Below are 141,637 nucleotides of genomic sequence, written 5' to 3'. Positions count from 1 at the left end.
ATTAGAAGTGAACAGTGCCCTTGGTGTTAGAGTAAATTCATAGTTTCCTATGGCCTCTTTCTGGTTGATGTCTCGGTTTGACCTGGCAAGTACCATCAGCCTTGCAAACAGGTCCTTGGTCTCCTTCAGATCCACAGTATTGTCCCTGAGTTTCACTGTAATCTTCTTGTTCCCAGACAGGAACATCTTATTGTTCACTTTCTTCACAGGGGCCCAGAGGCTGACATCTCCATTGATCCGCTCTGACACATAGTCTTCATACAACTTCTGGCCAGTGACATCAGCATTCAAGATCTGTGGTACATACTCATCTGGGATGTAGGCAAGTGTGATTACATTGTACAGCTTGTCACCTTCAGTAGTAAAGGGGTTTCCATGACTGAGTATGGCTGCCTTGATCTTGTCGATTGTACCATGTGCCCTCTTGACTGCACTTGGCCCAAGCTCATGGTGCTCTGTGGTTCTGTCAGCTTCCATGTCAAATTGACTCTTGAACTCTTTCGACAGACGTGAAAGTTCTGGTGTGACCATGACAAATCTCTGTCTGGCATTGGCATTGTTAGAGATGCCAATAATCCCAGAGCGAATCTTAATCAGCTTGTTCAGATGTTCGCATGCGTGGTCTGCCCCAACAGACACAAAGGGAATGACACTCTTGGTGACAGATATATTACCTGCGTGTAGTTCCTCCCAGGTCTGAGGGTGATTGATCCTCAAGTCATGCATGTCTGCGATGTATCTTGGCCAGAGTCTCTTTACTTGATGCGATCCATGGCAAAGAACAACTTGCTCAGTGGTTCTCCAGCCTGCAGATGGAATTCAAGGTCAGCATTCCGAGTTGCTGCTACGAAGAACAGCATTGTTTCCACCCGATGTAGGTAGCTCATCATGGCCTTGAACATCGCATGCTGGGATTTTTGTTCCTCCCATTCTTGGAATGCTGTGATGACTTCAGCAGTGGCCTCCAGGAGGGTCCTGTTGACTTGCTTCACAGATTCAGCCTTGATGTCTTTACCCTCCGAGCAGGCAGCTTCTACTCCCCCCTCCCCCCACACACACACACACACACACACACACACACACCAGTGTTTCCCCTAGGTTTACTGCTTTGGGGCTCTTTGATAAAAGAGTGAAAAGTGGCCGTATATAGATTACTTCAGTTGCAATTTGGTGCTACATATATATATTTTTTTGTAGTGTTAGCAAACTACTGTATTTTAATTTGATGATACAAGATGATAACATCATGACATCATGAATGACACAATAGTAATGTTAGCTAGCTTAAATGGGATGTTATAGACATAAAACCTGTTGAACTTTTCTGAGGTAAAAATGAAGATAATACTTACTGTACATGTATCAAATTATGTGTAAAATAACCTTGAAGGATGACACTTCTCATATAGTAGGCTATGTGTGGTCCACAACAAATATCAGAAGAAAATCAGAAGTCTGAAGAACAGGGCCGTTGCTATAGGAGACGAAAAACTGTGGTCGCATAAGATTTTTTGCCTGAATTGAATTTATAGATATTTTATATTTATCTATATAAGATAATGGTCTATTATAGAGTATTTGATGAAAAATAATCAAATCAATTTGTTTTTGTATACTTAAAAAAACTTTGCACAGGTCATTTTCTACCGACTCATGCATCGAAGGGTTAATGTTGTAACATGTAGTACCTTTGTAACTACCATCATTGGAATCCTTGACCCTGAAAATGTAGGTTTAGAAGTTAAAATCAATGTTCCAGCTTATTTAGAAGCCGAGATATTACAAAACCTACATTTTACGGCGGCCATTTTGGAAATTCCAATATGGCCGCCATATAGACATCCGGGCAAATGGAAACATGGATTTTCTGAATCCTTATACAATACCCTTTCCAAAAATGTATAGTTTAGCAAATCCCCACAAAAATTCCACGAAAGTTAAAATCAAGTTATAATGAACCTGACTAGTTGTGGAATTAGAGAAAAAGGGCTTCTAAACGTGATATTTTGTGGGGTGGAGGAATATAATATTAGTTAAATATAACATTGGGGCACGTGTGATTGTAATGAGTGGAGGTGGAGAAATTACGATCTTCATTTTGGAGTAGACCTACAAACTAGTATAATAAAGTTAACGTTACACAATAATAAGGAAGAGAGCTATTTGTGTGATACATCGCTATTGATATGAATTTAGAGTGCATATTTGAGACTTCCAAACAGTAAACAAAAACGTAATTTATGGATGAGTGTTTTTAGTGTATTCTGTTGATTATTACCTGTCTGTATTATATTGCAGCTCAGCTGATTTTGAAATGATGGCAAAGTGAGAGTGAAAACACAAGGTACATTTAATACTACTGTTGTATATAAGTAAGCATACTAAACATGTATTCTATCACTGTATTATATAAGTAATCTTGTTAGTGTATATTAGTAACCTACTGTATGGCAGGTGGAGGGGCAGTGATGTTACAGGTGGAGGACTTACTGGACATGTATACACTCATTACATACTGTACGTAAAATACGACCAAGAATGTGAGACAACTTTATACAAATTCATATCACATCCATTACTGATGCCATTTGTCATACTTTGTTAAACTCACAAATAATAAAGTTCCATAACTTCAGTTGGAAACAAAGACCACACCTTATCTCCCCAAGGCAATTTCCCATCCAATAGGTGTGCTATATAGGTGTGTATAACCCTTTCTCCTGTCTGTTTCTCCCTCTTTCAGCACAAGAACCAGAGGGGGATTCAATAGAGCCTGAATACCTGCACTGAGACCCTCACCCTGCACCCTGAGTCTCAACTCTCAGAGTTTTTCAAGCCTTTCCCTGTTATTTGTATTAAACCAAACATTAAGCTTCCCAATGGTGTGGTCTTCGTTTTGTGGAAAAAGTGCAAATGCAGTGTTTGAATATGATTACCTCACATATTTTGTTGCGGCTGTCTGTTTTGATTGTTAAATTGCTCCTGCTGACTTGAGCTAGCCATTTTTTCCTCCTCTCTGTGTCAGTGGGGAAGCCGTACATTCTGATTCTTACTCCTTTCTCTGAGCGATTGGAGCATCCCCAGGCAGCACAGAAATCCATGGTGGAGGCGATATGCCAGGACAACACGGAGGAAAAGGCACAGACAAACTGCATGACATGCTATTCAATGTTTATTGAATTCCATGTATTTACAATGGATGTTCCTAAAACAACACTTAACGTCATAATCATGTTGCTGCTAGTCCATTGGTAGTCACCTGTTGGTCTCCTGTCCTTTCTGAAAGTCATAAAGATGACATTAGTCATTTAGATTACTTATGTCCTCAAGTACCATGGGATTACTGAAACCACCATGAATTAAAAAAATGGTAGAAATTAATCTAATCTAAATTTTGAAGCATTCCTTGCCATCCCCTCCCTCTAAATATATCAATAAACATTAGGAAGTGATGCTCCTGACTACCATACCTGTTTAAGAAGATAATATTTGTTTTAAATAATTCAAAGCAATACACAACAGCAACAGGCTCTTTAACCAAGGCAACAGCCTAACATGTATATATGTTAACAAGTAAACTAGCTGTTCACACTATTCCTAATATTATCCATAAATATTAGCAGATTCTATTTATTTTTTAAAACATATTGATGTAAATACATACACATATCGGTATGTTGTATAAATATTGCAAATCAAGACCTTTATTCACTACTTATTACCAAAAATCGTAGTTCTATCTCCGGTAATCATGCATTCATATGTCCCGCCACGAACTTCCGGGGAACTATTGAGTAGTGATGTGTCGGTCGCGAACGAGCCGGCTCAAAGAGCCGGCTCTTTTAAGTGAACGACGGGAGCCGGCTCGCGCCCGTGAACGAGCCGTTTTTTTTGTTAAGTAAGTAAGACAGAATGATATGATGATCTCCGCGCTACAGCTGCTCCGTGCATGCATGCAGTGACATGTAATATCCAAGGATTAGAGACTGTTGGATGCTGCTGTTTTGAGCATTGCAATATATTTATTTTCACTATGTTATTTATTTCTGATTATCCTTGGGCTCAGCAAAGATTTGATGTCAGCTGTTGCTGTCTTCTTTTCTATAGTTAATACTGAAATAGAGCCCTGCTGTTTTGTCAGGGCCTTTTCTTTAAATATAATTGTAAAATGTCGATACAGTAGCCCCTTTTTTTAAATGTCTATGCTTAAGTTTTTATAGGTGTTACTATCTGCTTTGTGTAGCGTGGTTCTACAAGCAAGTCAGTGCATTCATTGGGTGGTATCAGAGAGATACAAGGGTCTGTAAATGCAATGAAAACAATTGGCCACAGCAAATAATTGATATTAAACATGTAATTTTTACTTTTGAATACTTCAGTACAAAGGATGTATTGAATAATTTAAGTGATATGTGTACACATATAAATCATTAGTCAAAACAGGGCTACATTTGATTGAATTATAAAAGGTATAATATGTGGTAAACTGAAGAGCCGTTTGGGAGCCGAAAGAGCCGGCTCTTCTTGGTGAGCCGAGCCAAATGATCCGGCTCACCAAGAAGAGCCGGAATTCCCATCACTACTATTGAGTCTCCCTGAACCACGTGACGATCAAGCATTTTGGACTTCCGCTGTCGTAACTCTTCTATCTATATGGCGCTGGGTTGGGGGTATTGTTCCGCACGGACATTTTAGTTAAACGGACTTACTGTTGATGTGAAATCCGAAAAAAAATACGTTATACACCATAACGGTGCACAGCTGATATAAAAGGACTTGTCGTTTTTAAAGATATTACTGATTTTCTTTGAATATAAGAATGTAAATACTGAGTTGAGAGAATAGTCAGGGGATTTGGGTGATGGGAGACACATCTATGGATTCAGAATTTCAATAGCTTACTGTTAAATGACGGATATACCTTTTATTTCTGTGATGTTTTACAAATCAGATATTATAAGTAAAACATGTGAAATAATATAGCAATATCCTGTACAATTATGTGAAAACATGAATAAAACTACACATCTTCAGATGTTATACATACACAAGTGTCCTACACTAATAATACAAAGTTATTATGGCTGTGTGTACCTTGTGTGCACCGCCTAGTGGTTAAAGCACGTTATTGAATTAGTTATGTATATGATATGTCAATGATCCTTAGAAAATCTTGAAATCTTGAAAGGGATATGCAAAATAGCCATTATATACAGTCTTTAATTAACTATTAGTAGAGAATAACGAGTAATGAATATACTTTATAGGGATCTGCAGATAAATGTTTAGTCTTCTCAAGCAGCAACTATCAAATATCTCTCCTGATTGTTGGCACTTGACAATCACCTTTCCCTGAATTTTACTCAGGTGTAACTAAAGCTTGATTTAAGGGTTGTTTATATTTCACATCATTAATCAGAATCTGCAAAGTAACTAAAATAAATGTAGTGGAGTAAAAATACCAGGTTAACCTCTGAATTGTAGTGGAGTAGAATTGCTGTTTTGTTTAGTAATGGATATTGAATATGGAATAAAGGTTTTGACAAGACCTGGTGTAACAATAATCAAAAAGGACATTAAAAGAGCTCCAGATGTCAATGATCTAAACAAAACAGCACACCTGAAATGTATTAAATACTTTATTAAGGGCAGTGAATTAGTTTTTTCTGTATGTTTTTCAAATCAGTGTTATACAGTAAGTGTCATAGACAGTGTTACATTGATATTATTATCCTTAAAATATATATAAAACAAAACCATTTATGATCTTTTTTTTTGGGTGGTTTACTAATGACAGTTAATTCTGTTTCTGCTATTGATGGTTTCATTTTTGTGAAAAATAATAAAATAATCAAATTCAATAACGTGCTTTAACCACTAGATGTGCCTTTCTATCAGCTGTGCACCGTTATGGTGTAAATACAGCCTATCTACCAATTGGATCAAATATAAAAGTCAGCCGAATTAGTATTGATACTGCAAGGAGACGTATTGTGTGAAAATAAATGTAAGATGTGGTTTAATTGCTAATATATTTATGATCCACGTCACGTTTTCAGTTTTGGCGGCAGTGCTTCCTGTTTGTCCAGAAGTCTTCTCATCAGGGCTCTATAAATACAGAACTACGGCAGATATGTCATATTTAATGCAGCCAAACCGTGTATTACAATGCCGTTATGTGATGACCTCCAAAGAGAAAAGCAAGCAAACTCGGAATAAAGTATTATTTTTTTTTTTTTTAAATGTTTTCGGATTTCACATCAACAGGAGTCCGGTTAACTAAAATGTCCGTGCGGAACAATACCCCCAACCCATAGATCCGTGGGTGAATAATGTCAATCACCACATTACACACATTCCTTCACATTTACATTTTAATTTACATTAAAGTATTTCGTGAGGCCTTCTAAAATGTTTTTAAATATAATTAGGGTTGGAGTTGAAGAGTTTGTAAATTACGTTGCCTGGCAACGCAATCGCACAACGTCACGTCCGTTAATTCCACATCCTCACCTCCACACACATGGATTAACATCGATTTAATACATTAATGTAGCCTTTGTTTCTGCTAAAAGAGGTGTCGACCAGCTAGGGCAACAAGAAAATCGGCAAAATCGAGTGTGACGATTAAAAAATAAATTAAAAACATCTAATTTTGACAATAAAAACCGACCTATAGGCGCGGTAGACCATTTGTTTGGCACTTCCGGGTATTTCTCCACTGGTTGGGCCATGTTAACAATACCGTGTAACTGTCACGTTTGAAGGGACGAAACCGTGACATATTCACATCTCCCAGCATGGTAGATCGTCACATGTTCACGTCTTGCCGTGATACCGGGTTGATTGATAATGGAGAACAAATGGTTCAACCAGTCTATGTGGGGGTTATGTAGGGTAAGCCAGGGGTACCCCAAAATGATTGGGTGTTCGGGGGACCGAAAAACATGAAAGACGAGAAGCTCAGTATGACCGTCCTGGAAACTTAGCTGAAGAGGTTGGGTGTGGTGAGTTACCCTACAGAGAAGACGGCCATCCAAGGCACTTGCTTCCATTGGTCTTGGAAGGGGGAAGGTCTCAAGGTTCAGCTTCTTAGCCAACTCCAAGTCTATAAAACTGGCATCTGAGCCAGAATGCACCAAAACAGGATGCCTGAGCTGGCCAGTTCGTACTATACGGGCACGAGCAAAAATAGGACTCAAGAGCACAACCAGGCAAAAAAGGTTTTAGTCAAGCGTTTAATCCAAAAGGCAAAATAATACAGGCAAAGATAAAAAAAAATATACAGATGAAGCGTCTTATTTTGGACAGTTTAAAATGCGAGGGTCGTGATCGGTTCGTGCACGTTCCGTGATGGCCGGCCGGCCCCCAGTCTGACTTGATACCGCCCCCGTGATAAATACATTTAATTATTGTGAAGCCAGCTGCAATGGATCATTGATCCACCAGGGGGTGCAGTGGGGTTCCACACTGGAGTCATGTGAAATCAACTTCTTTGTTGTTAAGATCCATATGTCACGGATAGGATCATAGTCTGTGCTAAATAAGACATGTAATCATTTAAATAATGTTGTTTAGTCGGAAAAAACGAACGAGCCGGCTCTCCCGATTTTTAATCCTAATTTAATCATCATCATTGATGTTTATGTTCGCCGAATTGACATGAAATCACTGACAAATATGAATATTCTGTATTCAACTTCATTGAAACGATCAGGATGGGTGTTATTTTTCCCCACAATGACCAAGTCGCTGCAAATGATCCCATGTTGATCCCATTTCATCTGATTTCAAATATTTCAAATGTCTGAAGTTAATAAATACATTCTCAGTGTTCAAGTCAATAATAGTCATATAAGAAAAGTACTGATCTAATAACAGAGATTTTATAAGGACTTTTCAATGTTCGACATCGCTCATGTGAAATACAGTAAACTGGATGTTGTGGTGCCGAGAGGCGGGGTATCAAAAGTACAAGATAAACTTTTATTTAGCATCTGAACACACTTGTAAACAACGTGATGCCCGGGAAGCGAAGACCCGGCGGAAACAGCTGGTCTGGTTCACTAAAATGTCCGTGTACAGTATATCTGGTACTAATGTATAGCGGATCTTTGTTAAGATCCATATGTCACGGATAGGATCATAGTCTGTGCTAAATAAGACATGTAATCATTTACAAAACATCACCATGTTGTTATGCGCATGTGCGAGATGTTATGCATGTGCGCATGTGCGAGATGGTCCGCCATGTTGCACAACTCAATTAAAAAAAGTGTGTTGGTGTATGATCACATTTGTATATGAAAATGTCAGAAGTTAATAAATACATTCTCAATGTTTAAGTCAATCACTGAAGATGCTTACGATATCATAAAATCTAAGTGTTAATGATTGTCAGTAGAGATGGGATGGCAGAAGGTGCTATATATATATATATATAATTCCAAAGCTGGTAAAGACCTTTCAAATTTAGCAATAATAGTCATATAAGAAAAGTACTGATTTGTTCTTGAATCAACTTTTTTATGGAAAATGTTTTATGTAATTTTATTTCATTTTAAATAAAATGAAAGACATTCACAGTTAATGTAATTAGATATACATTATTAATGCCATACATTTTTAAATGTAATTAGATATACATTATTAATGCCATACATTTTTGCATAAATATTTATTCAGTATGATAGCTGTCTAACAGAAGTTAAATCCATTTCTCACTTATTCTGACAATGTACTTAACCCCAAATAAAAGAACCCAATAAAAATAGTTGTTAAATAATAGTGAAGTCACGTTGTAATAACAATAACTCATCTCTCTCGGTTTTTTTTGTTTTCTTTGTGTGCTTTGCCAAAAGCCACTGTGTCAAGTGTCCTAGTTGGGTTGCCGTAACGAACAGCAGCCGGCTCTCGATTTTTAATCCTAATTTAATCGTTTATGTTCGCCGAATTGACATGAAATCACTGACAAATATGAATATACTGTATTCAACTTCATTAAAATGTTATTAACGTGCCTAAACTCAGTAATTCACTAAAAATTACTGATCCCTCCGCGTCGCGGAGGGATCTTGATCCCTGGGTGTTATTTTTCCCCATAATGACCAAGTCGCTGCAAATTATCCCGCTTATTACATGGCCACAAAGTAACGACATGACTCCCAATATTAATTAAAATGCTTTTATGGATTTAGAAAATATTTTTATTGATTTAAAAGATAGTTGTATGTATTGATTTAAATTTACATGCATCCGCTAAGAAAAATAGTCCGTTGTTACCGTTTTTTAAACAGTCAGAATGAAACGGCAGCTCTCAGCTGTGTGTTCACACTCCTAATGGCCCATCACAGCTCTCTCCCCCCCTAATCTTTCTTTTCCAACAGTTAAGTTAACTGTAGGTTACTCTGAGTGACAAGCTTACAGTTAGTGAAGTAACACTTTTTTTTTGTGAGTCACGACCTCGCTGTTTCATTCTAACATAACGCTCCAAATATGACTGTTTCCACTCGGACTTCAATACAGCAACACCATTGTTTGGTTTCCATGGTAGCGTGTCTCTTTAGTAGCGTGCACTCCTTTCCTGTAAATTACAGGTCCAGCCAGGCAAAACAGTAATATGAAATATGAACGTTAGTTTTTAACTGAAATGATCAAATAAAGTCAAAATGTCACAGTGTTTACAAACATTGACCATACCGTTCACCAGCCCCCACCCCACTATGTTGAGTATAGCCTACTCTTTGTTTAAAACGAATTGGCCATCGGAATGTGTGTGTCCCAACCCCCCCCCCCCTGTGATATCTCTTCTCCAGCAGTCTGTAGTTTGTGTTCGCAGATCATCACCCTTAGCTATTTCAATTACCTCTCAAACAACCTAAACTAGTTATAAATGTTTATTTTAAATAAAGTATGTTTCTTCACATGTTAGGTCTTGAAGGTTCATTGAAAGTAAAGCTTACTTTGGTTCTTGTGCTCTAGTTCTTCAAGGAATCTTACTGAGAACGTTATGTTTCCTCTGACTGCTTATGCCAAAAGCAACGACAAATTATCTGTTTTAAATACCTTTTTAGACCGTAAACTTTAGAATGAAATGTAATACCGGTTAGTTTTTTGTGTTCATACTGACAGAAGAAGAAATAAATTAAGTATGAATGAGAATAAGACTTATGTAATGTATTGACATTTGATCAGTAGCCTATAAATGTATTACTAACTTTATCCACTGTGGTACCGAAGCTTGGATCACCGCCAAAGACATGGCCGAGGGCAGCTGGCAGCTTTCAATATTTTTCATGTGCGATTCTAACGCTTTCAGAAAGTGAAACATACAGCATCATTTGAGAAAAATAAATCAAAATAAGCGTTATAAATGAACCCTGACTACTTGTGTTTAGGACTCACTGTATTTTGCTACTCTCTAGGTCTGTGGGCCAAATCCAGATATGGGGGGGGGGGGGGGGGGGTTCTGTTAGAAGGTGCGACGGGGGAGGGGGGAGAGAGTTAGACGCTCGTGAATTGTCAACGGGGGGGGCCTCTCTGCACGGAGGAGCCGCGGAGAAGTGAATCACAGTGATCTCATAAACATATGACCAATGTGCGAGGGTGATGACATCAGAGCATCGTCCTATGGGCTTAGCCCCGGACAGGTACAACAGGTATTCACTCAGAGGGGGGTAGTTACCCATTTACATGTCAAAAAGCAACAAACAGTGGACGGGTGGGGGAAGTATACTGAGAAGTATATAATGAGAACTGCTACCAATGGTGGCCTATTTAGTTTATTAAGAAATACATATTTGTAGCTTTTTTTTAATCTGCAGTAGGAAATGCAGAGAGTAGCGACAGGGCTGGTCCAACCTGATCTGTAAAGTGATCTAACTAAGTGCTATTCATTTTCTTGACGGGGAAGTGCAGTGTAAATGGGGGGCTTATATGCATTTGAAAAGCAATATAAATCACACAGTTCGTATACAATAGGCATTAAAAGCACCGTCGATAACCATTGCCCTTCTCCTATTCAAACCAAAAGAGAAAATGCAGATATTACACTCTGAAAAGAAAGGGTAGACATATCTGTACTCTTAGTGCCAAGTAGCTAAATAAATTCTCCAAATCAAACCAAATCAAACCAAGATATCTTGGGTATTCACTCAGAGGGGGGTCGGTGAACCGGGCAGAGTTTTTCGCCGGTCAACGTGTGTGAAAGTTTAAAGTTTATCATCTAAATTTGCCGAAACAAGTTTAATATTCTGAAAGCCAAGACTTTGTTTATTTGAAATCAGATGAAAACAAACTGTAACGGACCCATATTAATCATATTCCGAGTCATAAAGACTTTATTTAAAATAAACATTTATAACTAGTTTAGGTTGTTTGAGAGGTACAGCTACCATTCTTTAATTAGATGTTTGATAAGTGCATGCAGATCACATAAAACACGTACACAGATACATTATTTTGTATTTTTATTAAATTCGACAATGTCAATTTCACTTTCCACTATGTCCACCGTTGTTTTTCACAACCAATGGCAGAACTTTATTGAGGCCTGTAATTAGTCGTTGCGACTCTGAGCGTTAGGGAAACCCATCATCTTGATAAAACATGAACTTTTCTTGTTATCATTTTTATTGTGTTAACAATTAAGTTAACAGGTATTCACTCAGAGGGGGGGTCGGCTTCATAGTTGTATTTATCATCTAAATTTGCCGAAACAAGTTTAATATTCTGAAAGCCAAGACTTTGTTTATTTGAAATCAGATGAAAACAAACTGTAACGGGCCCATATTATTCATATTCCGAGTCATAAAGACTTTATTTAAAATAAACATTTATAACTAGTTTAGGTTGTTTGAGAGGTAATTGAAATAGCTAAGGGTGATGATCTGACTTGAAGTGTGTGTTTTTTGCTCCTCCCCATTCTTTAATTAGATGTTTGATAAGTGCATGCAGATCACATATAGTAAAACACGTACACAGATACATTATTTTGTATTTTTATTAAATTTGACAATCTCAATTTCACTTTCCACTATGTCCACCGTTGTTTTTCACAACCAATGGCAGAACTTTATTGAGGCCTGTAATTAGTCAACTACAGGTCTCTTGAAGTCTTTTTCTTCCAAAAAGCTTGTGACAAGATGTTATTGCTCTTGGGGCATTAAAAACAAGATTTTAACTTTAGTTTTTTATATAATATCTGCATTGTCTCTTGTGAAAAACTAAGTCTTAGTTTGGCCATAGTTATTTAATATATAGCGCCATCTCCTGGTTAAACCCTGAAATTGGAGAATAGTGGGAGGGCGTAACATTCCTGAATACTGGTCTTTGGCAGGTCTTAGGCAGGTAACTGGCTGGCAGTAGGCAGGAAGCTGTATGCTGGGGTCCAAAATAAGAGGCTCCATCTGTACAGGCTGGAAGTCTTTTTTTTGTTATTTTACATCTTCTTGTAGTTGTTTTACCTTTCTTAGTGCTCATTTTTCTGTTGTTTTGCATGTCTTTGCAGTCATTATGGGTCATTTTGAGACAACTCATTTCAGTTTTTTGTTTTTTTTCTTAAACTGAAGAAAAAGTAAAGCACATAGAGCTAATACAGTTGCTTTCAATGACTGTATAACAAAAGCTAATGTGTTTCTTCAGATGAAGGTAGGTAGGGGTGCAGCAGACGCCATTCGGAGCGTGCACGGGAAGGACTACACCGTAGGAACCACATCGGATATAATGTGTAAGTCCACACATCACAGATGGTCACAGATTTATTTGACTTTGTTGCCGTGCTAGCAGAAAAACAGCAGTGTACCCTCTTTCTACAGACGCCAACTCTGGTTCCTCCCCAGACTGGGCCCGGATGCAGGGGATCCCCTTAACCTACGCCTTTGAGCTGAGAGATGACGGGACGTTTGGCTTCGAGCTTCCCCAGGATCAGATCCAGCCGACCTGCGAGGAGGCCTACAGCGGAGCCCTGCACATCATCACCTACGCCCACGACAAGACCTTTAGTGGGGCCGCTGCAACCGCTGCAACCCTGTGGAGCATGCTGTTAGCCTTGGGTGTCACCGGCACCACCCTGATATGAGGGGGGGGAAATAACTCCAGCTGTTTTGCTTTAAGTTGCATTTATCTTGAGTATGTTAGGTTAGGTTCAAGGAGAGCTCCAGTTTTTTTTCAAAAGACAACTTTTTTTTTATCCTCATTTAAGCTATACATTTTTGTAGATTAATTATGATCAAAAGTATGTAAATGCATCGTACATACCAATGCACCTTTGATTCAATGTATTTTAAATAAATCTATAATTAATCATAGAATTCCATACAAATCTTATTTTAGGCAATGCCTGACACATTAGTATATCCACAAATCTTTTTTTATTTCATTGAATATGACGACATACAAATAACATCTGGCACCAAAGACAAATACAAAATAATTTAATATGTGAAACGTGTGTCTATATTGTTTTAACCACTTTTTCACAATAATAACATACATGAACTTTCAAATGAGTGGACATGTCCATAGTGAATGCACATTGCCTTATGATGTCACCTGAAAGACAGTCAAATGACTGACTAACTGATTCTACGTAACTACATCATTTTGGAACAAGTATTTATACTCTGTAACACACTTGTAAATTACCAAATTTCAGTAAACATACAATTTGTCATACATTTGAAACTAATGGGTAAAATAACCTTGTATCAATGGTACCTTATCAAATTAGTATTGGTCTCGTGTGGCGTTCCACAGGGATCAATCTTAGAACCCTTAAGGCCTTTGAACAGCAGGTCAATATTTTTCACCAGCAACAGAAACTTCACTTAAACCCCGACCCATAATAACCCTAAGGACCCTGAGAAATGCATGCCCCAAAAGTGTGCCAGTTACCCTCTGCTTTCCAGTCTGTCCAGATGTTGACAGCTTTTCCTCACCCCAAGTGCAACAGAGCGACCTGCCTTCCTCGTCTAAAAGCATTAGTGCTTTCATCCTTCATTACGAAGAAACAGCCCATGATGTGAGCTTTGATTCTGTCTGGGACACACACTGGGTTTGTGCACACAGCACAGAAACTGAGACAGGTCTTGTCTCTGTGTCTTATGAGCAGCTTGTGAACAGACAAAATGCGCATGTCAGCAAAGAAGTGGGAACAAAGAGTTGCAAGTGTTTTAAATTCATGGTATAACCAGCAGCCAGACTAACAAAGCTGAATAAAGAGAAAGCTGCTCTCCTACACTAACTAATCTCAAAGGGATTCAACTTTAAGATCTTAAAAGTGTGGCTTTCTTTTTTAAGGAATGTTCAAGTGAAGCAGATGACATAAAGTTTTTTCTTTTTTTTTTACAAATCTTTTTATTGCAAACAAGTCATAATCCAGCAAATGACAAGGAGTGAGAGCAGTAATAATCAATACTAAACAGTACAGATGTTACAATTACAATGGGGATCATTACAAAGGACCTCCTTGAAATTGCATTCACTTCAGGGTTCGTAGAGTCCTTGTTTACAGTCTTTTTTCTTTTTTTTTCATTTAACCCCCCCACCCCCCACCCACAGGTATGGATGGCCCCAAATAGTAAAATAACTGAATAAGTCCGATAAAATTATAAGTAAAACATAAATAATACTAAAAAAATAATAATAATTAAAATAAAATAAAAAATAAATAAAGTCGAGAGCGAAAACAGTCTGCTGGTATAAGGGAAGAAAATAATAGTAAACATTGTCGTCTTGGTGAGGAAAAAGGATTTCATTAAGAGCGAAAAGGAAATATAGATGAGTAGTCTAGGGCAAAAGACAAAGGATCATGGCGGAAGAGCAGTAATAATCAATACTAAACAGTACGAATGGTCACTTATATTTTATTTATTCCCTTTCAGAGAGCTACCTGCGACTCAACGTCAGAAGTGATAGGGAGTTCTTTGATAAGGCCCAATAGTGGGTCCCAGGTAGTACGGAAGGATTTCAGAGATCCTTTTAATGAGAATCTTAACTTCTCCATCTGAAGGCATTGCAAGACATCACGTATCCACTGATCATGTGTTGGTGGGGAAGCATGTATCCATTTCAAGAGAATAGAGCGTCTAGCTAATAGAGTGGTGAAGGCAATGACACGGCGTATAGTAATGGGCATATTCTCAGATGGAGGAAGGCCGAACAGTGCAGTCATAGGATTAGGGTTTATCTTTGTGTTATAGGCCTGCTCAATGGTTCCAAATATGTCAGACCAAAATGTGTCCAGCCTCGGGCAAGTCCAGAACATGTGCAGATGGTCAGCTGGGGATTGATTGCATCTGTTACATGCATCACTCCGATCCGGGAACATTTTAGCCAGCTTAGCATTAGTAAAGTGAGCTCTGTGGAGCACCTTGCACTGGAGTAGGCCATGTCTAGCACAGATAGATGATGTATGGACTAGGTTGAGAACGTCACTCCATTGATCATCGGAAATGTTGCTACCTAGATCACGCTCCCAGAGCTCCTTAAGAGGCACCATAGGGTCCGGACTCAGGGAACCAATCTGACCATAGAGAACTGAAACCAAGCGCTTTTGATCAGGGTCGAGTGTGAGAAATGTATCAATTGGCGATTCGGGGGGGCGGTTAGGAAAATGGGGAAATTGCTTTTGGATGAAGTGCCTGATTTGGAAAAAACGGAAGAGATGACTGTTTGGCAGGTTGAATTTGACTGACAGGGACTCAAAGGATGAAAAGACTCCATCCTCGTAGAGGTCATTAAGCGTTGCCAGACCATTGTTCAACCAAACGCGGAAGGCCGGGTCAGTACACGATGGGGAGAATAGGTGATTGTTTGAAATTGGGGCGTGAACCGAAGCTCTATGTAACCCGTGCTGTTTCCTGAATTGGAGCCAAATGCTTAAGGTGCTAGTAACAATTGGGTTACTCAAATGTTTATGGGTCGCTACAGGGAGCTGAGAGCAGATTATAGAGTGCAAAGGAGCAGAAGATGACAGCTCGATATGTACCCAAGGTGGGCAGGGGTCTGAAAGTTTATATTTAGCCCAATAGAGGAGTTTGTTAATATTAGAGGCCCAGTAATAGTGGCGAAAGTTGGGGAGCGCCAGGCCCCCTTCTGATTTAGGGAGTTGGAGACACAACCTTCTAATACGCGCAGGCTTGTTGTTCCAGATGAACGCATTCAACTGCTTATCAAGATCAGTGAAAAAAGATTTGTTGATGCGTACAGGGATGTGTTCGAAAAGGTAAAGAAACTTTGGCAGGATGACCATCTTTATAAGGTTGACGCGACCCGCAAGAGACAGGGGAAGGGAGGCCCACCTAGACATATCAGCTTTGCATTTATCTAGTAGAGGCTGAAAGTTTTTCGGGAACAGGTCTTTAAAAGAGTTTGCAACAAACACCCCCAAGTATTTGAACCCCTCCACAGCCCTTTTAAAGGGGAATAGGGATTGGGGAAGTGCCTCTGCCATTTTATTTACAAAAAATACTTCGCTCTTTTGAATGTTTAGTTTGTAACCTGATACACGGCCAAATTGATCTAAAATCGACAGTATGGGGGGGAGAGAGGATAAGGGGTTCGAGATCATAAGAAGAAGGTCATCAGCATATAGAGACAGTTTATGAACCAAGCCATGACGCGTAATGCCCTCAAACCTATCATGGCTTCTGAGCCAGATAGCGAGAGGTTCAATGGCTATATTGAACAACAGCGGCGAAAGAGGACACCCCTGGCGAGTACCACGTTGGAGAGAGAAAGGGGGAGATCGAATGCCATTAGTGTGTACAGAGGCAGATGGAGAGGCATATAGGAGTTTAATCCAGGAAATAAATTGGGAATCGAAACCAAATGTATCAAGACTAGAAAATAGGAAACCCCACTCAACCCTATCAAAGGCCTTCTCTGCGTCAAGTGTCACTATGACTTCGGGGGTGTTAGAGGAAGGAGAGAAAATTACATCAAGCAACCTCCTTGTGTTAAAAAAAGAGTGTCTCCCCACCATAAAGCCTGTTTGGTCCAGCGAAATTATATCTGGCAGTACGCGTTGGAGGCGGATAGCCAGTATTTTGGCCAGTATCTTACAGTCCACATTTAACAGTGAGATTGGTCTGTAACTGCCACATGAAGTAGGATCTTTGTCTTTCTTGAGAAGCAAGGAGATAGACGCAATGGACAACGTTTCTGGCAATCGGCCTGTCTGGAGAGTCATTGTACATCCTTGCCAAAATCGGGGCTAACTTGAAAGAATATGCCTTATAGAATTCAACTGTATAGCCGTCAGGCCCAGGAGACTTCCCACTTTGCATAGATTTTATTGCATCATGTATCTCAAGGGTGGAGATGGGGCCGCCCAATTCGCCAGCGATGTTCTCGTTAATTTTGGGGTATGTTAAGGAGTCAAGAGGATTGGGGGTCGTGGCAGGGATCGGGGGACAATCCGAAGTGTAGAGATTGGTGTAAAATTCAGAGAAAGCCCTGTTAATATCAGCTGGGTTAGAAGTAAGGTTGCCATCGGACAATCTGATTTGGGGAATCAATCTGGACGCACGAGCTTGTTGAGCTAGGAGTCTACCAGCTTTGTCGCCCTGCTCAAAGTAACGTTGCCTACACTGTCTCAGTTGTCTCTCAACAATGCCTGTCATCAGAAGGTCGTGTTCTGAATGTAGCAGGAGGCGTTTTTTATAGAGAGAAGGAGAGGGAGAGGAGGAGTACGTTTCATCGAGTAAGCGAAGCTCAACACAGATTTCTGAAAGCCTAGCCTTTTCCACTTTTCTCTTACGTGAAGTGTACGAAATGACCTGTCCCCGTACAGTGGCCTTAAGAGCCTCCCAGAGAATACCGCTACTAACGTCGGAAGTGTCATTAATTTCAATGTAGGAAGAAATCTGAGTGGAAAGATAGTCTCTAAATTCACTGTCTGACAGCAGGGGAGAATTGAATGTCCATAATGGAGGGGGGGACATACCAAGAGGGAAATTAATGTCAACCGAGGTGGGAGAATGATCTGAGATGGCTATTGGATGGTATACGCATAAATTGACTAGATGAATCAAATTGTTATCGAGTAAAAAGAAATCAATTCGTGAAAATGTGTGGTGCCTGTGCGAGAAGAAAGAAAATGCTCTACTTTGCGGGTTAATAAATCTCCAGGGGTCTGAGAGTCCTAATCGTGATGCATTGTGCAGTACTACCTTGGCCGAATTGGAGAGAGTAGCTTGTGTGAGCGATGACCTGTCGAGACTCACGTCCTGGACCAAATTCCAGTCACCAGCCATAATAATACGATGGTTGTCGGCGTTGGGAATTTGAGCGAAGAGGTTCACAAAAAAATTACCATCATCCCAATTGGGAGCGTAGATAGAAGCTAGTATCACTGGTGTGTTCTGTAGCGTGCCCGAAACTATGACATAACGACCATTAGGATCCGATATCGAATTTGTCAGTTCAAATCTGACATTCTTGTGAATAATAATTGCTGCCCCTCTGGCTTTGTGGGAGAATTTTGAGTGGAACAAGTGACTCATCCATGCCCTCTTAATACGAAGGGTATCAGAAGATTTAAGATGAGTTTCCTGCAGGAATATGATATCTCCATTCAGATCTTGCAGCCGTGTCATTACTTTACCAATTTTAGCAGCGTTGTTCATGCCCTTAGTATTCCAGGAAATCAGGCGCACTCCTCTACCTGTCGTTGTCACGGCAGACACCATCTAGGAAGTTCCTTGAAGACAAGTTGACCTGGACAAACACTGTCTTGCATACACAGGAGAAAGAGAAGAGAGGACGACGAAAAATAATAATAGTAATAATAATAACAAAAAATAAAAATAAAAACCCATGTGACCATACCTATAGCTAAACCCAAAATACACAGCATAATCAAGCACTCTGGCTCAGATCTATGTAATTACACTAACACTTGTAATTACACTAACACTAGTCTTGCGGGGACCTAATCTAAACAGTAAACCATCCCCATATTATTAAGTGAACAGGAAATTGTCAAATATTATGCAGAAAAAATGTGAACACACATACAATTTAGTGCAGTAAAAATCAGCATGAACAATCGGTCCAACAAGTAAATACAATGTATTTTATCCATTCAGATAAATGAGACATAATAGGAAATAAAATAAAGTGCAAAAGAAATCTCTGAATGGTAAAGGCACAGGTGGACAAGAAAATAAGCTAGTGCAACAGCTCCACATCAATGGAGCTGTTGCTCCCTCTAGAGGCAAAAGCGATACTCTGCGGATAACATGACGTGTGACCTATCAACAGGCATTCATAACGGCAAGGAACAACAAAAAGGAAAATATAAGAAGTCAATGAAAACAGGCCAAGAAAATAACTACTAGCCGTGGAGAAACACACATGTCTGTCTGCGTGATAACGCCATAATTAAAACCCATGTGAACAAATAGGTCAGACAAGTTACTGAAGTAGCCACGATGGGCTAGTAAACTGGGCTAACGTTACCAAACCGCAGCAGTCAGGCGGAGGAGGATGTATGAGAGCCGATACCAGATCGGTCAGCTGCAATAAAGTCCTTGGCCTCAGAAACGGAGGAAAGTCTCTTCCTGACCCCATCCTTCAGTGTGATGTTAAGCCTCGCAGGGAAAAGTAGTGAGGGCTTGAAGCCCCGTTGGTAAAGCTCAGACATCACCTCTTGGTATTCCCTGCGCTGCTCCACTATCTCAGAAGGATAATACTCGTAGATTGCAATGGGGGTCCCACGGTACCGCAGTTTGCCTCTCTTAGCTCTGGCCTCAAGGATGATTTTATCTTTCTGCTGGAATCTGACGACCACTGGTCTCGGTCTCTGACCCGGTCCTGGCTTATTGGCGAGTGTACGGTGCGCTCTGTCGCACTCCGGTGGAGACTCAAAAACGCCGTCACCAAGGACCTCAGCCAGAAGTTCAGAAAAGAAGGTGGAAGGGTGAGGCCCTTCGATGGACTCAGGTAGACCAATGATCCTTTACTTGCGGCAACGAGGTGGGCCGGTCGGATAAGTCACTAGCACCCCCCCCCCCCTGAAGTGAGGGGCTTCAAAAGTTGAACATTGCTCAACTTTTGAAGCGAGCAACGCGAGCAAAGCGAAGCAACGGAACCACAATGCAGTTCGGCAAAGCGTGACGTCACCCCATTCAAAGTGAATGGGCAGAAGCGTTGAAGCTTCAACGCACGCCGCCGTGTGGACGGGCCGTAAGAGATGCTGATTTGAAACCGTTGTTACATTCAGTTACGGCATTTCCTGTTTCTGCCGGAGAGAGGGGAGTTTGTTCCAAAGCTTGCCGCTGTATTTACTCTCTCCATCTGACAGGAGGGAGCCTCGTTGAGCTGCGAGTGTCACTCCACGGAGTTCACTCCGTCACGGAGGGGTAGTGTGTAGGGGTAGGGCGTGGTTTGGGATTGGGCCAGTGACACTTGACCCGCCCCCCTCGCTCCTCCTCCCCAATTTTCGGCGCCCCCCATGGGTTGATGCGCCCTTAGCATTCGCCTATACTGCCTATGCCAAGGGCCGGCCCTGCCTTGGTATTCTAAAAATGGAACATCTGGTTAGATTGAGCCTATAATGTCGTGCAGTCCACCTGAGCACCGCAACATTTATTAATAATAATAATAATAATAATAATAATAATAAATGTAATTTCCAAGCGCTTTTTCAGGTGCTCAAAGACGCTTTACAGTGGTGATAAAACGAGATAAAATAGAATAAAAAATTAAAATTAAAACAGCAACACAACATAATTCACAAATTAAAAGCCAGTCTGAAGAGGTGTGTTTTGGTCAGTGTTTTGAAAGTGGGGGGGGTCGGTGCAGTCTCTGATGTGTTGTGGACGGGAGTTCCAGTGCTATGTGGAGCCTCGCAGCGGCGAAAACTGTGGCGCGCTTACACTGTAGGTGCGCCGCGTTTGCGCTTCAGATGAGGCTCCCTCCGCAAAATGAGGCCCCGTCCTCGAGGTGAGGCCCCACGCAGTCTGCGTGATCTGCGGGAGGGGCGGCCCTGTATAATAACGTCATATTAAATGCAGTCATTTGGTCTTTAGCAACAGCTGCCAGTTTGTTGACGGCTTGTGTGTTGATGGGACTTCTCATGCTCCCTAAATGTTTCCCCTGCCTTTCGCCAGTTGTTAAACCCTCCTTTCACAAAACTCCCATCCCTGATCTTGTCTGCACCAACAAGCTTCTTTTCTATAGCAGAGCAACAGAAGAAGCACACCGCATTATCACTTTCTCTTATATACTGTAGTGAAGCTTTTTATAGACTGCTTACACTAAAATGCTAACTCAAAAATAGTAACTCAAAATAACAACTCTCTGCCAACAGATGGGGGTGCTGCAGCCCCCTCAGCACCCCCCCTTCCCGCTGTTATAGCAGAATGTTTATTACAGTGTATTTCTGGTATATTCATTAATGTCACATGGTATTAAGCAACAGTATAGTGGACGGTGTGTTGTTCATTTGGTTTGCTGGAAGGAGGCCCATCTATAGGCAACCAGCTGAAACTCTTCACCAGCAGTTGTATACATTGGCATGTGTGGTAGCTGCTAAATAAGGTCATTACATCTGGGATCATGTAGAACTCAGAGGATGCAACATGTATGACTGTATAAGGTTGGAACATGTCCAAGTTTAGGAGAACTGACAATGTGTGTGCGTTAAACATGTTGAGGGAACATGTTCGTGTGTCATTTAGAAAAGTATATCTGCCCTGTGTTTCTTGTATTCATTGGGGGGCAGTTCCACGATTGGCTGCTGTGGCAGCAGGTAATGTTTCCCCATTATTGTTTGTTTGTTGCAACAACTAAATAATAATTACTGATCAGCTATATCTGTGTTTGTGTTTTATTGATTCCTCTCTGTTTCATTCTTTCCCATTGTGTGAGTGCTGGATCTCCACAACATTTTGGAGGTCCTACCGAGATGCCGATGCTGGAGGTTGCTGTGTTCCTTCTCTGGGGGTCTCAACTCCCTTGGCCAGGCAGCGCTGAGATGGCTGTGGTAAAATCTCAAGGAATTGAGAAACCAGACTTGAGACTTCCACAGAAGAAATACCAACTCACAGTAAGCAAAACGTATTTGGAATTAAATGACTTTTGAAGTTGTATTGGTTAAGGGGAAAGAGCAGAGGAGTGGATTTAAGGCATAGCTATAGCTGAAATCTGTATGTTGATTGTCGTTTGTTGGTTGTTTGTTCTGTTTGATGGTTGTTTGTTTTATGCTGGAGAGATCACTGTATCTGACCTCGTAGTCTGCCTAAGAAGCTAAAGGTTTGACTGAGGGGATATGATATTTGCGAGCCGATAAATGTTATGCTGGAGGGATCACTGTATTTGACCTCGTAGTCTGCCTGAGAAGCGAAAGGTTTGACTGAGGGGATATGATCTTTGCTAGCTGATATACATGTAATGCTGGAGGAATCACTGTATCTGACCTCGTAGTCGTGAATTCTGCCTGAGAAGATCCTAATGATTGTCTTAAGGTTCAGATATTCATTTGGCTGAGGGGATATGATTTGCTTTGCGAGCCAAGTGCACATCCGGTCCGTTCGGTAATTAAGAAATTAATAAGCCCGATCTGAGTTCAGGGAGTTAAAAAGATAAAACTTGCCTGGCGACTCTGTGAATTCACTACATACAAAAGTGGAGTTTTCCATGTTTTGTCAGGCCGTAATATAATGTAGAGCCTGTGATAAAGCGCTAAATGTTTTTGGTATACCATAGTTTGTTGTTTTAATTTCTTATTGGTCAAAGAAGCCCCCTTCTCCTGAAAAGGCTGAGAGCTCCAGCCGGGGTGTGTCTGTATTTGTCTGTGAAAGTATCTCCCCCCCCTTTCCGATTCTGTAGAAGAGGAGACCCTTTGTTTTATCAGCCGTGAGAGCAGCAGTGTGTCTGTTTGCTCTTTTCTCTGATGCCTGAAATCTTTTAACTCACTCCTTCGAGTGAGTTTAAAAAAAAGAAGTAGAAGATCAATGAGTGATCTGAAGTTGGAGTGAATACATTGAAAATTAATAGATCAATGTGTGATTTGATGTAGTAGATATATTGAAATAAATAAGAAACAATAACTTTTTTGTATTTAGCATAGTTTTTGTAGGATAGTTACGCCACATTGTGGTTTTTATGAGAAGTTTTAAGAACTGATTGTTACCATTGCATTGCATTGTGAATTTAATGGTATTTGTCATTAACTGAGAATTGTACTTAATTATATTTCAAAGGAAAAAATTATATTATATACAGTAACATTAAGGGAAAGTAAAAAGAGATTTACTGAGTATATGAAGTAGCTATATTGAAATAAAAAGATTTAGTTTTTATTTTCACCTAGAATTAAGATGTTTTGAAGAGTCTACAGAGAGTCAAAGTTATATAAAGTTAACTACTATTCTGGAAAATGTTCCTATGGTTTACTGTTTTATGAGTAACATAAAATAAAATATAAATATATATATATTGCTAGATATAAGAAAAACATGCTTATCTAGGTTAACAGAAAAATTGCTATTAACCAGTTTCAGCTGCAACTATCCTATCTTTGTTCTAAAGAGAACATACGTTGAATTGACAATTAATATTAAGAAAGTTCACAATTGATATCATTAAAAACCGTTTTGGATTAATAGATTGTTCTTTAGGGCCCAGAGATATTTATTCTTGGAATATATGGCGTGTCTGTCATAAACATTCATGCTTAGATGGAATAAAGTGTTGAGATGTTCTCAAGAGTGGGAGTTTTCACAATGCCTTTTTTGTTTTTATTGAAACAATTAAGTGATAAGGAAAGAAAACTGTTCCGTGATGATTTCTTTAGGTTTCAGCTTTAGTAATGAAGATTACATTTTGTGAGGAAACCTTTCCACCAAGAATTTCTTTAAGTGTTCCAAAAATATATTCATTAACTGTAATCAGATTACTTGGGGTTTCAAATATAGCGCGGATTGAATACAGTTACTTGATGTTTTGTATTATTACAACCTAACCATGCTTGTAACACAGAACTTAGATAAACAATTAGAAAATGAATAGAATAGGCAAGTAGATAAAATATGAGTCTATAGTGGTTAAGGAGGGTTTCCTTGTTTTGCTCATCTGACTTAGTAACTGAAGTGAACTGAAGTAAAGAAGAATAGTGTTTTATGAAAACTGTCATTCCTCATGGTTTTTAAAGATAAATCATCAGTTTTATGGACTTTGATGTTGAAATGCATCATGGTGGAGAAGGAATACCTTTTTGGTTTCAAATTTAAGAAGATTTTAAAGATGATGTTTATGTTATTTTTCTGACTAGAATTTAAAAGCAGGACGTCAACTAGACAAAAAAGATTTTACAATGTAGTTTTACTACTTTTGATGAAGTAAAGAATCTGGGTAAACTACCACCATTAGTTTGTTTTAACATTAACATGTTTCAGCATTCCTGACCATATAGACACTCAGCCATTTTGTAACCCGTTGGGGGAGAGATTTAAATTGAGTTTTTCTCTAGTAGCTGATTGGCTGTGATTACAGCAGCATTGGATAGTTATGCGCCACCTTTGGGTTGTACTCTGAATCAGTGTGTTGGTGAAATGTTGCTCACTACAGAAACAGAAGAAGTGTGCAAAGAACGCATCTCTGAGGTTTTGACATTTTGCTTGTGCCTCGTTGTCAAGACAACAGTGATGTGAAGAGGAACTGCAGTTTTGGGGATTTCAACTGTGCAGAGGACAACGTGTGTCTGCTGATTGTACCACATTGATCCAAGAGTTTCCTTCCCTCCAGATGCCAGAGAGAGTTTCCTTGAGCCCACTGACCAGGGCCGTTTCTAGCTTTTTGGGGACCCTGCCACTGACTACAGCTGCAGAGGACAACGAATCACTGACTGTTCTCATTATGACAAGATCTTGAGACAGGCTTGTCTCAGACTGTTCAGACTCTGAATAAATCATGCAATGATTTTACAGCATAACTGTGCAAGAGTTTTCCAGAGGGTGGTGTAGAACATTATGTTTAGTGTTTAAGAAAAGAGGCTGCTTGTTTAACGATGGTCTGGAATACTGAAAAGATTCAAGTTTAATATCCTTGTTTAGCATACAAGACATCTGATTTTATGTCACACATAACCGGTTTCACCTACCGGGGTGGCATGGGGTGGCAACTGCCACCCTAAAAATAGGCCTTGCCACCCCAGCTGCCACCCCAGTTGGCAGCTTTGTTTTGAAAGAAAAGTTGTGGCTCATCGGACATTTATGAGAGAAAGTCTCTAATGTCCGAGTGCAAGTGAATGCAGCACAAGATGCACGTCTTGTAACCCCTCCCCCGTCCCTGGCGCGAGCATGGAAATATGATTGGCGGAGATTTCATTTGAACGGGACGGCGCAAAACGAGAAGCATTCGGACCTATGATTCGGACCCAAGTACTGAAGGAATGAGGTATTTGCGGTCTACAATGACAGAGAAGAGACTGTCAAGTTTGGCTGTACTCAGCATTGAATCAAAACGCACTAAAGCTGTTGATCTTAATAAGTTTGTGAGGCGTTTTGCTGAACAAAATGGTAATCGCTGCATTCAGCTGTAATAGACATGTCAACTTGATGCTCTGCTCACGGATGAGTATGCAAAACTGTTAAGATGATGACCTTACGTGTGTAAATATATTTTTTTCTTTGTGGGGGTCTGCCCCCAAAAAACAGTTTTAAGTCCTGAGAAAGTCAAATAAGACGGTGTGTAAAACTATACTGCCCAGCCAAAAAAAAGTAACCACTTTGATTTAACTAGGCCAGTAGGTAAGGACATTCCACTGGATAATAACTGAAGTATAAAAGAATGCATGACTGAAGTGATGGAGACCATGTTTGAAGGCAAACAAAAAGAGGAAATAACAGGTCAAATCAAGCAAATCCCCCTCTCAGATTCCACAGCAACCAGAAGAACATAAATACTGGCTGGTGATTTGATTAATCAGCTTTGTGATGGAATAAAAAATGCACAGTGCATTTCCTTAGCTGTGGATGAGTCCACTGACACCACTGACAATGCTCAGTTGCTGGTCTTTGTGAGTTTTTATGATGAGGCAAAGGGGGAGTTTGTTGAAGATGTGTTGGGCCTGACGAACTTCAGTGGACACACAAGGGGGCAAGACATTTATAAAGCAATAATGGGAATGCTGAATGAAAGAGGGTGCAGCTGCCTTTATTCATAACTGTGCAGCTCTTACACTGCGACTCTGAGGGATCAAGCACAGACACAATAACAATGAAAACTGCTGCATACAGATTATTTTTGTTTTTGCAACCTCGTGTTAAGAATCTTGTTGCAATTGTTTAAAAGTTTGAATGACCGTAATAAACGGACCTTTGTCTTATTGAAACATTTTTTTTTGACCTTTAAGATTTGTATTTGAGTACCCCTGTCCTAGAGGGTTAGTTATATTGTGAATACTTCACAAAGTATTTACTAATGTATTTTGAAGAAACAAATAACAAGAACACAAGTCCAATTTTGTTTTTTAGATTAAATTGTCCATTACCAAAACTGTTCACGTTAGGTCTAGATTTAGACTTTGATAGTAAAGGAGTATTTAGGCTTATTTTTATATCTGACATTTTTTAAATATGTTGGCTATTCACTAGATAGACATTTATTGAGAACATTTATGAAGATTGAAAATTTGTTCAGTTTCTATTATTTAAAACGTAATTTTAGAGTAACGAAGTCTGATGCTGAACTTGGAAAAAGGTCAGCTATATCTGTGTGTGAGCCTCTCTGCTCACACAGTGTTCAAAGAGGTACGGAAAGAGCAGGGTTTGGGTTGAACACAGGCGTTTATTAGCACCAAAACAAAGTGTACAACACGGGTTGCAAAACGTTGCCCGTGTGGGATCCTTCACAGGTCCTTCGGCGACCTCCCAGGATCCTGCCTACTGCAAGACAGACCAGAACCAGGTTACCACGTGCTTTTATACAGTGATTGATTACCTGATTCCGATCAGCTGTCTGGCCTCCGGCCGAGCCACTCCCTTCACACCAGCAGCCGGCGCCCTAACCACACCCCTAACCACATACCCCCACCGCCCGACTCAGGCCGGGATCCCGCCGGCCGCAAGCTGACTCCCCCCCCCCCTCCGCCGAGCGAGAGAGGAAATCAGCCACGACCATCTGGTTACCCGGCCTGTGGATCACCTTGAAGTTGAAAGGCTGTAGCGCCAGATACCACCGAGTGATCCGGGCGTTGGCATCCTTCATGCGGTGGAGCCACTGGAGCGGGGCATGGTCCGACCAGAGGGTGAAAGGGCGCCCCAGGAGGTAGTACCGCAGGGCGCCGACCGCCCACCGTATGGCGAGGCACTCCTTTTCCACCGTACTGTAGTTCACCTCCCTCTGGGCGAGCTTACGGCTAATGTACAGTACGGGGCGGTCGACCCCCTCCACCTGCTGGGACAAAACGGCCCCCACCCCACTGTTCGAGGCGTCGGTCTGCAACACAAAAGGGAGAGAGAAGTCGGGAGAATACAGAAGCGGCTTACCACAGAGGGCTTTTTTAACCCTATCAAACGCCAGCTGACACCGCTCCGTCCACTGGACCGGATCTGAAGCACCCTTTCGGGTCAGGTCGGTCAGGGGACTGGTCAGCTCCGAAAAGGACGGGATGAACCGCCTGTAGTAGCCGGCCAGCCCCATGAACCTCCTGACCTCTTTTTTCGTCTTGGGCGCCAGACAGGCTGAAATGGCGGTTGTTTTCTCTATCTGTGGCCGCACCTGCCCGCCGCCCAAGTGGTACCCCAGATACCGTACCTCCCTCCGTCCAACCGCACACTTCTTCGGGTTGGCCGTGAGCCCCGCCTGCCTCAGGAACTCGAGCACTGCCCCCACCTGCTGCATATGCTGCTCCCATGTCTCACTGTGAATGATGACATCATCCAAGTAAGCAGCAGCATATGCAGAGTGGGGACGCAGCACCCGGTCCATGAGCCGCTGGAAAGTGGCTGGAGCTCTGAACAACCCGAAAGGAAGTGTGACAAATTGGTATAAGCCATACGGAGTGGAGAAGGCCGTTTTTCCTTAGACTCTGGAGAAAGGGGAATCTGCCAATAGCCCTTGGTTAAATCCAGCGTCGCCTCCGGGTACTGGTGAATATCCCCATGCACACACCTCACCTTCACCCACGATGCTTCAATCAATGCCCCAGGCCGAACCAAGCGCTGATGGATCATCGTCTGATTACAGCCCGTGTCCATCAGGGCCTGGTGTGTACCCCCCTGTATACATACCGGTATACAGTACGTCCCTTCCAAATCGGGGGAGGCAACTGGCGGTCCCGCAACCCGGACCAGCTGTCCGACCTCCATGAGAGGACACTCCCGTCGGAAGTGGCCGGGCTGCCCGCACCGCCAGCAATCCAGCCCTGGCGTCTGAGGAGCCCCCCGTGGTGCCGGACGACCAGAAGCGTAGGCCGGACCCTGGGGAGAGATAAAAACAGGAGGGTAAGGTAGGGCTTGGGGGTGAAGTGTCGGGGCTGCGGGGTTGGGCCCGTGTGGTGGTGGTGGAGGAAGGGCAGCTGCTCCAGGAAATCTCCTCCTCGGGGCTGGGATGGGTCTGCCCGCTGAGACAGCCGGTGGTCGGGGCTCCTCTTTCATGCTCCGCCGGGGAAGCGAGAGGTGGTCCTCCGCGAGGACGACGGCTGCTTCCAGGTTGGCGGGGCGATGGCACTGGACCCAATTCGCCGTTGAAGATGGCAGGCCGGCGATTAACTGCTCCAGCGCCACCTGCCCGACGACTTCCTCCGCCGAGCGCACCCCCGGCTGGAGCCAGCGGCTCGCTGCATCCAGAAGCTGTTGCGCGTATGAGAAGGGCCGGTCAGCGTCCTCGAAGGGGAGTACCCGGAACCGGCGGCGATGTCCCTCTGGCGTGCTGCCCAGCCGGTCCTGGATGGCCTTCCTCAGATATCGGTACACATGCCGAGAGGCTGCGGGCAGGCTGTGGGCGGCTAACTGCGCATCCCCAGATAGCAGGGGCAATAGCCGCGCTGCCCACTCCTCCTCCGGCCACCCGCTCGCCGCCGCTGTGCCCTCAAAGATGTCCAGGTATGCCTCCGGATCGTCGTCTGCCGTCAATTTCTGGAGGGCAATCGAAGGCGGTCGGGCCGGGTTGGTCGCGGGACCTATCTTTCCCGTTGTGTGAGTGCTGGATCTCCACAACACCGTGTCCATGGATATATTGCAGTTTATTTAGATTTTGGATGATGAGCCATACAGGATGCTGTTACAGTAGTCCAGTCTTGAAGTGATGAATGCGTGGATGAGGGTTTCAGCAGCCGGGAAGGAGAGCGAGGGGCGGAGCCGGGCAATGTTTTTTAGATGGAAGAAGGCGGTCCTGGTGATATGGTTTATGTGTTTATCGAATTTGAGCTGGCTGTCAAAAATTACTCCAAGGTTGCGAATGTGAGGAGAGGGGGTTAGAGTGGTGTTGTCAAGGGTGAGGTTGAAGTTCTGGGTGGTGTTGGTGCGGGATGTGGGTCCGATTATGATCATATCTGATTTGTCGCTGTTCAGTTGAAGGAGTTTGTTTGCATCCAGGATTTAATTTCTGAGAGACAGTTGGTGAGTGTGGAGTGAGTTGTGGCAGTGATGGTTTTTGTGGAGATGTAGAGTTGGATGTCATCCGCGTAGCAGTGATGGTGAAGGTTATGGCGGCGGATGATTTTTCCAAGGGGGAGCATATAGAGGACGCCTTGGGACAGAGGGGCAGTGGAGGAAGTGCAGTTATTGATGTGGATGAACTGGTGTCTGTTGGTGAGGTATGATTTCAGCCAGGAGAGTGCAGTGTCGGTGATGTTAAGTGATGATTCCAGGCGGGCAGCAGGATGGTGTGATTGATGGTGTCGAATGCTGCTGTGAGGTTGAGGAGGATGAGGATGTTCCACCGGGTCCGTCTGCGCCATAATGCGGCCGTAACGCGGCCGTAACGCGTACCAGACTGTGGTTCTGGGTGAGTCTTCTAATGAATGATTTAACAGTGTTAAGTTGCCCAAGATCCGGGGTCTCAAACTCAAGGCCCGGGGGCCAAATCCACAATGCATCTCAAATTTTTTCAGAATTTGACTTTTTTTCTTCTAAATATGCCTTTTTTCTTAGAATGTGCCCTTTTCTCAGAATTTGACTTTTTTTTTTAATGTTACTCTTTTTTTTTTTAAATGTCACTTCCTTTTTTTTTTAAATGTCACTTCCTTTATTTTTTAAATGTCACTTCCTTTTTTTTTAAACCTCTTAAGCACGGCGGTGCCCCCATTGGACCCCTCCCACCGTTTTTTTTTTCGAGATAATGTCTCAGGGCTTCTTAACATTTATGAAACTATTAATGTGTAGCACCAGATTAACGGGAAGAATCTCAGCTAACTGAAGATATGAACCATTTTTACCAAAACAAAACACAAGTCTCATAAGAAGCGTCTAAATGACCCCTGAGCGAAAACATTCTAACGCACTGCGGCACACAATTCAAGATAAAGATACCCTTATTACTTATCGTAGCTGCACATACAATATAGCAGATTAAAGCTGAGACTCCACTGATTATTTAGGTATAGTATCATCACTGAGCGATCCGAACTTGCGACAGGGGAAGCAAACACAGACATCACAACACGTACCTTTACGGAGCTTTTACGGCAGATCGTCTCACCGTAGCTGTCAATTAGGTCAAAAGACGTGTTCAATGGCATTAAAACAAAAAAAAAAATGCTACAACTGTTGATCCATAGGTTGATAATGTACCTGTGCCTTTGAGGAAATTATTTATAATCCATAATTCCATTTTTTATGTAAAAATCGGAGCGGAAAAGTTAGCTGCTAATGGTAGCCACCAGAGTGTATGCAGCTTCCGGTTTTGGTAACGCGTCACTCTCACTCCTTATTTGTTAACGTTTTGGTGTGTATATAACTTTCCCTCGATTCCATTGGCTCTAGCGGTTATAAAGAGATTTCATTCATCAAAATCGAGCAAGGGGGGCCAGAGATAGGTCAAATCCACCCAAATGACCCCAGAAGTGGGGGTTTTTGGCTAAACCTCTCTAAAAAGGTCAAATTTAACTTGTTTTGCATCAATCTTGATACAGGGTACTTATTATATGTTGTACTTTGGATTCCTAAAGCTTTTAGTCTACTAACCCATCATCCAAGGGTAGTTTTCACTATAAGTAAAAAAGAACTTTTGGACGGACACTATAATTTACAGTTTTTTACTATGTAAAATCTGAATTTTCTTTAAAATAAAAAACATCTATATTGATTCTGACTTTTCTACATCCAACTCACAGGTTTATCATTACTTTGAGAATAAAGATTATTAATTTAACCCTTTTAGAAGGGAAGATATGGTAATTTGTTCTGGGAATGTCATTTTCGAGCCTGAGACCTGAAAAACAGGCTCAGGGCTTAAGAGGTTAAATGTCACTTCCTTTATTTTTTAAATGTCACTTCCTTTTTTTTTTTTTTAAATGTCACTTCCTTTTTTTTAAACCTCTTAAGCACGGCGGTCCCCCCATTGGACCCCTCCCACCGTTTTTTTTTCGAGATAATGTCTCAGGGCTTCTTAACATTTATGAAACTATTAATGTGTAGCACCAGATTAACGGGAAGAATCTCAGCTAACTGAAGATATGAACCATTTTTACCAAAACAAAACACAAGTCTCATAAGAAGCGTCTAAATGACCCCTGAGCGAAAAAATTCTAACGCACTGCGGCACACAATTCAAGATAAAGATACCCTTATTACTTATCGTAGCTGCACATACAATATAGCAGATTAAAGCTGAGACTCCACTGATTATTTAGGTATAGTATCATCACTGAGCGATCCGAACTTGCGACAGGGGAAGCAAACACAGACATCACAACACGTACCTTTACGGAGCTTTTACGGCAGATCGTCTCACCATAGCTGTCAATTAGGTCAAAAGACGTGTTCAATGGCATTAAAACAACAAAAAAAATGCTACAACTGTTGATCCATAGGTTGATAATGTATCTGTGCCTTTGAAGAAATTATTTATAATCCATAATTCCATTTTTTATGTAAAAATCGGAGCGGAAAAGTTAGCTGCTAATGGTAGCCACCAGAGTGTATGCAGCTTCCGGTTTTGGTAACGCGTCACTCTCACTCCTTATTTGTTAACGTTTTGGTGTGTATATAACTTTCCCTCGATTCCATTGGCTCTAGCGGTTATAAAGAGATTTCATTCATCAAAATCGAGCAAGGGGGGCCAGAGATAGGTCAAATCCACCCAAATGACCCCAGAAGTGGGGGTTTATGGCTAAACCTCTCTAAAAAGGTCAAATTTAACTTGTTTTGCATCAATCTTGATACAGGGTACTTATTATATGTTGTACTTTGGATTCCTAAAGCTTTTAGTCTACTAACCCATCATCCAAGGGTAGTTTTCACTATAAGTAAAAAAGAACTTTTGGACGGACACTATAATTTACAGTTTTTTACTATGTAAAATCTGAATTTTCTTTAAAATAAAAAACATCTATATTGATTCTGACTTTTCTACATCCAACTCACAGGTGTATCATTACTTTGAGAATAAAGATTATTAATTTAACCCTTTTAGAAGGGAAGATATGGTAATTTGTTCTGGGAATGTCATTTTCGAGCCTGAGACCTGAAAAACAGGCTCAGGGCTTAAGAGGTTAAATGTCACTTCCTTTATTTTTTAAATGTCACTTCCTTTTTTTTTTTTTAAATGTCACTTCCTTTTTTTTAAACCTCTTAAGCACGGCGGTCCCCCCATTGGACCCCTCCCACCGTTTTTTTTTCGAGATAATGTCTCAGGGCTTCTTAACATTTATGAAACTATTAATGTGTAGCACCAGATTAACGGGAAGAATCTCAGCTAACTGAAGATATGAACCATTTTTACCAAAACAAAACACAAGTCTCATAAGAAGCGTCTAAATGACCCCTGAGCGAAAAAATTCTAACACACTGCGGCACACAATTCAAGATAAAGATACCCTTATTACTTATCGTAGCTGCACATACAATATAGCAGATTAAAGCTGAGACTCCACTGATTATTTAGGTATAGTATCATCACTGAGCGATCCGAACTTGCGACAGGGGAAGCAAACACAGACATCACAACACGTACCTTTACGGAGCTTTTACGGCAGATCGTCTCACCATAGCTGTCAATTAGGTCAAAAGACGTGTTCAATGGCATTAAAACAACAAAAAAAATGCTACAACTGTTGATCCATAGGTTGATAATGTACCTGTACCTTTGAAGAAATTATTTATAATCCATAATTCCATTTTTTATGTAAAAATCGGAGCGGAAAAGTTAGCTGCTAATGGTAGCCACCAGAGTGTATGCAGCTTCCGGTTTTGGTAACGCGTCACTCTCACTCCTTATTTGTTAACGTTTTGGTGTGTATATAACTTTCCCTCGATTCCATTGGCTCTAGCGGTTATAAAGAGATTTCATTCATCAAAATCGAGCAAGGGGGGCCAGAGATAGGTCAAATCCACCCAAATGACCCCAGAAGTGGGGGTTTATGGCTAAACCTCTCTAAAAATGTCAAATTTAACTTGTTTTGCATCAATCTTGATACAGGGTACTTATTATATGTTGTACTTTGGATTCCTAAAGCTTTTAGTCTACTAACCCATCATCCAAGGGTAGTTTTCACTATAAGTAAAAAAGAACTTTTGGACGGACACTATAATTTACAGTTTTTTACTATGTAAAATCTGAATTTTCTTTAAAATAAAAAACATCTATATTGATTCTGACTTTTCTACATCCAACTCACAGGTGTATCATTACTTTGAGAATAAAGATTATTAATTTAACCCTTTTAGAAGGGAAGATATGGTAATTTGTTCTGGGAATGTCATTTTCGAGCCTGAGACCTGAAAAACAGGCTCAGGGCTTAAGAGGTTAAATGTCACTTCCTTTATTTTTTAAATGTCACTTCCTTTTTTTTTTTTTAAATGTCACTTCCTTTTTTTTAAACCTCTTAAGCACGGCGGTCCCCCCATTGGACCCCTCCCACCGTTTTTTTTTTCGAGATAATGTCTCAGGGCTTCTTAACATTTATGAAACTATTAATGTGTAGCACCAGATTAACGGGAAGAATCTCAGCTAACTGAAGATATGAACCATTTTTACCAAAACAAAACACAAGTCTCATAAGAAGCGTCTAAATGACCCCTGAGCGAAAAAATTCTAACGCACTGCGGCACACAATTCAAGATAAAGATACCCTTATTACTTATCGTAGCTGCACATACAATATAGCAGATTAAAGCTGAGACTCCACTGATTATTTAGGTATAGTATCATCACTGAGCGATCCGAACTTGCGACAGGGGAAGCAAACACAGACATCACAACACGTACCTTTACGGAGCTTTTACGGCAGATCGTCTCACCATAGCTGTCAATTAGGTCAAAAGACGTGTTCAATGGCATTAAAACAACAAAAAAAATGCTACAACTGTTGATCCATAGGTTGATAATGTACCTGTACCTTTGAAGAAATTATTTATAATCCATAATTCCATTTTTTATGTAAAAATCGGAGCGGAAAAGTTAGCTGCTAATGGTAGCCACCAGAGTGTATGCAGCTTCCGGTTTTGGTAACGCGTCACTCTCACTCCTTATTTGTTAACGTTTTGGTGTGTATATAACTTTCCCTCGATTCCATTGGCTCTAGCGGTTATAAAGAGATTTCATTCATCAAAATCGAGCAAGGGGGGCCAGAGAGATAGGTCAAATCCACCCAAATGACCCCAGAAGTGGGGGTTTATGGCTAAACCTCTCTAAAAAGGTCAAATTTAACTTGTTTTGCATCAATCTTGATACAGGGTACTTATTATATGTTGTACTTTGGATTCCTAAAGCTTTTAGTCTACTAACCCATCATCCAAGGGTAGTTTTCACTATAAGTAAAAAAGAACTTTTGGACGGACACTATAATTTACAGTTTTTTACTATGTAAAATCTGAATTTTCTTTAAAATAAAAAACATCTATATTGATTCTGACTTTTCTACATCCAACTCACAGGTGTATCATTACTTTGAGAATAAAGATTATTAATTTAACCCTTTTAGAAGGGAAGATATGGTAATTTGTTCTGGGAATGTCATTTTCGAGCCTGAGACCTGAAAAACAGGCTCAGGGCTTAAGAGGTTAAATGTCACTTCCTTTATTTTTTAAATGTCACTTCCTTTTTTTTTTTTTAAATGTCACTTCCTTTTTTTTAAACCTCTTAAGCACGGCGGTCCCCCCATTGGACCCCTCCCACCGTTTTTTTTTTCGAGATAATGTCTCAGGGCTTCTTAACATTTATGAAACTATTAATGTGTAGCACCAGATTAACGGGAAGAATCTCAGCTAACTGAAGATATGAACCATTTTTACCAAAACAAAACACAAGTCTCATAAGAAGCGTCTAAATGACCCCTGAGCGAAAAAATTCTAACGCACTGCGGCACACAATTCAAGATAAAGATACCCTTATTACTTATCGTAGCTGCACATACAATATAGCAGATTAAAGCTGAGACTCCACTGATTATTTAGGTATAGTATCATCACTGAGCGATCCGAACTTGCGACAGGGGAAGCAAACACAGACATCACAACACGTACCTTTACGGAGCTTTTACGGCAGATCGTCTCACCATAGCTGTCAATTAGGTCAAAAGACGTGTTCAATGGCATTAAAACAACAAAAAAAATGCTACAACTGTTGATCCATAGGTTGATAATGTACCTGTACCTTTGAAGAAATTATTTATAATCCATAATTCCATTTTTTATGTAAAAATCGGAGCGGAAAAGTTAGCTGCTAATGGTAGCCACCAGAGTGTATGCAGCTTCCGGTTTTGGTAACGCGTCACTCTCACTCCTTATTTGTTAACGTTTTGGTGTGTATATAACTTTCCCTCGATTCCATTGGCTCTAGCGGTTATAAAGAGATTTCATTCATCAAAATCGAGCAAGGGGGGCCAGAGATAGGTCAAATCCACCCAAATGACCCCAGAAGTGGGGGTTTATGGCTAAACCTCTCTAAAAAGGTCAAATTTAACTTGTTTTGCATCAATCTTGATACAGGGTACTTATTATATGTTGTACTTTGGATTCCTAAAGCTTTTAGTCTACTAACCCATCATCCAAGGGTAGTTTTCACTATAAGTAAAAAAGAACTTTTGGACGGACACTATAATTTACAGTTTTTTACTATGTAAAATCTGAATTTTCTTTAAAATAAAAAACATCTATATTGATTCTGACTTTTCTACATCCAACTCACAGGTGTATCATTACTTTGAGAATAAAGATTATTAATTTAACCCTTTTAGAAGGGAAGATATGGTAATTTGTTCTGGGAATGTCATTTTCGAGCCTGAGACCTGAAAAACAGGCTCAGGGCTTAAGAGGTTAAATGTCACTTCCTTTATTTTTTAAATGTCACTTCCTTTTTTTTTTTTTTAAATGTCACTTCCTTTTTTTTAAACCTCTTAAGCACGGCGGTCCCCCCATTGGACCCCTCCCACCGTTTTTTTTTTCGAGATAATGTCTCAGGGCTTCTTAACATTTATGAAACTATTAATGTGTAGCACCAGATTAACGGGAAGAATCTCAGCTAACTGAAGATATGAACCATTTTTACCAAAACAAAACACAAGTCTCATAAGAAGCGTCTAAATGACCCCTGAGCGAAAAAATTCTAACGCACTGCGGCACACAATTCAAGATAAAGATACCCTTATTACTTATCGTAGCTGCACATACAATATAGCAGATTAAAGCTGAGACTCCACTGATTATTTAGGTATAGTATCATCACTGAGCGATCCGAACTTGCGACAGGGGAAGCAAACACAGACATCACAACACGTACCTTTACGGAGCTTTTACGGCAGATCGTCTCACCATAGCTGTCAATTAGGTCAAAAGACGTGTTCAATGGCATTAAAACAACAAAAAAAATGCTACAACTGTTGATCCATAGGTTGATAATGTATCTGTGCCTTTGAAGAAATTATTTATAATCCATAATTCCATTTTTTATGTAAAAATCGGAGCGGAAAAGTTAGCTGCTAATGGTAGCCACCAGAGTGTATGCAGCTTCCGGTTTTGGTAACGCGTCACTCTCACTCCTTATTTGTTAACGTTTTGGTGTGTATATAACTTTCCCTCGATTCCATTGGCTCTAGCGGTTATAAAGAGATTTCATTCATCAAAATCGAGCAAGGGGGGCCAGAGATAGGTCAAATCCACCCAAATGACCCCAGAAGTGGGGGTTTATGGCTAAACCTCTCTAAAAAGGTCAAATTTAACTTGTTTTGCATCAATCTTGATACAGGGTACTTATTATATGTTGTACTTTGGATTCCTAAAGCTTTTAGTCTACTAACCCATCATCCAAGGGTAGTTTTCACTATAAGTAAAAAAGAACTTTTGGACGGACACTATAATTTACAGTTTTTTACTATGTAAAATCTGAATTTTCTTTAAAATAAAAAACATCTATATTGATTCTGACTTTTCTACATCCAACTCACAGGTGTATCATTACTTTGAGAATAAAGATTATTAATTTAACCCTTTTAGAAGGGAAGATATGGTAATTTGTTCTGGGAATGTCATTTTCAAGCCTGAGACCTGAAAAACAGGCTCAGGGCTTAAGAGGTTAAATGTCACTTCCTTTATTTTTTAAATGTCACTTCCTTTTTTTTTTTTTAAATGTCACTTTTTTTTCCAGCTTTTCTTTTTAAATAATTTTGTGACATTCTCACTGAAGAGACTTGCAATTATTTGCCCCAGTTATTACCCTATCAGATAATAGAGGCAATCATGTAATATATATATATAAAATAATGTATTATAAGTTACAACCGGCCCTTTGAGTGCAGCCATAATGCTGATGTGGCCCGCGATTAAATTGAGGTTGACACCCCTGAGATAGAAAGGCAAGTAACAAAATATTAAAAAACCCGGGATAAAAGAAAGAGAAAACTGATTTCCAAAATCCAAAATATTTTTGTTTAATAGCGGGCGGCACTGCTACAACCAAATATAACAAACGAAAAATCACAACATGCTGAGGAAAGCTGGAGGGGATGCGATGAAAAGGGAGCAGTTGAGAAAACAAAAAGGTCATACGGGAACAGATAATCCCGCCAAGAGAAAGAAAGTTGTTACTCAAAGTGGGATCAGTATTTTTATGGCTATGTTTTTAACAACTTGTAAACCATCTGACCCTGATCAAAACAAAACAATGACTAACCACAACTACTGAGAATAATAAACGCCCCCCTCGTGTTCTAAGGAATAAAGGGAAGCATCTCAGCCCAGATGAATCATTAACCAACACAGTGATAGCGTAAGTAGTCCACAGTCGAGGGAAAGGTGTATCTTTATCTGATGCGTGTCTTCTATAAAGGCTAGGGTCAGTGTCAGCAACAGTTGCAAACAAGGAGTTTACGTTCAAAAAGTGGCAATGCTTTTCTCTGTGGGTCTGTGCCTTGTGGTGCTGCTTTCAGTGGTGGGAGCAGCCACAGTGGAGAGGTGAGTCACATCTTGGGTCCAATACTGACTTAAAGAAGGCGAATGCAGTAACACGTTACTTTTGAAGACTCCGAAATGGTTGATTAACACAATTTATTTCTTCTTGTTCCTCTGTGTCTCATGTATTTGGATGTGCAACAGGGTGGAGTATGACTACTACAAATACCATCCAATGCCAGAGGTGAGAAAGCAGATTCTCGCTCTTACACTTTTTATTTTTGACAGACCACTACACACAGAATCTAATGTGTGTTGTGTGTATTCCACCCTACAGATCACAGACTGGATGGTTCAGGCTGCGAATAATTACCCTGAAGTTGTGACTATAGTGGAATATGGACAGACCTATGAGAAGAGGAATATTAGCTTGCTCAAGGTAAACCAACTTTTTGACTCTTTATGTGAAAAACACTTTTTGTGACGCATAATTGAGCCATAATTTCCCAGACACAAATGCATTGGGCTTATGGGAAACCACCCTGAAGGCTGATGAAGTCATTCTTCTACAGAATTACCATCACGTTGGGCAATCAACATTTATTTCAGAATGAGAAGTTGAACCAAAAAGGTTGTCTGTTGCCACTTTTACCATTGATTTCTGAAACAGATCAGAAGTGAGCAAATACCATAATGATACTGGGGTATTGTTGTTTTGTGTGTGTTTGTGTTCTACAGTAGCCAAATAAGAAGCTATATGAATTTGTGTTCCAGATCGGCGTTAATACGGGGGAGAAAAAGAAAGCTATCTGGATGGACTGTGGTATACACGCCAGAGAATGGATCGCCCCGGCCTTCTGTCAGTACTTTGTCAGAGAGGTAATTAAAAAAACAACATCATTTTCCTTTAAGCGAAAAATGATTTTGTACGACATATCTTCCAATATATTAATCTGGCACTTCCTCAAATCAGATCCTTCAAGCATACAAAACAGACCCAAAGATGCAAGCGATGATGACGAATATGGACTTCTATGTCACCCCCGTGCTCAACATAGACGGATACATCCACTCCTGGAAGGACAACACAGTCAGTGCTTGAGTTTGATGGATTTTTATCAAATTACCTTTCTGGGTTAAGCCTCAAGCTCTCGAGCCACAGAAGAGCAGGATATCAGAGAATGATAGTCCTATTAAAGCAGAGGCAGTTAAGTTACAGTGAGCTACAATTCAATCAGTGAATAAATTGATTCATGGTGCTCAACACGAGTACCAAATCATCTCGTTTTCAATATAAGATGAATGGAAAATGATATCAAACAGCAATCCCAGGCAGTATGGAAGTATGTGCAAGTGCCCTGTTCATTTCTTAATAGAACAACCCGGAACCAACCGATTTAACCGAGTGAACCCTTTTGACCCGTAGACTCGACTGTGGAGGAAGAACAGGTCACCGGGACCTTTAAACTGCACCTGTTACGGCACAGACCTCAACCGCAACTTTAACGCCAACTGGGGCAGTGAGTGTTGTTTTGCTTCTCCATCTGCTCATTTAGACGGCCATTATGCTCTATGTATTGCTCTGATAATCATGGGTATGCGGGTATCACACATAGATGTTACTGAAGATGTCTAATCACTGAACAATTTGTTTTAGAGGGGTATTAAAGAGCGTTGTAGAGCGCCAAAATGCTGGCATCCTACAATTACCACAATGCAACTGATGCACTACTTGTCATAAGTGAATACCCTTAAACAATATTTTCAAATTCCAAAGCCCCAGGTTTGGTTTTGCCTCCTAAAAATGACCTGCATTTTCAATTATGTTGCGATGGAAAGGGTATTTCTTTTGACGTATCACAAAAAATACTTTTCCTATCAAAAGCTACTAAATCTTACAAACTGAACCTTTAAATATAAAACTTGCTCACCACTAGATAATTCAATTTCTTTGGCTGCCTCCACAGCGGTCGGGGCTTCCTTCGACTGCTGCGCCCCCATCTTCTGCGGGACTAAACCTGTGTCCGAGCCCGAGGCCCAGGCCGTCACTTATTTCGTAGGAAACCGGAGAGAAGACTTCCTGTGTTTCCTCACCATCCACTCCTACAGCAAGATGGTCCTGGTTCCATTTGGAAACCCCAACTTCATCGCCAGCAACAACGATGAGCTGGTATTTACATCGACACACACAATGATGCATGATTTACACATGGCTGATTATGAACATACACAATATATACTCAACATAACATCACATAACAATTCAGGATTTAAGAAAAGTGTATGTGCAACTTTTGTGCCTGATTATCGCTACATTTATCAAGAGAATAAGGCATATTGCCATAGAAACTGGGCTCATGCATGTCACAAATACACAGAAAATGAGACAATCTGTTACAGCTCTATTGATAATGGAGAACAAATGGTTCAACCAGTCTATGTGGGGGTTATGTAGGGTAAGCCAGGGGTACCCCAAAATGATTGGGTGTTCGGGGGACCGAAAAACATGAAAGACGAGAAGCTCAGTATGACCGTCCTGTAAACTTAGCTGAAGAGGTTGGGTGTGGTGAGTTACCCTACAGAGAAGACGGCCATCCAAGGCACTTGCTTCCATTGGTCTTGGAAGGGGGAAGGTCTCAAGGTTCAGCTTCTTAGCCAACTCCAAGTCTATAAAACTGGCATCTGAGCCAGAATGCACCAAAACAGGATGCCTGAGCTGGCCAGTTCGTACTATACGGGCACGAGCAAAAATAGGACTCAAGAGCACAACCAGGCAAAAAAGGTTTTAGTCAAGCGTTTAATCCAAAAGGCAAAATAATACAGGCAAAGATAAAAAAAAAATGTACAGGCTGGAAGTCTTTTTTTTGTTATTTTACATCTTCTTGTAGTTGTTTTACCTTTCTTAGTGCTCATTTTTCTGTTGTTTTGCATGTCTTTGCAGTCATTATGGGTCATTTTGAGACAACTCATTTCAGTTTTTTTTCTTAAACTGAAGAAAAAGTAAAGCACATAGAGCTAATACAGTTGCTTTCAATGACTGTATAACAAAAGCTAATGTGTTTCTTCAGATGAAGGTAGGTAAGGGTGCAGCAGACGCCATTCGGAGCGTGCACGGGAAGGACTACACCGTAGGAACCACATCGGATATAATGTGTAAGTCCACACATCACAGCTGGTCACAAATTTATTTGACTTTGTTGCCGTGCTAGCAGAAAAACAGCAGTGTACCCTCTTTCTACAGACGCCAACTCTGGTTCCTCCCACGACTGGGCCCGGATGCAGGGGATCCCCTTAACCTACGCCTTTGAGCTGAGAGATGACGGGACGTTTGGCTTCGAGCTTCCCCAGGATCAGATCCAGCCGACCTGCGAGGAGGCCTACAGCGGAGCCCTGCACATCATCACCTACGCCCACGACAAGACCTTTAGTGGGGCCGCTGCAACCGCTGCAACCCTGTGGAGCATGCTGTTAGCCTTAAGTGTCACCGGCACCACCCTGATGTGAGGGGGGGGAAATAACTCAAGCTGTTTTGCTTTAAGTTGCATTTATCTTGAGTATGTTAGGTTAGGTTCAAGGAGAGCTCCAGTTTTTAAGACAACTTTTTTTTTATCCTCATTTAAGCTATACATTTTTGTAGATTATGATCAAAAGTATGTAATGCATCATACATACCAATGCACCTTTGATTCAATGTATTATACATAAATACATCTATAATTAATCATAGACTTCAATACAAATCTTATTTTAGGCAATGCCTGACACATTAGTATATCCACAAATCTTTTTTTATTTCATTGAATATGACGACGTCGACATATAAATAACATCTGGCGCCAAAAAGCAATACAAAATAATCAAAACTTTGAAACGTGTCTTGTGTTGTGTGTTCAAAACATTTCAAGTCGTTGTGCCACTCTAAATTGTGTTTTATGTTTTAGAAACTACATGTTATCCATCCACTGTTGTAAACCAAGAGATTGAGTCTTGAAGAGGTATTTTTGCTTTGGAAGTTTCCCAATGCAAAAGTTTAAAGCTGAGTTTCAATGCTGGATGTTATTATGTTCCTGAACGGCTGGAAGCCTTGTTGTCTCAGGTTGGCTAACGGCAAGAAGAGCAGCTCCTCTGGAGGAAACTGGTCCCATGGAGTCCAGGTCCAACCTGTCAGGCAGAGAACGAAGCATATGTTGGGTAAGTAGGAAACTTTTTCATCTAAATCTTGTAAAAACATCCGTTCGGCTTCACATACCCTCATTTTTCTCTGGCTCCAGGTTCTCTGGCTCTCCTGACTGCTTCCTGTCCAGTTCTCCTTGCATGATGATGGTGACGTAGTGGTACTGCTCCTCCAGTTTGATGGAGTTCACCACAGAGGCATAGCAGACGTTCACCAAACACACCCCTGCTTCTTCCAACACCTCTCTGTGAGCACACTCCTCCCACGTCTCTCTTTCAATGACATAGACATGAGTGTCACATCCAATTAAAGTCATATGCATGATAAACAGTTATTATACTGACGACTGCATCCACTTGCAGGACCTTTTTTGACATGACTGACAGTCTAAAGAAGGTTCTTAAAAACACACTCCTGAACACCAAGGTGCATTTAAAATATTACACATTTGTATTTGTGCACACTTATTTGCCAGGAAAGTATAATAATGCACATTTAAAACATGTTTTCATATATGCTGAACACTTTGGGATAATTCGGCTCAATGCAAACTTGCAAAGACGTTTTTATTTCATTGTAATGGGGTTTATTTGTTGTGTGTGGAGCTTGCTAACTAGCTGCTTATGGTACCTACCCAAACTCCAAGTGGCCGCCGGGGAGCTGGTACTTCCCTTGGCCCATTGCATTTCTCCGTTTCCCCAGGAGAACACAGCCGGGGTGGGCTGAGTCTGTTACCAGAACCCCGACCCCAACTCCTGGACGTTTCATAGTTTTATCAGACATCTGGGCAACCTTAAATACGACTCACGTATATTAAAAAAGCTAGCTAAAAAGTTAGCTAAACCAGAGCAAGAGGGTTCCCGTCTGTGAACTTCCGTTTTCGCTTTAAACATCGTTTGAAAGATATTTTGTTGAGTCAGAGTACGATTATGTAATACGTAGCTGACAATATGTCTTCCAAAATGTACTATTTAGTTAGTTATTTTTAGTATGCTGGTATTTAGGTGTATGGAGAACTAAATTCGCCCATATTGACTCATACCCTAACAAATAAATAAGAGAGATATTCAGAAAAAAAAGCCTAAATTATTAAATACATGTGCAGGTACATTTTTGTATTTATTAGTTTTCATATTTAATTATTTTCATGGTTAATGTATTTATGTTTACATTTATTTCCCTAATAATTCGTTTCCCTAATTATTTAGTTGGTTCACTTCTTTATTTATTCATGAACTAATTTATTTTCTCTGGATTTCCTGTTTCCATATACTGGAGGACTGTGATCGCCATCTGGTGGTGATTTGTTTTTTTTCAGATAAGTTTATACAGTTTTTCTCTCTATTGTCTGAAGACAATCTTGAGAGAAATGTAACATGTTAGTTTATTGACTCAATTTTGCCTTTTTACTATTCACAGAAGTGTTTATATGTTTTCCTTTGACTGGTCACTTCAGTGCGGGTCTTAAATGTCATGTCTCTGTTGCCATAATAAGGCCTCTGCTCACGCTCATGGCTTTGACGTTTTTCAGAGAAAATGTCAATAACGTCACAACTGAGACATGAACCAGAGGATCACACTTGTTAAAGTGTTTCTCTTCATGTCGATTATATTGTGCAGAAATGATCATACAACCGTACTTCAAAACAACTGAATGGATCAAATGGATAATTGGTCTGAATAAATGACCTTATATTTAAGGAGATGTGGGTCTTTCTTTCACACCCTGTTTTTATTTACAAATGATACAGGTTAACCTCCACCAGTGTAGAGAAATGGTTTATGATGACATTTCATATGTAAAATAAGTTTGCTTGTTCTACTTTTTTGCTGTTATTGGTTATTTTTTAGCATGAATGCATAATATCCAATGATCAAGAGGATACTTTTCAGTGTTTATAAGCCTTTTATACATTGGAATGAATTGAAATGTTTGTACATTTGGCTCAACACTGTCTAAACTCCGTAGAGGCCGGGCTGTCTAGAATCAGTCTTGACGTTCCGGTTGAACGTTTACAGAAAGCATGGCTTACTTTCTCTGTTTACCTTCTACGGTTTCAACATTATGCAACCTTTGGAATCAGACTTCAGAGTGGAACTTTCCCAGCGCTTGCCCCCCCCCCCTCCCCTTACAGGTGCATGTGATGTGTTTATGAATAGCCATGATGCTGACATGTTGGAAGTGAGGCGTGTCTCATCTCTTTGAATGCTGTCATGTTTAAAAAGAGAATCTGTTGCCAGAAGGCAGGCACAAAAAACATATACAGGTTGGAGTGGTTTCTGATGCATGAGATCCATAGGGGGATTATATAAACGTCAAGTAAAGCTGGTCCTATATGGGGAGATTATTCTACTTCATCTTCATGTCAAGACTTGTTGCATGTTTCTTACCCTTTCACTAAAGGATATCTGAATACAGAAGGCTTAAAAGCTTCTTAAATGCAAAAGGCTGTATTTGTTAAGGGACATTTGATTATAATTCATGTGTAGAAAATAAGAAGGAAGTAATTGTTTTTTTTTTAATGCTGAAGGAAATCCTTGTCACAGAAATTGCTAAAAAATTACAATGAATAGAAAAACAATTGAGTATTACATATAAAGTGTAGACAAAGTAGATTTTGTATGACACATTTAGTTTAAAAGTTAACTGAAAAAAAGCTTACAAAAGTGAATACATTATTGAAGAAAATTGCCATTAAAAGTGATAATCCACATAGTATTAAGAAGCTATATTGCACATGTTGAACATCTGAATGTTCGTTATGTTTTAAAGTCTGTGGGATTCACCAGTAGCTAACAAATAAATAAGGGAAATATTGTTGCTTAAAGCAGCTTCAAAGATATTATTCATAACGGTTTAGTTTATATATAGTAGCACTTCCCAAACAGTGGGGTCCAAGAAAAATAAATCAACACAACCCAGAGGCCAGTGCTGCCTTCATCGCTGTGTAAATATTGTAAAACGGACATTCTGATCATGGACTTTTAGGACAACTGATACATCATTTCGAAAATGCCCACTTTATAATAGTAAGATGGTTTGGATAAAGAGGAGGGGTTAAAATTAGATTATAGATATGTTTTTTTAAGGAAAACGACACGATGTACTAGCTGTACTTGAATACCTGGGTAGGCTATGTACATTCCGTTTTAACAGTGGAGCGTGAACGTTGCAAAGGTCTAAAGAAATGGGCAGACAAGAGCATGCGCAGTCGCAGTGTTTGCATTCCTCCTCCCTCCTCTGAGACTGACAGCCCGTTAGCTGCTCACCGGCAATGATACAGCAAACACGGACTCAGTGAGACACATCGAGATGGACTTAGCGTGCACTTTTTACCACTACAAAGACGGATACTATTTAGACACCCTTGTCTAATGACAACATAAGGAGTTCATTCATCGCTAGGATATTTTTTGCTTCGTAATAAAAGGAGACTCAACGTCCAGGGGAGGAATTTGTGCGACGTCTGATTTCCTGCGACATACACCGGGCAGCTAAGAAGCTTTCACATTCACTGTGAAGTAAAGCTAAACTATTCTGAGCTACACTTATTTATGTGTGCTTTTGTGTGACACTAACTACAGCAGAATAGTCCTGATAAGTATTGAGGAGAAACCAAGTTATGGAAGACCGTGGCTAATCGCTACTGGCGACCCAACATAGCTCCAAGCTAACCTGCGGCTAGCTGCATTTAACATTCTTTGTTTATTTAATTTGCTGTGTTTTTATCCTACTGAAGTTGGATTAATACGTTATTTAGTAAGTGTATCGCCGCTTATAAGCTAGTATTTCAGTGTAACTACATCCTTGAACATCTAGCTCGATCTTTAAAGGACATAAATCATCTGACTTCTCACTTATGGCTCGTTAGTATCGCGGTACTGCAGCTGACCCAGCTAGCTAGCATCTGCTTTAGCTAGCAGGTAGCACCAACAGCCGTCAGCCAGCCTTTAGTCGCTCATTGACGGTAAAGATGCACCACCAGGACTTCTCTGCAGAACCGCCTGGGACCGGGAGCAGGAAGGCGGGTTTCCACTACAGGAGGGGTAGCAGCGGTGCGCCTGGCTCCCCCGCAGCCGGTAGCAGTGGCTCCAACACAGTCGACGACAATCCCCCCCAGGCTGGATCCAATTCTCCTGGACTCCACCACCAGCCCCAGTCCCAAGCATCCGGAGCTCAGGTAAAGAAGAAGAGTGGCTTCCAGATCACAAGTGTCACCTCAGCGCAGATCAACGTGAGCGGCAACAACAGTTTGGCAGATGACACAGAGAGCTATGATGACATGGATGAGTCACACACTGAAGACCTCTCCTCCTCTGATATGCTGGATGTTTCCGTGTCCAGGGCCACGGATACAGGTGTCCCGGAGAGAAGCTCTTCTGATGAGACACTCAACAGTCTCCATGGGGTTGACACACCTGGAATCGTGTCACCCAACGAGCCTCTTCACCCTCATTCCGTCCCTCAGGGGTCTCAGCAGCACACCTCGATGGTAAATGGTACCATGCACCATCATTTTTACCCTCAGCAGCCCAACCATCAGCAATCTGACAGCTTGGAAGGAAATGAGCCCTCATTGCCAGGCCTTCCCATCGCTCCCTTGGCTAGCTCCAGCCCTGCTATGGCTTCCAGAGTTGGGCCCAACCAGACGCACAGGCCACCCATGTTGGATAACAGTAAACCTGCAGGTGGGACGACTCAGCCCGCAGCCCCTATTGTTGCTGGGACAGCCGCTGATCCGCATCTGCAAGGCAGTGTGAGCATTTCTAATGTGTCAGCTGGCACTGCTGCTGCAGTACCTGCATCTGGGCCTGCAGGTTATGACAACACTAATGTGAATGGGCAAGCAGCTTCTGCTGGAGCCCCATCTGCTGCCCCCAACACTCAAACCCAGCACACCCAAACTCAAACGGCCACCGGCTCTCGTTTTAGGGTGGTCAAACTAGACACTAACTCTGAGCCATTCCGCAAAGGAAGATGGATGTGTACAGAGTATTATGAAAAGGAGGTCCATCCTGTAGCTGCATCTGAGGCACCGAAAGGTGTAGAGGTGGCTGTAGAGACTGAGGCAGGTAATGCCGGGATAAATCAGGGTGTACCTGCTGTACAGCCGCCCCACACTCTTCAGCCCTATCAGACCCCGAGCCAGGACTTCACCAGTCCACAAGCGGTGCAGAGCCCGCCCCAGGCCCAAACCACTCCTCTGACCTATGTTTCACCCCAGGAGGTTGTTGCTGGGCCCCACATGCAGCAAGCTCCTGTCACTCTCCCTACAGCAACACCACAGGCTGGTGTAAATCAGCCGCCCTCTGTGATACCCCAGCAGCTGCCCTACACTGTCGATCCCCACCAGGCTCCACCCCAGGGAGGTTACCCTGCACCCCAGTTCCATGCTCCAGGAAGTGTGCGTCAGCCAGACTTTATCCAGCCCACTGCGCCCTTCCAGACCCAGGTCCAGCCTCCTCCGCCACACGGTGCAGCGGGAATCTCCAGCAACCCACTTCCACATCCCCCGATCAATATATTCCAGCAGCTGTCCCATCATGGTCAGGTAGCCCCACCTACCCAGGCACCTTATGCAGGACAGCCACAAACCCTCCCCACTCACCTGACACAGCCCCCTACTGCTACAATCCCAGTAGCACCCAGCCACAGGACCCACTACATGCCTTTGACTGCCCTGCAAGCTGACCTGCAGCCTCTCCTCACCCTGGGAGCCACCCTCAACCAGGGCCCCGGAGGAGGGGGCTCCTTTAGAACATCGCAGCTGGAGGACGCCCAGAGGATCCTGCTCCAGCACCAAGGCCTGCTGGGTCTGCCCCGGTTCGGGATGACAGCAGGTGGAGACGGGGCTGCAGAGGCTGGAGGTGCTGCAGGATCGCTGGCCCACATGGGGATGTCGGCGGAGGCGAGCGCCTTCATGGTGGCTGCTGCTGCTGCAGGCCTCAGGACCCACCATGCTGAAGGAGAGGAGGACAGGTGAGGACACAAGCCTGTGCATTTTTTTTTGGCTTAACATGCAGTGAAATATATTTAATGTACTCATCATATCATTAGACAATTTGATTTAAGTCGGGTTATCGATGTCTGTTTAGGATTTAGTTTTCACCCTTTTTAACAGTTCTTCTCTGCTTGCAACTAGAGCTGCAAGGATAGTTGATCAACAACAACTATTATAATAATCTATTAATAGTTAGTAAGTAATTTTCCATGGAAGAATAGCAGAAAATGCTGTTTTCTTCTCCTTATATGGAGACTTTACACACGTATTTTACTGAACATCTAATAAGAAATACATTAAAAGACAGCCATTTTGGAATTAGGGAACCTGGGATGGGCATTTGTCGCACTAATTTCTGACGTTTTATAGGCCAATTGATTTATCAGGAATGCACAGAATCTGAAAATAATCACAAGCTGCAGCCGTGCTTCTATCTGCATCCCGGAACTGTTTTTCTTCAGAGTTTCATTCAGAATCTAGATGTCACATTTGCTTTATCTCCGCCCCTCTGGTCATTCTGTCATTCTGCAGAAAAAGGCGCTTGATAAACAGCTCAATTGACTTGTTGTTGTGAAAATATCAGTGGCTGGACTCGCTGAGTCACAGAGCATGGTGACTCAGCAGCTGTTTGTCCTGCTCGACCCCTCTGCCACCACACATCCACCTCCATTAGCTCAGGTCTCTGTGTGACAGTGAGGCTGCTTTTCTCCTCACACTATCCTTCTTTACGGTATTTGCGCCTCCCCCCCCAGTTCAGTCTTTTATTAGAAGCTGGATCTGTTGATTTGTGTACCACCCTCAGGGAGCTGTGCCATGGTTTATTTATGTGTACAAATACTCAACCCTGTGCTCCTGTTTCTGCTCAAAAGTGGTTATAGCAGTTGCAGGTGGTTACTAAAAATGTTGTTCTGAAAAGAGTTGATGCACTGGAAAAAAAAACGTCCGTGCCCCATTTTGAAGATGCAGTGTTCTTTTCTTTCTGCGATTTGTTAGATACATTTGATAAACTCTCTTTAGAGAAATGGAGCAGTGTTTAGGCAGCATTCTAGTGTTAGCGCTGTGCTGCCCTGTGTTCTGGTTTAGCAGGAGTTTCATGTTGTGAGTACAGTAACAAGGCCTGTAGGGTATGGACGGAGGGAGTTTGACTGTCAGCCTCACCCAACAACTGCAAAAATATTCTGGGAAATGTTGTGTGTTAAGCAGTTTGAAAGAAATTCAAACCGTCCAAAAAGTTGGAGAAAAGTAACGCCATAGTTCCATGATTAAAACAACAGTTGCTGAGCCAACCAGTAAACATTGGTCTAATTGAATTATCAGCACAGCAGGTCCCCGGAGAGCTGTATCTTCAGCTGTTCAGATGGTGTCCGAGCTCCAGAGGCTGCTGGTTTAATGTTGACATAGTCGCAGTCATGTTCAGCTGCAGACAGAGCCGGACTGTGCTCAGTGTGGAGGCTTTTGTCAGCCATCATGGCACCCCATCATGACAGCACGTGTATTTTACATGCTGTCACAGTCATTCTGCAATCTGGCTCCTATTCCCCCTTTTGTCACCCTCTTTTTTTTTTCCCGCGTCTCCTCTACCCCCTTTCTTTTAAGTCTGTTCCTCTTGTTCAACTGCTTCCCCTTGCATACATTCCAGTGTTTTCTCCTGGTTAATTGCATCCAGCCATAGTGAAGTTTACAGGTTTTTCTTCTCACCATGAGGCCTTTACACCAATACTTTCTACTGAGAAATGAACATAAACAAGGGGAGCAGTCAGTACTCTTAGGTATAGTCACAATTTGACCATTTCTACACATAGCATAAAGTCTGACTTTATTCACAATGTAAAAACCTTTTTCGCACGTGGCGCTTTTTAATCTTCGGTTAACCCTCAAAACCTGGATACATACAGTTAGGTTTATCATTTAAACCCCAAAAGCTGAAAATATGAGACATTTGTGTAGCTGACACTGCTTTTAGCTTGACCTAAATGACTCATTGATTTCTAAAACAGTTTTTTTATAATTCAAGTCAATTTTAAACAAGACATTTAATCCATGCTACCCCGGTAGGAAGACAGGGACTGGGCTCTAAATGTTTGCAACAAATCACTTTCCCCCCGTCCCTAAGTGCCTTAAACAACACCAAGTAGTTATCCAGGGTGTTTGTAGCATCAAAGGCACACATCATATCTCAATTTCTGTCGCAGTTTCTTGTTTTCCAATTGCAGCTTGGCTCTCAAACGCATCACGTTGCAGCTCTCATGACTTTGACAACGCCTGAGCTAGCACAGCTGTGTATATGAATAGTGTCATGTTGTAAAACAGGGAGGGTGTGTCTGTATTTGGCAGGATTATTTATGCGTGTGTGTTTTTACCTGCCTTTGCTGTCAGTTTCTATATCTGTCAGGGGAGGTTGCGTAAGAGGAGTGATATTAATCAGGACTCTTATCGGGCCTTGTGCCTCTCCGCAGGTGGAATTTCAGCCTGCAGGCCGATGCCCATATAATTTGACTTTTGGATCGCTGCCATCAGCGCTTCACAGTAGAGGAGAAGCACTCGTGACTTTCACACACACTTTCACTTCATTATAAACCTGTTGTGTGTGTGTTATAATCACAAATCTTTCAACAACTCCAAATAAAAACAACTTTCCTTACAGGGTGCAGAGAATGCATTTGTTGTATTGGTTACAGTGGACTCATAAACACCATGCACTGTAAACAATAGTCCCTTTTTAAAAAAGTTATAGTTCTAATACAAAAAACTGCAAGTTGTTTTGACGCAGTAATAGTGACATTATATGTAAGCACAATCAGTGTCTTTCTTCGAGCAAAACCACAATACACATTATTTTTGTAATAAATGACCATGCCAGATGTTCTGTTAAAGTCAACACATTTATCCCATTGGTAAAGTTGTTTGTGAATTATGTGCATAAAAACCACCATGAAGTAGCAATGTGTATTCTCTAACTAAATGTCATAGAACATTGGGTTTTATTATGCATATTTATCTGTAGGGAGTCATTACAATTAGAGTTGCAAACTTTATTGATTATTCTTCTCGTAAAACTCGCACACAGCGTTTCTCTGCAGTTTTATGCCAGCGGCTTTCTCTTTGGTTCTTTTCTCTTTAGCGTTTTATAGTGCTGCTATCCAAATGAAGTAGCCTAAACGTGTGCAGCAGGGGTCAAAGGGCAACGAGTTTGCAGGAAAGTGATAATCATAGAGCTGTAAAAACCTATTTAACTGTCAGCTGGTGAGGCAAAGGAGAGTCGAGAATGCTTTTTGTTGTGCCTATGCTGGCTTTCCCTTTCTCATACCACTGATGTGCAAACTTTTTTCCAATTTCGCCCACTAGCCGGTTGCTAAGACAACCATTGCTTTCCATTATCCTCAGAACATGAGGCATAATATGTTTCCAAAATCTGATTCCAAATCTGATGTCGATTACACATTTAAGTCCCTTCATTTTGAAATGAACAAGAAGATTAAGCAACAGTATCGTCTATGAATCACAAAGAACTCCAAACCCTGATCTGCTAGGATAAAGGCAGAATGAAACCCGTTGTGGTATTAATAAGGAAGTAGGTTTTGTGAATTAGCTTAGTCAAGACAATGTTTTTTATTACTCTTCTTTGACTGGAGGGGCTCTTTTTCAAGGTATAGGGTTTCCACAGTTTCACTACTTAAGTTTTAGCAACTTGGAGATAGTTACTTCCAGCTTTGTTGTTGAGCTTTTATCTATTTGGTTGAGTTTTTTGCTAGCTTTAGTTGAGTTGTTAGCAATTCAGTCGAGTTGTATGCTAATTTGTTAAAGTTGTAACATATTTATTTTTGTTTTGATCTATTTTGTTGAGTTTTAGGCTATTTTGTTGAGTTTTTAGTAGGGCTGAACGATTAACTGATTTTAAATCGAAATCGCGATTTGAAATGATGCAATTATCAAATCGCAAAGCCTGCGATTTTTTTCAGTTTCTTTTGTTTTGTTTTTTTCTTCTTGTGTGTCAGTCCTCCACACCAATCAGAAGTGCTGTGCTCCACATGTACCAGCCATTGTTAACCAATCAGAAGTGGCCCATGATAGTAGGTGATAGACAGATTGATCCAATCACCTGCCAAGTATTTTTGAAATACTTTTCCAAATGGCTTCCAATGGAGCTTTCCTAGATGCTTTGGTGAAACAAAGCATCTGAGTCAGGTTAGTAATGCTCCATCACATGTTTCTATTACAGGGTGAATCTTAAACTGAAGCTTGACTTTAAAGCAACCCAATGGAAGTTTCATGTAAGTTTAGTTATTTTACTCGTAGCTCGGGCTGCGGGGGTGCTAGCGACGGGAGCACGTTGATACGACCTTCCTAGCCGGAGATATGGCCGCATTTTACAATAAACTTCCGTTGGGTCGCTTAAAAATAAATATCGCAAATCGAATCGCAATATCTGTCAGAGAAATCGCAATTGGATTATTTCCCCAAATCGTGCTGCCCTAGTTTTTAGCTAGCTTTAGTTGAGTTAAACAATTGAGTTCCACTTTACTGAAAGCTCTCTGCAAGCCTTTGATGATGAGGGAGTTTGGGGCTTGAAAGCTGACATCATTTTATTGTAAAGGGAGGCTCATAGGGAACCAGTCTATACCCCAATGGTGTCAATAGTCTACCGCCTGTACATTGTACAAAGTCATTTACTTTATAACGATAAGTTGAAGCTAAAATGTTTGATATTGCTCCTTTTAACCATTCCTGATGTGTTTAATGTCTGTTGGTCTGAAGTTATACCGGCGTTGACACGCCTGTTTTCAGTTGACTGGAGAACTAAAGCTAAATCTAAATCGGAGCTGTTTACATGTTGGAGGGAGCCCCCGACGGCTGAGGCCAAATATAGATCAGTGTTTGGAGCTACTGCCCAAACTAAAGCTCACGTTATGATGTAAGAGAATCCAAGAGAAGCTCCAGACTTCTTTTTAATGAGCGTTAAGATCAAGAATGTAACCCAATACTTTTCTTAGTCTATTTACAAAATAAACAAAGTGAGTAATGCCTAACAACAAACATATCTGTGAAGCACAGCCCAAGATAAGAATGTGGTTTTAAATATGTTAATACGAGTTTAAATGACTAACAAAGACAAGAGAGACACGTCATCACTTCATTCTCCTCATCCTGCATATTCATTTAGCAGGAAAAGCTTTACAGAATTCACTTTTTTACATGAGCTTTATTAAATGATGCAGTACAAATTGTTTAACTAGTAGATTTGATTTCCTACAAATCCCAAAGCCAGACATATTATTTTAGTTTAGCCTTTTAAACAAACTCATGGGAGTGGAAAGAGTTGAACACAAAGGTATATTTATATTTTTGGCTCTCTTGACACCTAGCTTGACTAACAAATGATCTATTATTACGTTTAAAGAATATAAGAAAATGAACCCTGTGACATCCAGACCTAAAGAATCTCTGCGGGCACATGTGCTGCGGTTTTATTATGTGACGGCAGCATGATACGCATCACTGTAAACCCCAGGTAGTTTAACCTAGACAAGAAACACATGTGCTCATATGGAAACTCTGTAATGTACAATGTCTCTGAGAAACAGACGGCTTGCATTAGGCTCGTCATATCCAGCCGACATTTGCTTTTATTTCATTGCGCTGTTATTCCTGTTTGCTGTGTCTTTACAGTGGAAGTGGGTCAGCAGATTCAAAGACAATAAGCTTCTTATTTCTTGGGCGTCATTCTCTCGATGTCAAGAGCAATACACCTTAGGGTAGATGAGTGTGTTAATAAGATGTGACATTAAATACGTTCTCTATTTTCTTCTTCACTCTGCTCTTCCCCCACAAGGTGGCAGTGTTGCTTCATGAAAGCTCCTGGCCTGGTTCTTTATATAACTCTACACTGACCTAAAATGTGCCTGGCAGCTAAGTGGAAAGGTCCTTCCTGCACGCAAGCACCACGTGATTTTGTGTCTTCTCTTCGTGTGCTTTCCTCAGAAATGTCTGTAGAGATTCTGCTCAGTGTGGTTACTGGCTGCAGAAAGCCTCAGTGGTTGATATCACATTTCCTTTGACAGGGTTTGTAACTCAGTAGGAGTGTTTATTTTGAAGGATGGACTGATTCCCATGGACACGTTTGTTTCTGTCTGTGTGAATGGGTCAGACTATGGGGGGAAACATTGTCATAGAGGCCCGTTTATTTGTTCTACTGCAACATATTTTAGTTTAACTTAGTGCCGGCAGAAGTCCATAAGAAGGCAATCTTGAAAATGATCTGATGAATATGGTGTTTTTGGCAAGTTATTTAGCTATTACATGGATTCCTATATAATCTATGGCACTATAGTTTCCATTATATTACAATCTTTGTACTACACATTATGAGGCTGATTGATAATAACAGAAAAGTATTTTTTGTTGCAAAAAGGGAAATGTTTTAACTATTTTGATCATTGATTTAATGCTTCATTCTTTTTTAACCAGCTAAACAATGAGTAGGTCACCTGGAAAAACAATTAAAACTTATAACAATCGATTAATCGTAAATAATAATCATATATTTTTTCCTGTTTGAATATTTTGAATATTTCCTGTTTTTCACTATTTTAAATCAAATAAACATTTTACTTTTGGGGTTTTGGACTGACAAAACAAGACCTTTTAAAGACAACATCTTACAATTTGAGTCACTGTAATGAACATTTTTCAGTATTTAGTTTCAGTTAATAGACCAAACCATTGATCAGAAAGATAATTGGTACTTTATCGATAAATGTAATCATTAGTTGCAGCACTATATGTAAAAGCAAATTCAATAAATAGTACAATGAACTTTAGAACAGTTAATCTAGTAATAAATTAAATCACGGGGAGATGAATCCATCACGAGAATGATAGTAAATTGGAGCCTGAAGATGTTGTCATAGAGTCTTTTGCAGGTCAGTAGTCTGACTGTATTATGTATGGATGCATCACATGTGCACGTTTTGTTCAAACACGTAAGGTTTGAGTCCCCCAGCTTGATCACGTTTGCTCGCCTTGTGCCTTCCTGCAGATCCTTGAAGAGAGAATCTGATATGTGTCCATGCACGTTGTTGTGCCGTTCTCAGGCGATTATGAGCTTGCCTGTCAGCGTGTTTTACTGCGTGTAGACTACATGTGTGTGGAATGTTAGGTGTTTACAGTAAAGCGCTTTATAATGCTGCTCTTTCCCCTTCAGGCATGCACAGTGAGGGAGAAGCGGCAGCAGAGGCAGGCAGTATAAACTCGTTTGAACTGGCTGTGCCATGATAGCGGTTAGGACACCTGTGTTCTCTCTCTCTGTCATTTCCCTCTGATATGATTGTTACTTCTAAAGGAAAACACAGTAAAGGAGAGAAATGTGATATTTCAAGTCCTATGATTGAACCTTTGGTGACACCTGGAAGTCTCCACCTGAGCAAGATAAATATATAAGAGTATCAGAATACCTTTATTAGTCCCACAGAGGGAACATTTACGAAAACAAGCCTTACTATCTTACTCATACTTGTTTAACCTGGAAAAACAGCCTCCATTATCAGTCAAAAAACATTTATTTTAGTTTGGAAAGCTGTCAAACTCGTCAACAGTAACGTGACGACTCTTCTGCCTGTCAAGGAGAAACATTGATCCCCCTTAAAGTGACGCTTCCTGGTAGAGACACGATAATATTTCTGCGTAAAGCCAGTCTTTAATTGTTTTGTGTCACAGTCTTGACCCTTCCTACTGTGAAAACACATTCAGCGCTCCGTGTGAAGCCTGCACGCTGCAGAGAGCCTCGAGCAAAGTTTCTCAACCGCTGCAGAGACATCCTCGCTGTTGATGCTCCGACAGTGAGCCATCTGACTCTGTTTACATACAGCCCTCCAACCCTAAAACAGAAACACTGTGCGGGGCCATGTGACGGCTTCCTGTGACGCTTTAAATGGTGCCACTGTGTCGTGAGGTTGCGTAATGTTTGAGTGCATAATATTGATTTTAACACATGGGTAAGAGAGAGTTTCGGGCTGCTGAACTTTATGTGTGAAAATAGTCAAGAGAGCCAGACATTTCTGTGCATTCCAAGCTGCAGATAAACATACGAGGAGCCTAGTCGCCATTTTTTGTGGCATATAATCCAGGGATTTCATGATTTGTTTACTTCCATAACATTGTGACATCACTGTGTAACACTCAAGCTTCTATTGGCTCCCACACTTTTGACTCTACTCATATTGTTTTGTATTCAGTATGTCCTTCTTTAAGCAGTGGACTTAGCTCTCTATGCGCCCTATATGATTTGTGTGATAGTGAACTGAATATATTTAGACTGTCCAAACGCTTCAGAGTCACGTCAGGCTTTGGGAGATATTTCAGGCACGATGCTGCCTCCTGTTAACATCCTCTTATTGCTGTTTGTATCCCGCATTCCTTTCTAGTTTCTTTTTGGCTCTGCTAAAAATGTCTTTTAATAGTAGGAGAGGAGTGTGTAAGGGTGGGGAAAGTTAATATCTCATCCGTCACATGAACAAGGCACGACTAGTAGGGCTGCACGATATTGGAAGAAACTGACATTGCGATTTCCCCCCCCCCTGCGATATATATTGCGATATGAAAAAATACAGGAATTGAAGAAAAGACAGTTTTTTTTTTACCGCAAACCATCCTTACTTGAACTTTAATGCTATACAATTGGTATTTTTCTCACTATATTTAACCGGATGAAGGATTTTAGTCACGGACGTCTGGGACGTCTGGATCTTAAGTTAACAGAGCATATTTAACCGGATGTCGCGATTATCGTCACGACACAATATATCGTGCAGCCCTAACGACTAGTAGAGACGTCTGAGCCTCCTCTCTCCCCCGTCTCTCTCTCTCGTCTCCCATATGGCACAGAGGCTGGTTATGTAAGGCGTTGCGTGCATGGCAGAGACACATTCTCTTCCGCTCCACAGAGCCGCTGCCCTGGAGCTCTGTGATGCCATGAGAGCTGCTTGAGGTTTGGGGCATATTTGTTTTTATCTGTTTTTGGCAAAGATCAAGGTAGATTCTCCCACGCTGCAAGTCAAAGGTTGTTTCCCATTGCTACCAGTGTACGCTTCATGCAACCTTAATGATTGCCTCAAGTTTCAACCAATCTGGTTCATTTCTTGACCTTTTGTTATTTATAGTTCTAAATGAACACTCTTCTGCTTGTGTGAAGTGTGTGTTTGTTTGTGCGTGCGCAGTGGCGTTGATCTTGCCGTCGGCCTTGGCTCGCCTCTTTGTAAAATGCCAGTGCTCAAAAGCATCCGAAACCGGATCGCGCCAGTTTGCAAACATAGCCTCACACACAAACGGGACACACGCATGAGCTCATGTCTCCCGACTGCTTGAGTACCAGTGATGCGGAAGGAGGCGGGCCAATGACAGTGCGGCATACACACCGATGGGAAACAAAAAAAAGAAGAGGGATAACGGGAGAGAAGCGTTATTTGAGGAGGGATGTAAAAAGGGAAGCCAAAATGTAATGTCTGACATCATCTGCTGTAGTCAGTCACTTCCTGTATGGCTTTATAATGCCTGTTATTAAAACCCTTCCCCATTTCATATGATTTCCAGTGTGGTGGAGTTGGATCCTCTCCAGGACCACACACTGCAGCAATTCAAACTCAATCTGCACAATAAAGCTAGTCGGAAGTGTTACTTACACTCAGCTGGATGCTTTTGTGAAAATGTGGATAAAGGGAGGGTTGCGGTAGAAAGGGTGAGGGGGCGGGGGGCAGAAATCTTGTCTATGTACAGCAAATACACAAGAAGGCTTTTAGGTCTCTGTGAGCACTATTGATTTGACATCTCACAACTGGAGCTTCTTCTCTCCTTTGTATTGCTCTTATTAATAGCTGATTAAACTTCAAAATATGTTTTTATATGATGAACATATTGTCCTTAACACCCTCAAGATATGTCTGAATTTACACACAAGCCTCCTCAGTTTAGCTGCCCCAGTTTTGAATGGCTTCTATCAAAGCTATTGCCCGAGTTCCCCCCTTCAGTCCTATAGAGAAAAGTCCAAGCATTACTAATTATAGCATGTCAAGCTAAGAGGCTACAACAACCGGGATTTAAAGATAGGTGTCACTTCAAATGCCGTTCACTCCTTGCTTTTCCATGAAACTTTATATTTTTAAGTACTTACTACGCAATGCAAGCACCATCTGCTCTTTGTATTCCTCCACATCGTCTGCTGCCACACTGTGGCTACACATCCACCCTTATGTAAGCTCCACAGGGTGTGGCAAAGATGGACTCTACATTCTATTCAGATTTGCTAATAATCTTTATGATAAACATTAGTTATTTTGTGCACATCTTGTACATGTATTTGCTAAAAATGTTTTATGGAAGTCAGAGTGAATATAAATGATAATAATACATGACATTTACAGCACTTTTCAGAGTGCTATAACAGGCATATGCACAATAGTGTTGATTTTGTTTTTATATTAGTTAATCAACCTTATTTTAAATATTTTTTATAATTGTATTAGGGTACTGCACATTTTCTTTTTAAAACAATTTAACTAAACTTTGACTGTTCTACATCTTTGTTTTTTGTAATCATGACAATTATTCTTAGTTAATACTGAGTCTGTCTACTTTTAGACATCCTCTGGATACAGTCTTAAGCATTGAATTCGTTTAATTTTCTACAATAATTGTGCAGTTTCAAGTCCACAGTCAATGGGTCTTATTAGAAAGCATTTTGTGATGGGTGAAGATGCTGTTCTGCAAAAGGCCTAAGGAAGCCTGTTAATGGTTTCATCTGCAGTTTGGCAAAGTGTACCTAACTAATAAAGTCTAATAGCTTGGCAGAACATCAACACAGCAGCCTGGCCGAAGAGTACCATTTTAATTTGGCATCGAAGTGACTTAGTCTTACGCTATCACTACTCCTCCTGATCCGTCTCCCACGTGTAGCATACAGTAAGCTTTACCGTAGTGGTTAGGTAATATATGGGTCAAGCCTTGACACATGTCAGACATGCAAGCATTAGATGGACGTGAATGAATGAAAACCCATCTGTGATGTCTGTTGACGTCAAGGTCTCTCGCTATTGGCTGAGCCGAAGGTGCTGCACCATATCAGCGATTGGCTTAAAGTCTGAAACGGTCTCCACATCAGTGAGTGTTCGCCTCCGAAGAACTCCGAGCCTTTTGTTCCAAGTGGGCATGCGTACACTGACCCCAAAGCTGCAAGTACACGATGTACAGATAGCGAGTACACGATGTACGGATTAGCAGCATCTAATGAGCTTTGTTTCCAATGTATAAACAAACTTAGTAATTGACACTAATTAATAATGGTAGTTTTAAAAGCGTTGAACGTCACCAGAAAACAAGTTTTGAGACATTTGATCAGTTTCTATCACTTTTTAATTATCTTCTTAAAATCTCTCAATGCTCGTGTTTTATGACCCTCGACTGTTTGTGGGATTAGCGACACATACAGTAGAGTGAACAAAAGATGTTTTGACCCCCACCTAACGAGGTTAATAATTTCACTGCATGCATCGAGCTCAATCCCACCAACAAACTCGCTCCGCACGCCCCTCGCCGCCATTTTGTGTTCCCCATAACTGTGCACCATCTATGCTCAGGGTCGCCCATCCCTTTGTTCTCTTGTGTCCTCTACTCGACGAAATATCATTTTACTTTATGAGTTTTTCTGCTCTTTTTCTCATCTCATCTCTCAAGGCACTTTGTTGTGATGGTCTTTGTTCAGACTGCAATGCATGGGAGACAGCCAAACATGGAGGTACACGTGAGCCATGCTCCAGTGGAGACCCATGCTGAGAGAGAGAGTGAGCGTCCAGTGTGCATCCACTGATGAGGAGTGACGAGGCGGCTGAATGCGTGCATGGTACAACGTACACATTGAGATATCTTAAGGAGGGGTACAGTGTGTGGGATGCCGAAGATAGATGGTTTTTGTCTTGTAAGGAGATTTAAGGAAAATACTGTGTTTTGATGGATAGAATTATATTAAAAACATTTTTTTAAAAAAGGGTACTACTTCTGTTCCAGCAACATAACTGAGGAGATGTTGCAGTCAACAAAAAGTAAACACGCGAGAGGTTGCTGACCGAAGGGAGGGGCTTGTAGGTTGGATCTGGGTGTACTAAGTGGGTGTGTGGTCAAAAGTAGCTCATCCTATTGGACGGATCACCCTAATCTCTTCCGAGTGTTTATGTAACAACAGAAGGGGAGGTGACAAGTCTCCTTAAGCAGTGACATCACAACCCGCCCTCCTATCTCCCCTCGCCATGCACCCAATGGTCTGAGAGTCTATCTGTGCTCTAGGCTTCGCGATCAGCAGGGCTTTCACTCCCGTTGTACGCACACACTCTCCCATCCCCGTCTTCCATTGTTGGTCAGGCTCCCCTGTGTGAATCTGAGGGGTCTGGGGCAAAGGGCGCAGGTCAGGAGGACGGTGGTGGTGGTGTTTTGTTTTAGGGTGTTTTCGGTGGGGCCGTAATGAGGGCCCTGGGCTTTGGTCGGGACAGTGTGGTTTAGCCTGAGAGCATCAATGAGAGAGAAGGGGCTGGCCGGGGCAGGAGGAGCGCAGGGCATGGACGCCGCCGCCCTGAAGCTGCTCTTCTGGGAGCTGGAGAAGCATCTGAAGAGGTAACCATGGCTGTAGTGCTGTTACGTTGTTAGGGGTCGGCGGTGATGAGCGGGGGTCAGCGCCACTGCAGCTGCCTGGGGATTAAAGGAGGGGCTTTGTGTTGTTTTCTGATCGTTGTGGTTGCGTTCAGTTGATTGAATGTTTGCCGTCATTTAGAGTAAGGCTCGCAGTTATCCAAGCATTTATCCAGGAAAGTTCACACCTGTTGTTTTCATATCTAATGAAGCTTTCCGGACTCCGGACAATGTCCAGAATCAGTGCGGAACATTGTCAGAAGTTAACATTTCCCACATGTAGCACACAACAGGATATTAACAATGGCAGATGCATTCTCGAGTACTGGAAATACTCAGTTTGGTTTAGGCGATAGGTGGCGCATGGGTGGCTTTCAGGGGGTCGGACATGATGCCGCAGTCTCATAGATGGTTCATATTTTAGCTCATTAACAACCAAGTCCATTGCAATTCTTCACATTTTTGACATTGGCCGAAGATATACTTGCTTTTCAACATGCGTCACGTTAATTCCTGAGAACAGAAACAACGCTCAAAATGGTGGCAGGATCCTACAGACAATGAGCACACGTGGGATCAATGGGACATCCGGATAATGTCTATCCTACTTCAGGGTTGCAGTAAATGTAATGAAAAATAAAAAGCTCATCACATACTCTGCTCAGCAGCCCTAAAGCAAGCTGTGTGTTTTGAGGACACAATGTACTTGCTTCTGCACATGCAAGTTGATTTGCATGACTGTGTGTGAGTGTGAATGCGTGGCAGTCTGATGTTCACTCACTGCATTGAGGTCCAGACAAAGACTTTAACTTGTCCGCCCATTTTTATTTTTTTTATTACTTAAACTTTTCCCTCCAATCTCAACTGCCAGAGATAACATCATGTTCCAGTTCCTCAATAGATCCACTCAGCACATTATTGCTTCCCTTTGCTCAGTTATCACGCCACTCATAGACTTCAGTCTCCAAAACACAATAAACCAAAACATTAAATCTATACCCAACTCCCAATTTCTCAAGTTTATTATCTTGACAAAAGTACTTCCAAGCATTTGTTTCACTCAAACCCATCAGAGTTCCCTTGACCATCAAGCCTTTAAATACATGAGCGGGGTACTCCTCCAGTTTCTGATGTCCAAACTACAAAGTTGACACACTTCCACTTACTGAAATTGATTCAACAAATGTTCCAGCCAGAGCCGGCTAGAACAGCCAAGGTGCTTAAAGGAGCTCCTAACGTACAGTCAAGATCTTTAATCTTTATTGCTTTATTGCTCGTACGTGTCCAGAACATCCAACAGTTTACTCTAAATGTACGTCCTTTTCTCCGTGTGCTTATCTAAACTATATATGGTGACGACATCAGTGTGCACATACACACCAACACATCACATTATTGTTTAGCGCTTAAAGATAAATAATGATCTGAAAATAATCATTTAAAAGCTGCCTTTGTGTTATTAGCATAAGCTTAATTGGTGCTTAAACCGGCTGGCTGACACAAGAAAACATTGGCCTTTTTTCTTGATAAATTACTTTGACGAGCCGTTTATTATCCAAATGTTCCGTCGATTGAATCCCTGTTTCAGCTCTATCACACATCACAGAAATGACAAAAAAAACCTTAAGGGAACTTGTAAATAATTTGTGATGGAGCCAAATACAGAACAGAGGGGCGGTCCTGTTAAACTGTGAAGAACAGCGTGTTCCCATTTCAAACATCCAAACTGATGGAGAGGACAAAGGATCTCCCATTCTTTTGTGTTACTTCTCTAACACCTTTATTTACCCCCCAACTGGACAGAGGTCAGCCTATGCTACACACACACACACATTGTGGCCTATTGATTATGTCTCAAATGACAATGATTCAATGTATGCGAGGGTCAACTTGTGGTGTGTGTGACCCTTCAAAGCACGAGTGATAACCAATAGGTGGAGACATTGCATCAGACAAAGTTTCCCCATCAACTGCAGTCCACATTTGAGCATAAACAAACAGTGCAGTTATATCGCAGTTCAACACTAAACGGAAGTTTAAAAGCAAAATGCCGGCTGTTTTAATGTTCGGTTATAAGTCGAGGCAGTCCCCTCTTCCATTCCGTGGGGTGGATGCGGGCTTTTATAGAGAACAGCAGCAGGTAGAGGGATGTTGCATAATTTATTACCACGAGCGAACCTCTCATCCAATCAGGGACGCCGCTGCGGCACACATTATGTTAATGAGCTCCCGCCTCCGCCAATCACGTCGCCGCTCGAGCTGTTGTCCTGCATTCATTACCCGGAGAGGCAGCGCGGAGCTGCAACCCACCGCTCAGTCTTTTGTGTTCCCCGTCCCGGCTGCGAGCTCTGCGGTCGCCCGGAGAGCAGACCAGACATCCTGCTCTCAATAATGCGCTTTTTTTTCTACTTTTATACCACTGGGTGTCCAGTTTGTACAGCCGAAGAATCGCCTTTGGGGGTTTCAATGGGCTGGATAGTATGAATGCCCAATGTTACACAGTGGCGATGGATCTTAGCGTTTGCCAACTGAGGAATTTCTCGATATCGTTTCTATCCTCTGTGCTGGGGAAGGAGGGTGCATCTGTCCGGGTTGACAATAGGTAACGTCACAAGCCTTTCTGCGCATTATATTACTGTTTTATTCGGATTTAAATGGGGCTTCATGGCTTGTTATGTCGCCTCATTGATTCTCCGCCATCAAAGTCAATGCCTGCTTTCTCGACCTCCATTTGCTTTGTTGAAGATTTTCTGTGGATGTTTTATTTACTCATGACAGCATCATAATGTTACATAAGTCTTTATTTCTTTCTGATTTCGTAGCTTAAAAAAACCAAATGCCAGTCACGTCTGTGAAGAAACCCCATTGATTCATCCCATCCACCCTGCAGTATTCCTAATGCATCATCTCATATGCTGTGATAATAAACCTCTTCTTTTCTCTGTCTTTTAGCTCTTCCGGTGCAAGTGTGGTGGCCATTGACAACAAGATTGAACAAGCAATGGTAAGAATCCTGTCCTATATCACCCTCAGTGTTGGTAAATAGCTTTTACATGTGTGTTAACGCAGCGTTATGTAAGCGTAATCCCCTTCATGCTTTTGTTTTGAAAGGGTTTAAACGCTTTAAGATATTCAACAGAGCGAATCTCAGGTTGGCATAAGAATGAATGAATGAATGAATGAATGAATGAATGCAGGTGCTTTTGTGTGCATTTTAATACAAATCCAGCGCCACATTGGTGAAAAAGGCACATTTCCCCGCATATATGCACCTGCTGGTCTATACATTCGAGGGGGCAGGGGTTTCCTGCTCTGTCACGGGTTTAGAGCGATGACCTCCGGCTTGCAGGCACCTCGATTTGGGAAGGCTAGGGTTCACACGCCATCCCCTCTCCCATGCATAAACCTACATTAGACCCTCACCCTCTCCCCCCCTCCGTACCGTGTTGCTAGGCAAGCAGCAGCCTCCCCGCGGCTCAGTATAAATAACTCTGACGTGATTGGCTCCTCCCACCCGGGTGCAGAACATTTTGTTCCCTCGCTGCGTACCGGGGCAGGGAGGAGGGGGGCGGGCCCACAGAGCAGGGGATGCTCACAGTGTTAAATCCTCCTCCTGCACACTGCTCCAGCTGCATCGTGGGAATGAATAACACAGCTGTTTTGCTTCTTCTTTTTTTTAAAGACACATTTTTTCTTCCTGAAGGGATTCATGCATATTTTCCTGCCATCCTTCACACACAGCTGGCATGTGCTGTGCAAAACTGAAGCGATGGAAATAGCCTTTGCTTGTGACGCTGTGACACACATTTCCTCCCCATCAGCACGCTCTGAGTCATTAGTTTATTATTTATTTTATGCTAGAAGGAAGTCTATTGTGGTTACTACGTGTCTAAATAAAAACAAAGGCGTACCAAATTAGATTTAATAAAAAGAAGTCATCCAGATAAAGTTTATAGTGTGCAAATGAATCATGGGATGTGTGATTGGGCTGCATCCTTTTTAATATCCTTTTATCTGCTGTTTATTTCTCTATTCATTGATTTGAGGGATTTGATTTAGCCTTCAAAGTATAACATATAAATAAATAAAATGCCAGTCAAAATTCCCAATAGTCAGATGAGATTCCTTTTTAAACTGCTTTCTGAACAATATTCCAAAACCAACACAAATAAGTGTGAGACAAAGCCCTACATCTAACATCTAGAGAAGCAAACATATGGCATCTCTGCTTAAGAAAGACAAAGCAATTGGTTAAGATCTTTATTGTCCAATGCAGCACAAAAACATATTCATTCGTGAAACCAAATATTTGTATTTCCCTGACTAACCTCAATTAATTAAAGTTTATTTCTATTGTGATTTGACTTTAAAAATACAAATAAATACATGACTTAGTGCTGTAGGGAATAATTGGATCATTTGAATGCTGCGCAGCTTCTTTCTTTTTTTCTGCGTGTGTATTCATTCTGTTTGAAGCTGATATTTGTGCAGATAAAGATTAGGCTGCACTAATATTATTATTAGTATAATCTTATTTGTAGTGATATATTCCAGTGAGAGCTGCATAGCACTCTGTGTGATCCAAAAATGTCCAATAACTCCAGTGTTCATTTCAGAAGTCAACATTTATTTGCTCAAGATTGACAACCCGTTTCTGTCTCACCAAATATTCTGCTTTATCCATAATAGTTGGCGTATAGTCTTTTTTTTTTTAAAACAAAATGTTCACTGAGGTAAAAAAACAAACAGTTCTTCCTTTACACAAAGGGGGGCACACACCTTTACTAACGAACAGCGCCATGCATTACATTTATATTGCCAATATAACAAAAACATTTTTTAAAGGGTTTTGACGTCGTAAAGTGACACCAGACATTTAAGCTTTATTCAGAAACCTTAATATAATGAAAAGATGCTATTAGGTACAGACATGTTACTTTGTTTGTGTTGTGTGTGACTAGTCTGAAACATTGGTTTGAACAAAGTGTCCTCACAGGGGAAAGTGATGTATCCTCTCTAACCCCCCCCCCCCCCCCCCCCCCCCCCCCTCTCCCCTCTCCGCCCTCAGGACCTGGTGAAGAGCCACCTGATGTACGCAGTGCGCGAGGAGGTGGAGGTGCTGAAGGAGCAGATCAAGGAGCTGATCGAGCGCAACACGCAGCTGGAGCAGGAGAACAACCTGCTGAAGAACCTGGCCAGCCCCGAGCAGATGGCCCAGTTCCAGGCTCAGGTCCAGACCGGCTCCCCCACCGGCCCCGGGCAGCCCCTGGTGCCCCTCCCGGGCGGGACCCCGCTGCAGCCCCTCCCCCCCACACAGAGCTCCGGCACATCCGCGTAACAGTGAACCAATGCAGAGCCCCTAAAGGATCAGAGATGAGGGGAGGAAGAGGAGCTGTAGGAGGAGGAAGGAGCCTCGCCATACTGTGAACCGACTTTAGCATCGACACCGACTTTGCCACCGTCTCCAGCCGCGCACCGGGGGGGACGAACTTTCTTTTGTTGCACATTTAATTTAACCGAAAGAGCCGCACCGGTGACCGCTTTTTATGACCGGATTCAGACAATCGTCTTCATCGCCGTGATGGCACAGCTGACAGGAAGTGACCGCCGTTTTTCTAGCGGAGGAAAGGAGCTAACGCAGGGCTCGGCCAATCAGGAGGGAGCACGAATCCCTCGCTCGTGAAAAGTGTGCCATCGTCTTCACCCCCCCTCAACCCAGCACTCTCCATCAGCACATCATTTCTCAGTGCTGCAATCCATGCACTTTTTTCAGACGGACTATAAAGATTCGTACCATCTGGAATGGGAACTTTTCTTTATCTGAAGATATGTCGTCTGGGTTGGGTGGGGGGGTGTCTAAAGAATTATGAAATAAATATATATATATAAGCTGCGCCTCATTGTTTCACGTGCCCCGTCCCCCGCCCTCAGCGCACTCTCCCCCTTTCTTGGGTGGAGCGTTAACATTAAGCAGGGAATCAAACGTTTTTCTAGGGGAAGTTTTTGTCTGTTTTATGTTTTTGTTGTTCTCAATGTCCTAGTGATGTATTAAAATAATTAAAGGAGAGGCAAATAAGTTTCTAGACGATGAACTTTGTAAACATTTCCAATTAAACTCTGCCAAGTGCCTGGTTTCTAACCATAGATACATATATACAAGCTTTTCTTAGTTGTTTTATTCAACATGTGTATATATATATGTAAATATATATATATCTATGGTTTGCCAGGTTTTGAACTACCTGTGATGTCATTACTCAGGGTGGCAACACGAGGACTTTTACCTCGACACTAAATGCTGTCTCTGCAGTGACACACAGCCTCGTACTGTATGTGAACTCTCCTCGCCGACGCTTATCGCTCTAATGATCTGGACTCTTTACCGTTTTGGAGACAAGTGATAATGTATTCTTTTTTTTGACAATGGTTTATTTTTTCTTTGGTCTTTTGTACAGCCGAGTGTTTTGAGTTGCTCGTTGTGCAACTGGAGCGCTGAACACAATGAGAAAAAAGGAAAATGCCTAGCCGTATGTGGATATTTGTGCATGTTCCTCAGCCCATCACAAATGTGACGTTACAATTGCACTAGACAGTTGCACCTCAAATAAAAAGTGAAAACAAAAAAGTAAAAACTGTTTGGCTTTCTTTTTCAAAAATGTAATGTTTTGAGGTTTTATGGTGCATTCAATTTGTACTTGGAAATCGGAGCTGGGACGTCACAGTTCTATTTAAGTCTAAACATGTCTGGTAGAAATCGCACACAGAGTGCTCGACTTATTGTAGAAAGAAGTGCTTATAATCGGTATATTAATACATGTAGCTCTCTTCACGACAGACACGGGTCGGTTCTTTAAAACGGGCGTTTATTTCTTGGAGTTTTCATCTTGTAGCCTCCCCTCTTCCGTTACGCCGTGAGAACTACAACAAACGAATACACGTATACATAGCCAAACATATTAGCATATTGTGCTACACATATGAATGAAAATAGGAAACATGAAAACATAAAACAAATACCTCGTGGGCCGCTTGTCGTGAAAGGAGATTCATCTTAAAGTACCTTTTCCGTATAACTTTGTCAAATTAAAACGTTGTCACAGACTTCAGCAGAGCTTCAAATACAGACGTCAAACCACGTTGAGTTGTCCAGTGTATCAACAAAACACGCAGTACCAGTACATGAACAAACATTAGTTCCTAGGCACAAGAATACAACAAACACATACGCATATTGGTTTAACATATAAAACAAACTGTATTAAATCATGCCATATTTAACGATTATAATATTACATGAAATAAAGTATTTATCGAATTTAACTATGAAATTAATTGTTATTCTTTTTAATGAAGGCAACTTTATTACGTCATTTACAATACAGTTTTTACCCTGTTGATGGAAGGAGAATTCATCTTGGATTTCAAGGTCATAGCTGTTGATGTTTTTCTGTGTTCAGGGGTCGTTCCAGTTTAGATTTCCCAGAGTACATTAGTCTGACCGATCTCATCTGGCAGGTTTACTGGAAGGAACCATACCTTTATGCCATTTCTACCTCTCTAGATTTAAGTAATTAAATAATTTAAACATGTAGTTTGTAAGATGTATGTATGAAATAAATACAACTGGTTTTCCCTCTTCTCATTTTCTAGCCAATAATAACCCTCACTGCCTCCCATACCTCCCAGTGTAAAGCACCAGTGGCTGGCTGCTTTCTCCCTATACATCAGTAGACATGCGCAGAAGGGCATCGCCATGTAAATATTTACCTATATGCTGTCCTCTCATTGGTTACAAGGGACCGAGCCTCCTCACAGCCATCTCACGGTGGCTCCGCCCACCGCATGTGGACCTGCAAACTGATAGCGAGGACGCGCGGACGAGAGCGCGCAGGAATATAGGACGACGTCATGTGGAGGAGTTTAGTGAAGCTGAACGTAGTTTTTGTGTTTAAAAGGACGTTAAACACGCCTTAAAATGTAACGCTTAGAGTTAATTACACTATATTTATTATTTTACTATGTTATTTATATAACTATGGGGATGATAATATCTGCAATATTGCATGCATAGCTCCTATTTACAGGAAAATAACACATTAGGAATATCACTTGCATAGCTACAAATATATATTTATATTTACATTCTTATACTAACCTGTTAACATACAAAGTCTCTCCTTATTTTCTGCTGGGATGTCTACAGTATTTATGAAACATAGGATTAATGTATATGTTTTTATAACCTCCTCCCAACATGTACAGAAGCTCCATGCTAATGTAAAGCCTTAAAGCCGCGCTGCTGATAAATGTGACTGATCTACTTTTAGCTTTCCTATATAATCCAGCCCATATTATACAACCAGGAGGATTCAGTCAAATCAACACAGCCAAGCAAGAAACCACATCTTTATTTAATAAGGGTAGACTATAAATACGAAATTACATTTAAAAATAATGAGCATTGTAACCATCCACTTAATATGTAATAAAAGGGAAATAAATAAATATAACAAAAAGGACAGGCAGTATTTATTTGTTTAATTTAATGTACAAATAGGAACAAAAAGGACTTCTATAAATACAAAATGGCATTTATTGTATTGTCTTCCTCCAGTAGATAACATCTGGAGTTCTAGCTATCTTTCAAAGCCTTAATAATAACATTTAAACCAGTTTTAATGTATTTTAAAATGACCTTTTCCAATAACACTATACAATAGGGTGTGAAGATGTATTCCAACAACCATTGCCTCTTTGAGCAAAGATTCTAATAACAGATCTGCAAATGTAACATGTACTGATTGAAGTCCGTATGCACATTTCACACAAAGGACAGAGTTTGGTGTCCTGGTAGAGAATCTAATTAAATGAGCTCTTTGATTGAATGTATATCTATTCCCAGGGACTCCACCTGCCCTCCCTGTGCTCCTCCCTCCTCCCTGGGGTCAGCCTCACCCCTCGACCTCCGTGGATCAGACTTGTTGTGGAGACGGAGCCCATGTCCAGATGGCACTTTCGCAAATCCTGTTTCATTGACAAAACGTGTTTTCTTCAAGCTCGCCGCCGCGGAGACAGGATGTTCTCGGAGGCCGAGGGATCACGCGTGGATTAACCCCGTCTATTTTTGCCGCTGCTGATGTTGGAAAGCACAAAAATAGACGCTGGTTATTTACATTCAATGCCGTGATTCATCGAGGAAGTCTTCAGGCCAGCTGTAGGCTGTCTTTAACACATTAACTGATAAAATATTATGCATACAAACTGTAGTTCTGGCCTATTTTTTCTATCTAGCCCAACATCGACCCCCAAAATCCTCTTTACACCCCAGAACTGGGCCCCCTCTGTGCTGCAATAAACCCTGAGTGTCCCCATCTCCTGTGCCCTGAGACCCTCCCCCCCACCGGAGATGTTACAGTACAAGGGGATAAGCCTGTCCCATGTCTGGACATGGAAAACCTGTTCATGTTTGAACACAAACAAACACAAAAACCTGTTAACAGCGCTCTCATCGCCGTGAAATCCTAAATATACTACGGATAACAGCAGATTTGAAGCATCCGACCCCACAGCAGGTGATATCACCTTGAAGTAAATACAGTGCTTGATAGCAAATAGGCAACCATTTCAGGCTTTCTTTTAACATAGCCGCTGTGTTTAGAGCTGGTTGCATCCTCTAAATATTACAGTCTGTAGTTAGAGCAGTTAGATGGGAAATCCCCAAATTACAATTTATGATAACCTTCCTAATTGTACATTTGTAAGCCTGATAATCAGACTGAATATTCCTTTTATATGCCTTATAGCCTCACATGCAAGAGTGAGTCAGAAGCTGAGTCTATGGGTGTTTTAAATACTAACTGAAACATCCTTAAAAACAAGTTATTTTGCACTTATCAAACAGTAAAAAGGGACATAGCTGTGGCTTAAACTAGGAGATGTTAACTAGATGATTTTGACGTTGATCAGAGAATTCCCCCAAACTGTAAATATGAGGCTGTTCTGCCATGTCCTCCTTTTAACTGGGCCATGTGGGAATAGTGGGGTCAGACATAGTTTTGTGTCTGACATTAATCTGATGTTCTGTTCCTTTGATCTCACTCACATGAATTAATGCATTAAATGCGGTAATGTTTGAGTCTTTCACAGAAACAGATCGCCTGTGGAGTTTCTGCTACACACATGCTCTCAATCAACTCTCAACTCAAGTCAGCTGCTGCCACACATGGGAGCAGAAAGAGGGGGGTCTGATGGAGCATGTGATGCTAACGGGAGAACTGTGGACACATGTGTGGACATTCCTGCTCATCCCACCGTACTACGCTCCGTGATGTAAGTCATTACACGCATTTCTCTTTGAGTCAACAAATCAAGGGATGCATTCCTTCTGAAAAAGAGTTCTGAATTTGTTTTTCTGTATAAACCACAGTTGCTGTTTTCTTCTCTGGCCTTCTGTTGCTCAGGGTCAGCTCTTAAGTTTGTCCTTGTCCTCGTTTGTCCTTCACCCAAAGTCACATTTCCCCCGAGGCACGTGCCCCCGCCGCCCAGCGAGAGCCCTCTGAAATCTCACAACAAACCGCAGACAGAAGCATAGTCTGGTCGCTGGCGCCCCATGGGGGGGGGAGGGGGATTATGGGGGATTACAGCCCACTGATCCTCCACTTTTCCTCCCTTCTGCACCTTCTCCTGCCCCCTACGAGTTTTTCAAAAACTTTTCATCCCTAAATCACGACCATGACTGTAATGATTTTCCGTCTGTCTGGATTGTTTCTTTATCATGTAAATCTGGTTCTGCAGGTTTTCTAAACGCCTGTCATCGCTGCTTTTATGGTGCGAGTTTGGGATCCGCCAGACGGTTTGTGAGGAGTGCAAAACACGAGATAATTAAATATCACAAGAGAGGTTTACTCCTGGATTGGCTGCTCATTTCATCTTCTAATTTGAGGATTCTTTGTTAGCCTGGCACACTTAAACACGTATTTGAATGCAAGCAGATTATATCGAGTTAACTGTGGCCTGTGTTACTAAATGATTTTTTGGTTGACATTCAGTGAATTTGTAAATCACGTTGTTTGTGGAACAGACTGTTCCAGTTTGTTAGAAGCACCCTTGAAGGATTTTAAGTGTATGGGCCATACAGTAAAGTATCTATGTCCTGTTTGTATTTATTTTGGGACTAAACAAGTGTGTTCAACAGGATAGACGGAGATGAACTTGGTTTGTTTGAGCCACTAAAATGTAATAATCCATAGATGCAGTCATGTCTGTCCAAAATGGACTCATATCATAACTGTATCCTAATAGATATTTGCGTGGGATCGTCATAATTAGCGTGTTCATTCTTGTCGTGTTTTGCGAGATCACAGGAACGTTTTACCATCAAATTCTACTCAGGTCGTCTCTATAGTCAAATAGTCGTTGTGCAAAACTTATAGACATTTCTTGAAGGCCTTTCTGACTTCAAGTTGATGAGAATAGTACGTACAGAAAGTGAGCTATTGACTAAATCAAGTCATTTTGGGGGTGAAGTATAGCAAGTCAATGATTGGCAGATGGAAGAGAGTGGCGGCTTTTGTTTACATCTGTCCGAAACCAAGGACCCATTGTTTCTAAACTGACAGAAATGTACAATAATCTGTCTCCTTCTCTATCCTTGTGGACTGCATGTGCAGCTTGAAAGACGTCCTCAGCGAACAGATAATTGCTTCCCATTGTGGCATCAATAGTATTTGACTTTGTATCCTCACAGAGACTGACATCAACGGTTTGATGAAGTGGAGACAGCGTGTTCTCTGCAGACAATGTGCTGATCAGCAACTATCAGGGTGTACGTGCGACTGTCACAATGCCAGCGTGAGCATTTAGTACGTCCTTCCTCTGCCTCTGCATGGACACTCAGCACTCAGAGATCAGACAGGAGGAAACAGAAGTCTCGACCTTGTGCGACAGAAATGGGACCGAAAGCCACAGCAGCCTCGGAAATAGCTCCAACGTTCTTGTTGAGAAAGAGCTGCGGTGGTGATCTTCAGGTCAAACATAGTGTTATGGAATATGCACATTACTGAAGACAGAAGCAGTCCTTAAAAGTTGTTAGGGTATTACTCAAGTTCAAATGTGTTGAACTAGATTATTTTTAATTATACAATCTTGTTATATATACTATCTTGGTTTTGGGTTTCTCTTTGATATTTAGCCTTGGCTATCTTTATTTGTTTATGCTGACTTCATCTTGGTATTAGCCTACTTCATCTTGTTTTGTGGCCAACTCCATCTTGGATTTTTTTCTTTCCTGTCGCCATCTTGGTGTTTTGGCCCTCGCCGTTTGGATAATTTGCAACCAGGCATGAAAAGGAGGCTGGAGCCAAGTACAAACGAACGCTGAAAAGACATTATTTAGACATTTTAAATCAACTTTCATGTAGTAAGACACACTTTAAAACGTCTATGTTGGAAACAAGAACAGCAACTGGATAACACTGTGTTAGTGACCTGTCAATCACAAGGTAGCCCCGCCCTAAAGCATACCCTACTGTCTAATTTACCCTAAAATCAACCATATATTACTAAATTAACATCATGCTGTATTAAAGAAGACTATTGATCAGCCGCTTGATACGAGACCACAGAGGTTCCCATAGGAATAAATGTTGCCCTACACAGATTCAGCCATGCTGACCTGACCCTAGATCAGCCCAGATACTGGAGGCTTTGTGTAAATCAGCAGCTGAAGGCATCATGTGGCTGACATCTGCCTGTCCTCCTGAAACATCTGCAGAGAAGCTCCCAGAGCCACGTTTCTGTTTGCAGGACGGACAGTGGGTGTGCTCAGTGGCACATAGATTGACACAGCGGAGTTAAATAAACTCAGGAAGCTTCCACTGACCCAACAAAGCCTTCTTCTCTTGCAGCTGTAAGTGAGATGCTTGGAGCGAGCTTTCTAGCGTGTCTCTTCAGTGCTTCTGAAACTATTTCTGTGCTTCCTCCATGTCCTCAAACCTTCAGCCTGCGTCTGGTACATCGTGTTCAACCGCACGCGCAAATACAAACACACACTCCGAGGTCAGCCTCTATCGCCGCACTGTTTCCTGTTTGCTTCCTTTTTTTTCGAGACAGGAAGAAAAATCAGCCGTCTTCATTTTCTTCCTCTCACCGTCCTTCACCGCTCACCTTAGGTCTCTCTTTCAACTTCCAATATCTTACAGAAAAGGGCAGTGGAAACAAATGCAACTTATATTTTGAATCCACATTGCACTGACTACAATGGCATCTGCATTTATTTGTCTTCCATATCGTTTTTGGACATATACATCCAGTTTAGTTGGCTTTGATCCTATTGGACAGACAATTAAATTGGACATTGTCTTATATATTAAAGAATAATATGGATTTTCTTTATGTAAAGACTAGTTTCTTTGCAGTTAAGTATCACAGGAACATCAAATGAACCGAAAAAATCATTTTCAGAGGCTCCTGTGTTTTTGAAAACTTGCCAACTCTAAGATAGCGTAAGACATATTTCTCAAATGATGCCTTTCAATGATGGGAACATGTATAGGATCGAATAAGTGCTGTTTGCTCCACTTCATACATGCACTTTAATAATATATCAGAATTTAAAGTGAATTATTCAACAGTCTCGTGCCTGACCGCAACTTGACTGTTGAGATAAGACGATCTCCCGCTTAAAAAATTCGACATGTTCCTTTAAATTCTTCCCTGCTTGCAAAATGGATTCTCCCTCACGTTTTCAGTCCGGTTTCAGGCAGCAGACAGACACGTGAAGCGGGAAGAAAGTGCAGGCAGAGCCATCAAAAAAAGGAAAGCAGAAATACTCAGGGTGCCATTAAAAACTCAGCGACCACATTAGATGATGCAATCGCAAATTATTTGATGAAATGTGATTGTGAATGTGATCTACATTCCCTGCTTAAGGCATTTTTAATATAACTTGGATGTTTTTTTTGCAGTGATTTTGAATGAGATTTTCATATTGACTTATCGGCACCAACATATGTATACAAATCCTCATATGTTAGTTTTCTCTTTTCTGTTTCCCCCCTCTTTCATAACTAATACAGCCTATAATTTAAATGTCATATGGGTACTATTCATATACATTCCATCAAGAAGGAAAAGCAGAGCGAGTTAGAACATGACATTCACCACCTTTTTCATGATTTTCCGTGGCAGAATGACACCACAGAGATATAATAGATATGCACACATGCTGTGATGATCTGTAGGTCTCACCCCCACACACATCCCCCCCCCCCCCTCCTCTCTTTAGCTGAGGGGTTTTAGGAGAAGTACAGGCTGTTCCAGCACAGTCTGTACATATACTTTACAGCTGACTCGCACGTACACACGCATCACAATGTATGCGCCTCGATGCCATGCACACAGAGACGTTCCCATTCTGTGCATTGTTTCTGATATTGCCCTCAGTCTGACCAAACAGGACACGGTGTCCTCATCCAACAGGGCAGGTGCAGAGCTGCATTAGAACACAGATGAAACATTAGCGTGGGACACAAAGGGTGCAGCAGTGTGGGGTGTTTCTGTATTCTGTAATGGTCTTTAATGCAGTTGCAACAGTTCCCTATTGTGTAACAGAATATATTGTTTGCCTTCGGGACATATTGCAACATATAGACTTTAAACAGTGCGCGATTTCTTAATCATTGTACTGTATTCGTTTTTTTTTTCTAAACCCAAAAATATTGAATAGCTCTAAATTGTACTTAATTATACCTCTTGAACTTTAAAGCCATGAGATAATATATCTGTCGCCACTTACAGTACGTCATGGCTCGAGCAGTTTCTCGTAAAGAAATCATTAATACATTCTTGAAGTGTCTCTTGCAGAAAGATGACAAAAATGTTCAAAAGGTAGTTCCAATCGTAAAATCAGAATCTAGTTATCATGGAGAATAAAAGTAAATGTCGAGAATGAAATCAAAACGTTTGGAATAAAGTGTAAATGTCGGAAACAAAGTTGAAACATCCATAATAACTTATAAACTTCGAGAACTAAGTTGAACCGTTGCAAATAACGTAAAAAGAATAAATCCATCTCCTGGGATTTGATTTAGTCATTTTGATTTTATTGTCAAAATTCTTAATAAAACAGTCTTTCTCCTCTCATTTCCCCCCTTTACCTGACTCTAACACTCCTCCGTAGTACCTGTGTGAATTGTCTCTCGTCACATTGATTTAAAGCACCCGAGCTTCCAGACTCATTCATACCTCCTCTCTTTATCCAAAACAAGATCTTATTTCTCTCCTTTAATCAACATTGACACAAACGCTGTATTTGTAACTTAAGAAATGTGGGAATTTAAGCTGAGTACAACTCTCACCGCCTCAAACTGGTAAATGTACACAAAGAAGCACACACACGCTAGCACGCAATCCATAGAGAGCAAACAAAGGCAGAGGAGGGGTCTGTATTTCAGCTGCAGTCACGATACAGCAGAGAGTGGGCACAATGTGTGAAATCTTTACACCAGACAACCAATGGCTTTTCAGGTTTCTGCCAGCTCCGAAATGTCTGTTTTATAGCTGTCATTTGTCATTTTTACACTCCTCGGCTAACTGTCACTGACAACAAAGACACGTCGGGAAAAAAAAAGAGACATGTGACATTAAAAGCTTGTAATGTGAAATGTTTTTGAAGGATTATACCCCCAGGGAGTAGGTGCAAGGTGACATGCTGGTCTGAAACACCTCAGCCTCGGGACAAAGCAAAAAACAGCGTTAATATTTACTGCCATGGACTTTCTCCGATAGGTTGGGCTCCTTATTCAAAGCAAATGGTTTCTGAGGCCTGCAGCCACTGATGCTCCCTTTAAAAAAACAAACAGCAGCAGGAAATAGGCAAATATTGGCGTCTTAACACCCACACACACCTGGTGTACAGTACGGGGTGGTAAACAAGCAGGAGGTGTAAAAGGCTGCTGGGTCTGCATGATGTGATATCTCAGCTGTGCCATCGGAGAAGTACAGCCTTAAAGAGTGGCTGCTTCTTTGTCTTTATTTCTGCAGCCTGTAGCGAATGGGATGTTGTAAATGTCCTATATTTATACTACGGTTCAAGTGCTTGAAAGGGGGGTTTGTGGAAAATGAAGTCAGGCCTTTTATATCATCATGTGCGGGTGGTTTTACATCGAAAGGGGAAAACATCATATATAATATATATTATCAGCTAATATAGGTCATCTAAGTTTGGTACATAAAGAACAGTCTACAGCTTTAGTCGCAGCTCTGTAAAGCTTCTCCTTTGGCAAAGCCGTGATTTGAGGTAAATGCTAAATATTTTCCTAATTATCAGCTAGTTTTGTGGATTTCAAGCTAGTTCTGCGGGAATGTTGAGCACTGGGCACGTGTAATAGCAAAACGTGTTAACTTGAGAAATAGGAAAGAGGTCTATATAAGGTTACTAAAATGTTCCGTTTCTACCAATACACCTGCAGAGCTAACATCAACAGCACATAGTTATCTTGGGTTAGCTTCTCTACGCTACGTTGGAGGTAGGTTGCAAAATTGCATGAAACACAATTCCATTCAACTTGACAGTTATACTGCACAATCAAAAAAAATCTTATATAGAATGAGGTCAGTCTGTTCTCAGTCATATAGGAACATTTTAGGAACAGAATAGGGCGGGTAAACGGGAGGATGTTTTTCATTTGCGGTGTTCAATGCTCTGTGAGAAAAAAAGAGCTCGCTGCAGAGCGATAAAACCGCAGCTGTGGTTTCTTTGTGCTTGTGAGAGGGGGAATATAGGGAACAGTATGTACAGGACAGTGCGGAGCTTTCCATCTCTGTATATGCGAGGGAAAAAAAGACATTAGGGAAGGGAGGAGAGGGGGGGGGGCGGCGCACTTGAGCTCTACTTCCTTCCCAGCGTTGCTTCCCTCTCAGTTTTCATTCATAATTTACTTTCTCTGTCTGGATACAGAAGAAACAAATGAACCCCCCCTCCTCTTTGCTTGCACGCACACTTGTTCTCCTGACGTTGTGCGTGACCCGGGACTCCCTGCTGCCCCCACTGCCCTACTTTCTATCTGCGGAGGAACTAAACCGCCTCCTCATCACTTGTGCCGGAGCTCATTACAGCCCGCCTGCATCTGGCATGTGAAGCACCCAGTGTCCTAGATTACACTGTTTATTTACCACGCTATTTATAAGTAATGTGCTACTATAAAACTTTAAGGCTTTGCGTTTTTCCACCTGGGTTTAATATACAGACGCCAGGCTAATGTTAGTTAATGTCCTTAAATGTAGGACGTTTTGGAAAAGGCACGTGTGATCGGATTACAAACGAGAAAGATTAGGGGCAAAATAAACAAGTGTTTCATCTGTATTTGGCAAAGTTGAACTGCAGGATGTAGTATGTAGGACAGGTGCAAAACATCTGAATAGTGCACAATCAGGAGTCTGCGACGTATTGAAACATTGGCAAATGTTACTTTGAATCACTATCCATGTACTCAAATACAACTCCGAGGTACTTGTACTTTCCTTTTAAATATATGATGCTTTCTGGTCTAAATTACATTTCATTGACATATTGTCCTTATTACTGCGCAACTCTATTTTCCTGCAAATGAAGGTATTAAAAAACGTATGTTAAGCACATGTTAGAATGCATTGTCAAAGGGCTGCCGGATTGGAGTATTGAATTTGTTGTTTGGTCTATAAAGACAGAAATTGGCGAAATGTGACGTCTTAAATGTCTTGTTTTGTCTGAGAATCAACTAAATCATAAATAGTCCAACCAGCTACATCATTAAAAGACTGCTGATATACTGATGTGTCAGTAATAATGACAATCCAATTAGTAAGGGGAACCAGATACATCATATACAGAATCCTGTTCATACTGTTGGAGGTGGAATCATGATTAATTTGAGTTTAAATAAATCACTATTCGCCTTAATTATTGTCTCTATGTGTGGGCAAGTGTTCATGTATATATTAGCAGTTTCACGCCGCCCACATGCATTGTATTATGTAAGCTGGTTTAAGGTCAAACACTCGCTGAATGTGTCCTAAAAAGTCCTGTTTGCTGCCATGGATACCAGCACGGCGATGTGTTTGCGTTGCTCAGGTACTAAGCGAGGTGGGGCTCCGTTACGTGTGTGTGTGTGTGTGTGTGTGTGTGTGTGTGTGTGTGTGTGTGTGTGTGTGTGTGTGTGTGTGTGTGTGTGTGTGTGTGTGTGTGTGTGTGTGTGTGTGTGTGTGTGTGTGTGTGTGTGTGTGTGTGTGTGTGTGTGTGTGTGTGTGTGTGTGTGTGTGTGTGTGTGTGTGTGTGTGTGGTGTGTGTGTGTGTGTGTGTGTGTGTGTGTGTGTGTGTGTGTGTGTGTGTGTGTGTGTGTGTGTGTGTGTGTGTGTGTGTGTGTGATGTCATGCTCTCGAGTTCTTGCTCCTACAAACCGAGATTTCAAGCCGATGCAAATCTAGACATTCCTCATACTAATTCCTGACCACACCCTCTAATAGCTGTGAACACCTTCACCTGGTTTCTGTGTAAAAAGGGCACAGCTCCTATTCTCTGGAAAATGAACGCCCTTGTGACCCCCCGCGAGAATGTTTTTAGTCATCAATGAGTCACGAGCAACGTTGAAATAAGGCACGGTGCTTAAAGTTTGTTTGGAAGTCAGCAGGTTTGTCGGTAAACTGGCAAGCTGGTGTTGTTTAGTCTAACAAGAAGCAATGGGAGCAATTAGAAGCCAGAGTGGTTTCCTGTGTGTGTGTGTGTGTGTGTGTGTGTGTGTGTGTGTGTGTGTGTGTGTGTGTGTGTGTGTGTGTGTGTGTGTGTGTGTGTGTGTGTGTGTGTGTGTGTGTGTGTGTGTGTGTGTGTGTGTGTGTGTGTGTGTGTGTGTGTGTGTGTGTGTGTGTGTGTGTGTGTGTGTGTGTGTGTGTGTGTGTGTGTGTGTGTGTGTGTGTGTGTGTGTGTGTGTGTGTGTGTGTGTGTGTGTGTGTGTGTGTGTGTGTGTGTGTGTGTGTGTGTGTGCAGGTGCAGGGATATTCCCACTTTGCTTCTTTTTAATTTGCTTATCCACACACAAACTGCACCCTATTCCCCCCTCCTGTACACACGCCCACGAGGGAGCAGTTTCACGGGTCAGGATGAGTCAACTTTGTGAGAAAGGACCTTCTCTGGATAACTTTACAGAGACACTAATTACTTGTGTAAACAGAAGGAGGTAAATAAACTCTCTCGGGAGGCAAAGCTACACTCAAGTTGACTGAGCTGTCGCCTGAGGGGGTCTACGAGGCACTAAGCTTCTGAAAGCCAAAGCAAAACAATTAGCAGTGGGAGATTTCTGTGGGACTGGATCAGCCTCTGAAGCTGAGTCCATCTTTTTTAAATCAAGTGCAAACCCGTCCTGGATTGTCTCCTGAGGAAGGATGGTCATTCAGGGCGTAGTTCTTGTTCTCGGAAAGCTCATCCCACCATAGGGTGTGACTGAACACAATCACCTGAGTAATTGAAGGTCGAGTACCACCAACCGCCCACCAGCTGCAGCGTGGAAGTCGGTTGTAACCTGGATGCTACTTCCCCATGTTTTTTGTATGATTAATGAGCACTAGACTTTCAGAAATTGAAATTGAGCAAATACACTAGTATATATACTTGTATTGTCGGTGTACATACAACTAAAAGGCGCAGGTTTATAATATCCACAACATTATGGATACAGAGAACTTCAGCATTTTCCTCTGAAGTTTGCTCTCTGTATCAAAATCGTATCAAAATCGCCCACATCCACGGTAAAACACTATTTGGCTGCCCCCTTTTAGTGGATAAGTCCTACTTATTGGTTGTTTGGTCTTAGAGAACTAGCATCATTTATTAATGCTTTATTTGTTCTTAGTTTCGTATTTCCAAGAAAACTTTTGAGCACATCTCAAACTTGAAATGTATGATTTTACATTCTTGTCTGTGGAGGAATGTCGTTTTACAGAGTCAACTAAGAATCTCATTAGTCAAGAACAGACCTAAAATATTTAGCCATGACAATCAAAAATCTTTTAGATAACACTTTGCCACACCCAGCACTCCTCTTTCAAACTTTCTGTCACGTTTCCAAGTCACATGACAAAGAAAAACATTTTCTCACGCTATAGATTCCTTTAAATCATGCTGTCAGACACTTTTAATAACAATCTGAGCCTGTCAGAAACAAGTACTTTGAGTGCATGTGCATTGACGATGCCAAGTTGCTTAGCAATGCAGCTTGTTTTGGAATTGCCATCTGCAGAATTCTAAATCAATACTGGACCAGTGTAACAATTGTTGTCCACATTAGCCAGTTAGACACAAAAAGATGGGTCCAGTTAATCCAAATTCAGTCTCTGTAGGTTCATTTGAATTTATATCTGGATGACTTTCCCGATTAAAACCTGGAAGCATCTCAAATCTGGAACCTTGCTTGGGGCTCATGCAAAAGGGAGTAGTGTTTTCTCCATTTAAATAGCCTGCTTGCTGTACGGTCCCCACATGTGCTTGGCTGTGAGAAAGCAGACACCTCAGCTGTCAGTGTAAAAGTAAAATGTCAGGCGCTGTCGTGAGCAGATAGACATCAGCGAGGAAGCAGATGAGTGACAACACTTAAAAAAGACATATTTTCACAAGAGGGGGATTATCTTCTTCACATTGACACGTGTGTTTTTTAAATGGCTGTCACAGAAGATTTGAGCTACAATAACAGAGACAGGAGCACTTGGAAACACACGACCGAATGACACCAAAATAATCACACTCCCATGATGCATTCGTTTTTTACACAGCTATGTTGGCCGTAAATATCCTCAACCTACAGTAGCAGGAGCTAGGAATTTATTACACACAACACTGCACTAGAGGCATGCACATAACGATTTCTCAGGTCAGCCATGTTTGTCTCCACGCAACATGCACGGCAGCCAGCCAATGGGGTTTCACACTCACTCCATCATGCACGAGCTAGAGTACAACCTTAATGGGAGGCATGCAGAGGCAGGGCACTAAATTAGAACCCTTTGCAGCTAATTGCTGGTATAATGTGCAGCAGGCTGGTAGATTTGCATTTACACACCACCAGCCAAAACAAAATGGAGCTCAGGTTTTTTTCTAATCCGCTCAAATCTGGAGAAGGACATTTTCTGCTGTCGTATGCAGTATGCATTTGACATGCATACGTCGGCGATTGTATGCAGTATTTATTCAAAATTATGTCTGCTAATAACAATAATAAGGATTGGAAGGCTGTGGCTCAGTGGGTAGTGTGCTGGACTTCAGGGGATAGCAAGTTCGAGTCCCACTGCAGCCAGCATGTCGTTGTGTCCCTGGGCAAGACACTTCACCCCAAGTTGCTCCTGTGGGGATTGTCCACAGTGCTGAATGTATGTTAGTCGCTTTGGATAAAAGCGTCTAACAAATGACATGTAATGTAATTGCCAAGCAGCAACAGGGGAAAAACTAATCTACAGAGCTGCAGTCAGGATGCTGGATACAGTATGATAGAAACCATCATGTGATGAAGTTACAGTCAGCATTTCACACATACATTGATTGCTCAAACTGTTCCTGGTGTATAAGGAAGGTTGGTGTTTGGTAGCTTTAGAAACAGATTTAACGTTCTCCCTAGGGGAATCATTTACTTGATTTAGCTGAGAATAAAGGTAAGTAAGTCTAAGTGCGTGTGGGCTTGGCACAATAGTGGATCATTGGAATGGATTTGCTTATTCTAACACAGGATTCAGGAGAGAGTAAGATAGCAAGTGCATGAGAAAATGTGTTTTTATGGGCATTTATCAAGAGGTGAACACAAGGTGAACGAGATGTTTCTGATTGACAGGCCAGTTTAAAATGATACAGTTACACTTTTTAACAACAGATTTGAATTATGAGGCTTTAAAAATTGACTGTCGATCTGACTCTAAATTATCATTAGTTTTTTCTTTGTTAATCAAACTCCCCCTCTATGTTCTCTATTTCAGCAGCCAAGTGTATTTTGAAATCATCGCTGATGCCAAAGTGGAATAGACAAATGCGTCGCAAGCCAAGTAAATAAAAGCAGCATGTGGTTGAGGGCTGGTGATAAATGCATTCCCTAATTAGCGAGGCTTAAAAAGCTTACACTGGGAGGATATGAAAGGCATTTATTTCAAGAGTTTCTTATAAAGGAAAGTGGAGACCCCTCGACATGCGTGTGACTATTTATAACTTGCATTACTGGATAATTTCTTATCATGTATTCACTTATTATTTTATATATTTAATAATGATTTCGGCTTTTAGACCTGCTAGTATAAGTTGTGTTGTGTGTATTATCATGCATTGGCAGGATTTGAGTCGGTGTGTTTTTGGTGTTTATTTTTGATTGTTTTATAGTGACTTTTGCCTAATTCTAGATGAAAAACATAAATTCATGTAGGTCTAGAAAATATGTATTGTGCATTGTAAAAGGTCACGCTGTTATTGTGTGTGTTGTATACATGCTAACAATGTGAACTCTCAAAGGGGGAAGTATAAATCCCTCTGCTTGTATGTTTCTGTCTATACGGGCCGGTCCTCTCTGAGAGGATGTTTGGGCCCGCTTGCTGCACTGTTGTCCATGACTTTGTTTGTGTTGGACAGATTGAGGGAGCCGGGGGCCGAGGACATGCTAATGAGGTCACTGCAGTGCTGCGGTAGAGCAGGCAGACTGCATACACTCCCCAAAAAGCACCTTTAAGGAAATGGCCCACTACACTAGAATGTGTGGTTTAGTGAGGAATGACTCCTGGCTTTTGGCACACGCTGTCCCTGTGATGTCAGCAAGTATAGCGTGTGGAACTTCATAGATCATTCATTTGAAAGGACTTTATACCTGACACTCATCGTCCAGTAAAGATGTTCTGAGTATATGGGACATTTTATGTTTCACACCTGAGAACACTACAATAAAATAAATAGGGTTCTATCTTATCTTCAAATGAGGTAGATGTATTTCTATTTTTGCCACTCAGAATACAATTCCAATGTGTTCTTGTTTGCTATCCTGATCAGAGGTATTTTCTACATTATTGAAACAATGATAATGTTAGCAATTATAAGATACTTAATTGCAATGTCAACATTTTTTATAAGATTCATAAAATCCAACTTCCCATGTCTTTGCAGTTTTGCAGCATTTGAAATGTAGATTTAGGACATTTCCATTCCAATTAAGGCCTTATTTTTAGATCACTAAATTGAATACATTTTGAGGCTTTCTGAGGATTCAAACGCACTCTAAATAAATCCTATTTAATTCACTGCCTAAGACAGCTTAATTTAGCTTCTAAATGGAATAATTATCTTTAAATATTTGCATGTGTTCGTGTTGAAATTGTGTTATTAAGTGGTTCACTAAATGATATGAATGCTAGGATGGCTTTGGAAAGCTGGCCCCACACATATCACCTCTGCAGATGATCCAACATCTACACAAAGAAGTACCCACGCAGTGTAATTGTATTATCAAATATACATGCCAACAGTTTTCTGAAAAGGCAGTGTGTTTGTGTGATTAGTTTTAAGTTCTGGCTGAAGTAGCAGGGTCAGTCACGCCCTTGTCAGCCGACAGTGGGGCTGTCACCTCGCGGAGCATCAGGGGCCCGTTGGAGCGGAAGCTGGAACAGCGTGTTCCAAAACAACAGCGACAGTTAGAGCAGACACTTAGCTTCTGTTCTGCACGGGACGCTGTAGTGGACACTGACTGGACAACCCGATTAACTGTCATCACCCGCCCCAAAATCCCATCCCACGCATTGCTGATGCTGCCCCTCATTAAGTCTAAGAACGTGTAATGCTGTCCTGTTATTAAAGGAACTCAAACAATGTGATAACAGGTGTTTTAATGTTTCTACTGATATTTCTTTCACACCCTTTCTGCTATAAACATTAATATCAAACGGCTGTGAGGGTTTTGTGATGAAGTCAAACAGGACTAGGACATCTAGTTGACACTGCTTCCCCCTGCTGTTCAAATCTAGTAACAACCACACTTTTTCCTACAACCAGACCTATTCAATGGGATAGCAAAACAATGCTATAAAGTGTGATTTGATGAAGCATGTTTATCCAGTTTAAACAAGACACTGACCGCTGAGTCCTGAGATGACCCCCGCTGCCCTTTAAGCTCCGCTAGCTTTCTCTCCATGTGGTAAACCTCCTCAGACATTTGCCTATGGAAAGCACAAACAGTTTGGCAGTGTTAAACATGTGGAACCTTGTTGTAATCAGAGCAATTTACCTCTAAATAGCCTTCTGGTAAATAACAAAAAGAGAGAAAACTCCCTTTAAAAAGAGATAGGGTTATGAACGTCTGGGTGGTACAGTAAATCATTTTCTTAAGACTAGGGAAACATTATTCCTTAAAACATGGCTACAACTGATACAGTTGTTGACAGTTTTGCTGTTTAAGTGGCCGTGTCAGACCCTATGGTCAGACCTGACCTTTACCTCACCTACCTCTATTAAGCTTACCATTGATAAAAAGATGCTAAATTGGCTGTAAATAGAAAGGATGTATGTTTCCATCATGTATTTTCAGTGTGAAACCAGGCATGTGAAACTAGATAGAACATTCTGAACTTTTGACCTATGCTAGATGGGGAAATAAAAACGTAAAAGTTCCAGCCACAATTCTGAGAAGGCACTTGTGGTTTTTGACACCTTGAGAGCGGTTACAACGGGTACGAAGACAATGAAGCACAGGATGCAGGCGGCCTACGCAAAGGGTCGAATCAACTTCCTGGGCCAGCGAATCATAGAGACAGGCTGTCCTTATTGTCTTAATAAATGAAGTCTCTGTTAATAAATTAAAGTATAAAGTTTGCATATTTGAAATTAAATGTTTAAAGAAAAAACTTGATTCTAAACATGACATTGACAAAGTGTTCTGCTTTCATGAAACATGTTCATGTTCCCTCTTGTTAAAATTGCATATTATTACTATAAGTCTTTATTTGTTTTAATTTTAACTTTACATTTTTAATTAAAAGTTGAACATATGTGACCTCCTTCTCCCTCAAAGGTAGACAAGGGGAAACTACCTGATGCAGAGAGGGAGCAGGCAAGAGACTATAAAAGATGATGTGTGAAGAGAAAGGGGGGCTGTTTAGGCTTTTGGGGCTTTTTTTAGGCTTTTTGAGGTTTGAAGGCTAGAGAGCTTGGAGGAAGTTTTCTGAGGCCCAAGCCCTGGGCCCTGGGCCTGGGCTTGGGCTCTTTTAGACGGCTTTAGGACATTTGACTTGTGAACCTGTTGCTTTTGTATTTTGACCTTGTGTCTTTGTTATTTTTTAGGATTCTTGTAATCCTCTATTTTTGTTAAAACCTTAATAAAACCGGTTTGTACTTTGTACATTTCTAACCAACTCCTGGTCTCTCTCGTGGTCTCTGAAGGTATCTGCTTGGTCTTAGAGTGAGGTAAGAACACCCTTCCTTGGAAAAGGCTGACATTAGTTGATCATTTGGATTTGAAATTGTTTAAGGGGATAGAAACTCTGCTAAAGTTAAACTGTAGTTTCATATTGGCTACTGTGGTTGATGTGGGTTTTGATTGACGTTGAAATATGACATATGCTCTGCTGATGTGGTAATGTCACTGCTGTGATATTAATGTTTGACTCTGGCTGTGTTTGATTTTACATTTGCATTGTTTTAATTGGCATAAGGGGATCAAAATGGGGGGTTAGGGATTATGGGTCCTGAAGCTGCCCTAATTACCAAGGGGTCTCCCAACGACACAGGGTTTCCCCTCCAGGGGCAGTATGATACTGCTCTGGGGTTCCACCAGCCCACCAACACCTACTACACTATACACTCCGTTTTGCTATCCTAGCGGTCGGACATCCGAGGCTGGAGTGCCTAAATAGGGATACGACGGGCAGTTTGGTGTTAGAGGCCACGCTGTAAACGCCCCCCTAAACAGATTACGTTGATCTTGCGTGTAGATTCTGGGGTTTTGTCCTGAAAAGATTGGACGGCCGTTCACCGGAGCCTTATCAGCACCGGAGTTCGGTATCGGAGACGGCCTAGATATTAACGTTGGTTGTATCGAAGTTAGATTCCTTTTCACAGTTATGGCTGTTTACAATATTTATTGATTTATGAAGTGATGCAAAGAGATATAAAAAAAACATCCATAATGGTGTGATGCTGTTTAATGTAAAAATTGAAATAAAAACATCCTTGTTTTCTGTCTTTTAAAGCTCATAAGCATGTAGTGTTTCCACTTTTACTTGACTACTTGTTTCTTGTCCATAGATTTCAAATCATAATCTAAACAAAGCACTTTATTTTAAATACAGTATAATCACTGGAGTTGTATTGGATCTATGTTTACCTGTGCACAGCCTGGGCCCTGCTCAGTTGGCAGTGGAGACGCTTCACAATGGCTTCATAGCGCTTGTTCTGGATCTGAGAAAAACATTAACGGAAACAAAAATGATCATTTTGGCCTTGAGACCTGATACATTTTTTGGTGCTTTTGTATTTTAAAATAAGTTGTGTAACAGTCAGCCATCCGGTGTTGCAGTTAGGTCATCTGCAAATATTGGCTAAAGGAAATGTCTTCATTATTATGACAAAGTTAGTTTAACCTACATGTTGTTTTTTTATAAAGTAAAGCATTTAATGTATATTAGTACTGGAAATAGAGATACTCTTTATGATAGCAGACATTGAACCGTTTTGGACTTTAGCTGGCCAAACTAATGTCATCAATACATGTCAGTTATCTGTAGATTCATAGCTGATGAAAATAAATAATTGTTAGTAGTGGCCCTTGTCGATAAAGTCACCATTTCTCTCTCCCATACCTCTATGTCTTTCTTTATCTGGGTATGAGTTAAAAACTCTTTTCGCACTTGCTCTTTCTTCGCAGCTATAGACTCCCTCATCACAGAGATCTCCCTCTTCAGAGTTTCATTCTCACTCTGCAGAAAAGAGATGGATACAATCAACATGGTAGGTTCAAAGTTTCAAAGAGTTAATTATCCTCTAATGTATGTTCTCCACCTTTGCCATCTGCACTGTGTTCCCGTTCGGATTATCCAAATCTGCCTTCAGCGCCTCTTTCTTCTCTCGCAGCATCTGGACAAGCGCTCTCTTCTCCTCCAGCTCTCTGTGGGCCTCCGTCTGGCTCGCCGCATGCAGAACAGCTGCTCTGTGACCCTCCATCTTGCTTCGGTAAGTGTTGAATCTCGCCAGTGCCACGCAAGCGTTCTCCTCCTCCTCACTTGTACCAATGTGGATATCTGTTATTTCCTTGCTGATGGATGCATAGCGCTGATGCAGGACTTTTGTCTGCCACTCCAGGTGCTCCATCTCACCCTCCAGCATTAGGAATTCCCTGGTTTTAGATCTTAGATCCTTCTCTAACATCTCGCCCTTCTTCTCAACCCCTGAAAGAGTTGCCTGATAAGGGAGGCAAACCAAAATGTCCAAATCACTGTTTAATCCCCAATAATTCATTTTTTGTGAAGCAAAGGTGTTTTGAAAGAGACATAAAATCACACTCACAGTTTACTCTCGTTGAGAGATTAGAAACCATGTCTATTCCTTTTTGCATGGAAGCATATTCCTTAATAATTAACTATATGTATGTGCAAAAACTACCATTTAAATAGACATTTTGTTACACATGTACGTTTGGTTCTATCACATTAAACCCCTACTAATTGTTATGTAATAATTGTGTAAAACTACTGCCTTTTCTACTATTTAGCATTACCATAACTGCAGTGGCACAACTGCAGTGGCATTAATCAACACAATCCCCTTTCTTTCATCCAAACTAATTCCTATCTAATGGAAATGTGAAAACTTTGCTAGAAAGTGCATAACAGATTGGGTGTGGAAGACTATATTAAAGCCTGTATTAAATTAAACTGGGGTAGATATGAACCTGCAGGGAGATGAGTGTCTTCTGCTTGTCTTTCAGGGTCTCAGTCTGGGCATAGCCGTGTTTACTGACATCCTGCACCGCCTTGGTTAATGAAAACCTAGGCTTCTCCTGTACTCCTGGGGGACAGTAAACAAAAGTGTATTGAAGAGACTGTAAATGTTCACATAACAAAATGTTAGGGATTTAGACATGTAGCTTAACAAACCTTTAATTAAGTTATAGCTACAGCTTAACTAGCAGCACATAAAGTTAATAGCAAGTTCAAAGCTTCAAAGCAGGTCTCAAGGGAGCTAAAATTGTCTAGCCAAGACAGTTATGCTAGTTTATTAGCCTAATATTAGCGTTAATGTTTTTGATCAAAGTTAAAAAGCCCCCCTTAGACTCAGTTAAACAAACTTCCACCACATTATTAATCTTTTGTCAGTGAACATGTTCAACTATATTTGTTGTGTTAATACATTACCATCTTCACTGGCTCCAAATGTTGACATTTTGACATCAGTTAGCTAACGTTATGTTAGCGAGAAGCTCGTTGATATAATAATTATAATGACGTAGCTAATTGATGTAGCTGACAATAAAAATGGTATTGAGTGTTTAAGCCAATGAGTCTAAGAAATACAGTTAATAATCAAATATTAAATTACGAGCATTTTTTACTTAAGGAAATTATTAGAGAGCTATTATTTATTATTTTATATAATTCAACTAACTGCGTAAACAATAAAACTACAGTTCCCAGAGGTCACCTCTGCTCGACCTGGTTACGTTTCCAAAGCTACATCCGGTCTCTACAGCTAGCAACAGTGGAAGTGACAGTTGTTGCTAACACTAGATCAACACATGGGAATATTGTTCTACTTTATGAATGGCCCTTTTTAAAAGTAGTCAAATGCTTGTAAATCGCTTGCCTCGACTATGCGCTTTGTGTAGCCGTGTATTCTACAGCAGCAGAGGAAGAAGAGCAGGATGGAGGACACTTACAGGACACACCAGTCTGGAATATGCTAACATCACAAAGGTGCAACAACACTGGGGCACAGTAGCACCAAAACGCCTCTCTCACAGTGGTTTTGGGGACTTGTACAAGACTGAGTCTGTTCAGAGGTTTCTCCAGCAGCTCGTGGAGGAGTACAAAGACTCCAGTAAGAAGATACAGCATGCACAACTCAGTGAATCAGAGAGGAAAATACTCATTAAGAGGCAGAAGGAGCTGCTGCCTCTGGCAAATGTGTTTGAGAGTATTCAACAAGCCTTGAAAGACCAGGAGGAAATCCTTTCACTCCTGCATAGTGAGTATTTTATTATATTTATGTCAGAAACAATTATCAACATGTAAACTCACAATTTAGTGCCACATTGATCCTTTATATATTTGTCTTAGGTTGTGTAGGAGTCCATTTAAAGTCTGACAAAGTCTTGCAACTAAGAATATAAGGTTCTTTCAGAATGTCTTTCAAGTAAATAATAGGTATTGCTGTCTATAAATAAGAACTAAGGCTCAATATTCTATTACAAAATATCTCCTAATGTATTTTATTATTTTTGTCAGAATATTCATTGTGTATTTCAGGCAGTTAATGCAGTTGGGATGAAAATATCTGACATTTCTGCATTGCTTTGTTCAGGTTCAGCAGGTACCAAAGATGAAGATGAACAGTTGACCCAGCTGTTGAAAGACGAGGAAGTGCAAATCTCACACAAGATTTTGGCCTTAAGAAAAGATGTGAGAACACAAGGGCACGATCAGACATGTGTAAAAATGTGTTATAGAACAGCTAATAACATGATATTCTTTCTCTCCAGTTAATCAGGGCTCTTGTTCCTGTCGACCCTCTGGATTCCAGTAATGTTGTGATGGAGGTTGTATCAGGACGGACAACAGGAGGTACGAAAGAATCTTCACTATGTATCAAATAAATATGTAAAATAACATCCAGTTTGTTATGTTAATATCCGTTGATGTGATTTCAGGGGACATCTGTCAGCAGTTCACAAGGGAAATGTTTGACATGTACCAGGGCTTTGCCTCTTACAAGAATTGGGAATTTGACGTTTTGAACTACACAACTGCTGAGATAGGTCAGTCACATTTTTGTTTGTATAACTCTTTCATCATCTAGTCAAATGAAGCTTGAAATGTCTATCCTTAATGTTGTATATTCTGCTTCATATGGCCAAAATCTTATATAGATATCATTTTTCATTTAATAATTTAGACTGTGTCTCTCAGGTGGCCTCCACCATGCAGCCATGAGAATAGCAGGGGAGAATGTGTACAGACATGTGAAGCATGAAGGGGGGACACACCGGGTGCAGAGGATCCCCGAGGTGGGCCTCTCCTCCAGGATGCAGCGTATTCACACGGGAACCATGACTGTCATCATCCTGCCTCAGCCAGTGGAGGTACTCTACTCTCTGCTTTCTCCTCAGGCGGTGTTTATTAGCATGAAGAAACAGTATGTAAATAGTAACCAAACAATGTAATACCGCCTTAAAATGCAACAAAATGTGCATTTAACCTGACTGAAGTAATAACTCTTGACAGATGATGTAATGATGTAAAAAGAATATGCTTTTTTAATTGCTAATTTTTAAAGTTGAAAATGAAATAATTAATATCACAAAAAAGGGAAATGTTATGGAATTTTCAGGAAGTTATTACATGAAATTGTTCTACATGCCTCTCTATTTTTGTCTCCCGTGTTCACAGTTTGACGTGCACATCGAACAGAGGGACCTTCGCATCGACACGTTCAGATCTCGGGGCGCTGGGGGCCAGAGCGTCAACACAACAGACAGCGCAGTGCGCATCGTTCATCTTCCCACCGGTAAAACATGCAAGAGTATTTCAGCTCTCCTGTCGTATCAACATCACGCCTTATCGTTTATTCTCTTGCTTATCAACAGGTGTAACAGCTGAGTGCCAGGAGACCCGCTCTCAGCTGAAGAACAGAGACCTTGCCATGCGCATGCTGCGGGCCCGGCTCTACCAGGGCATGAGGGGTAAAGACACCGAGCAGAGGCACTCGGCACGAAAGCAGCAGGTAAGTGAACTCCCAATTTGACAAGGAACACAGATATAATATTCAGAAATCTTTTTAACTTCTTATCTGTTTACCCCCATTCACTACAGGTGGGCACACGTTCTCAGTCAGAGAGGATTCGAACCTACAACTTCAGCCAGGATCGCGTCACAGACCACAGGACTGGATATGGTACGAGAGACATTAAGGTAAGGGAGTGTCCACAATCATAAGAAACCAGCACACTTTCTTTTTGAATATTTATTGTATCATGCTTTATTTCCTGTACTGTTTCTCATGAGTTGAATGTGTTTTGCTCCATGTTGAAGGAGTTCATGAGAGGAGGCGAGGAGCTGGAGGATCTGATCTCTGACGTGCATGAGCATGCAGAGAGGGAGGCTGTGCTGGAGGTGGTGGAGAGCCGCGGCGTGAAAGCACCAGAGTCCTGACAGACTGCACACTGAAGTCAAATATACTCAACAAGTACTGTGACTGCACATCAGAGCTGACATAATATCAATATGAATGTATGCAATAGTCACATTTCAAATGATGCCATGGAAGACAAACTGATATAAGATATATTTTTATAAATTATCAATACTTGAAATGTAAATGCATTTGCTTATCAACGTAGTAAGTTATTACTAGCTAAGAGCTGCACATATATACTGGAAATGTTTTTATAATACAAATATAGTGTATGAAGTGGTGGAGGGAGCATTCAGATCCTTTACTTAAGTGAAAGTGCTAAATGCCGCAGTGTGAAAATACTCTGTTACAATTCAAAAATGCCTCGTGAAAATGTTATGAGTTATAATCAGGAAATTGTACTTAAAAGTAATAAAGTTAAAGTAATATGGCACTGTGACTGTTCTAATGTTACTGTATATATTCAAGCATTAGATGGATTTAGATAAAGCAAAATCATTTAAATAGAACAGCACCAAAGCGTCACCTATGATATTTCCTTATTAATTTACACAATCAAAATATTTGTCGATTGACCAGATCCACCAATCATATCAGCTGTACATTTTCATGTGTTTTTCAATAGTAACTATACCTGTCAGATAAATGTAATGGAGTAAAAAAAGAACAATATATTTGATATAGTATAAAGTAGTAGGAAAATAATATATAAGTACATCTCATTTGTAATACTTTCCACCACAAATAACTTTATTTTTAGCATTTGTGCTCCAAGGTGGAATGCATGACACACCAGGTGGAAACGTAACTGTACGGGAAACCTGATCCAGTATATTACATATTAGCAGTGGTGTTTATCCGTGTGTATTTATGGTCCTCTGCCAGTCAGGGTGGGGTAACACCATCTATCAGCTGAATACACACTCTCCCGCTCTGCATGTGTGTGTGCCAGCTGACCAGCAGCCTACAGGATGTTCTCTCTACTCGTGTTACATATTTTAATGTCTACATCCATTCAGTTAAAATCATTTCAAAACACGTAGTCACCGGTCTTTAATCACTTTTATTCTTTCAGTATGACAGTCAATTATGGTTCCACGGAATTGCTTTCTAGCTTTCACAATGATGAAAAAATACAAATATGGAAAATACAAAAAAATATTTGATTTGCTCTGTGTAGAAAAACATGGGAGGATTTAAAATAGGACTGCAACTACCAATTATTTTCAATTGTTGTAGATTGATTTAACTATGTGGATTTAAAATAAGTACATGGTGATGACTGTAAATGTCTTAATTAGTCCAAAGATATTCACTTTAATATGAAATAAAACAGAGAAAGGCAGATGGATATAAACAGCATTTTACTTTTCAGGTTACTCCAAGGTGTCCTACAATTGGTCATCATCCTCGACAAAACAAAACACTTTCTAAATACATTTAAAAAACAACAAAATGTCTAAAGTTCCTGTCTGTTGCAGCTGACAGAGAGTCTGCTGTTGTGAGGTTTAAGAGAGGCATGAAGAAGAGTTGTGTTTGTGTGAAAGTCTCCTGCGTGACGGTTTTCTTTGGTCAGTCGTCGTCGTCGTCCTCTCTCTGTCGGATGCTTCTGGATTTGCCGTTCTGTGTCTTGTTCTTCCTGAATGAAGTAGACCCTCCTTCCTCTCCGAGGGAAGTGATGACGCGCTCCTTGAACTTGGTTTTTGGCTCCGGCGGCGGGCCAGCGGCTGGAGCGCTGGCAGTGTATCCCTGCACCTTGGGAAGCTGTAAGTCCACCTTGGAACTGGAGAGGATAAGAAAAAGGAACCATTATCTACTAGCACATGTTTGCCAACTGCATTTAATTCAGCTCTCTTAAATCAGCCATCACTTACTATGGATCCACCTCTTCCTTGATCTGTTCCCAGGCTCCATAAGGATTGGCAGATTTTTGTCTTATTCTGATTTGTATCTTCACTGGTGCCTCCTCTTTTTTCTCTTCAGGTGCAGCTGCTGTGCTTTGGACATCCTCCTCTTTTTTCACTTCCTCTTTTACCATCTCTTCAGCCTCACCTTTAGGAGCATCCTCACTCTCTTTATCTAGTTCCTCCTTTTCTAAGGGCTCGGCCTCTGCTTTCCTTTTCTGATAAAGGGAGAAAAAGCATTAGGACTTTCTCAAAAGTGATATTCTTTATTGATTCTCATTCACTGTCCTCTCACCCTAAAGTTGATCTTTGGGTATTTGGGCTGCTGGAGGGCTTGTTCAGGGACTCCAGGCTCCTGAGATGCTGGGGCCCCGCTGGAGCTCTCCTCTACCCCCGGGGGCTCCGGCTGAGGGGCCTCCTCCTGACTCCCTGAAGTGAATCCCGCTGGCTTCACCCAGCTGCTCTCTGTGAGGTGAGGGAGACGGAGCATGTAGATCACCCAATAGAAATAAGAAATGGAAATTAATAAAATGATATTAGATCCAATGCTTACCCCTAGTTTCTGAGTTGTAGTAATATTTGTGACCCTCAGGACTGACAGCTTCCGTCCAAAGACCCCCTGAAGACCTCTGAAGAAAAACACAATATCAAAATAAATGCTTGTCATCAGCAAGCCAAATCAATACACTAAAAATGCTACTAAAAAGATTTACTTCAGGCTGTGCCGGGGCTGAGTTTGCTCCCTGGAAAGACTCTGGATTATCCCATCTAGATTCTGTAGTTAAAAAAAAAAACATAAAATCAAGTTAGAAAAAGTAGATTGAACAATAAAATAGTGTGTTGGTGTACAGGCTGATGTTGGTGTACCTCCTGTTATTGTGTTATAATAGTAAGCGTTTCCATCCTCAGTCTGTCCTTTAACCCAGACCTGCGCTCTCATTTGACCTCTGGGCATCTGGTTTGCTTTCTGTTTCTTCTGCTGTTTTTTGGACTGGGGTCCACCCTGGGGTCCGGACTGGTATCCACCCTGGGGTCCACCCTGGGGTCCCACTTTAGGTCTTGCCTGGGGCCCCACCATAGATCTGGCTTGATTAATGACCTGAGGTGTTTCCTCTTGTGTTGTTGTCTCGACTGGTAAGCCTGATCCTATAACAAGAACACATGAATGTAAAATGAAATGTAATTAATAGCCACATTATATCAATAACATACCAAGAAATTACCTCCCGACTCCTTTTCCATCCTCTTCAGATCTTCCTGATACGCCTTCATCGCAGCCTCCTCCATTTTCTGAAAGTCTTTAGACATGCGTTCCTCCTGCTTCGCATTGTCCATGCTCTTCTTTTTAATCTGCAGCAGGACATATAAAATGAGTTGAGTGGCAGCATCAAAGTTGCCAATAAGAAGTGAGTATAAGAGACAGAGTGTGATGTCTGGACTTTATCTCTCCTTCCAGTCCTGAAGATGGTGCCAAGACGTTTTTTCATGGCTGTGTAGTATGTTAAAAGCCCAGTTGGTCAGCTGATTCTACCATGTACTAAATTACAACTCATCAGCATATTATTACTCCTAAAAAGGTTGAGTGTTCAAATTGTTTCTTCAGAAAAGGGAAACATATGTATAAAAGTAAATACCTCGGTGATTTTTGCAGCCACATTTTCTTTGTGATTCTTCCCTCTTTCGTGGAACTCGACGCTCTGCAGAGGAAAACAAAAAAGAGAGACAAATGAGCAGAGAATATCGGACACTGCCCTCTGCAACATGATCTGCATCTTTTGGGATACTCACAGGCTTATTGTCCGCAATCCAGCACTTGCAGTACTGGCAGAATTTCCTTGGTTGTGATTTCCAGTATTCCGTCCTGAAAATGAACCAAACTATCATTAGGGAACTAAACATTTGTGAAATACAGGTACATTTCCTTTAGCTTTGTACAGCTAACGCGGCTAGCCGGCTAAGTTTCTGCCCAGGGTTGATTATAATTGTATTACTTATATAAAACAAACCATTAACTGAAAGAAAGACACATTTCATGTATCCCCTTACTTACATTTTAGGGTTTTAGTGGTTAAAATACGACGAAATAATTTAAAACGAACCAAACATGACAACAGCTTCCCACATTTCATGAATAACAACAGAGTCCGTTTCTGATGATGTCATCTCCAGTTGCCGTAGAGACGAGCCCTCGAGGTTCTTTTTTATTTAAATGAATTGAACAAATTGTACATCTCACCAACTATGACAATTAGAAACCCTGTGCCTAACAAATAATTGGGGCATATATTCGTATGCAGACGATCAGTAAAGAAGTAGAAAACATTATAGTAACTTTGTTATTATGGATTTATATAGAAAAGATGGCCAATCATTGCGTATCGGTCCCATATGGTCTAGCGGTTAGGATTCCTGGTTTTCACCCAGGCGGCCCGGGTTCGACTCCCGGTATGGGAACTACCTTTTTGACAAATAATATGTTCCTATAGTCGTTGTTGAATCACAAACCCTTCTAATATTAAAAAATCATCAGAACTGGTCAGTAATCTAAACGCATTGTTAGATATTAGGTGAAAACTTGTTGGATAAGTGCAATGAAGCTAATGTTTGTTGCACTGGTTGCGTCATTTCTGAGCGCCAGGACGAAGTGTACGTTGCTAACCTGCGACAGCACCCGCCTTTGGTTTACCCTGAGCAGCATTGCCGGTGTTGATAATCGGTTTCCTCTCTAGTCCGTTGGCAAAGCTCCCGGGCGGCACATGAACAGTACCATGGCTGCGTCCTCACACCGGGTAACGATGGGTCCGCTGGTGGCTGCCATTGACCAGGGCACGAGCTCCACTCGGTTTTTGGTAAGACGAACCAGCTAGCTGTGTTGCATTCAATGTCTGGCTCATTAAGGTGTCAACGGTGTCCTTGGGTGTGTCTTCCACCGTGTACTCTTGCAACCACAGGGACGGTTGTTGTCAGTGTTTGGTGTTGTTTCACTACTGCTGGATAAAGAGCTGCTAATTAACTAATAATGCTGCATTCAAGTGCTCCCTTTAGAGAGGTGGAATGAAGGCTAACAACATTTCACTCAAGTGCTGTAACTGTTTTGATATTTGTCCTTAACGTAAGTCTTTACATGTAGAGAGAAACATTATACTTCTACTATGTTACATTTATCTGACAGCTTCAAGCACTAGTAACTATACAAATTAAGCTTTTTTACACAGAAAAAAAAACACAAAATGTGATTTAGGTGGAGATTCTTTGAATTTGTCTTACCAATTGAAAAATAGACATATTATTATTTAATATTTTAACACACATAGCATATGCACACTATAGCATATATTTCCTTCTTGTTGTCCTACTGTAATAACTTCAATCCTAATGTTTTAACACCAAATGGTCCATGCTGTGATTACTATACTGTGAAAATATGACACTGCCTAGGCATAGTTGCAATTGTGCTGTTGTGTGCAAAAAGCCTGCATAGTAAAAACAATTCTGCTAAAAGTAGGTATTTCATTGTGTTGTTTTGATATAATTGTACCATGCATACATATTAAAGAGCTATGTTCCTTCTTCAAAGGTGTTTAATGCGAAAACAGCAGAGCTCCTCAGCCATCATCAGGTGGAAATCAAACAGAGCTTCCCCAAAGAAGGGTTTGTGAAACGATACAAAACAATTCCTAAAATATGCATACACATTTAGGGAATGTAATCTTATTCATTGTGATACACTGCCATCTGTTTTAGATGGGTGGAGGAAGACCCCAAAGAAATTCTGCAGTCGGTTTACGAGTGCATGGAGCGGACGTGTGAAAAACTCACCCAGCTAAACATAGACATCTCAAACATTAAAGGTACACAAGCTCACATGTTACCGATGAGGCTCTTTTCATTTATATCATAGTAAGGCGTTCATAATCTAAAAATGTGGAAATTATTTGAATCTGTGCAGCTATTGGAGTGACCAACCAAAGAGAGACCACGCTTGTTTGGGACAAAGAGACAGGGGAGCCCCTCTACAATGCAATAGGTACAGTTGAATGTTATTTGATTTATTATTTCCATTTATATAAGCACTAATCTGAGCCTTTTAAAGAGTACGCAGACACAATCGTATCGTTTTTTTACAGATTTTTGGCTATGAAATAATGTTGTTTTTCGTTCAGTTTGGTTGGACCTGCGGACTCAATCAACAGTTGAACGTCTAATCAACAAAACTCCAGGAAGGAATAAGAACCACTTAAAGGTAAGCACTTAATATTTTAGTTTTCCATTGACGGGACACCAGGTACAGTTGGTTTTAGAGAGCACAGATGGACAATGGGCCTCTTTCACTAATTTCTCTTTTCTAAAGCCCCTCTCCCAGTGGACAATAACCCGCTAACATCTGGCTTTTGTCATCAGTAAAATGTTCCCATCTACATTCTTCCACGGGACAAATGACTCTGCAGTGGTCACGGTATTTACCGGCTCCAGCCCTGCAGTGATGGAAACGTGACACGCGCTCATTTTCACCCCCTTTTTCCCATTGAGAATGAAATAAAAAATGCCTGAAGGAAAATCTTAAGAGGACGATGCACTGAATCTCAACATAACAAAGCTTGAGGATTTTTTCATTCCTACACATTTGATGTTAATTGAAGCACCATTGTTGCAATTTAAAGACACATACAGTCTGATCCCACTCTTGGTAGCAGCATTAAAACAGTTCTTTGTGTCTCTGTCCCCCTGCAGCATAAAACAGGGCTCCCAATCAGCACCTACTTCAGCGCGGTGAAACTTCGCTGGCTGATGGACAACGTGGACGAGGTCCATGATGCCGTGGTGTCACATCGCGCTATGTTCGGCACCGTGGACTCCTGGCTCATCTGGGTCAGTAACGGTGTGGATGTCATTAAAATGTACATATGGGATGGCGGTGAAAAACTGACCATTGGAGTGTGTTTCCGATGGATTTCCAACAGTGTTTGACTGGTGGGAAGTCTGGCGGCGTCCACTGCACAGATGTAACCAACGCTAGCAGAACCATGCTGTTTAACATCCACACTCTGGACTGGGACCCTGAACTCTGCACGTATGGCACCTACTTTCCATGGCCTTAAATCCCACTGTACTGCCTTTTCAATTTTAAGAATATCACTGAAAATTGTAAGAGAAGCAGAATTGTCTTTGTTATTCATTGGCCTTTCCTCTGATTTCCGTCAGATATTTTGGTATTCCCATGGAGATCTTGCCAAAAGTGAGGAGTTCTTCAGAAATCTATGGCCTCATGGTAAGGACACATAAATAGAAATTCAAGTCTACTTACATTTTACCCTATAATGGGTGTTTTAATGAACCATGTCTCATGTAACATTCCACAGATTTAAGCTGATGTCATGCATAAAGGTTGTCTGGAAAAGTATTTGTAGGCATTTTTTGTGAGCCATTGTCTCTCTTCTCTCACTGGTAGAAATTATGTTCTAGCCGGGTAAGTAATACTCGCCATTTTAACCCGTCCCGCTTCTCCGTGGCCAAAGCACACACACCATCACACAGTGCATTTCCAAGATTCATACAAAGGCTGATGATTCAGTAGCTACAAAGTTAACTTAGTTTGCCTTATTGCTGATTGTAAATGTTTAAACTGGTCAGATTTGAGTCACATTGGGGTCACTAACTATTAACTAACCAGGTACATTTGCTACTGCTTATTTTGCCAATGATCTATTTTAATGCTTATTGTTTTGGTATTCCTGCCTGCATTTCTGCTGCTTTTAGCTCTTTTATATCTCCAGATGCACCAGCCAAGGCTCTCAATATCAAATGTACGTGAGGGAATATAATGGATCCTATGTCTAAAAAGACAAATATCCTTAAGGAATGAAAGTGAATATTTGAGAAACTCCCTCTGGAGGGAACACAGGGATTTTAGTCTTTGCAGACCATTTACATGCACGCAAACCTATACAACACACTACAGGAACGGGTAAACCACAAGCATAATATTTAACCAAATAGACAGCAGAGACACGAGTGTACAAAAAACAAGATTGACCAAGTTTTATCTTGAATTTGAACCCAGTTTAACCACACACACATATTATGGTATGCATGTTCGCTGCATTGGAAATGTACTGGATGCCCCCCCCCCCCCCCCCCCCCCCCCCCCCTCCTATCATTGCTTCTTGTGGCATGCCATTGGCCGGCCATCTTCCTCTGCAAAGTCTCCAAATCTCTTCACTCTTGGGCACACGCTGATTCCACCGAATCAATTTCTGTCTTCATGAAAACATGAGTAGGAGTGAAGACATGTCAATGTAAATTACTATTACTATTCACCCTCACTGTGACAGTATACTTTCTGTAAAAAAACAAAGTGGTAGTGTGTGTTTGTTATTTGGCTTCCTGTAGTCAAATAATGAGGAATCCTCCCTCTGTTTTCAGTTTTGTATCATGTAGCTCATAGTGATTTGTTTCTGTTAAATTAGTTCGATTCATTTCATAATAAACAGTAAATATATGTCAACACATTTTGGAATGCTCTTTTAATGTGTCGTACACAGTTCCCTTATTAAACATGTTTGTTTTTTTGGCAGAAATCTGGAGCTCTCTCAGGGATCCCCATCTCTGGGGTAGGTTCATCTCTGTTTTCCTTTCCAATATTGTCTCCATGTAGTTGTAATGCTTAAAAGGTATTTGAGCAATTTGCAATGTTTCCACCTGCTGGGTTTATGTGTGATTTTAAAAACAGTGTTTAGGGGATCAGTCAGCAGCGCTTGTTGGACAGATGTGTTTCCAGGACGGGCAGGCGAAAAACACGTGAGTCATTTCTGCATTAACATGTCTAAAAACGACTAGACTCATGTTATAGATAAGCTTTTTTTCTCTTAAATTGCGTTATAAATCCTGCTGAAAGTTTGCTTCCTGATGTGTTTCAGGTATGGAACTGGCTGCTTTCTCCTGCGAAACACTGGAGCTAAGGTACAATACGTCAGATTTACATTTGAACAGTTCACATCCCTTCAAATATCACAGACACACACTGGCATTTCCCTTTTGTGTTTTTTTTGTAGCCTGTAATGTCCGAACACGGCCTTCTGACCACTGTGGCGTACAAACTTGGCCGCGACCAACCTGCATGTTACGCACTGGAGGTACAGAATCTTAAATACACACATTTTCACCACATTATTAAATCATACTTTTTACTTTTTATACTAAGTGTTATTCTGGTGCTTTTTCCAAGGGCTCTGTAGCCATTGCAGGCGCTGTGGTTCGTTGGCTGCAGGACAATCTGGGAATCATCAAATCCTCTGAAGAGCTCGGTATGTGCTGAAATTTGACAAGCAATAATGAAATCTTATTGTTTTAAAGGGGTATCTTGATCTTTGATTGCTTGAATCTTTATATTTAAGAATCAAAGTTGGTGATATCTTACCTGTGTATGTATTGCAATGTATTCCTGTTTGTGTTTTCCCCGCTGCAGAGCAGTTTGCAGCGTCAGTCGGCACTTCCTACGGCTGTTACTTTGTTCCTGCTTTTTCGGGCCTCTATGCACCGTACTGGGAGCCCAGTGCAAGAGGGTAAGAAGAAGACACAAATTCAGATCAGTGTCTAAAATCCTTCACCGTCCTTACTCTCTGTTCACTTCGATACTCTCTGACAGGATCATCTGCGGGTTGACTCAGTTCACTAATAAGTATCACGTGGCGTTTGCTGCACTGGAAGCTGTGTGTTTCCAGACACGGGAGGTAAGCACATGAATGCATATTGTATTTCCACACTTTTTCACACTGATGTTTGTGGGAAAGGTGCTCAATTTCCCAAAACTATTTCAACAAACTCATCTAATAGATACTCAATGTAGCAATCCGTTTGGTAGATTTGTATATATTTTTTAATTTAGATGTAGGTATTTGTGTGATAACTGTTTTTCTGTTTTCTTTGAAGATCCTGGACGCTATGAACCAGGACAGCGGTATTCCCCTCACCCAGCTCCAGGTGGACGGAGGGATGACGTCCAACAAGCTGCTGATGCAGCTGCAGGCCGACATCCTCTGCATCCCTGTCGGTAAGATCCTTTTATCATCATATTTTTCAAAAGGGTGATGCTAAACGGGAAACTGTTGCGTGGGTGCGGAAAACTCAGAAACTCTGGCAGTAGGTCGGTGGACTTGCATACATACGACAAAAGGTTTTGGCGCACAAAGTACATTTTTATCAACATAAAAGTCCTTTTCTAGCCTGCATCAAACTGTGATGGTGCTACACTGAGCATGAATACCATCTGCTGGCATAAAGTGGAATAGATGACACACTAGAAAATGAATAGAAATTGCAGCTTTTGGAAATGTACGTATTTTGGTCAACATGCGATATATTTGTTGTGTTTGTCCCATGAATATGTCCATAAAGATGCATCAACTACTGCTAGTAGCTGTTAAGATTACAGTTTCCGAAGCAAAATAACAAGCATTGCCACATGACCGTTCTTCATGTTGTTGTTTTTACCCGTAAACATGCTGTTGATTGTGCTTTGCAGTGAAGCCGTCCATGCCCGAGACCACCGCTCTGGGCGCAGCGATGGCAGCGGGGTCAGCCGAGGGGGTGAGCGTGTGGAGTCTGAAGCCAGAGGACCTGAGTGAAGTCACCTCGGAGAAGTTCGAGCCTCAGATCAACCCTGAAGGTACTGACTTCTGTCACACTGAGAGAAGCACACGTCTCCAGGAGCTGAAATGTAAAAGCTTGTCTTTATATCTGCAGAGAGCGAGTTCCGCTACGCTCGATGGAAGATGGCGGTTCAGAAATCCATGAACTGGGAGACCACGGAGCCGGTCGGCAACGGAAACGGTGAGCAGGAACCACACTATGAGCTAGGGCTGGGTGATATATAAATATTGTATCGATATCATTATATGAGACTAGAAATTGGCTTAGATTTTTGATATGGCCAATATAAATGTCAGTATACGAACAAACATGATTATTATTCATTAAAATGTTATGTCGCAAATATTTTGTTAAAGCACTGATGGTCAATCCTACAATATCGCATTTAGATATCATGGTATGTTGTAGAAAGTAATGTGATATATGAACTGTCTCCAAATTGCCCAACCCAAAAAGGGACCAAATTCTTGTGCTCTTGTTTTCCTTGCCTCTGTGTGATCTTTTTCTGTTGACCAAAAGGTGAAACTGGCATCTTCAGCAGCGTCCCCCTGGGCTTCTACATCATCGGCAGCATTCTGATGTTAGTCGGTGCCAAATACCTCGCAGGTCAGTGTGTGTGCATGAAGCATTCTCTGTGTTCTCTGTGCACAGGTGTTACATGTGGTTAATACAGTTGAAAATGAGTAAAAGATCTTAATTAAAATCTTCTTTATGCTTTTTTTCATCAGGCAACAACTAAGCTCCTGGGGGCATTTAAGCAAAGAGGAACCATCTGGACCACCACCTGTACTCTCGGGTGCTTTCTTTTCCCAAAAAGGCATTACAGGAAGATGGCTACAGTTTGGAATAACTAACTGAACTTTTCTTTATTATTTCCCCCCCAATAATTTTTTCTGGAAATGTGTTTTTATCTACAGCACACATGGGTGCATTGGAGATTAATTTAAGCGGGAGTGTGCATGCAGTATTCTCTTTTTTTCACTCTGTTGACATGGTATGAATTTCTGTAATTATTTATGTAGAAACTCCACCGTAAGGTACTTCAGGTTGTCGTCAAAGAGAAACTCACTGTGTCATACGCTATTTCTTTGTTGTGGCAGAGCACTTTATTTTTTTTGTTTGTTAGGTGTGAACTAACAGAGTCTAAGTTATTATTTTTCTATCAGTTGGGATTAAGACACAGAAAGTTTGTATTGAAATGAAAACAAAGGTGAGGGGGTGAAATGACAAGGTTGCTCTTTGGGAAAAAGTGACTTTTCTGTAGATACTGTAATCATTTTAAACAGGAAAAATGTATTGTGTAATGGGCAAACATGCCATGGAGGGCAAAAGCTAATTCTTTTTTTAATATGTGTTGGAAAAGAATATATGAAGACATGGAAACAAAGAGTGTATATTTCTGTCAATTGCTTCCAAAACCACCTAGGATCGTCCATTCAGCGAAACAAAGTCAGTGTTTCATTTTGTCGACTAAAAAGATTGAAAATGGACTTAAATGTTCCCCAAAAACTTTAAACTGACTTCCACTGCAGGCAAAATATTCAAATGCAAAAATGTAATATGCATCCGTAAAGATAACTGCCTTCCAAGAAGTGAATTGCACTAAGATTAGTGCCACATGTGCAATTCTGTTTGGATTGCATTTTCGCCTAAATAATGTATTTCAATTTAAAGGGAGATTTTTTTAATCATAGACACTTAAATTCTAGGCCTCTTAGTCATAGTTTGAAGAGTTAATCTTAAAGCGGAAGCATCTATTCATCTGTTGCCCAGCCTTCATCATGTTTGTCTTCTCTTGGGATCTGAGTTGTACTTGATAGTACTTGCTCCATACTTCATGTAGTTATTTGCATAACTGAAAAGTGTTAAAATACTGCACACAAAGTGCTCTTTTGGATATAAACACAATTGAAATCACTTCAAATTAGAGAGACAGACCTAAAATGCTAGAATGTATGAAAGCAAAGTGTGCTACCAAGAACTTTTAACTGTGAAGCTGTTGATTGTGATGAATTGTTATTATGGAACAATGAAAATGTGTGTGCACAGTTGGCCAGTGTCATTCCCTTCAACTCATTCACAGAACTGTAAAGGAAATAAATAAAGTACTGCTGGGTTAGAAGAAATGAAACGATGTGTGGTTCTGTAAAGAAACAGGTTTTATGCGAGAGTAATAATATGAATATTGTGCAAACTGAATTAAAAACTAAAGATATAACACTTTCTATGACACCCATGTCTATAATGCATTATGCTCTGCTTGCAGCGGTACATCATTATAGTAATAAGTGCTGATAAATATTCATAATGATTTGTAACTAATGAAACATTTTATAAGGTCTCATTTCATAATATATTTTAGATTCTGTTCAAATGAAATACAATGTGCTTTCTTTATAGTTATCACCTTTTAATGCATTTATTATAAAACATTGTAATATATAACAACTATATAAAAATGAACAAAGGTGAGTGAGTAGCCAGCTATTGGGAAATATTATAGCATAAACAAAGTCATAAAACGTGTGTGTGACAGAACTTGGGAAGGCTTCCAATTTCTGCTAATCCGTTCTCACTTTATTAACAGAAGTTTTCTGTCTGTGCCAACACAACAAGCTGGTGTTTTTGTTGGACTGCAGCCAAGCCTAACCTGCTTTTCTTGAGGGTTATATGGGCAACACACCGGAGCTGATAAAAGGGGAGTGGTTAGTGCCAACAACACACGCATAAGTCAACTGGTGCTCTTTCACTAGTGTAGTCTTCCACCTCTACAACACGGAGGCTTCAGCCTGCGGGTCCTCACTCTGTAGAACTTGAGAAGTAAGTGTTACCACTCATTTACTCTATGTTTGCTTTTAAATGTCACTTGTCATTACAAAAGCATTGTTTGTGTGCTTTATGGAAAACTAGCAGAGAAATGTTGATTACAAATATAAAACTAATGCTTTCTATCTGATCTGCAGTTGAGTTACTCATTGACTTATAAAGGCTGTATTGTACCGTGGTTTTGCAACACATTGAGATAATTTGCATATTAACTGAAGCCCGGTTTTTCCGCTGAATAAATGGACTTTAAACTCACTTGAGGTTTTTATATTGTGATTAATATGCACATACTTTTTGTAGAGCAGAATTTAATTTATATTCTTTAAAAAAAAAAGCACATCATCAGCTTACAATTAAATGGGAAAAACATACTTTTTGTCAAATGATACAACTGAATTTACCCTATAGGATTAGCTCCATGGTTTATTTTTTAAATGTTTAGGACATTTATTTTGAAATTAAGTTAACTCACCTTTGGAACCTGTGAAACCAGGAAGTAGATCCAGGTGTTTCGCAGCGGTTGTTCCTCAATACTGATCTGTGTCAGTCTTTATTTTATTTTATTATCACACCCTGTGTTTGACACTTCTGCTGTGCTGACAGACACACTTTGCTTTCCAGGTTTATTGGACAAGGGAAAAGTCCAGTAAAAAAACTCCTTACACATGTTGGATCCGAGAAGGAGCGAGTTTCTACCAATGGGGGCCAACTTCAACCAGAATCCAGGTCAGATTAAATTATAAAATCCATGAAAGAATGAAAACCACACACATACTTATTTTATCTGCTTGTTCCTGAACATTTGATGTGTTTTGTTCAGTACACAGGGGAATGAGGAAGTCTTTGTGTTGTGTTTGTCCCACTCGACATTAGAGAACACTTCACACTTGACTTTAACCTTCTGGCGAAAGACGTTTTTTTTAGACCCAAAAGTAAACACGTGAAGTGATAAACCACATTTTGACTACACACTTTCTACATTTGATTAACTCTGTATTTGAACAGGATACGTTTAAGTTACATGTATTGTACTTTAATATGTTAATCTTTTGCTACTTATCACTTATATTCCACATTCAGATACATTTCATATATAACAGACTTACGTTTTTCCCTGTTTGTATGCTCTATAAAGGTCCCTGAATACATTTGATTGGTTTATCGATTTTATAGGTCTGGTCATTTAGAGTTTTCTCTTCTGTGTTTGTGTATCATCTGCAAAAACTAGATGATAAAATATTATTATATATTACCTGACTTTTTTAAACCTGTTTTTAAATTTCATTTCATTTCATTTTTATTTGTCCCGCTCATGGTACGCAAAACCAAATGTACAATAATTGCCAACAAAACATGTCTCTACAAACACACCATTGAGCGAAAAGGAGCAGGGAGAAGACAATTTACATCAGACTTAGAAAGGGATTACCTAATATTTATTTTTTCTCTTTTGCCTTTCAGGGCTTCCCTATACTTACTTACACTAACAGGGACAATTTCATTTGCTGGAATTGTAATAAACAATGTCTTCAGTACTTTGACTTGAGCAAACTAGTCTGACTTCTCACCCATGTTTGTTTGCCCAATACGTTGAATGCATGTATGCTATTGAGGATTGTTAAACAGGTCTTTTCTTTCTCTCAGGCTTCCTTATCGCTGATCCCAGGCCACGAGAATACGCCCACGCCATGCACAAGAAGACTGTGAAGGAATTGCTCATGATGAGGCGCTTTGTAAGTCACAGCAACATGACAAGACATGTTTAAGATGACTCTAAAGCAAGTGTTAATGTAGGGTTTTTTTTTTTCCCAGGATATGTTGCAATCAACTTAATTAATTGCGTTTTATCAAATGTTACATGTTATTTCTTCTAGTTTTGATTATGAGGAAGTTCCTTCAGTATGAGGAAGAAGATAAGCATTCCTCCACAAGTGAAAGTTGTTAGTATACAAATACAGGCAGTGGCAAATGTGTCTTCAGTATGAGGAAGAGGATAAGCATTCCTCCACAAGTGAAAGTTGTTAGTATGCAAATACAGGCAGTGGCAAATGTGTCTTCAAAATCCCCTAAAATACATTCATACGCTTCTCTTTAAGAAACAGAACGGCCTGCAGGACGACAACAACTTCATGCATGAATTAAAAACTGTAAAGTCTGAAGCAATTGACGTCGACGTGAGTCCTCAGCTGTTTGGCCCTCCAGGATACCCCCATATAAGTAATGGTTTTCCTGAAAATGGCCACAATTCCCCTCAACAACTGCAACATCCCACTCCTGCTGATGGAGGGAAGCTCACTTTATTTCACTGGCAGATCCAGCAGCAGGCGCAGAGGCTCGGGGGGGTTTCTCCTGAGCTGCTCAGCATGCAGGACGCCGATGGAGACACGTAAGTATTGATGAAATAGCTCAAATGTGTGCATATTCAAAAACATATCCTACATGGCTTCGTTCTCTAAAGAATATTTTTATTTTGGTTAGTCATATCGTAAAGTACTATTAAAAGAACAAAGTTTGGATTTTTAGGAGAATTAAAAATATGAAGAAATGATTGACTTGAACATTTTTTTTATATTGGATTAATAAAGTCATGAATTAATGCAAATAAAGTCCTGATTTATTGAGAGTATAGTCAGAAAAAAAAGGTATTTTGTTGACCTTTGGCATTCAAGACACTCTATTCTATCCCAATAAATATTATAATTCTGCCTTGACACAAATCCTAAACAAATTAACCTTAACATTATGGACGTAACATGCATGTGAATTTATTTTTGATTGCTCTTTTTCTTTCCCAACGGCCAGAGTCCTTCACATAGCAGTAGCACAAGGGAGGCGAGCTTTGGCTTATGTGATCGCTGCCAAAATGTCTCAATGTGGCTCTCTGGACATCAAAGAACACAATGGGCAGGTACAAACACTGAAGTAGCTTATCTGTGTTCATCACACATCAAATGCAGATGAGTAAAGCGATGATCTTTGTTAACAGACGGCTCTTCAGATAGCAGCTGCCAGCAACCAGCAGCTCATAGTCCAGGACCTGCTGGTGCACGGAGCTCAGATCAACACCAGGGACCTGTGGGGCCGCTCCCCTCTGCATCTGTGTGCAGAGAAAGGACATTTTCTCAGCCTGCAGGTATGAAATAACTGAAAATGCATAACACTGTTGCAGCAGTGTCATCTCGATGCAATTAATAATAACAGTTTTCATTTCAAATTCATAACGTTGTATCCCTTGTGCACCCATTAAAATGCTTAAAGCTACTTTTTCTGACCTATTTTCAACACATGTATTTCCACAGAGCATCTGCAGGACCCTAAAGGTGACTGGTCAGCAGGTGGATATTGAAATGTTCAACTATGATGGTGAGTATGTTTTATTGAAGTTTAAAGCTGGTTTGTAGGAAGTGTCCTTGTGATTTAACCCTGCTGTTCTCTGTTTTCAGGTTTAACTCCATTGCATGCAGCTGTCTTGTCTCACAACGCTGTGGTTAAAGAGCTGAGGACTCTGGGAAATCTGTGCTCATATATGGCAAAGGAGCTGGCGCAGAGGGCACACATGTACGTCGAGTGTATCAAGACTCTCCTGCTTACGGGAGCCTCCAGTGGGACGAAGGTAACTATTCAAATCATTTGACTTTGGTACATGTCACACTTGTCGCATCACTTTGAAGCTTGCATTGTTTTGTGCAGGATCAAAAAAGTGGAAGGACGTGTCTTCACATGGCTGCCGAGGAGGCAAACGTGGAGCTGTTAAAAATGTTCCTGGACCAGCCGCAGTCAGCTGTAAATGCTAAGGTTAGTCATTGTATTTGCAATCAGGGAAACTCACTCACACACACACACACTGCACGTTATTTCATGTACGGTTATGTACGTTTCAGACATTCAGCGGCAACACGGCCCTGCACATTGTCAGCTCTTTGCAAAATCATAAACGTCAAGTGGAAGCTGTGAAGCTGCTGATGAGGAAAGGTGCGGACCCCGGGGCCAGGAACTTTGAAAATGAACTGCCGTGTCAGCTGGTGCCCAGAGGACCCACTGGGGAAAAGGTAATTCTGATCCCTTCAAACAAAGGCAATAATAGGTTGTTTGTTTATTAAGTATAAGTGTGTAGAAGTGTAAGTTGTCGAAACATCTAATTATTAATTGCTGATCTGATTTCTTTAATTTTCTTCAGGTGCAGCAGTTGCTGAAAGGAAATATTGACATGCTTAAGTGAAGCTCAGAAACACTGTCAGTCAGACAGTCCAATCTATTATATTATTTGCCAAAAAAGGCAGATGCTGGTTGTTTCAGTGAAACATGCTTATTGTTCATTACCATGTAATGCTCAAGGAGAAAGTGAGGGTATGAATTTATTTTCTTTTGTTTATTAACATTAAGGATTGGGAATATGCTCTGTAAATCAATATTTGTTTTGGATGATTTATGATTATTAGAAGTTTTTATAGTTGTGGGTGTTTTCTTTCTTTTAATAAAACAGTTTTTTTAAGAGATTTTAGTTCTTTGGTTAAGTGAAAGAGTTTTTTTTTATTATTATATTTTGAAATCAATTAGTTAACAGGTTTGGTATTTTAAAATGTTCCATTTTGGTGTTTTTATTTTAAAATTCTTCATGCATTTCCTCAAATGTTTAATATTGCAGTTGAACAGTTTGTGTATTCATACTCTGTGTTAACAGGCCCTAAAAACCTGCTTTTGGAAATAAAATGACCGTGCAATAAAGTTTAAGAGGTGATTGTTTGTATTACATTATTTTTCACTCTTCGGCGTACTAAGATAAGCCGACTAAGAACATTTTAATGCATACTTGATCGTTGTAAGCTTTAGGGTTATGAGTTCAATTCTTATTAAGGTAATGTGACTTTTTTGGCTCAACTCCTAAACTAATGACTTATTTCACGAGTTGCTCTTATTGCATACTGTATTTTTATGTAACTCTGCCTGTCAGATGGATTAGCTCAGTGTGATAAAGAAGCTCTCAGAAAGCTTGAGGTTGTGAGTGCAACTCCCACAGTGTGCAATATGTTTATCAATTTATCGTTAGATCCAACACCAAGAGAAGAAATCAAAAGCTCTAACAAAATTAAGGAACCACATCTGATCATACAGCTCAGTGTGATAGATGTTAGGTTAGAAGATCTGAGGTTGTGTGTTTGATTCTTATTAGGTGCAGTAACTTTATAAGTCCAATTTCCCACAGAGGAAGTACAAAAGAATGGTGTGAAAAAAGCCTAGAGAAGAGTTTTTCATTTAAAAATGTTGGTGGCACAATTGTGTGACATACTTATAAGGACAGTTTTTTTCAGATGGACTGCACTATGACTTATTTTATTTCCTTTTTTACATTTTTATTTGTCACATAATCTACCAAACAGGTAACTGTCTCAATCTAATAGCTCAGGGTGATACGACGCTGCTCAGGTGAGCTGAAGTTTTGGGTTTGATCCCCATGAGGTGCATAGATTTTTGGAAGTTTAACACCCAAAGTGCAGAATTAGATTACCAAACAAAAGTTTATTGGCCCAGGTCAAATGGCTCACTGGGAAGTAACACTGCCTTGAAGACTGGAGGTTGTGGGTTCAATCTTCTTTATTTGCACTGGTTTTCAGGTAAAACGTCCAAAATGGTGTGAAAAAAGCAGAGAAGAGTTTTTCATTTTAAAATGTTGGTGGCACAATTGTATGACATACTTACAAGGATAGTTTTATTGGATGCACTGCACAATAGCTTGTTCTATTTCCTTTTTTACATTTTCATTGTGACATAATCTACCAAACAACCTAAGACTTTCACAAATGAAATAGCTCAGTGGGATACAACGCTGCTCAGGTGAGCAGGAGTCTTGGGTTCAATCCTCATGAGGTACATTCATTTTCTAAGTCTAACCATCCAAAGTAGAGAATGAATTTACCAAATGAGATGTAACAGTCACTGGTCAAGTGGCTCAGAGGGATAGAGCACAGACTGTGAGACTGAAGGTTGTGGATTTGAAGATTTTCAGGTGCAGTAATCTTTAAGGTCCAAAATCCCAAATGAACAGGGATAAAGTCTAAACTCTACAAAACCTCAGGACAGGTGGCGCAGAGGGCTAGAAGACAGGTTAGAAAGTCTGAGGTTGTGTGTTCGAGTCCTCGTGAGCTATAGTGATTTTTAAATTGCTTTACTCAAAATGAAGAAGATAAATGCGCCCGGAGCACAGGTCTTCATGTACATGTGTTGGTGGCCTGATTGGGTCTGTTCTTGGCATTAAGGCGCCCGTGCCAAGTTCAGGTCAGCTGCTTAGCATGTACGGGTTGTTCAGAATGTGCACAACCGATTTGCCTCAAACTCGGTGGGCACCTTCAGGGGGGTGGGGGTAACGCACACACCAAGTGGGGTGTATATTCCCAGCTGTTGGAACGACTTGCGACCATTTCTAGCAAATCGGTTGTGCACATTCTGAACAACCTGTTTTCCTTGAATAACTTTTGACAGGAAGCTCCGATCGCTTCGGGACCGGTTTTACGGTCTGGTCAAAGTATGGTTTCTGCACAACTTTTCTTTTTTTTGTTGTGCAGAAAGCATACTTTGAAAAATCTCACAAACGTCAAAATCACAAAACAACCTCCGAATGACACGTTTTTGGCACTGGCGGATGCGGAATTGCGAAACATTGGGGGGTGTCTTCACATAGGGGGGGGGGGCGTAAAACCAGTCCCGAAGCCATCGGAGCTTCCTGTCAAGAGTTATTCAAGGAAAACCGATTTGCCTCAAACTCGGTGGGCACCTTCAGGGAGGCCTGAAGGCAAATCGGTTTTCCTTGAATAACTCTTGACAGGAAGCTCCGATCGCTTCGGGTCTGGTTTTACGCCCCCCCCCCCCCCCACAACGAGAAGGTTCCCCCCAATGTTTCGCAATTCCGCATCCGCCAGTGCCAAAAACGTGAATAAATGAAGAAGATAAATGCGCCCGGAGCACAGGTCTTCATGTACATGTGTTGGTGGCCGGATTGGGTCTGTTCTCGGCATTAAGGCGCTGGTGTCGAGTTCAGGTCTGTCGCTTAGCGTGTTCGATACTCGGAGTAGCTGAGTTAGGCAGAGTAGCTGCAGCAGGTAGTGCACAGTAGATGAGGCAGGTAGTTCATAGCAAGTGAGGCAGGTAGTGCAGAGCAAGTGAGGCAGGTAGTGCAGAGTATGACTTTTTGAGATATCCTTTGTATCACAAAGTCTATCAAACACAATACCAAAGACTCAGATCAAATGGCTCAGTGAGATGCACTATTGTTCAGAAGAACTGAGGTTTTAGGTTCGATCCCCATGAGGTGCAGAGATGTCTCTGATCTTCAACACCCACTCTTCAAGTGTAGAATTAGATTACCAAACGAAAAATAATTGGACCAGGTCAGATGGCTGACTGGGATAAAACCATGCCTTGATGTCTGGAGGTTCTTGGTTCAACCCTCTTTATTTGCACCTGTTTTTCAGGTAAAACATCCAAATTATGTGAAAAAAGCGTACAGAGTAGTTTTTCGTTTACAAATGTTTGTGACACAATTGTGTGATTCTCTGATATTTCTTTCAGATGCACTATGACTTATTTTATTTCCTTTTTTATATTATTCTTTGTGACGAAGTCTACCATTATTTAAAATGAAATAGCTCAGTGGGTTACGACACTGCTCAGGTGAGCTGAAGTTTTGGGTTTGATCCCCATGAGGTGCAGAGATTTTCTGAAGGCCAGCACCCAAAGTGTAGAATTAGATTACCAAACGAAAATAATTTTCCCAGGTCAAATGACTCAAAGGGATAAAACCATGCCTTGATGTCTGGAGGTTCTTGGTTCAATCCTCTTTATTTGCACCTGTTTTTCAGGTAAAACATCCAAATGATGTGAACAAAGTGTAGAGAAGGGTTTCTCATTTACAAATGTTGGTGGCATAATTGTGTGACACTTAACTCAGTTAAGTTTTATTGGATGCACTACACTATGACTTATTTAATTTCCCTTTTTTACATTTTCTTTGTGCCATAATCTACCAAACAACTTAAGACTGTCCCAAATGAAATAGCTTAGTGGGATGCAACGCTGCTCAGGTGAGCAGGAGTCTTGGGTTCGATCCCTGTGAGGTCCATGCATTTTCCAAGTCTAACTACCCAAAGTAGAGAATTAATTTACCAAATTAAATGTAGCAGTCACTGGTCAAGTGACTCAGGTAAACTGAGGTTCAAGGTTCGATCCCCATGAGGTGCAGGGATTTTCTGGAGTCCAAGACCCAAAGTGTGGAATTATATTACCAAACGCAACACATATGGACCAGGTCAAATGGCTGACTGGGATAAAACACTGCCTTGAAGACTGGAGGTTCTTGATTCAACCCTCTTTATTTGCACTGGTTTTTCAGGTAAAACATCCAAAATGGTGTGAAAAAAGCCAAGAGAAGAGTTTTTTATTTAAAAATGTTGGTGGCACAATTGTGTGACATACTTATAAGGACAGTTTTTTTCAGATGGACTGCACTATGACTTATTTTATTTCCTTTTTTACATTTTTATTTGTCACATAATCTACCAAACAACAGGTCACTGTCTCAATCTAATAGCTCAGGGTGATACAACGCTGCTCAGGTGAGCTGAAGTTTTGGGTTCGATCCCAATGAGGTGCATAGATTTTTGGAAGTTTAACACCCAAAGTGCAGAATTACATTACCAAACAAAAGATTATTGGCCCAGGTCAAATGGCTCACTGGGATAAAACACTGCCTTGAAGACTGGAGGTTGTGGGTTCAATCTTCTTTATTTGCACTGGTTTTCAGGTAAAACATCCTAAATGGTGTGAAAAAAGCCTAGAGAAGAGTTTTTAATTTTAAAATGTTGGTGGCACAATTGTATGACATACTTACAAGGATAGTTGTATTGGATGCACTGCACAATAGCTTGTTCTATTTCCTTTTTTACATTGTCATTGTGACATAATCTACCAAACAACCTAAGACTTTCACAAATGAAATAGCTCAGTGGGATACAACGCTGCTCAGGTGAGCAGGAGTCTTGGGTTCGATCCATGTGAGGTCCATGCATTATCCAAGTCTAACTACCCAAAGTAGAGAATTAGATTACCAAATTAAATGTAGCAGTCACTGGTCAAGTGGCTCAGAGGGATAGAACACAGACTGTGAGACTGAAGGTTGTGGGTTCAAGGCTCTTCAGGTGCAGTAATCTTTAAGTTTCAAAAACCCAAATGAACCGGTCATAAGCTCTTCGAAACGTAATCATCTCAAGACAGATAGCTCAGAGGGATAAGTGTCAGGTCAGAAGACCTGAGGTTGGACGTTCGAGTCCTCGTGAGCTACAGTGATTTTTAAAGTGCTTTACTCAAAATGAAGAAGATAAATGCGCCCGGAGCACAGGTCTTCATGTACATGTGATGGTGGCCGGATTGGGTCTGTTCTCGGCATTAAGGCGCTGGTGTCGAGTTCGGGTCTGTCGCTTAGCATGTACGGGGTTCGATACTCGGAGTAGCTGAGTTAGGCAGAGTAGCTGCAGCAGTTAGTGCACAGCAGATGAGGCAGGTAGTTCATAGTAAGTGAGGCAGGAAGCGTAGCGTCACGTAACGTAGGAGTGTCGCGTAGGAGAGGCAGGTAGCGTAGGAGTGTCGCGTAGGAGAGGCAGGTAGCGTAGGAGTGTCGCGTAGGATAAGAGTAGGAGAGGGAGGTAGCGTAGGAGAGGGAGGTAGCGTAGGAGAGCAGAACGAGTAGATCAGGATAAAAAAAATTGCAGAAAATCTTTTTTTTTAGCTTTTTTCCCAAATTTTAGCTTTTTTTGGTCCTGAAAAGCAGCACTGCAGCTGCAGGGGGGATACGAACCCTGGCATCTAGGATTCTTCCTGGCTCACTGTGCACCTGCCCTACCAGGTGAGCCACTGGGTCATACAAAGAAGAAAGGTTTAAGTTATATTTATCATGACGAGTAATAATCACCTTTTTAAAAAAAAAAAGAATGAAATTTATTTTATACGTCATTATTAATGACTTTTAGAAACTATTTAGGATTTCTTAAAGGCATTTCTCCTTTTAAGGACATTATTTGCTAATTATTGTGAATTTAATTTAATTTTTCTATGACTTTTTGCAGTTTAATGATTTTCTGCTCTGACTTTTTATGAAAAATGTCATTGTTTTTTGTAACTTCTCTTTGGCAAACATTGTAATGAAATGCTTGTGACTTTTAATTAATTTTTATAATGTTTTGCAATATGCTATGACTTTTCTTTTTAATGGCACACTATACTATGACTTTCCTAGGACGTTCTGAAGACATTTAAAGGTTTGCGCTTACTAAGACTTTTAAATGCCATACTTTACCACGAGTGGAGGAAGAAGAGAAGTGAAGAAACCCGACCGTCCTCCTCAGATGTGTTCCAGAAACTCTGCACTCATCTTGGTGAGAAATGAAGAGAGGGAAGACAGCGTTAGGATTATTCTGGTTTAAGACATTTTAAAAACTAGTTTTTCTCTTGACTTTTTCAGGTATTTATTGTGCATTTTTTTTATATTCTTCACCTCGGGAAACAAATATTTCGTCAAAAAAGTAAAGCGTACAGAAGGGTTGATGTTATCTCAGGGACTGATGGCTGCTGTATTTCTCTACGTGGTAATTGTTTCCCTTTTAATTATTTATAGAATATTTAGAGTGGTTAAATGTATTCTTTCTGCATTAAGTACTTAAGTACATTTGACTGATTAAACATGTATTTTCTCAAGAAACATCAACATGATTTTTTATGACAAATACAATAATACATTTGTCACGGTTTCCTAAACTATGAAATTAAATCAAGCCATTCTACATCAGCTCACCTTCTACTCATACTTCAAATAAAGGGTCCAAAATAACCTCCTCCCCCACTGGTTTCAGTGATTTGAAGATGATAAAACAGCTTTACATTTGTCAAAATACCTGTCAGAAAATAGTAGATAATGAATCTCGTGTATTTCAACAAGTAGCTTCATAGATGTTACTAAAAGTGTTCAAAGTAAATCCGTTTCTGAACACATTCAGGAGACTGATGCACCACAGGAGATTTAAATGATCTTAGTATTCAGGACAACAAACATGTTGGCACAGAAAGCTTTTAAAATTAAAAACATAAAAAGGTAAACATTAAACTATATAAATACAATATACATGTAGTGTCTTACATACAACAGTACTGTTTACGCTACGCCATTGTGAGGTTGTAAACACGGAAGTGGAACGTGACAAAAACACATTCAGACCTTTCTGATAAATGTTAGCCTTACTGTGAGTAAACCTGACCCACGCGTAAAACAACAACACTGTCTACCAACAGTATTTACTTACCAATGTTGACGGGATAGCAGAATGCGCAGGTTGTTTGTAGAGAAGGGAAAACGTCAACAAGTTATTCTACACCGGAGGCCTGAGGCCCGAGGCCTCTGAGGCCTGTACTACGAAGCTGGTTCAACCTAACCTGGATATGTTGGAGTTAGCCGGTTGGCCTAAGCCAAAACATACGCGCTGGCGCTAAACTGTACTACGACGCTGGATATCAAGTGGATCGCTCAAGCCGCCGTGTCCTATCTAGTTAGGTGCGCGTTCACATGAAAGGGGTGGTATTTGGAGCATTCGACCAATCTCAAACACGGAGAAGCGTACTGACAGCGCAGCGTCATACTTCCTGAATGAAAAGTGAACTTTAATATTAGTCAAATACGAAGAAGTTAAACTTTAAACATCCATGTCTTAAACACTTTATCCAGGATAAAAGCCACATAGCTGCACCTGCAAGGTGAATACAGCTGGTAAAAGAAAAAGTGTTTGAATGCGTACATTAACAGGTTTATGAAATCACTGCCCCGTCCAAGACACGAGTGGATCTGACTTTAATTAGGAGAATTTGACTCGAGTGTTTCGTCAACTTAATGTGTTGCTTAAAATAATACTTCTGCATACAGTATGTGACACTGTGAGTGTTGCACGGCCAGATACGGCTCAAGAAGCTGACTCAAATAAGGAAATATATGATACATTATGATGTGATATGATATGAATGATAATGGGACACATCTACGTCTGCACTCACAGTGCCGCGGACTGTACTTAATGTTACTCTGATCCGGTTACTTATGTCGTGGCAGATATTTAAGTAAGCTTTCTTAACGCTAATGTTATAATAGTCAGATTGCTCTGAAGATGGGAGGGGATATTCTATTAATTTTCACGTTCACACAGTCAGTTGATTTTGGCCGGCAGTCTTTCCTGCAACGGCAGTTTTTCTGTATTTCCTCTATCCTGTAATATGAATTGATCGCTTTAAACTCCGCACACGGAGCTCTGATTGGTCAGCAGGCAGTGCTTTCACTGAGTTGATCTCTTAGCCTGCCACCTAACCTGCTCCGGAGCAGGTTTGCCGCTCAGCATAAGTTACCATGGAAATCTAGCCTGCTAAAAAGAGAACCAGCGTCGTAGGACCGGAAAGCCCGAGATTTCCCTGAATTTAGCCGGCTAAGCGAAAATCGAGCTTCGTAGTACAGGCCTCGGTGCCATGCTGCTTCTCTGCACGATGAGACTTCCGGGGTGTTTCCTGCAGAGTGACTCTTTCCCTGCAGAGTCCCATGTGGAAGTCTCTCTCATCGTGCAGAGAAGCAGCATGGCACCGGTGTGGAATAACTTGTTGACGTTTTCCCTTCTCTACAAACAACCTGCGCATTCTGCTATCCCGTCAACATTGGTAAGTAAATACTGTTAGTAGACAGTGTTGTTGTTTTACGCGTGGGTCAGGTTTACTCACAGTAACGCTAACATTTATCAGAAAGGTCTGAATGTGTTTTTGTGACGGTCCACTTCCGTGTTTACAACCTCACATGTTATACTAGTCAGATTGCTCTGAAGATGGGAGGTGATATTCTATTAATTTTCACGTTCACACAGTCAGTTGATTTTTGCCTGCCGTCTTTCCTGCAACGGCAGTTTTTCTGTATTTCCTCTATCCTGTAATATGACTTGATGGCTTTAAACTCCGCACAAGGAGCTCTGATTGGTCAGCAGGCGGTGCTTTGACTGAGATCTCTTAGCCTGCAACCTAACCTCCTCCCGAGGAGGTTAGCCGCTCAGCATAAGTTACCATGGAGATCTAGCCTGCTAAAAAGATAACCAGCGTCGTAGGACCGGAAACCCTGAGTTTTCCCTGAAGTTAGCTAAGAGAAAATCCGGCTTCGTAGTACAGGCCTCTGGTGTGTGAGGTGCTCCGCGGATTGGTCCATTTGGGCCAATCCGGTCATTTGTTGTTGATTTGGGTGTTCACACGTCACAGAACCCAGGAAGCAAACAATGGAACATGAGAAATCTCCAACGAGGCATTCTGGGGCAGCATAGACAGGTCTTTTCTGTGTACTTTGAGGGTTTGTGACTCTGCAGACCGTTTACATGCAGAAAAACCTTCATAACACACAAGGGGACGGGTAATAACCGGAAAAGCATGACATGGGCCCTTTAAGTCATAGTTTAGGAAACCGTGACAAATGTATTATTGTAGTTTGTCATAAAAAATCATGTTGATGTTTCTTGAGAAAATATATGTTTAATCAGTCAAATGTACTTAAGTACTTAATGCAGAAAGAATACATTTAACCACTCTAAATATTCTATAAATAATTAAAAGGGAAACAATTACCACGTAGAGAAATACAGCAGCCATCAGTCCCTGAGATAACATCAACCCTTCTGTACGTCTTACTTTTTTGACGAAATATTTGTTTCCCGAGGTGAAGAATATTTAAAAAATGCACAATAAATACATGAAAAAGTCAAGAGAAAGACTAGTTTTTAAAATGTCTTAAACCAGAATAATCCTAACGCTGTCTTCCCTCTCTTCATTTCTCCCCAAGATGAGTGCAGAGTTTCTGGAACACATCTGAGGATGGCCGGGTTTCTTCACTTCTTCTCTTCTTCCTCCACTCGTGGTAAAGTATGGCATTTAAAAGTCTTAGTAAGCGCAAACCTTTAAATGTCTTCAGAACGTCCTAGGAAAGTCATAGTATAGTGTGCCATTAAAAAAAGTCGCCAATGGCACGCGGCACCGTAACCAGTGGCACACTAGGAATAAATGGAATAAGTGTTCAAAATATTTATTTTATTTTCGGATCCTGAACGAGACCGCCGCCAGAGCGCGTCTCCCCGTTATCTGCAGAAGGAAGCCATGCACGCAATGCAGCCCCACTCTCTTTAACTCCAGGCGACTTTCTGCCGCTTTCCTCCGTAATGCAGTGCTGATAGTTTCACCACAGAGGAAAGCACTTCACAAATTGCATTACCCATAAGGAGCTGTAAAAATGCCGCAGTTTTTGCGTGGCAATCGATATCGGCCGATACTCACTCTCTGCCGATCGATCGGTGCTCTCTAAAAAGGCTGATCGCGAGACGTAACATCCATGACACTTTTCTCTGTGTGCGGCAAAACAAGCTCGCCAAAATCGCTTCACCAGTCTGGCAGTATTTTAAGGTGTCCGAAAAAGACAATAAAATAGCGGTTTGCAACGTGTGTGAAGCAGAAATCCTGCAGCTCCACCCGCTGTGACGGACCGGTGAGCAGAGCAAAACACACAAGAGTTAGACCTAACACACTTAGCTATTTTATCTACCTTTGGAACTAGTTATAAATATATTTATTCTTCACTGTCACTCATTACTGGATCAGTGAGCTGCATGAGATACTGACAGGCAGTCAGGAGAGAGAGAGAGAGGGGGAGAGAGGAAAAGAGAGCGCTTCCGCTCATTTCTCCCGTGTTATTATCTATGGTTATTATCCAAAGTTAATGTAAACTTGAATAATGTAGGCTACTTCATTTGAATGTAACAATTATGTTGGTTGTTGTTTGTGGAAGCGCCAGTGAATGAGCCCCATTAACTGAGCCCCATTAACTGAGTTTTAAACATCACTTTACACGAGTGTTTTCGTCGAGCTATTCAACCCCCCCCCCCCCCGTTGATAATTCTCGATCGTCGGCACGCTGATAATTTTTTTTTTTAGAATGGCACTTCATATCAAAAAGGTTGCCGACCCCTGGTATAGTGTGTCATAATAAAAGTCATAGGAAAGTCAAGTATATAGTATAGCAAAAAATTCATAAGAGTGATTAAAAGTCACAAGAATTTCATTACAATGTTTGCCAAAGAGAAGTTACAAAAAACAATGACATTTTTCATAAAAAGTCGTTTAAGTCTTAGTAAGCGCAAACCTTTAAATGTCTTCAGAACGTCCTAGGAAAGTCATAGTATAGTGTGCCATTAAAAAAAGTCATAGCATATTGCAAAACATTATAAAAATTGATTAAAAGTCACAAGCATTTCATTACAATGTTTGCCAAAGAGAAGTTACAAAAAACAATGACATTTTTCATAAAAAGTCATAGAAAATTAAATTAAATTCACAATAATTAGCAAATAATGTCCTTAAAAGGAGAAATGCCTTTAAGAAATCATAAATAGTTTCTAAAAGTCATTAATAATGAGGTATAAAATACATTTCATTATTTTTTTTTTTTATTTTTTTTTTAAAGGTGATTATTACTCGTCATGATAAATATAACTTAAACCTTTCTTCTTTGTATGACCCAGTGGCTCACCTGGTAGGGCAGGTGCACAGTGAGCCAGGAAGAATCCTAGATGCCAGGGTTCGTATCCCCCCTGCGGCTGCAGTGCTGCTTTTCAGGACCAAAAAAAGCAAAAATTTGGGAAAAAAAAAAGATTTTCTGCAATTTTTTTTTTATCCTGACCTACTCATTCTGCTCTCCTACACTACCTCCCTCTCCTACCTCTCTTATCCTACCTGCCTCTCCTACTCTACCTGCGCAACGCGACACTCCTACGTTACATGACCCTACGCTTCCTGCCTCACTTACTATGAACTACCTGAACTGCCTGCCTCACTTGCCTCATCTCCTGTGCACTACCTGCCTCATCTGCTGTGCACTAACTGCTGCAGCTACTCTGCCTAACTCAGCTACTCTGAGTATCGAACCCCGTACATGCTAAGCGACAGACCTGAACTCGACACCAGCGCCTTAATGCCGAGAACAGACCCAATCCGGCCACCATCACATGTACATGAAGACCTGTGCTCCGGGCGCATTTATCTTCTTCATTTTGAGTAAAGCACTTTAAAAATCACTATAGCTCACGAGGACTCGAACACGCAACCTCAGGTCTTCTGACCTGACACTTATCCCTCTGAGCTATCTGTCCTGAGATGATCACATTTCGAAGAGCTTATGACCGGTTCATTTGGGTTTTTGAACCTTAAAGATTACTGCACCTGAAAAGCCTTGAACCCACAACCTTCAGTCTCACAGTCTGTGTTCTATCCCTCTGAGCCACTTGACCAGTGACTGTTATATCTCATTTGGTAAATTAATTCTCTACTTTGGGTAGTTAGACTTGGATAATGCATGGACCTCATGAGGATCGAACCCAAGACTCCTGCTCACCTGAGCAGCGTTGCATCCCATTAAGCTATTTCATTTGAGACAGTCTTAAGTTGTTTGGTAGATTATGGCACAAAGAAAATGTAAAAAAGGGAAATAAAATAAGTCATAGTGTAGTGCATCCAATAAAACTTAACTGAGTTAAGTGTCACACAATTGTGTCACAAACATTTGTAAACGAAAAACTACTCTGTACGCTTTTTTCACATAATTTGGATGTTTTACCTGAAAAACAGGTGCAAATAAAGAGGGTTGAACCAAGAACCTCCAGACATCAAGGCATGGTTTTATCCCAGTCAGCCATCTGACCTGGTCCAATTATTTTTTGTTTGGTAATCTAATTCTACACTTGAAGAGTGGGTGTTGAAGATCAGAGACATCTCTGCACCTCATGGGGATCGAACCTAAAACCTCAGTTCTTCTGAACAATAGTGCATCTCACTGAGCCATTTGATCTGAGTCTTTGGTATTGTGTTTGATAGACTTTGTGATACAAAGGATATCTCAAAAAGTCATACTCTGCACTACCTGCCTCACTTACTCTGCACTACCTGCCTCACTTGCTATGAACTACCTGCCTCACTTGCTATGAACTATCTGCCTCATCTACTGTGCACTACCTGCTGCAGCTACTCTGCCTAACTCAGCTACTCCAAGTATCGAACCCCGTACATGCTAAGCGACAGACCTGAACTCGACACCAGCGCCTTAATGCCGAGAACAGACCCAATCCGGCCACCAACACATGTACATGAAGACCTGTGCTCCGGGCGCATTTATCTTCTTCATTTATTCACGTTTTTGGCACTGGCGGATGCGGAATTGCGAAACATTGGGGGGAACCTTATCGTTGGGGGGGGCGTAAAACCAGTCCCGAAGCGATCGGAGCTTCCTGTCAAGAGTTATTCAAGGAAAACCGATTTGCCTTCAGGCCTCCCTGAAGGTGCCCACCGAGTTTGAGGCAAATCGGTTTGCGAAGACACCCCCCAATGTTTCGCAATTCCGCATCCGGCAGTGCCAAAAACGTGTCATTCGGAGGTTGTTTTGTGATTTTGACGTTTGTGAGATTTTTCAAAGTATGCTTTCTGCACAACAAAAAAAAGAAAAGTTGTGCAGAAACCATACTTCGACCAGACCGTAAAACCGGTCCCGAAGCGATCGGAGCTTCCTGTCAAAAGTTATTCAAGGAAAACAGGTTGTTCAGAACGTGCACAACCGATTTGCTTGAAATGGTCGCAAGTCATTCCAACAGCTGGGAATACACACCCCACTTGATGTGTGCATTACCCCCACCCCCCTGAAGGTGCCCACCGAGTTTGAGGCAAATCAGTTGTGCACATTCTGAGCATATGCTAAGCAGCTGACCTGAACTTGGCACGGGCGCCTTAATGCCGAGAACAGACCCAATCCGGCCACCATCACATGTACATGAAGACCTGTGCTCCGGGCGCATTTATCTTCTTCATTTTGAGTAAAGCAATTTAAAAATCACTATAGCTCACGAGGACTCGAACACACAACCTCAGACTTTCTAACCTGTCTCCTATCCCTCTGCGCCATCTGACCTGAGACATCAATGTTTCGTAGAGCTTATGGCCTGTTCATTTGGGATTTTGGACCTTAAAGATTACTGCACCTGAAAATCTTCAAACCCACAACCTTCAGTCTCACAGTCTGTGCTCTATCCCTCTGAGCCAATTGACCAGTGACTGTTACATCTCATTTGGTAAATTAATTCTCTACTTTGGATGGTTAGACTTAGAAAATGCATGGACCTCATGAGGATTGAACCCAAGACTCCTGCTCACCTGAGCAGCGTTGTATCCCACTGAGCTATTTCATTTGTGAAAGTCTTAGGTTGTTTGGTAGATTATGTCACAATGAAAATGTAAAAAAGGAAATAGAACAAGCTATTGTGCAGTGCATCCAATAAAACTATCCTTGTAAGTATGTCATACAATTGTGCCACCAACATTTTAAAATTAAAAACTCTTTACTTCTCTAGGCTTTTTTCACACCATTTTGGATGTTTTACCTGAAAACCAGTGCAAATAAAGAAGATTGAACCCACAACCTCCAGTCTTCAAGGCAGTGTTACTTCCCAGTGAGCCATTTGACCTGGGCCAATACTTTTTCGTTTGGTAATCTAATTCTGCACTTTGGGTGTTAAACTTCCAAAAATCTATGCACCTCATGGGGATCGAACCCAAAACTTCAGCTCACCTGAGCAGCGTCGTATCACCCTGAGCTATTAGATTGAGACAGTGACCTGTTGTTTGGTAGATTATGTGACAAATAAAAATGTAAAAAAGGAACTAAAATAAGTCATAGTGCAGTCCATCTGAAAAAAACTGTCCTTATAAGTATGTCACACAATTGTGCCACCAACATTTTTAAATGAAAAACTCTTCTCTAGGCTTTTTTCACACCATTCTTTTGTACTTCCTCTGTGGGAAATTGGACTTATAAAGTTACTGCACCTAATAAGAATCAAACACACAACCTCAGATCTTCTAACCTAACATCTATCACACTGAGCTGTATGATCAGATGTGGTTCCTTCATTTTGTTAGAGCTTTTGATTTCTTCTCTCTTGGTGTTGGATCTAACGATAAATTGATAAACATATTGCACACTGTGGGAGTTGCACTCACAACCTCAAGCTTTCTGAGAGCTTCTTTATCACACTGAGCTAATCCATCTGACAGGCAGAGTTACATAAAAATACAGTATGCAATAAGAGCAACTCGTGAAATAAGTCATTAGTTTAGGAGTTGAGCCAAAAAAGTCACATTACCTTAATAAGAATTGAACTCATAACCCTAAAGCTTACAACGATCAAGTATGCATTAAAATGTTCTTAGTCGGCTTATCTTAGTACGCCGAAGAGTGAAAAATAATGTAATACAAACAATCACCTCTTAAACTTTATTGCACGGTCATTTTATTTCCAAAAGCAGGTTTTTAGGGCCTGTTAACACAGAGTATGAATACACAAACTGTTCAACTGCAATATTAAACATTTGAGGAAATGCATGAAGAATTTTAAAATAAAAACACCAAAATGGAACATTTTAAAATACCAAACATGTTAACTAATTGATTTCAAAAATGTTGAACAGCTCCACGTTTGCCTCCTCGGCAGCCATGTGAAGACACGTCCTTCCACTTTTTTGATCCTGCACAAAACAATGCAAGCTTCAAAGTGATGCGACAAGTGTGACATGTACCAAAGTCAAATGATTTGAATAGTTACCTTCGTCCCACTGGAGGCTCCCGTAAGCAGGAGAGTCTTGATACACTCGACGTACATGTGTGCCCTCTGCGCCAGCTCCTTTGCCATATATGAGCACAGATTTCCCAGAGTCCTCAGCTCTTTAACCACAGCGTTGTGAGACAAGACAGCTGCATGCAATGGAGTTAAACCTGAAAACAGAGAACAGCAGGGTTAAATCACAAGGACACTTCCTACAAACCAGCTTTAAACTTCAATAAAACATACTCACCATCATAGTTGAACATTTCAATATCCACCTGCTGACCAGTCACCTTTAGGGTCCTGCAGATGCTCTGTGGAAATACATGTGTTGAAAATAGGTCAGAAAAAAAGTAGCTTTAAGCATTTGAATGGGTGCACAAGGGATACAACGTTATGAATTTGAAATGAAAACTGTTATTATTAATTGCATCGAGACAGCACAGCAGAAGAAAAACAACAGCAAAGAGAGATCAGCGGAGTGGTATTCAACATGTAACACCTCACAGAGAGAGACAGAGGAACAACAGAGTCAGCGTGAGGATGCAAAGGGGAAAGGAAGAAATCACAGGGGAAAATCTGAGAGGAAAATCAGCCAAATCTGCCCGCTGCTGCAAGCATCCACTACAGCAGGGATTCCCAACAAGAGGGGGGGCTTCTGCAGTACAGAAGGGGTGCAGCTCGACCAATTTAATAACAAAACTAACAGCATGTCCTTATGATCTACTCAGACACCGCGGCAATACATTTGCAGTCCTTACATTTCTACCTTCTGCCACTTTAAGAACAAATGCAACAATTAAAAAATAACAATTCCAATAATCCTGTCAAAATATAGTGGAAAAGGTTTTCAAATAATACTGTGGAGATTTTGTTGGAAAGCTTTTTTTTAAATGTATGAAAAATTCATATATTACTATAAACAAAAAAAAGAAGAAAGATAAAATACTGTGATAATATTGAAAAAATATCTAAATTGTCCATTTACTGCTGTAAATATATTGTTGAAATTGCAGGGAAAGAATACGATTTTGAAACAATTGCAGTGTAGAAATACTGTTAAAAAAACTGAAAAATCACTATAAAACTAACAATACGACGGTTGGATCGCTGGATAAAGTTCCTTAGTCAAATGGTTGGATTTCATTCAGCATTAAATTGTGATGGAACACTTTGTATATATTCAAAAGTGGCTCCTCTGACATTAGAATCCTAACCACCAAAACGTATCATCGCCATTACTCTGCAGCCATGACAACGGCATCAATAACCAGATCTCAGAGGCTTCCTCTCAACACAGCCCATCTTCCACCGCTCAAAGACGGATATGCTAACAAGTAAGACCATGAGGAGGCAACGGGGAAACCAACCGGCCACATCTGGGAGGTGAGGTCCTTCATTTAGAAGCTTTTAGTAAAAGAGAGATATTGCAATTCTAGGTTTTCATGAGGAAATAGGCCTGGTGCACCCACTATTGTTGTCTCCAGGGCCAACGGTGCTTCAACAAATAATGTCCCACTGTCAAACGCATATTGCAACAACCTGGTAGCCTAAATGCCATGCTTAGTTTCCAGCTTTGGCAAATATCCCAGCATCTTTAAAAAATATATATAATTGCACTTATATTAGGGCTTTTATGTTGCTTACAAAAGTATATTAGCTTATAAAGCCACACAGGTATATACATTATCTTTATGAAAAGGTCAGGGACCACATCTTCAAGAGAAGTAACATGTTCAACAACATTTGAAGACTACTTGTGACAGTTGTAGTTAGTTTTATATATTTATCTTCCATTTTATTTTTCTTATGTATTAAACCTTTTTATACTGTCTTTTGTATTTTTTTTTATACTGAGTTTTAACCAGTTTGTGTCAACACAATGTTTTTGTTGCCTTGTTGTCCAGGAAGCAGCCCATGACCGAATATCAGGAGAAGTTCCTCCCCCCAATCTCCTACAAGTCTTTTGTCACCAATTCCAAACCAAACGGGCCCTACCACCCGCTGAAGGGGACCAGCGCTGAGACGACCTCTTTTAGGTGAGGGTTAACGTCCGGTGAAACGGTTCCCTCTGGCTGTGGGAACCCTGAGGTCATCACTCACAGAGTTTAGGGAGAATTTGGGAGGATTAAGTGTTATTTTGTATCTGTATAAGACGGGCAAAATAACAAAAGCTAAATCTTGCATCGTTAATGTGTTTCAGAAAAGTCTATGTGACCCACAAGGCGGTCCCCATGCCACCAATGGCCCTGCCGCCGCTCCCCCCCCCGAAAGACTACCGCAAACGCATTGTGTTAAATTTGGGTTAGAAAAAGTACACTGCAATAATAAACGTGTTCCTTTCTCTTCGAGTTGTGCTGTTTAATTTCCTGAATTGGGATCAATAAAGTATATTTGATCTAATTTGAAAGTGCAAATAAAACACAAGCTCTTACATTTGTGTGGATCCAGGGCAAATTGATTCTGAAGGCAATGTCGGACAAAGTAAATCTAAACGTCTGAAACTGTTGGCCGGCAATGTTGAAGTACCTTGACCTTTGCAGGGAAAAATAGCAGCCCTTCTGCTCTCTGAAAGATTTTAGTTTCACTTACTGTTCATCAAACTTGTTGACGTCGTTGGAAAGGAGGTTGACGATCTGGCCCGTGGTGGTCTTTCCCATGTGTGTCACACAGATGCCTATTTATTTATTTAATTATGAATTTTGAATGTCCATGTTTGTACTAGTGTTTTCCTTCTTAAAATGTTTTTGAAATATTTTGAGATTTGGTTGAGCAGGGTATACTTGTACTTTTAACTAGTCCACTCCTTTTATTAGAGATGTGTCTGTGTTTGTTTTTAGTACCAGGATGGACCCCTTGTCTTTTTCTCTGCAAACTAAATCTACCTACGGGTACAAATAAATAACCTGAACCTGAAGTGCTCCAGCGACGCTCAGACACACAGTTCAATCTTTAAGAATATTTGATGGTTTTTCTCAAACAAGGTACATGCATTTTCTCAACGTTTTTATAAAAAGCGTTTGTGTAATTTCATTTAATGCCTTTCTTTACCAATTATAGATTGTAATCATATTTTGAAGTTGTCTTTTTGGTGTGATAATACATTAAAATAATGTAGATACAATGTTTTTATTTATTGTGAAATATTCTTCTGATATTTTTGGGGTGATTTTCAAATTTCTTAAATGTTATGTTCTTCTGAAAATGTTTGATACCATCAGATGAAGGTTGCAAAATGATCAATGTACTGAATTTTAACGCTGGGCATCAAAGATTTATCTCATCTGATCTTAAGTTTATTTCCTAAAAAAAACAGTTGATCTAAAATGATTGACACCTATAAATCTGAGAGTTTGTAGAGAAGGGAAAACGTCAACAAGTTATTCTACACCGGAGGCCTGAGGCCTCTGAGGCCTGTACTACGAAGCTGGTTCAACCTAACCTGGATATGTTGGAGTTAGCCGGTTGGCCTAAGCCAAAACATACGCGCTGGCGCTAAACTGTACTACGACGCTGGATATCAAGTGGATCGCTCAAGCCGCCGTGTCCTATCTAGTTAGGTGCGCGTTCACATGAAAGGGGTGGTATTTGGAGCATTCGACCAATCTCAAACACGGAGAAGCGTACTGACAGCGCAGCGTCATACTTCCTGAATGAAAAGTGAACTTTAATATTAGTCAAATACGAAGAAGTTAAACTTTAAACATCCATGTCTTAAACACTTTATCCAGGATAAAAGCCACATAGCTGCACCTGCAAGGTGAATACAGCTGGTAAAAGAAAAAGTGTTTGAATGCGTACATTAACAGGTTTATGAAATCACTGCCCCGTCCAAGACACGAGTGGATCTGACTTTAATTAGGAGAATTTGACTCGAGTGTTTCGTCAACTTAATGTGTTGCTTAAAATAATACTTCTGCATACAGTATGTGACACTGTGAGTGTTGCACGGCCAGATACGGCTCAAGAAGCTGACTCAAATAAGGAAATATATGATACATTATGATGTGATATGATATGAATGATAATGGGACACATCTACGTCTGCACTCACAGTGCCGCGGACTGTATTTAATGTTACTCTGATCCGGTTACTTATGTCGTGGCAGATATTTAAGTAAGCTTTCTTAACGCTAATGTTATAATAGTCAGATTGCTCTGAAGATGGGAGGGGATATTCTATTAATTTTCACGTTCACACAGTCAGTTGATTTTGGCCGGCAGTCTTTCCTGCAACGGCAGTTTTTCTGTATTTCCTCTATCCTGTAATATGAATTGATCGCTTTAAACTCCGCACACGGAGCTCTGATTGGTCAGCAGGCAGTGCTTTCACTGAGTTGATCTCTTAGCCTGCCACCTAACCTGCTCCGGAGCAGGTTTGTCGCTCAGCATAAGTTACCATGGAAATCTAGCCTGCTAAAAAGAGAACCAGCGTCGTAGGACCGGAAAGCCCGAGATTTCCCTGAATTTAGCCGGCTAAGCGAAAATCGAGCTTCGTAGTACAGGCCTCGGTGCCATGCTGCTTCTCTGCACGATGAGACTTCCGGGGTGTTTCCTGCAGAGTGACTCTTTCCCTGCAGAGTCCCATGTGGAAGTCTCTCTCATCGTGCAGAGAAGCAGCATGGCACCGGTGTGGAATAACTTGTTGACGTTTTCCCTTCTCTACAAACAACCTGCGCATTCTGCTATCCCGTCAACATTGGTAAGTAAATACTGTTAGTAGACAGTGTTGTTGTTTTACGCGTGGGTCAGGTTTACTCACAGTAACGCTAACATTTATCAGAAAGGTCTGAATGTGTTTTTGTGACGGTCCACTTCCGTGTTTACAACCTCACATGTTATACTAGTCAGATTGCTCTGAAGATGGGAGGTGATATTCTATTAATTTTCACGTTCACACAGTCAGTTGATTTTTGCCTGCCGTCTTTCCTGCAACGGCAGTTTTTCTGTATTTCCTCTATCCTGTAATATGACTTGATGGCTTTAAACTCCGCACAAGGAGCTCTGATTGGTCAGCAGGCGGTGCTTTCACTGAGTTGATCTCTTAGCCTGCAACCTAACCTCCTCCCGAGGAGGTTAGCCGCTCAGCATAAGTTACCATGGAGATCTAGCCTGCTAAAAAGATAACCAGCGTCGTAGGACCGGAAACCCTGAGTTTTCCCTGAAGTTAGCTAAGAGAAAATCCGGCTTCGTAGTACAGGCCTCTGGTGTGTGAGGTGCTCCGCGGATTGGTCCATTTGGGCCAATCCGGTCATTTGTTGTTGATTTGGGTGTTCACACGTCACAGAACCCAGGAAGCAAACAATGGAACATGAGAAATCTCCAACGAGGCATTCTGGGGCAGCATAGACAGGTCTTTTCTGTGTACTTTGAGGGTTTGTGACTCTGCAGACCGTTTACATGCAGAAAAACCTTCATAACACACAAGGTGACGGGTAATAACCGGAAAAGCATGACATGGGCCCTTTAAGTCATAGTTTAGGAAACCGTGACAAATGTATTATTGTAGTTTGTCATAAAAAATCATGTTGATGTTTCTTGAGAAAATATATGTTTAATCAGTCAAATGTACTTAAGTACTTAATGCAGAAAGAATACATTTAACCACTCTAAATATTCTATAAATAATTAAAAGGGAAACAATTACCACGTAGAGAAATACAGCAGCCATCAGTCCCTGAGATAACATCAACCCTTCTGTACGTCTTACTTTTTTGACGAAATATTTGTTTCCCGAGGTGAAGAATATTTAAAAAATGCACAATAAATACATGAAAAAGTCAAGAGAAAGACTAGTTTTTAAAATGTCTTAAACCAGAATAATCCTAACGCTGTCTTCCCTCTCTTCATTTCTCCCCAAGATGAGTGCAGAGTTTCTGGAACACATCTGAGGATGGCCGGGTTTCTTCACTTCTTCTCTTCTTCCTCCACTCGTGGTAAAGTATGGCATTTAAAAGTCTTAGTAAGCGCAAACCTTTAAATGTCTTCAGAACGTCCTAGGAAAGTCATAGTATAGTGTGCCATTAAAAAAAGTCATAAAAAAGTCATAGCAACAGAAAAAGTCATAGTATAGTGCAGGGGTCGGCAACCCCTGGCACGCGTGCCACCAATGGCACGCGGCACCGTAACCAGTGGCACACTAGGAATAAGTGGAATAAGTGTACAAAATATTTATTTTATTTTCGGATCCTGAAAGAGACCGCCGCCAGAGCGCGTCTCCCCGTTATCTGCAGAAGGAAGCCATGCACGCAATGCAGCCCCACTCTCTTTAACTCCAGGCGATTTTCTGCCGCTTTCCTCCGTAATGCAGTGCTGATAGTTTCACCACAGAGGAAAGCACTTCACAAATTGCATTACCCATAAGGAGCTGTAAAAATGCCGCAGTTTTTGCGTGGCAATCGATATCGGCCGATACTCACTCTCTGCCGATCGATCGGTGCTCTCTAAAAAGGCCGATCGCGAGACGTAACATCCATGACACTTTTCTCTGTGTGCGGCAAAACAAGCTCGCCAAAATGGCTTCACCAGTCTGGCAGTATTTTAAGGTGTCCGAAAAAGACAATAAAATAGCGGTTTGCAACGTGTGTGAAGCAGAAATCCTGCAGCTCCACCCGCTGTGACGGACCGGTGAGCGGAGCAAAACACACAAGAGTTAGACCTAACACACTTAGCTATTTTATCTACCTTTGGAACTAGTTATAAATATATGTATTCTTCACTGTCACTCATTACTGGATCAGTGAGCTGCATGAGATACTGACAGGCAGTCAGGAGAGAGAGAGGGGGAGAGAGGAAAAGAGAGCGCTACCGCTCATTTCTCCCGTGTTATTATCTATGGTTATTATCCAAAGTTAATGTAAACTTGAATAATGTAGGCTACTTCATTTGAATGTAACAATTATGTTGGTTGTTGTTTGTGGAAGCGCCAGTGAATGAGCCCCATTAACTGAGTTTTAAACATCACTTTACACGAGTGTTTTCGTCGAGCTATTCAACCCCCCCCCCGTTGATAATTCTCGATCGTCGGCACGCTGATACATTTTTTTTTTAGAATGGCACTTCATATCAAAAAGGTTGCCGACCCCTGGTATAGTGTGTCATAATAAAAGTCATAGGAAAGTCAAGTATATAGTATAGCAAAAAATTCATAAGAGTGATTAAAAGTCACAAGAATTTCATTACAATGTTTGCCAAAGAGAAGTTACAAAAAACAATGACATTTTTCATAAAAAGTCGTTTAAGTCTTAGTAAGCGCAAACCTTTAAATGTCTTCAGAACGTCCTAGGAAAGTCATAGTATAGTGTGCCATTAAAAAAAGTCATAGCATATTGCAAAACATTATAAAAATTGATTAAAAGTCACAAGCATTTCATTACAATGTTTGCCAAAGAGAAGTTACAAAAAACAATGACATTTTTCATAAAAAGTCGTTTAAAAAGTCAGAGCAGAAAATCATTAAACTGCAAAAAGTCATAGAAAATTTAATTAAATTCACAATAATTAGCAAATAATGTCCTTAAAAGGAGAAATGCCTTTAAGAAATCATAAATAGTTTCTAAAAGTCATTAATAATGACGTATAAAATACATTTCATTCTTTTTTTTTTTCTTTCTTTTTTTTTAAAGGTGATTATTACTCGTCATGATAAATATAACTTAAACCTTTCTTCTTTGTATGACCCAGTGGCTCACCTGGTAGGGCAGGTGCACAGTGAGCCAGGAAGAATCCTCGATGCCAGGGTTCGTATCCCCCCTGCGGCTGCAGTGCTGCTTTTCAGGACCAAAAAAAGCTAAAATTTGGGGAAAAAAAAAGATTTTCTGCAATTTTTTTTTTATCCTGACCTACTCATTCTGCTCTCCTACACTACCTCCCTCTCCTACCTCTCTTATCCTACCTGCCTCTCCTACTCTACCTGCGCGACGCGACACTCCTACGTTACGTGACCCTACGCTTCCTGCCTCACTTAGAACTACCTGAACTGCCTGCCTCACTTGCCTCATCTACTGTGCACTACCTGCCTCATCTACTGTGCACTAACTGCTGCAGCTACTCTGCCTAACTCAGCTACTCCGAGTATCGAACCCCGTACATGCTAAGCGACAGACCTGAACTCGACACCAGCGCCTTAATGCCGAGAACAGACCCAATCCGGCCACCATCACATGTACATGAAGACCTGTGCTCCGGGCGCATTTATCTTCTTCATTTTGAGTAAAGCACTTTAAAAATCACTATAGCTCACGAGGACTCGAACACGCAACCTCAGGTCTTCTGACCTGACACTTATCCCTCTGAGCTATCTGTCCTGAGATGATCACGTTTCGAAGAGCTTATGACCGGTTCATTTGGGTTTTTTAACCTTAAAGATTACTGCACCTGAAAAGCCTTGAACCCACAACCTTCAGTCTCACAGTCTGTGTTCTATCCCTCTGAGCCAATTGACCAGTGACTGTTACATCTCATTTGGTAAATTAATTCTCTACTTTGGGTAGTTAGACTTGGATAATGCATGGACCTCATGAGGATCGAACCCAAGACTCCTGCTCACCTGAGCAGCGTTGCATCCCATTAAGCTATTTCATTTGGGACAGTCTTAAGTTGTTTGGTAGATTATGGCACAAAAAAAATGTAAAAAAGGGAAATAAAATAAGTCATAGTGTAGTGCATCCAATAAAACTTAACTGAGTTAAGTGTCACACAATTATGCCACCAACATTTGTAAATGAGAAACCCTTCTCGACACTTTGTTCACATCATTTGGATGTTTTACCTGAAAAACAGGTGCAAATAAAGAGGATTGAACCAAGAACCTCCAGACATCAAGGTAGTGTCTTATCCCTTTGAGCCATTTGACCTGGGAAAATTATTTTCGTTTGGTAATCTAATTCTACACTTTGGGTGCTGGCCTTCAGAAAATCTCTGCACCTCATGGGGATCAAACCCAAAACTTCAGCTCACCTGAGCAGTGTCGTAACCCACTGAGCTATTTCATTTTAAATAATGGTAGACTTTGTCACAAAGAATAATATAAAAAAGGAAATAAAATAAGTCATAGTGCATCTGAAAGAAATATCAGAGAATCACACAATTGTGTCACAAACATTTGTAAACGAAAAACTACTCTGTACGCTTTTTTCACATCATTTGGATGTTTTACCTGAAAAACAGGTCCAAATAAAGAGGGTTGAACCAAGAACCTCCAGACATCAAGGCATGGTTTTATCCCAGTCAGCCATCTGACCTGGTCCAATTATTTTTCGTTTGGTAATCTAATTCTACACTTGAAGAGTGGGTGTTGAAGATCAGAGACATCTCTGCACCTCATGGGGATCGAACCTAAAACCTCAGTTCTTCTGAACAATAGTGCATCTCACTGAGCCATTTGATCTGAGTCTTTGGTATTGTGTTTGATAGACTTTGTGATACAAAGGATATCTCAAAAAGTCATACTCTGCACTACCTGCCTCACTTGCTATGAACTACCTGCCTCACTTGCTATGAACAATCTGCCTCATCTACTGTGCACTACCTGCTGCAGCTACTCTGCCTAACTCAGCTACTCCGAGTATCGAACCCCGTACATGCTAAGCGACAGACCTGAACTCGACACCAGCGCCTTAATGCCGAGAACAGACCCAATCCGGCCACCAACACATGTACATGAAGACCTGTGCTCCGGGCGCATTTATCTTCTTCATTTATTCACGTTTTTGGCACTGGCGGATGCGGAATTGCGAAACATTGGGGGGAACCTTCTCGTTGTGGGGGGGGGGGGGCGTAAAACCAGTCCCGAAGCGATCGGAGCTTCCTGTCAAGAGTTATTCAAGGAAAACCGATTTGCCTTCAGGCCTCCCTGAAGGTGCCCACCGAGTTTGAGGCAAATCGGTTTTCCTTGAATAACTCTTGACAGGAAGCTCCGATGGCTTCGGGACTGGTTTTAAGCCCCCCCACTATGTGAAGACACCCCCCAATGTTTCGCAATTCCGCATCCGCCAGTGCCAAAAACGTGTCATTCGGAGGTTGTTTTGTGATTTTGACGTTTGTGAGATTTTTCAAAGTATGCTTTCTGCACAACAAAAAAAAGAAAAGTTGTGCAGAAACCATACTTTGACCAGACCGTAAAACCGGTCCCGAAGCGATCGGAGCTTCCTGTCAAAAGTTATTCAAGGAAAACAGGTTGTTCAGAACGTGCACAACCAATTTGCTTGAAATGGTCGCAAGTCATTCCAACAGCTGGGAATACACACCCCACTTGATGTGTGCATTACCCCCACCCCCCTGAAGGTGCCCACCGAGTTTGAGGCAAATCAGTTGTGCACATTCTGAGCATATGCTAAGCAGCTGACCTGAACTTGGCACGGGCGCCTTAATGCCGAGAACAGACCCAATCCGGCCACCAACACATGTACATGAAGACCTGTGCTCCGGGCGCATTTATCTTCTTCATTTTGAGTAAAGCAATTTAAAAATCACTATAGCTCACGAGGACTCGAACACACAACCTCAGACTTTCTAACCTGTCTCCTATCCCTCTGCGCCATCTGACCTGAGACATTAATGTTTCGTAGAGCTTATGGCCTGTTCATTTGGGATTTTGGACCCTAAAGATTACTGCACCTGAAAATCTTCAAACCCACAACCTTCAGTCTCACAGTCTGTGCTCTATCCCTCTGAGCCACTTGACCAGTGACTGTTACATCTCATTTGGTAAATTAATTCTCTACTTTGGATGGTTAGACTTAGAAAATGCATGGACCTCATGAGGATTGAACCCAAGACTCGTGCTCACCTGAGCAGCGTTGTATCCCACTGAGCTATTTCATTTGTGAAAGTCTTAGGTTGTTTGGTAGATTATGTCACAATGAAAATGTAAAAAAGGAAATAGAACAAGCTATTGTGCAGTGCATCCAATAAAACTATCCTTGTAAGTATGTCATACAATTGTGCCACCAACATTTTAAAATGAAAAACTCTTCTCTATGCTTTTTTCACACCATTTTGGATGTTTTACCTGAAAACCAGTGCAAATAAAGAAGATTGAACCCACAACCTCCAGTCTTCAAGGCAGTGTTACTTCCCAGTGAGCCATTTGACCTGGGCCAATAAACCTTTGTTTGGTAATCTAATTCTGCACTTTGGGTGTTAAACTTCCAAAAATCTATGCACCTCATGGGGATCGAACCCAAAACTTCAGCTCACCTGAGCAGCGTTGTATCACCCTGAGCTATTACTGTAGATTGAGACAGTTACCTGTTGTTTGGTAGATTATGTGACAAATAAAAATGTAAAAAAGGAAATAAAATAAGTCATAGTGCAGTCCATCTGAAAAAAACTGTCCTTATAAGTATGTCACACAATTGTGCCACCAACATTTTTAAATGAAAAACTCTTCTCTAGGCTTCTTTCACACCATTTTTTTGTACTTCCTCTGTGGGAAATTGGACTTATAAAGTTACTGCACCTAATAAGAATCAAACACACAACCTCAGATCTTCTAACCTAACATCTATCACACTGAGCTGTATGATCAGATGTGGTTCCTTCATTTTGTTAGAGCTTTTGATTTCTTCTCTTGGTGTTGGATCTAACGATAAATTGATAAACATATTGCACACTGTGGGAGTTGCACTCACAACCTCATGCTTTCTGAGAGCTTCTTTATCACACTGAGCTAATCCATCTGACAGGCAGAGTTACATAAAAATACAGTATGCAATAAGAGCAACTCATGAAATAAGTCATTAGTTTAGGAGTTGAGCCAAAAAAGTCACATTACCTTAATAAGAATTGAACTCATAAAGCTTACAACGATCAAGTATGCATTAAAATGTTCTTAGTCGGCTTATCTTAGTACGCCGAAGAGTGAAAAATAATGTAATACAAACAATCACCTCTTAAACTTTATTGCACGGTCATTTTATTTCCAAAAGCAGGTTTTTAGGGCCTGTTAACACAGAGTATGAATACACAAACTGTTCAACTGCAATATTAAACATTTGAGGAAATGCATGAAGAATTTTAAAATAAAAACACCAAAATGGAACATTTTAAAATACCAAACCTGTTAACTAATTGATTTCAAAATATAATAATAAAAAAAAACTCTTTCACTTAACCAAAGAACTAAAATCTCTTAAAAAAACTGTAACTATAAAAACTTCTAATAATCATAAATCATCCAAAACAAATATTGATTTACAGAGCATATTCCCAATCCTTAATGTTAATAAACAAAAGAAAATAAATTCATACCCTCACTTTCTCCTTGAGCATTACATGGTAATGAACAATAAGCATGTTTCACTGAAACAACCAGCATCTGCCTTTTTTGGCAAATAATATAATAGATTGGACTGTCTGACTGACAGTGTTTCTGAGCTTCACTTAAGCATGTCAATATTTCCTTTCAGCAACTGCTGCACCTGAAGAAAATTAAAGAAATCAGATCAGCAATTAATAATTAGATGTTTCGACAACTTACACTTCTACACACTTATACTTAATAAACAAACAACCTATTATTGCCTTTGTTTGAAGGGATCAGAATTACCTTTTCCCCAGTGGGTCCTCTGGGCACCAGCTGACACGGCAGTTCATTTTCAAAGTTCCTGGCCCCGGGGTCCGCACCTTTCCTCATCAGCAGCTTCACAGCTTCCACTTGACGTTTATGATTTTGCAAAGAGCTGACAATGTGCAGGGCCGTGTTGCCGCTGAATGTCTGAAACGTACATAACCGTACATGAAATAACGTGCAGTGTGTGTGTGTGTGAGTGAGTTTCCCTGATTGCAAATACAATGACTAACCTTAGCATTTACAGCTGACTGCGGCTGGTCCAGGAAAATGTTGAACAGCTCCACGTTTGCCTCCTCGGCAGCCATGTGAAGACACGTCCTTCCACTTTTTTGATCCTGCACAAAACAATGCAAGCTTCAAAGTGATGCGACAAGAGTGACATGTACCAAAGTCAAATGATTTGAATAGTTACCTTCGTCCCACTGGAGGCTCCCGTAAGCAGGAGAGTCTTGATACACTCGACGTACATGTGTGCCCTCTGCGCCAGCTCCTTTGCCATATATGAGCACAGATTTCCCAGAGTCCTCAGCTCTTTAACCACAGCGTTGTGAGACAAGACAGCTGCATGCAATGGAGTTAAACCTGAAAACAGAGAACAGCAGGGTTAAATCACAAGGACACTTCCTACAAACCAGCTTTAAACTTCAATAAAACATACTCACCATCATAGTTGAACATTTCAATATCCACCTGCTGACCAGTCACCTTTAGGGTCCTGCAGATGCTCTGTGGAAATACATGTGTTGAAAATAGGTCAGAAAAAAAGTAGCTTTAAGCATTTTAATGGGTGCACAAGGGATACAACGTTATGAATTTGAAATGAAAACTGTTATTATTAATTGCATCGAGACAGCACAGCAGAAGAAAAACAACAGCAAAGAGAGATCAGCGGAGTGGTATTCAACATGTAACACCTCACAGAGAGAGACAGAGGAACAACAGAGTCAGCGTGAGGATGCAAAGGGGAAAGGAAGAAATCACAGGGGAAAATCTGAGAGGAAAATCAGCCAAATCTGCACTACAGCAGGGATTCCCAACAAGAGGGGGGGCTTCTGCAGTACAGAAGGGGTGCAGCTCGACCAATTTAATAACAAAACTAACAGCATGTCCTTATGATCTACTCAGACACCGCGGCAATACATTTGCAGTCCTTACATTTCTACCTTCTGTCACTTTAAGAACAAATGCAACAATTAAAAAATAACAATTCCAATAATCCTGTCAAAATATAGTGGAAAAGGTTTTCAAATAATACTGTGGAGATTTTGTTGGAAAGCTTTTTTTTAAATGTATGAAAAATTCATATATTACTATAAACAAAAAAAAGAAGAAAGATAAAATACTGTGATAATATTGAAAAAATATCTAAATTGTCCATTTACTGCTGTAAATATATTGTTGAAATTGCAGGGAAAGAATACGATTTTGAAACAATTGCAGTGTAGAAATACTGTTAAAAAAACTGAAAAATCACTATAAAACTAACAATACGACGGTTGGATCGCTGGATAAAGTTCCTTAGTCAAATGGTTGGATTTCATTCAGCATTAAATTGTGATGGAACACTTTGTATATATTCAAAAGTGGCTCCTCTGACATTAGAATCCTAACCACCAAAACGTATCATCGCCATTACTCTGCAGCCATGACAACGGCATCAATAACCAGATCTCTGAGGCTTCCTCTCAACACAGCCCATCTTCCACCGCTCAAAGACGGATATGCTAACAAGTAAGACCATGAGGAGGCAACGGGGAAACCAACCGGCCACATCTGGGAGGTGAGGTCCTTCATTTAGAAGCTTTTAGTAAAAGAGAGATATTGCAATTCTAGGTTTTCATGAGGAAATAGGCCTGGTGCACCCACTATTGTTGTCTCCAGGGCCAACGGTGCTTCAACAAATAATGTCCCACTGTCAAACGCATATTGCAACAACCTGGTAGCCTAAATGCCATGCTTAGTTTCCAGCTTTGGCAAATATCCCAGCATCTTTAAAAAATATATATAATTGCACTTATATTAGGGCTTTTATGTTGCTTACAAAAGTATATTAGCTTATAAAGCCACACAGGTATATACATTATCTTTATGAAAAGGTCAGGGACCACATCTTCAAGAGAAGTAACATGTTCAACAACATTTGAAGACTACTTGTGACAGTTGTAGTTAGTTTTATATATTTATCTTCCATTTTATTTTTCTTATGTATTAAACCTTTTTATACTGTCTTTTGTATTTTTTTTTATACTGAGTTTTAACCAGTTTGTGTCAACACAATGTTTTTGTTGCCTTGCCTTGTTGTCCAGGAAGCAGCCCATGACCGAATATCAGGAGAAGTTCCTCCCCCCAATCTCCTACAAGTCTTTTGTCACCAATTCCAAACCAAACGGGCCCTACCACCCGCTGAAGGGGACCAGCGCTGAGACGACCTCTTTTAGGTGAGGGTTAACGTCCGGTGAAACGGTTCCCTCTGGCTGTGGGAACCCTGAGGTCATCACTCACAGAGCGTAGGGAGAATTTGGGAGGATTAAGTGTTATTTTGTATCTGTATAAGACGGACAAAATAACAAAAGCTAAATCTTGCATCGTTAATGTGTTTCAGAAAAGTCTATGTGACCCACAAGGCGGTCCCCATGCCACCAATGGCCCTGCCGCCGCTCCCCCCCCCGAAAGACTACCGCAAACGCATTGTGTTAAATTTGGGTTAGAAAAAGTACACTGCAATAATAAACGTGTTCCTTTCTCTTCGAGTTGTGCTGTTTAATTTCCTGAATTGGGATCAATAAAGTATATTTGATCTAATTTGAAAGTGCAAATAAAACACAAGCTCTTACATTTGTGTGGATCCAGGGCAAATTGATTCTGAAGGCAATGTCGGACAAAGTAAATCTAAACGTCTGAAACTGTTGGCCGGCAATGTTGAAGTACCTTGACCTTTGCAGGGAAAAATAGCAGCCCTTCTGCTCTCTGAAAGATTTAAGTTTCACTTACGTCATCAAACTTGTTGACGTCGTTGGAAAGGAGGTTGACGATCTGGCCCGTGGTGGTCTTTCCCATGTGTGTCACACAGATGCCTATTTATTTATTTAATTATGAATGTCCATGTTTGTACTAGTGTTTTCCTTCTTAAAATGTTTTTGAAATATTTTGAGATTTGGTTGAGCAGGGCATACTTGTACTTTTAACTAGTCCACTCCTTTTATTAGAGATGTGTTTGTTTTTAG

The 141,637-nt window shown here is 40.9% G+C and overlaps 11 protein-coding genes and 1 non-coding gene across 15 annotated transcripts in view; 7 read left to right on the top strand and 5 right to left on the bottom strand.

The window, feature by feature from the left end:
* LOC117498991 (carboxypeptidase O-like) overlaps positions 1-13,679 on the top strand; it is a 19,217-nt gene extending 5,538 nt beyond the window's left edge. The window contains exons 8-9 of the mRNA XM_034151216.1: positions 12,643-12,727; positions 12,816-13,679. Of these exons, the coding sequence (XP_034007107.1) occupies positions 12,643-12,727; positions 12,816-13,078 (348 nt within the window). The 3' untranslated portion in view covers positions 13,079-13,679. The remainder of the gene's footprint in view (positions 1-12,642; positions 12,728-12,815) is intronic.
* A 24,659-nt stretch (positions 13,680-38,338) lies between these two features.
* Positions 38,339-42,369, top strand: LOC117498990 (carboxypeptidase O-like). Its single transcript, XM_034151215.1, has 9 exons — positions 38,339-38,561; positions 38,703-38,742; positions 38,836-38,937; positions 39,273-39,377; positions 39,472-39,588; positions 39,925-40,018; positions 40,466-40,668; positions 41,567-41,651; positions 41,740-42,369. The coding sequence occupies exons 1-9, from the start codon at positions 38,494-38,496 to the stop codon at positions 42,000-42,002; spliced, it is 1,077 nt and encodes a 358-aa protein (XP_034007106.1). The 5' UTR covers positions 38,339-38,493; the 3' UTR covers positions 42,003-42,369.
* Positions 42,269-43,743, bottom strand: nudt15 (nudix (nucleoside diphosphate linked moiety X)-type motif 15). The gene is made up of 3 exons (XM_034151229.1): positions 43,307-43,743; positions 42,748-42,944; positions 42,269-42,659 (listed from the first exon to the last, which is right to left on the bottom strand). The coding sequence occupies exons 1-3, from the start codon at positions 43,453-43,455 to the stop codon at positions 42,529-42,531; spliced, it is 477 nt and encodes a 158-aa protein (XP_034007120.1). The 5' UTR covers positions 43,456-43,743; the 3' UTR covers positions 42,269-42,528.
* A 1,681-nt stretch (positions 43,744-45,424) lies between these two features.
* Positions 45,425-67,972, top strand: LOC117498973 (TSC22 domain family protein 1-like). Of its 2 annotated transcripts, none has more exons than XM_034151192.1 (3): positions 45,425-48,652; positions 64,293-64,344; positions 66,409-67,972. In XM_034151192.1, the coding sequence occupies exons 1-3, from the start codon at positions 46,647-46,649 to the stop codon at positions 66,676-66,678; spliced, it is 2,328 nt and encodes a 775-aa protein (XP_034007083.1). In that variant the 5' UTR covers positions 45,425-46,646; the 3' UTR covers positions 66,679-67,972. The 2 variants fall into 2 exon arrangements, with proteins under 2 accessions (XP_034007083.1, XP_034007084.1); XM_034151193.1 differs by lacking the exon at positions 45,425-48,652 and adding an exon at positions 63,585-63,942.
* A 1,901-nt stretch (positions 67,973-69,873) lies between these two features.
* On the bottom strand, positions 69,874-89,828 carry LOC117498995 (coiled-coil domain-containing protein 122-like). The gene is made up of 7 exons (XM_034151220.1): positions 89,727-89,828; positions 89,264-89,379; positions 88,375-88,773; positions 88,176-88,292; positions 87,701-87,774; positions 85,457-85,538; positions 69,874-70,473 (listed from the first exon to the last, which is right to left on the bottom strand). Exons 1-7 carry the CDS (start codon positions 89,752-89,754, stop codon positions 70,459-70,461), a joined length of 831 nt encoding a protein of 276 aa, XP_034007111.1. The 5' UTR covers positions 89,755-89,828; the 3' UTR covers positions 69,874-70,458.
* Positions 89,829-90,060: 232 nt separating this feature from the next.
* On the top strand, positions 90,061-93,002 carry mtrf1 (mitochondrial translational release factor 1). The gene is made up of 9 exons (XM_034151198.1): positions 90,061-90,555; positions 90,892-90,989; positions 91,070-91,151; positions 91,238-91,345; positions 91,497-91,669; positions 91,977-92,094; positions 92,174-92,310; positions 92,400-92,498; positions 92,619-93,002. Exons 1-9 carry the CDS (start codon positions 90,132-90,134, stop codon positions 92,736-92,738), a joined length of 1,359 nt encoding a protein of 452 aa, XP_034007089.1. The 5' UTR covers positions 90,061-90,131; the 3' UTR covers positions 92,739-93,002.
* Positions 93,003-93,759: 757 nt separating this feature from the next.
* Positions 93,760-96,787, bottom strand: wbp4 (WW domain binding protein 4). Its single transcript, XM_034151202.1, has 10 exons — positions 96,676-96,787; positions 96,414-96,486; positions 96,260-96,322; positions 95,849-95,975; positions 95,493-95,771; positions 95,339-95,400; positions 95,179-95,254; positions 94,921-95,090; positions 94,596-94,843; positions 93,760-94,504 (listed from the first exon to the last, which is right to left on the bottom strand). Coding segments are annotated over exons 1-10 (1,311 nt in total). The 5' UTR covers positions 96,678-96,787; the 3' UTR covers positions 93,760-94,293.
* Positions 96,788-97,007: 220 nt separating this feature from the next.
* trnae-uuc lies at positions 97,008-97,079 on the top strand. The gene has a single exon. It is a non-coding gene; the product is annotated as a tRNA-Glu (tRNA).
* Positions 97,080-97,266: 187 nt separating this feature from the next.
* On the top strand, positions 97,267-105,497 carry gk (glycerol kinase). 2 transcript variants are annotated; one of them, XM_034151194.1, is made up of 21 exons: positions 97,267-97,474; positions 98,203-98,276; positions 98,370-98,476; positions 98,575-98,652; positions 98,789-98,868; positions 99,357-99,494; positions 99,587-99,696; positions 99,828-99,894; positions 100,075-100,092; positions 101,201-101,236; positions 101,356-101,423; positions 101,543-101,585; positions 101,678-101,758; positions 101,851-101,929; positions 102,091-102,187; positions 102,271-102,355; positions 102,555-102,675; positions 103,147-103,290; positions 103,368-103,454; positions 103,794-103,880; positions 104,003-105,497. In XM_034151194.1, exons 1-21 carry the CDS (start codon positions 97,382-97,384, stop codon positions 104,011-104,013), a joined length of 1,704 nt encoding a protein of 567 aa, XP_034007085.1. In that variant the 5' UTR covers positions 97,267-97,381; the 3' UTR covers positions 104,014-105,497. The 2 variants fall into 2 exon arrangements, with proteins under 2 accessions (XP_034007085.1, XP_034007086.1); XM_034151195.1 differs by lacking the exon at positions 100,075-100,092.
* Positions 105,498-105,993: 496 nt separating this feature from the next.
* LOC117498984 (NF-kappa-B inhibitor zeta-like) lies at positions 105,994-110,838 on the top strand. Of its 2 annotated transcripts, none has more exons than XM_034151208.1 (11): positions 105,994-106,094; positions 106,722-106,826; positions 107,745-107,833; positions 108,203-108,486; positions 108,903-109,008; positions 109,087-109,233; positions 109,400-109,463; positions 109,544-109,713; positions 109,791-109,895; positions 109,982-110,149; positions 110,278-110,838. In XM_034151208.1, exons 2-11 carry the CDS (start codon positions 106,766-106,768, stop codon positions 110,317-110,319), a joined length of 1,236 nt encoding a protein of 411 aa, XP_034007099.1. In that variant the 5' UTR covers positions 105,994-106,094; positions 106,722-106,765; the 3' UTR covers positions 110,320-110,838. The 2 variants fall into 2 exon arrangements, with proteins under 2 accessions (XP_034007099.1, XP_034007098.1); XM_034151207.1 differs by having other exon boundaries at positions 108,197-108,486.
* Positions 110,839-125,678: 14,840 nt separating this feature from the next.
* Positions 125,679-126,174, bottom strand: LOC117499222 (NF-kappa-B inhibitor zeta-like). Its single transcript, XM_034151600.1, has 3 exons — positions 126,090-126,174; positions 125,840-126,009; positions 125,679-125,762 (listed from the first exon to the last, which is right to left on the bottom strand). Exons 1-3 carry the CDS (start codon positions 126,103-126,105, stop codon positions 125,679-125,681), a joined length of 270 nt encoding a protein of 89 aa, XP_034007491.1. The 5' UTR covers positions 126,106-126,174.
* An 11,806-nt stretch (positions 126,175-137,980) lies between these two features.
* On the bottom strand, positions 137,981-139,185 carry LOC117499002 (NF-kappa-B inhibitor zeta-like). Its single transcript, XM_034151228.1, has 5 exons — positions 139,076-139,185; positions 138,826-138,995; positions 138,644-138,748; positions 138,390-138,557; positions 137,981-138,261 (listed from the first exon to the last, which is right to left on the bottom strand). Exons 1-5 carry the CDS (start codon positions 139,089-139,091, stop codon positions 138,220-138,222), a joined length of 501 nt encoding a protein of 166 aa, XP_034007119.1. The 5' UTR covers positions 139,092-139,185; the 3' UTR covers positions 137,981-138,219.
* Positions 139,186-141,637: the final 2,452 nt, after the last annotated feature.

The sequence above is a fragment of the Trematomus bernacchii genome, unplaced genomic scaffold (genome assembly GCF_902827165.1).
Source record: "Trematomus bernacchii unplaced genomic scaffold, fTreBer1.1, whole genome shotgun sequence".
Lineage (NCBI taxonomy): Eukaryota > Metazoa > Chordata > Actinopteri > Perciformes > Nototheniidae > Trematomus > Trematomus bernacchii.
Note: the sequence above shows the minus strand (reverse complement) of the source record. Positions and strands in the feature narration are given on the sequence as shown.

Coding starts and splice junctions, on each gene's coding strand:
- LOC117498990 (XM_034151215.1), top strand. CDS start 38,494: ATGCTTTTCTCTGTGGGTCTGTGCCTTGTGGTGCTGCTTTCAGTGGTG. Junction 38,938..39,272: donor GGAATATTAGCTTGCTCAAG/GTAAACCAACTT, acceptor TTTGTGTTCCAG/ATCGGCGTTAATACGGGGGA. Junction 41,652..41,739: donor AACCACATCGGATATAATGT/GTAAGTCCACAC, acceptor CTCTTTCTACAG/ACGCCAACTCTGGTTCCTCC.
- nudt15 (XM_034151229.1), bottom strand. CDS start 43,455: ATGTCTGATAAAACTATGAAACGTCCAGGAGTTGGGGTCGGGGTTCTG. Junction 42,945..43,306: donor GGCGGCCACTTGGAGTTTGG/GTAGGTACCATA, acceptor TGTCATTGAAAG/AGAGACGTGGGAGGAGTGTG. Junction 42,660..42,747: donor GGAGCCAGAGAAAAATGAGG/GTATGTGAAGCC, acceptor TCTGCCTGACAG/GTTGGACCTGGACTCCATGG.
- LOC117498973 (XM_034151192.1), top strand. CDS start 46,647: ATGCACCACCAGGACTTCTCTGCAGAACCGCCTGGGACCGGGAGCAGG. Junction 48,653..64,292: donor GCTGAAGGAGAGGAGGACAG/GTGAGGACACAA, acceptor TCTGTCTTTTAG/CTCTTCCGGTGCAAGTGTGG. Junction 64,345..66,408: donor ACAAGATTGAACAAGCAATG/GTAAGAATCCTG, acceptor CTCCGCCCTCAG/GACCTGGTGAAGAGCCACCT.
- LOC117498995 (XM_034151220.1), bottom strand. CDS start 89,754: ATGTCAACATTTGGAGCCAGTGAAGATG. Junction 89,380..89,726: donor ATTTGGAGCCAGTGAAGATG/GTAATGTATTAA, acceptor ACTGTCCCCCAG/GAGTACAGGAGAAGCCTAGG. Junction 85,539..87,700: donor AGGGCCCAGGCTGTGCACAG/GTAAACATAGAT, acceptor TGCTTTCCATAG/GCAAATGTCTGAGGAGGTTT.
- mtrf1 (XM_034151198.1), top strand. CDS start 90,132: ATGGCCCTTTTTAAAAGTAGTCAAATGCTTGTAAATCGCTTGCCTCGA. Junction 90,556..90,891: donor AATCCTTTCACTCCTGCATA/GTGAGTATTTTA, acceptor TGCTTTGTTCAG/GTTCAGCAGGTACCAAAGAT. Junction 92,311..92,399: donor ACTCGGCACGAAAGCAGCAG/GTAAGTGAACTC, acceptor CATTCACTACAG/GTGGGCACACGTTCTCAGTC.
- wbp4 (XM_034151202.1), bottom strand. Junction 96,323..96,413: donor GGATTGCGGACAATAAGCCT/GTGAGTATCCCA, acceptor TTTCCTCTGCAG/AGCGTCGAGTTCCACGAAAG. Junction 95,091..95,178: donor CTACAACTCAGAAACTAGGG/GTAAGCATTGGA, acceptor CTCACCTCACAG/AGAGCAGCTGGGTGAAGCCA.
- gk (XM_034151194.1), top strand. CDS start 97,382: ATGAACAGTACCATGGCTGCGTCCTCACACCGGGTAACGATGGGTCCG. Junction 98,477..98,574: donor AGACATCTCAAACATTAAAG/GTACACAAGCTC, acceptor GAATCTGTGCAG/CTATTGGAGTGACCAACCAA. Junction 101,930..102,090: donor CAAATCCTCTGAAGAGCTCG/GTATGTGCTGAA, acceptor TCCCCGCTGCAG/AGCAGTTTGCAGCGTCAGTC.
- LOC117498984 (XM_034151207.1), top strand. CDS start 106,766: ATGTTGGATCCGAGAAGGAGCGAGTTTCTACCAATGGGGGCCAACTTC. Junction 109,009..109,086: donor TCAAAGAACACAATGGGCAG/GTACAAACACTG, acceptor CTTTGTTAACAG/ACGGCTCTTCAGATAGCAGC. Junction 109,896..109,981: donor AGTCAGCTGTAAATGCTAAG/GTTAGTCATTGT, acceptor TGTACGTTTCAG/ACATTCAGCGGCAACACGGC.
- LOC117499222 (XM_034151600.1), bottom strand. Junction 125,763..125,839: donor GAGCCTCCAGTGGGACGAAG/GTAACTATTCAA, acceptor TGTTTTGTGCAG/GATCAAAAAAGTGGAAGGAC.
- LOC117499002 (XM_034151228.1), bottom strand. Junction 138,749..138,825: donor GAGCCTCCAGTGGGACGAAG/GTAACTATTCAA, acceptor TGTTTTGTGCAG/GATCAAAAAAGTGGAAGGAC. Junction 138,262..138,389: donor GAGGACCCACTGGGGAAAAG/GTAATTCTGATC, acceptor AATTTTCTTCAG/GTGCAGCAGTTGCTGAAAGG.